Source organism: Meles meles, chromosome 2 (assembly GCF_922984935.1).
Source record: "Meles meles chromosome 2, mMelMel3.1 paternal haplotype, whole genome shotgun sequence".
In the NCBI taxonomy this organism is placed as follows: Eukaryota; Metazoa; Chordata; class Mammalia; order Carnivora; family Mustelidae; genus Meles; species Meles meles.
The window spans coordinates 125,672,338-125,816,516 of record NC_060067.1 but is presented as its reverse complement, the minus strand read 5'-3'; the positions used below and the strand labels follow the sequence as shown (position 1 = coordinate 125,816,516).

General features: G+C 41.4%; 2 protein-coding genes across 3 annotated transcripts; both read left to right on the top strand.

Annotated features, from left to right (window-relative positions):
• The first annotated feature begins 64,981 nt into the window (after positions 1-64,981).
• Positions 64,982-73,717, top strand: SFRP2 (secreted frizzled related protein 2). Its single transcript, XM_045997237.1, has 3 exons — positions 64,982-65,822; positions 68,547-68,627; positions 72,623-73,717. The coding sequence occupies exons 1-3, from the start codon at positions 65,324-65,326 to the stop codon at positions 72,925-72,927; spliced, it is 885 nt and encodes a 294-aa protein (XP_045853193.1). The 5' UTR covers positions 64,982-65,323; the 3' UTR covers positions 72,928-73,717.
• A 20,933-nt stretch (positions 73,718-94,650) lies between these two features.
• On the top strand, positions 94,651-142,359 carry RNF175 (ring finger protein 175). 2 transcript variants are annotated; one of them, XM_045997801.1, is made up of 9 exons: positions 94,651-94,760; positions 99,608-99,645; positions 102,675-102,816; positions 112,915-113,069; positions 122,668-122,775; positions 123,981-124,101; positions 136,491-136,624; positions 139,853-139,954; positions 142,216-142,359. In XM_045997801.1, exons 1-9 carry the CDS (start codon positions 94,695-94,697, stop codon positions 142,334-142,336), a joined length of 987 nt encoding a protein of 328 aa, XP_045853757.1. In that variant the 5' UTR covers positions 94,651-94,694; the 3' UTR covers positions 142,337-142,359. The 2 variants fall into 2 exon arrangements, with proteins under 2 accessions (XP_045853757.1, XP_045853758.1); XM_045997802.1 differs by lacking the exon at positions 139,853-139,954.
• The last annotated feature ends 1,820 nt before the right edge of the window (positions 142,360-144,179 follow it).

Below are 144,179 nucleotides of genomic sequence, written 5' to 3'. Positions count from 1 at the left end.
TTTTTAAAGTATATATGTATGTGCATGTCTGCGTGCACACACACACACACCACACACACACACACACACACACACACACACACACACACACACACTCAGTTCCTGCCCTAAAGGAGAGTACAGTCTGATAGTGTGTAAGTCAAGGTAGGCATTAACAAATTGTCCCTGAGACTTCAGAAATTTAATATACTAAAGGTTCATTTCTCCCTCGTGTTTCCATGGTTGGAAGGAGCATATGGAGAAGAGGAAAGACCTGCTCCCCACAATGACTCAGGGACCTGGACTGACAGATGTTCCCCACAACCTAACACTTTTCACATTACTAGAGCAGAGTTGGAGAAAGCTGGAGGGCTTCACATGGACCCTTAAATGCTTGAGTCTGGAATGGCACACCTCACTTCTACAATAACCCATTTGCCAGAAGTCACCACATAGCCCCTCCTTGCTACAAAAGACTAGGGAATGTGAGGAAATGCATGAGTATTCCATGAATTATAAGTTCCTCTGCCATAAGTAGGGAAGCAGACATGTAACAGTCCTTAAATAGGACTTGGACATTGTCTGCTATCTCAGAGCAGAGGAGGGAAAGGGTGATGTTTTTGAAAGAACTGGGAAGGAGGACCAGAGATCATAGGGGGAATAGAAGCATCCTCTCAGGAAATAATGATCAAAACAAATCTCCTTTCTTTGAATAAAACAACATAAAAGATGCTCAGTCAACTTTAGACTTTCATTTGGAGTGCTGACTAATCAAGTGTTCTCTTCACAACCGAGTTGAAATCCTTACCCCAGAACAACATGGAACTTCCCCTTCATTCATGGGTCTTCATATTACCTATTCTTGGGGGTATAGCTCAGTGGTAGAGCATTTGACTGCATATTACCTACTCTGATAAGGTTCATTTTGTCAAAGTATGGGCATTCTTGAAAAACTATAGAAAAATACACTGTTTACATGCCAAATGGTGCTTTTAACTGGCAATTTAAACAAGCCCTATATCTGGGAATAGTTAAGAGCTGCCCTGCTCTGTCTACCCCTCAGAAGGAAGTGAGACTAAAATGAGGCCACTCACAGAGAAAATAGAAAATACTGCGAAAAAATATGCTGCAACTGTTGATAAGGTATTTTGGGTTGCTTACATTAGCTGCAACTCAATCATCTCCCTGCCTCATCTCAGGAAATAATGAAGTCTTATGGAGTCAGGCAATGTTATTCCAGACACATCTGTCTTCCTACCCTTTATTCAACCAATATTTATTGAACACTCACTGTGCTCTGAAGATACATCTATGAGCTTAACAGACATGACCTTCGCCCCATACAGAGCTTGCCATCTGAGCTATACATACATCAACCTTTTCAGGCTCGGAACATACACAAAAGCTTCAGTAAGGCAACTGTTAGAGCATTTTGTAGAAATAAAAACATGCCAAAGCCACATTTTTAAATATTTTATACCATTTTTATTCAAATAATTAACGAAGTTATAAAGTGTCAAAGAAGAAAAACTTTATTGAAAGCCAAGAACACTTTCAGCATTTTTTAAAGTCATAAATTGAAGAGCTGACATCTTGATTTATCACACTGTGCACTTTTAATAGCCAACAAGTTTGCTATTAAATTTTAAAGTCACATCTTTTTAATGAATGAAGGGAAAGAGCATACTGTTAGTGCTCCTCTTCCTGCCTCTAAGATGATGTAATTGGTAGAATCAGGATTAGGATGACACCTGTTTGACCTGAAAACCTGAGCTTCTTCCCCTATTCAGTTTTGGGTCTCCATGCAAGCATGTGATTCTTAGGCAGGTGGTTTTTACCCCCCTATAAGGTGATAGTGGTACATGTGCTGACTCATGGGATAAATAATTTTAGGTGAACTAGTCCTGCCTATGTCCCCCAAATCAGTCCATCTACTACTTCTCCCACCAGCAGCCTAGCTTTGTAATAATTGACCATGGGTGTATTCCTACACTCTGACCTTTTCCCATCAGTTCCTTCCCACTCCCTACTTAGATAAGCATAGATAGCATATAAAGTGTTTCAAAGGATCACAGTTCAAAGTAAGACAGCATATCCCACCCCAGAAAATCCTACTGGGGAATATATTTCTCAGAGCTTTCTCTGCAGAATCCCGAGAGGCTCTCTTGAATTGGACAGGATTTCTCATGCCCTACCTCCACAACAGTGATGGACACTGGGCTTCTTGATTTTTGTCAAACATCAACTCATTCTTCAACAAAATGAAACCAGTATGTACAATCTTGATAATGTTTAATGTCCTAAGGCAACAATTTTTTTACTGAAAAATGTTCTTCTGAGACTGAAATGTCCCAGATTGGTTCCTTAAATATAATCCCTAGGATAGGAGACTCTGGATCCTGAGCTACTGGCGTTTATCAGGCTTTAAAATATACACACACACACACACACACACACACACACATCGACCACAAGTAAATGTTTCCTAACAAGCACAGAGCATATTAAAAAAAAAAAAAAAAAAAAAAAAAAAGACTTTCACGAATGTAAGGTTATCCAGCACTAAACAGATGCCCTCCATGGTGGAACTAGCAACAAACAGCCAGAGACTTCTTGGAGAAGTTGCTGCCATTTGGAAGCTAGAACACTTTCACTGTACTGACAGGATAAAAAAACCGAGTGTTGAGGACAAAAATGAAACACTACTACTCAGAAATCATAAATCACGTATTGTAACATTTCTCCACACTTCCTCTTGAGTTCCACACCAATATTTTTTTATAAGCCATTCCTTAAAAAGTGAAGAGTGCCTGCCCCACACCAAGTAGTGGGATTTAGAGGAATACTTGCTTTTTTCTTTTACCTCTTCCCTATCAGATTTTTTAATTTTTTTCTACAAAGAGTGTGTATCATGTTTGTGAAGCAGGAATCCATCAGAATCCTAGAGGAGAACATAGGCAGTAACCTCTTCGACATCGGTCACAGCAACTTCTTTCAAGACATGTCTCCAAAGGCAAAGGAAACAAAAGTGAAAATGAACTTTTGGGACTTCATCAAGATCAAAAGCTTCTGCACAGCAAAGGAACAGTCAACAAAACAAAGAGGCAACCCACAGAATGGGAGAAGATATTCGCAAATGACAGTACAGACAAAGGGCTGATATCCAAGATTATAAAGAACTCCTCAAACTCAACACACACAAAACAGATAATCACGTCAAAAAATGGGCAGAAGACATGAACAGACACTTCTCCAAAGAAGACAATACAAATGGCTAACAGACACATGAAAAAGTGCTCATCATCACTTAGCCATCAGGGAGATTCAAATCAAAACCACACTGAAATATCACCTTTCACCAGTTAGAATGGCCAAAATTAACAAGACAGGAAACAACATGTGTCGGAGAGGATGTGGAGAAAGGGGAACCCTCTTACACTATTGGTGGGAATGCAAGTTGGTGCAGCCACTTTGGAGAACAGTGTGGAGATTCCTTAAGAAATTACAAATAGAGCTTCCCTATGACCCTGCAATTGCACTACTGGGTATTTACCCCAAAGATACAGATGTAGTTAAAAGAAGGGCCATTTGTACCCCATTGTGTATCATGTTTGTAAACAAAAAATAAAATAAAATAATTATTTCTCTCATAAGAGTAGGCATATAAAAAAGTAATTGTATTCAAAACTTCAAAGTGATCAAGTGAGTTAACCTGCTTTCTTCAGTTTTTTCTTGATATAAAAGCATTGTAATAACTACTGTAACTTATGAAACATTTTTTATGAATTATGGCAATCTAACTGTGATCCTAACTGGCACAACACAAAATTGTCATAAATATTTCTAGGTCAAGTCACAAGAATAGCTGACAGATTTTAGCTTAAACTGCATTGATTATTGGTAAGTTGAAAAGGTATAGCAGTAATTTTTCTAAAAATAAAGAAAATTCAAATCCAAATGTGACTTTAATGATCCAGCACTCAAGGCCAAGTATTTCTTATCTTTTAAAAAAATTTTGTTACTGTCAATCATAAGGTGACAAACAATGCCACCACATAGCTCTTTAACCTCACGGAATTGTCACTAATTTCACACAGAAAATGCCAAAGAAGAAAGTGAAATCCCTTTGGAGGTGCTCTCAGCCTTTTCCCCTCCCGGATGTTCTATGCTATTACTGCTGTTCCCTCATTAACCAGATTCCTGTGATACCTTCAAAACTCTTGTCTTGTGCCCATACCTGCCCCCTATCTTCAACCACCAGAACATCCTCTCAACTTCCTTGCCTCGAGAGAAGCTGGTTATCCTTGAGGACATGGCTTCCTCTGCTTCCCTCTCTCAAGTAAAGACTGATATCATATCAGAGCCTTCATGACCAAAGTTGGAAGATGGGGTGAGTCATCTTTCTTATTCCACAGTCCTCCTTTCAGATCATTCCTCCTCCTGTTCTCTTGGGAAAACCCCACTCCTCTTCAACATTGTCATCTTTATCTGCTGTATTTGCCCGTCACTCCCTCATTCATTTACCACTTTAGTCCCTGGTTCACTGACTTCATTCCAACTGGTAAACACTCCTAACCAAGTGTATCCATTTCTTGATCTGCCTACATCTTATGGTTTAAGAGGTAATGAGAGACTTTACTGAACAAATGATCAAGTCTAATCATCCTGAGTTTGAAGGCATATTATTATTGAATAATTTTTTTATCATACCATCTCTCAAATATTAAACTCAAACTTCCTACTCTCTCATCATAATCTCCTGTCCTATTCTCTCCACTGAGCTACTTCCCACACACCTACCTATCAGCCCCTTTTGTATGTTGTTTCATACAACAACACTGATTCTTTGATTCTATTATCTGACCATTCTCTTGCCAGTATCATCAATTCATTTGCCCAACAGTCCTTCTACCATTTCTCCCTGGAAAAGCCTGGATCTCTGTACATCCAACTTTCTACCTTCTGCCTGCCACATCTATGCTACTTAGCATGGCTAAGCACTAAACCAGTAGATCACTAGTATAATTGTCACAATAACAACAACATCAATAATGGAAAATATTTATTAAATGCTTGCCTCCTATCAGACACTGTGCTAAGTGCTTTACCTGTGTTATCTTATTTGATCCTCCCAACAACCCCATGAACAACCCCGTATACTAATATTATTTCTACTATATGAAGAAACTGAGCATCAGAGATATTACATACCTGCCCAAAGTCATACACATCATGTCAGAGTGGGGATTCATGGCAACTTGAGGGCAGGTGTGCCTCATTTCAGAGCCCACACGCTTCAGCACCACAACAAAGTTTCACAGTTTAATACCTCCACTGGTGCTACACTGCCCTACAATGCTCTTTCTCTCATAACACAGCAGCCTTTCCAAATCATCATTCTCCAGACTTCCCACTTCTAATCCTCACCCACACCTGAAGCTGAGCTCCTCAATGACTGTTTTACAGGGGGAAAAAAAGAGCCATCAAAAAAGAGAGCAGCTGCTTCTGTGAGAACCCTATGATATTGATATCCCATCCTTTCACCCTTTCCTCTTCCTTTCTAAAACTAATTTCTCCACTTCAGCCTGAATGCCATTCCACCCACTTCTTCCACTCTGTCTTTTTACTCCCTTTAGCAGGTAAGTGGGCACTTCCTCACCTCTGATCTCTACTATACTTCTACCTGGAACAATGCTATTCCTCTCCCTCACTGACTGGGATTCACATGCTGCCACTTCCTCCAAGAAGGTTTTCATTACTTTCCAAGTGAGAGTGCAAACCCATCCCTTAAGCTACCTCTCACCATGCTCCAAGCTTCCCTCTACCATTGTCTATTCCATAGCTAACTTTCCAGGTTTCTGCTAGATAGTATACTCCATAAGGCTAGGGACCTTGTTCACTGCATTCTTCTCAGCCCTGGCATAATGCTTGGCACCCAGAAATATATATTGAATGAACTAATGAATGGATTAATGAAGGCAAAGATAGACAACATGGTAGAGAACTTTAAATTTGGCATAGCATATAAACTTTATAAAATAAGAAAAAAAGAGTCATCAAGGTTTTGAGAAACTGGATGAAATGATAAAAGCAGAGGGTGTTATTCTTTTGTTTTAATAAACTTTGTCTTGTCATGTTTTGGGAATAAAACAAAGTGAAAAGACTAGAGTTCTGAGGCCAATTAAAACAATAATACAAGCATAAAGTTACAAATGCCTAAGCTAGGATTACAGTGCTTGAAATGAAGTAATATTTTGAAAAAAATCAGTAAGACTTCCTGATGAACAAATTACATGGGCTGAGTACAAATAGGATGAGTCAAAATGACTCTATCTCTTCAGGATACCATCATCCTTATGTAGGTGATGGAAAGAGAATAGAAGGGGACATTGATGTTATAAGGCATTTTGGGTTACCTGCCTAATGGTTATATAATCTGTTTTACTCATTTAATATATCCTTTGAACTGAACATGATGCCTTGAATATAACAGGAACATACTAAACAGATGAATGAGTTTATATACCTCTTTTATTGCCTCAGTCACTTTTTGTCAGCTAGGAAATACAGAACGTATAAATACACATATATAGTATGTATGTTAGATATGTGTATACAAATATGCATATATGATTACACATGCATTCCTATTTCCTCAAATGCCTTTCTTTTCAATACATGTAAGTCATAACAGCCACTTAGGATGAAATCTTTTCCTTGGATTTCTCCAGTCAAATGTTCATCTCCTATTAACAATCTGTTCCAAATCTTTTTCTATCTGTCTTACCAATATATGCATTCCTTTTCCTTAAGGAAAATATTATTACTATCTGAATAGATTTCATCAAAGAAATGAAAATGGACAATAAGCAGTGTTCAACATCATTAGTTTAATTATAGAAATGCAAATCAAAACCTCAATGAGATACCATTTCACATCCACCAGTATGGCTTTAATCCCCCCAAAAAATCAAAATCAAAACCCTCATACACTGCTTCTGGGGATATAAAATGATGCAGCCACTTCAGGAAACAAGATGGCAGTTCCTCAAAAAGTTAAACACAGAGTTACTATTTGACCCAGCAATTCCACTCCTAGGTATAGACCCAAGAAAATCAAAAACATAAAACCACCAAAAGAAAAAAAAACTGTGCATGAATGTTAGTAGCAGCGTTATTTATAACAGTCAAAAAGTGGGAATAACTAAAATGTCCATCAACTGATGAATAGATAAACAAAATGTGGCATAGCTATGCAATGAAAAAGTATGTGGCCATAAAAAGAATGAGGTACTGACCCATGCTACAACGTGGATAACATTGAAAACCTTATGCTAAGTGAAAAAAGCCAGTCACAAAAGACCTCCTATCATATTATTCTTTCTATATGACATGTCCAGAATAGGAACTTCGATAAAGACAGAAGGTAGATTAGGGACTGGGAGAGGAAAGATCAAGGAGCAGTGACAGCTAAAGGGTATAATGTTTCTTTTAGGGGTAATGAAATGTTTTGGAATTGATTCCGGTAATGATTATACAATTTTGTGAATATGCTAAAAAATGCTGAATTGTACAATGTAAATGAGTATGATATATGACTTGTATCTCAATGAAAGTATTATAAAAATATTATTATGACATGCCATTCTTTGACAGGCTTGTTTATAGGAAGAAAAGGAGCAAAGAAATTGGAGGGGTATTATTTTTAGCAGTGGGGGATTGGGCATATTCATACCAATTAATTTCTTTTAAAGAAACAACTCAGGAAAGCAACATACTCAGCATTAATCAAGGACAGTTTGAATGCTACCAGTTATATTTCCTCTTTGCCTTTACTTAGGATACATCCTTGTGCCAAATTTTGAATTAAATGAAAATATCTTGTCCATCATGTTACTAAATTGTGGTTTACTGTTCTGTTCAAAGAGGAAAGTGTCAAGGACAGAGGGAGGAAATGGATGATCCAATTTTAAAAACACAAGATAAAGATTCTGTCCATGGGAGAGAAGTTAAAGAAAAAGATACATCAGATTCATCCTGCTCTGAGACCCAACCCAACTCCATTTTCTCCTCTGTAGAATGTACAGGAGAATAATAAATCAGATATCATTAATATTCCTCCTAATTCCAAAATTATATGACTAAGGCACAGAATTTAACCCTAGAACATGTAAGAGAACCATGGTCAAACGTATCCAGATGAAAGAGTAAACTTGAGATCGCCCAGATGCTTAGATGAAAATCATATCTGGGTTAGTGGTTGGAAAACCTTATCTAAGAACTCAACCTCTACCCTGGCTCTTTTGTCTGAAGTAAGTAAATATTGGGAAATTCAATGCAGCATGATTGCTAGTCCTACTTTCTTTTTTTTTAAATTTTCATTTATTTATTTTTTCAGCGTAACAGTATTCATTATTTTTGCACAACACCCAGTGCTCCATGCAATACGTGCCCTCCCTATTACCCACCACCTGGTTCCCCCAACCTCCCACCCCCGCCCCTTCAAAACCCTCAGGTTGTTTTTCAGAGTCCATAGTCTCTTATGGTTCGCCTCCCCTTCCAATTTCCCTCAACTTCCTTCTCCTCTCCATCTCCCAATGTTCTCCATGTCATTTGGCTATTCCTACTTTCTATAGTACAAAGTACTAACCAAGATGTGTGATTACGCCTGAATTGTTTCAGTCACTATGTGAACAGAAAGAATCACAAAAAGATTCTCTCTGAAATAAACTGGTCTGTTCGGGCCTGAGAATTGGGATTGACCAATTTCTTCCAAATATTATGTGGGTTTTTTTTTTCTTTTTTAGTGGAATAGAGACTCAGCAAAAATTTTTTCAGGCCAAAGTGATACATTCCTTTTCACCCTTGATAAATATAGACAAGTTGGGGTAGTCAAAATAGAAGACTTTGGGACAAGAAAGGAATGCAAATTGGCTCTTTTGCTCTGAAACTGAGAAACAAAATTCCAAGGACTATAAACCCAAAGATGTGGTGGTCCACTGGGGAAGAGAACTCTGTAATGGAGAAAGCTAGAAAAGAAACGATACTAATAAAACCTAATGAATTTTCCAGGAATTGGAAATGCTGAGCAGTGAGCAGAAATTCAGAGGATTAAAACTGGAATGAATAGAAAATGTATTTTATCTCTTTCTTCAAAAAAAAATAATGGTTTTAGGGGCATCTTGGTGGCCTAGTCAGCTAAGTGTCTGCCTTCAACTCAGGTCATGATCCTGGGATTCTGGTACTGAACCCTGAGTCAGGCCCCCTACTCAGCCCAGAGTCTGCTTTTCCTCTCCCTCTCCCTCTGTGTGTGTTTTCTCTCTCTCTCTCTCAAATAAATAAAATCTTTTTTAAAAATTAAAAAATAATAGTAATGTTTTAAAAGATCCAAGCTAGCTAAGCAAGGTACTAAGAAAATGCTAACATAATTATACCCTAGTGTTAGAGTCATTCTTAATCTCAAATGAACTAGTCTCTGCCTTCACCCCATAAGTAATGAACTGAATCAGTCTTAGAAAATGAAATGGGGGAACACCTGGGTAGCTCAGTCGGTTAAGCTGCTGCCTTTGGTTCAGATCATGATCCCAGGGTCCTGGGATCAAGTCCCACATCGGGCCTCTTGTTCAGCAGGAAAACTGCTTCTCTCTCTGCCTCTGCCTGCCTCTCTGTCTGCTTGTGAATGCAAGGCATTCTCTCTCTCTCTCTCTCTCTCTCTCTCTCTGACAAATAAATAAGTAAAATCTTTAAAAAAAAAAAAAGAAAGAAAGAAAAGAAAATGAAATGGGTTGGGTCCACTCACACTGTCTCAGTTTCCCTCTTCCTAGATTTTAGTTGGCTTTTAGGGAGGCAGCACATAAAAATTAGGCTTCCCTTTCCAATCCATAAATTTAATTTTACTTCAATATAAGTAGGCCCTGACATCAACTTTGTGTGCACTTTGACTTTGTTCCAGCTGGACTGTAAAGTCTTTCTGTGTGGGGCAGCAAAGTGCCCAGTTTCATACCTAAAAATTTAATTTCAGGTTGCATAAAAGGTACATATGTAAGGAAATACAAGGAAGATTCAAAATAACACTACTCAAATCATACTGTTATAGATGATGAAAGGAATGTAGGAGGGAGACAGGAAAAAATCTACTTTCCAGTTGTTTTAACAAAATGTCAGACTTTTTTCAAGATTTCTAAAATGGTCTTTGGTAAGATTTGACTGGTGATGTAGGGCTTGTAACTGGCATGAGGGTGAACTCTTGTTCATGATTTATAAGAGACTACAGTGACCAATTCAAGCAACCTATGTACAAGGCAATAAATTAAATACAGGCCCACCAAAAGACTTACTTCTTACAAAAGTATGGAGACTCCTCAATCAGAGTTTCCAGAAATTTCTGCAAATGGGATTAGTTTAGAAATATTTGCAAGTGGACAGCATCTGGGTAGTGCAGTCAGTTGAGCATCAGACTCAGTTTTAGCTCAGGTCGTGACCCCAGGGTTGTGAGATTCAGCCCTGCCTCCAGCTCTGCGTTCAGTGGGGAGTCTGCTTGAGAGTTTCCCTCCCTCTCCCTCTGCACGTCCCACTCACGCTCATTTGCTCTCTCACTCACTCTCTCTGTAAAATGAATAAATAAGTCTTTAAAAAAAAAGGAAGTTTTTTCAAGTGGAAATGTGTATTCCTTGGAAGTGAAGTTAGAATACTGTCCTACATTCTCCATATAAGGGTAACTATATAATACCATTACATTTCTCCTACTTAAATTATAAGTAGTGAGCAAAATTTATAGCACAGACTCTACAAAAGAATTCAAACATTCAGTGAATTTACAGAATAAATAAGGAAAATCATTTATCAGCTTCTAAGAATGAAAAACACTTAGATCCAAAATGAAACTGCACATTTCCGTCTACAAAGCTACCATTAAAATGCAGGCTGTGCAAAACACTAAGAGAAAGTTCTACAGAGGTCATGGGGGAAAGGAAAGAAATCCGTGATATCTATAGGACTTCAAGGCAATGGGAACCTGTGGTGTCCTACTGCCAGTTACTGCACATTTATTATGGCTCAACCCTCCCCCCGGGACACTGAGAAGTGTTACTCCCTGTCGCACAGCTGAAGACACCAAAACTCAGAGAGGACAAACACTTTGTCCAAAGTCAATCCTGCTAGTAAATGAAGCCAGCATTTGAACACAAATCTGTCTAGTTCCAGAGTCCAGGCCATTAAATCAAACTCCATGAAACATCCTGTGCCTTTATAATCTTAAAGAAAGAAAGAAAGAAAGAAAGAAAGAAAGAAAGAAAGAAAGAAAGAAAGAAAGAAAAGAATTAGAGGCACCTGGGTGGCTCAGTCATTTAAGTATCTGCTCAGGTCATGAGCTCAGGGTCCTGGGATTGAGCCCCGAGTCAGGCTCCCTGCTTAACGAGGAGTCTGCTTCACCCTCTACCTTTGTCCTTCCCCCTGCTCATGCTCTCTCATGCACTCTCTCCCTCTCTCAAAAAAAAAAAAAATTAAATAAATAAAATCTTTTTTAAAAAAAGAATTAGCTCAACAGTCTTCCTTCTTCCTATTTTTTTTTTCTGTTAGGGACTACCTTATCCTGCATATAGCAACAATCCATGTACAAATATATTTAAACTCACTTTCATTCCCACAGACTAAAATAAGCTTTGCAACATCCACATATTGGTACCAGGAATATATATAATGTATGGAAAGAAGCAGATATGCCCAAGATAATCCTAGCTTTCCACTGGACTTAAAATACTTAATGGCATCCAAGAAGAGGAAAATGCATCAAATGTGAGCTGCTTATGCTTCAGTTCTTTCAAAAATGCAGCTTTATTGGGCGCCTGGGTGGCTCAGTGGGTTAAGCCGCTGCCTTCAGCTCAGGTCATGATCTCGGGGTCCTGGGATCGAGTTCCACATCGGGCTCTCTGCTCTCTGCTCGGCAGGGAGCCTGCTTCCCTCTCTCTTTCTCTCTGCCTGCCTCTCTGCCTACTTGTGATCTCTCTCGCTGTCAAATAAATAAATAAATAAAATCTTTAAAAAAATGCAGCTTTATTAAAAATAAGATTTTAGCCATGATTTTTAAACCTTCCTCCAAAGAGCTTTACTTATTTAATCTTGTTAACAATCCATGAAGTAGGATGTGTAATCATTCAAAGTATTTGAAGCATATAGAGCATTTTATTAATTGCCAAGATAGGCAAGGTATAGTCTCACTAGAATCAGTATTAATTAATACTTAATTGACATATTAACTGCTTGGATACAAATAGATTATGCAAACAGGTTATTTTACATGTGAGAGATGTTGAATTCACCATTTTTAGTGTGGGATAATATTCCTCCCTAAAAATTACTCTTTTTATTTGTTTTCTGTTCTTAAATTCATTTAAGACTTCTTTTCTTTGAAGACCCACTGAGTTTAAGAAAGAGTGGTAGACACCAAGGAGGCTAAAAAAACAAAGACTTACTCAAGGACCAACAGTCTGACAGAGAACAAAATGTAGTACCACTAAAATGAATCAAAACTGTCACATATTAAGAGACATAAATTCTTGGCTGCATATAGGAATCATTTGATGAGGTTTTAAAAAATACTAATACTGGGTCATAGCCACAGAGATTATGATTTAATTGGTCTGGGATGCAGCCGGGCATTGGTGCTTATTTAAAAGCTCCCCGATGATGCTATGTGCAGCTGAGGTTGAGAAGCACAGCTAAGGGACCGTAGTGAAGGGAGCAAAGAGGTATGTGAATGATTCTATTCAATAGCACTTTGGCACATTACAGGCATCCCGTCCCTCCCTTCTTCCCATCTGTCCTTCCTTCCTTCCTGAACTGACCCCTTGAAGTAGAGGTAGCAAACATACTGGGCCATGAAGAATGGGGCATCTTGAAGCACTGAAGATGGACGGTAGAAAAAAGGTGTCATAGGAGAAGGAAATGCTATAAACCAAGGCAAGTATGTGAAAAGGAACAAGGGACATTTCAGAGATTTTTATATTTTAATAGAGCAGAGTCTTGTGGGAAATTATGGAAGAGAGTAGGCTAGAAATGTGGGTCAGAGCCCAGAGGTAGGGGGACCCAAGGCACTTAAGTTTGGAGCTGATTTCAGAAGCAGTTAAGAAACCACTGATAATTTCTGAGCCAGGAAGAGATGTGTTTAAAGCTACTGTAACTGCAAATGGAAATTTAGGAAAATTCATCCAGAGAAAAGTGTACATGGTTGTAGAAGAGAGCCCTGAGAGGAGGAAGCCAGTTAGGCCACTTAGGAAGTGATGGGGATGATGGAAGCAAAGGTCAGAGTCACTGAACCGGGACTATGGCAATAGGAGGGCAAAGGACAGATTCCAGGCACATGTGATGGAGAAGGACTTAATTGGATGGTAAGAGACGAGGAGAGAACAGGATCAAAGGTAGCCATAAGATATAGCAGTGGCATAATTAACAAAAATGGAAACTCAGAAGGAAGAAGCAGGTTTTAAAGGCAGATGATGAATTCCACTTTATATACATTTGCTTCAACTGTCTTCAAATCAGCAATTTGGAAATATCTAGTGATAAATCTGAAATTGGGAATTAGAGTACAATAGATGATTTCAGGTGTCATAGAGATTTGAGTGTCACATTGTCTTAATTATGCATCATTAGAGAAGGCAATAAGTGAAATCTCTGAGGAACATAAAGAAAACAAGAGAGCACTTTTGGATATGCTTGAAGGAGCTTGAGAAGGAAGCAGGGAGCAGGCAAACATAGAAAGGAACCAGGACAGGCTGAGTCATGAGACTCCATGAGAAAAAGAGATTCCAAGAGCCTGGGGTCATCTATAAGGGCGAAGACAACAGAAAAAGAAAAAATCACAAATTAAGCCAGGAAAAAAATGCTCAGTATGGCCAATCACTGGTGACAAAAAAAACAAAGCAAAACAAAACAAAAAAACTAAAGTGAACACAGCATCCGTAGTATGTGAGCTAAGACCGAGTCAACAAAGAGTTGAAGGTGGGAAGCAAGAAAGTGGACAGAGTCCACTGCTCAAAGAGTTTGTAAGCAGAGGAAAGAGGGAAATGGCTGGCAGGAGTATTTGGAGAGACTGAAATCAGTTAAGGACCACTGAATGTATACATGTGTAGGGGCTCAAGCCAAGCGAGGAGTCTCTAAATGCCAGAGAGCAGTACCGGGGAGAGGGAGGCGAGTCATTAAGGTAAGTCAAATGCAGTCAAGGGGAGGATATTGAGAAAAGAAGGTCAGATCAACTTTTTCTTGGAAATAGAAAGAAAGAAGGAGGGAATTCGTGTAAGGACAGCTCAGCAGAGGTAGAAAGAAGCCTGATGACCTGTGTTTCTTTAATGAAGCAGAAAAAGGGCACCTTCAAAAGGTGGAAGTAAGAAGGCAGCAGAGAGGAGAGGAGAAAACGCTGTTAGGGGATGGGGCAGGGCTGGAGTTCAAGCTATGTGCTTCTGAACAGAGGTTCTTTTATGGGCTCGTCATTGACTAGACAGACCTCCTGAACCAATCAAGGAACTCAGCTGGCACCAGCCACAAAACCTTCTCTACACACATTGCCACCCAGAAATCATCGGAGTTTACCAGCTCCTCTTTGTGACACAAGGTCTCCCCTACTTTGGGGTCTAATCCAGTACATCTTTCATGCCTTGCATGAGTTTCAGGTAGAGTTTCAGGGTTCCTCCAAAAGGGTGAAAACCTCAGTCTGCCTAATGTAGCCCACTCTACCCAATTTAGCCTCATTCCATTATCTTCACGGGTAAGTCTCCTGTGGCCCAAGCAGGCAGATTTTCAGCTCAACCTACGTCCTCAAACAAGTCACATATCATCCGCCTTCTCGACTGGAAAATGAAGGGCGATGATAATGGGGCACTGCCTCCAGCACAAAGGGCTTATGAGGATTAAAGGACAAATGGCTGAGCAATTTGCAGTTATGAAGCTATAGAAAAGCTTGGTGATCATCTCTGCCTGGCTGGACACAGTGCAGTTCAACAAACACAAAGGCCACATTCAGAACTTCCCAGGTGCCAAAACCCGCAGAGAGCTGGCCAAATGAAGCAGAATCAGAAGACAAAAGAAAATCCCTCAACAAAACAAGGCAAGAGGAAAGAGGATACATAGAGAAAAGGGACTGGGAGGTTAGAGGGTCATGGAGTATTCTGCCACTGAAATTCCCCTGGACAAAGAAATCATTTCATGTTTCTCTTGGGGTTACAATATATGTGTGCATGTATCGAAGTCGGCATATTGACCCCAGAGCCATCTAAGAAACCTATCTCATGGAAAGGGAGAGGTCTCTGTTACACACGGGGGCCACTTCTTTCCAATAAAACTGGCTGCTGTACCATTTCAAGTCTTCCACAAAGGGTTTTGTTTGTGGAGCCCTTTCCTCCAGAAAAGCAACAACACCTCAAAGCTTTTGGGGTAGACTTTGTTTCCTTTTGCTCCTCAACCAGGGACTCACTCCATATTAACTTCCTCATGAATTGTACAGATTTTAGCTTTAGGTAACAGCCTGGGCCAAACTTTTTTTAAATTTTAAAGCCTACTAAATGCTGAAAGTCACCAATCTTGTCCTTTCTTACAATATTCTAGAGTGCTAGCTAAGGAGTATCACAGGGCATTCGAAAGAAATACACTTCTTGCAGGGGAGGGGGGCGCACGGGGAGGGGGGAGTCAAACTTGAATGTGTTGCATAATGCAGGGGTTCCCAAGACCCCATCCAGTTCGCAGGCCCTAGGAAAACACTTTAAGACCCTCATGGACTGGACGGTAATTACCTCCAAGCTCCCTGTTCCTCTGTATTGGAGACACTCTGGAGGGTCAGAGAGGGTGGTGGTTTATGTCTATTCAGAGCTGAGCCATTGTCTTCAGCCAGCCTGGCCCTGTGCTCCAGCTGCTTTCTCCATCACCCAGATCTGGGCTTCTGGGTTCCAAGGCCACTGCCACTTGCTTACTGAGGCCCTTACACCTTATGTTGACCTGCTCTCAACCACAACTTCTCCTTGACTTCAGCCCCTCTGAACTACCTGCTTTGGGCCTTCCTTACAGTGTCCAGCTTACGACTGCCATGACCTCTCTCCAGCTGATATAGCCAGCATCTCTTCTAGTGTCCTCTTGTTCGGAAGCGTGAAGAATGTCACGACTGTGACATCGGAGGCTCCTGCAGCATGATTATTTCACTTCTGCCTCACATGCATCCCCCCTCACAGAACCTAAAATTATGGGAGGGAGGGCACAGTGATGCTTGATCCCTGAGCCCTTCTGGCACCCAATCTTGGGCTTGCAAACTCCTTGTTCACTCCGATGATCTTCTTTCATGGATCCTGTTCTCAACCTTCCCTGAACCTGGTTTCCACGGAGTAGGGATGGGGGGTGCTGCTCCAGAGACAGATAGTCAGCAGAGTTAGCCAGTTCTATCAGGATAGGTCTGAAGATCAGGTGTGAATGAGTTTCAAACTCTTTTTTAAGGGGCCTCTGGAACTCAGGTCTTAGGCTCATCCTCTTAGAAGTTCCAGTGAGTACGCTGAGGTGGGCCCATGAATCTCTGTCACCATGCAGACAACCATAGGAAGTAAAATGATGGGCTCTCCTTTTTAAAATATGCCCCCTCTCTGTGAGCAGTTCTCTTAAAGTGCTACTGCCCACCTCCTCCCCCAAAATATGTACACATACGCAGGTGTACACACACCCCCATAGCCACTATATCCTCGCCTGACACAACTCTTTGCTTTGACTCCTTACTCTTTACCTTGATGGCTCTCTTCAACCCATCTTTCAAGGGTCTACCCTTATCTTGGGCAGGCTCATAGTTCCATGACTAGCCCTCCTATCTTTATACTAAGTCTGGCAGAATGTCTCTAGCTCTGTGTTTGAAAAGTAGGAAGTCCTTATCACTATGTTCCCAGCTGAGGCAGCAGCAGAAAGGAGAACAATAGGATGTCATGCATTGATGCGTGTATTTAGGCAACACCACAGATTATTAATCTAAGTAGAATAGTAGAAAAGCAATGATTCCTACCAATATTAACAAAAATTAGCCCAGCATCATATTTGCTTTATGAGGAGTTCCTTTCCAGAGTAGACCCACAATTTAGTGCATAATAAAGAAATTATAGAGATTTACCAGAGTTTCAAAAGAGTAAGGAAGACATCCCACAGGGCAGCATTTAATATTGATTATTTCACTTACTTGAAATCCAGTGACTCACTTTCATTTGCCAAGCCTGTTCTAGGCAGTAATTGTCCTGATTGCTTGAAGAGATCTACAGAAATTGAAAATCAGAAAATCAATTTTAAAAAAGACTCTTTCATGTTTCCATATTAAAGTAAAAACGAATACCCTGCATAGGATATAGCTATTGAAGTGAATGATCAATTTTTAATGGAATCAATACCAGAGTTTGCCCCTCCAGCAAAAATTTCCAAATAAATTCATATACTTCCAAACCAAAGCTATTGTGCTATTTTGCATCATCCAGAAATAGTCACACATGATACATCTGGCTTGACATTTAATTCCTGCTGTCATATTTTTGGCTCTCTCTGTATCGTTGACCAATATATTGTGTAAACTTCTACTCTGAACCTAGACACAGTAAATCACAGTATATTTTGTTTGGGATATTTTTGCAGAGTTGGCAAGTCTTGACACATAAAGAATTAGGAGCCAAGGTATCCTTGACAATCCCACTGTTGATATATCCCTGCAGCTTTTGCCTCTAACATGCAGTACTAGCACAGATGTTGCTAAAACACTGTCGGCCAAAGAAGCAACTCAGGCAGCCTGTTGCGCCTGCCATGGTTTTCCTAAACACCAGCATCCCACCTGCACCACAAAACAAGAGTTCTCTCAGAGCCTAGGCATGTTCACCAACACTTCCTCGGGTAACAGCCTCCACATATAACCTGTCCCTTACATTCTCCCCTTTCCTGGAACCTCTAATCCCTTGTCCCGAGTACATCACATCTTAACCAAACAGGGAAAATGCTTAGGTCAGTCTTCCACCTCTCCCTTTCTCTGCCTTTTTCTTGGTGTCCCTTCAGTTCACTAGACCACAGGGGCTTTCAGTTTTTCTCCTCTCAAAGTAACTTCTTGGAACAGATCAGGACAAGTCATAAGCACATGCAGACTGAAATATAAGACTGATAAGGTTTGCACTTTTCCTTAATCATTTTAAAAATGATGAAATCCCTTGAGTGGCTATAGCTGATGCTCTGTGCAGACATCTGCCTCTCTCTGCAATAAACCCACATTGTTGTTTCTTCTTAACTATCTTCCCAGTCTCAGGCTCTGGCCCCAGCGCAGCCTCACCTGCCCCTCACCATTTCACTTCTGAACATGGAGCAAGATTCACCCTTCACTCCCAGCTACTTTACTCCTCACCCCCATCAGTGCCTCTCAACCCCAAAACTTGGCCTAACCTCTCCCAATAAACTATACTCTGCACTCACTCCTCTAGCTTTAAGCAAAATCATTAAACAAACTTAATGAGAAATCTTACTGAAAGAGAAAAGTAAAACTAAATTCCCTAAAGTGAGCTCATAGTTCATTCTAACATTATTGTAAAAACCAGGAGAAAAGAAGATAAAGAACCCATCAAATGTGTGTGTGTGTGTGTGTGTGTGTGTGTGTGTGTAGGCAAAAGATGGAGGGAAATATACCAAAATACCAGCACTGTTTTTGTTAAGAGATGAATCTGATAGTAATTATTTCTTTTTATTTGATATTTTCACATTTCACACACACACCTCTGCCTTCCCTACTGATGAAATGTGGCAGAAACTATTCTGGACCATCCTTTTCCTGTTCTCCTCTCCTTCTCTCTTTCCAAGTTATACCACTAAAACTTAATTTCTCAGTTTCTCTTGATGGGTCTAGTCAGTTTTGTTTGTGGACATGATATACTATACTTCAAAGCCTCTTTGTAAAATCTCTTTTTCCCTTCCTTCCTTCCTTTCTTTCTCTTTCTCTCTCTGTAGCTCTTTAGCGCTCTCTTGGCTGGAAGTGAAGGACTCATAGCTTGAGGGAGAAGGAATCAGAAAACCTGCCCAAACAGTTGGAACATCAGATTGGACTCTCTGAGGCAGAAATATACCGTTAGTATATTCAGCACTGACATTTGGGGTTTGTTTGTTACCACAGCACAGTCTAGCCTACTCTAATAACCAAGCTCTAAGGAAAGTAAAGGAATCTATGTAGAAATAAACACACTTTGAAGGAGAGAAGGTTAAGTACGGCAATTTGATGGAAGCAACAGAGCAGAGACAGCGGCAGCCCCAAATATGTGCGGTGGAGGTGGGAAAGGATCACTCCACAAGAAAGCCGAAGAAGATGGAGAATGAAAAGGTCTGAGAAGTGGAGCTGAGAACCAGTGAATGGATCCCAGTCAATGGGAAAGTTGTGCCATTTACATGTTCACTAAGCAAGAGGTCAGCCAGTGTTTACCTTCAAGGAAGAAAGAAAATCCTGTCTAGACAACAGAAAAAGAAAAAAAAAACAAAGGTGCTAGGAGGAATGTTTCAATAGGATTTCCTAAAATAGAGAAAATTGAGAGTTGGAAATTATTAGAGAATAATTAAATATTGCCCAACCTGAAGAAAGTTTTCGGATTGTAAGGGCATATGGAATAAGTTGCACAGAAAATGTGTAGGGACCTCCCTAGACACAGAAACATAATCTCAAAAGAGCAAACAGCAAAAGAAAACCAATGCAAAGAGAATGAAAAAGTCAAGATGGTCACCTACAGAATTGAAAGCTGAAGCAATTCAAAATGACGGCCTCTAAAAAGCATTGTTGAAAGTGATGGGGTGGAGGACTTGCTTTTCATTAGAACTTCTATCTACTTTTTGTTTCTCGTTTTTGTGCATTATCTTGATGTATTTTTAGTTGAATTTGAAGACTAAAGAAGTAAAAGTGCTGCCTGTCATATTCCTAATCAAACCTGTACCAGTGAATTATGAGCAAGAGAAAAAAAATCACCCTACCTTTACAGAACTATTGTTTGCATCAACAAATCATGCTAATTAACTTCAGAATATGCACCTTCCAAATACTTATAATCAACATAGGCCTCTTTGATTCTCTCCCTCATTGGTTCTAATCCACATTAGTCATTGTCAAGAACAAGGATAAAATGTATATTTGTGTGGTATGGCCGCAACTGGATTCAAAGTCCAAATAAAAGGGATTTAAATTAGTCACCATTGAAATCATCATCTTAGTTTCCCTCCATTAACAACTATTAATTAGGAGTTCATTTTAATGTGTTCATACTCTGCCATTTTTCAGGGGGGAAAATGAGATTGGAAGTCACTTATAAAACAAATATCATGAAATTCATCAAAATAGGGATGTTTTTTAAAGGTAACACAATGGTAGAAAGAGGAACTCCAACATGCCAACCATAATAGTAGATGAAGAAACACTGAGCATAAAATGGGCACCATGTTTCCAGGCAACTGAGACAAAGAGAGAGTTCTATAAGTGGAAAAATTCTCATCTTATAGAAAAAAATAGACCAGATTCCAAGGAACAACAAAGATCTTTCTTGAACAAACCTTGAGAGAAATATATGGGGTGGAGAATTACAGAGGAAGCCTTATGAAACACGAGGGCAATGTCCTTCCAGCAACTTCTCAGCCAATGTAGACATGGGATTGTCCCTTTGACTGTGTTACTTATCATCCACACCTTTCTATCCCCAACACTCCCACTCACAAAACAAAACCTATCCCTTTTTAAATGCCCATCCTGACTATATGAGTGATTCCCAGACTTGCCTAGTCATAACAATCAGCTGGCCTCCTAGTTAGAAATTCATTTCCCCCTGCCCTTCCACCAGAGACTCCAATTTGATCAGTCTTCAAAAATCTGCAGTGTTAACACACTGCCCAGGTGAGCAGGCAAGTCTGGGAAATAGGGTGATAGGTGATAGTCTACAGCTGCAAATGAGCTTGTTCTTCTTGTTGATTATTCCCCAGCTGTTTAACCTTCCTCAGCCTGACTCCTCAAAGCATCCTAAGGCTGGACTCTCTCCAGATGACAGCCTGCTCTGACGTGCATTTGCAGAGAAGCATTTGAGAAAGATAAGGAAGGTAATATTTGTTCCTTGATGGTAATAACTCAAAACTCCCTGTTCCCTTCCTCCACAACACCAATTTCATCAGTATTACCACAAGAATTCACTAGAGGCTCCACATGATATATATCATGCACACGAAGTGATACAAACACATCTGTGCTGATGTGCACATCTTTTTATCATTACAGATGATGGGCCGGCTGCTGCATACCATTTTTAAAGTCCTAAGACTGCATCTATTATTTCTGAAAGTAGGGGGAGAAGAAAATCTCCCTGGGAAAAGAGTTACATACAATGGGGCATGCATTAGTTTTGCTAGACTCCCATGATGAATTAATTGCACCTCCAAAATATTCTTGCCTGAACCACATTTCAAGAAGGATCTAAGCTACCGAGAGAGAAAACTACCTTTCACACACATGGAAATCAGAAGAGGCACCAGATTTCCCCCCACAGTGTCTTATTTCTCTCCTGTCATTCATGAGAAACCTGGTCCAAGAAGTTGCATTGCAGGGAAATTGGATATGAAATGGTCACAAAAGCAGAAATATGTTTAGCCTAAGGACAGTTATATGTGTTCCAGAACAAAGTAAAAAAGGTCAAACCTAAGTCAAAGGAATGGCTCAGCTTTCTCTAAAACAGAGACAGAGAATGTTTCTCAGCTGAAAACATAATAAGAGCAGGAGAGGAGAGAAACCTGAGATACAGCTTGATAGCATTCTCTTGTCTTGGCCAAGTGTTCATTTGGATTGTCAAAAGTCATGGAGAATCAAACTGCGTATGAAGCTTAAAGGTAAAGTATGATTTACAAATAAATGAAAAGATCCCTAATCATGGGTTAGGAGTAGGGGTTGCCCAAATGCATTGCCCATGTACCCTGAAGTTTTAGGATGCATTGGAAGTCATGGTTCCACACACCCCCCAAAAAAAGACCCAACTGTAGAGCTTAGACTTGCTATGTGTATTCCAAGTCAGCCTAACCAGTCAAACCCAGGCCATCTAAAAAGGATTAAAGATTAGTTATCATTTCAATCCTATGAAAGAAGATCTATATTTCTCCTTTAGACACAAAATTCTCTAGAGAGTGGTGCTTGCCAAACACTCTGAAAAAATAATCTCTCAAAATTCTTGCAACCCACTGTGTTATGATTTCATCTCATGAAATACAACACCTTTACATTAAACTTCATAAAACCAAATCCCACTGGATCTCTTCCAGACTCAGAGAATAAGCAGCTCTGTTGGGGATGCTTAGAAAAGTGCAACACAGCCTCTTCTCGTCCAGCCAATTCTCACCACTGGGTCCATTTTGCAGGGAATAATTTTGCTTTACTTCTACCAAATATTTACATGTAATTAATCTCACACATAATAGATCTTGCAAATGCTTTGTGAATGAAATAACACCTTCCAACACCACAGCGTTAATTTCCCTAAGAAGGATCTTTTAAATTGAAATGTACACAAATTCATTTTGATTTTCCAACCTATGAAAGTTTTCTTTCATAGAAAGAAAGAAAATTTCTGGCTCTCCTGGATTTGCCTGTGGGCGATCCCAAGTATGAATACAACAGGAAAGACAACATAAAAGGCCCTCTGGCCGGGGCGCCTGGGTGGCTCAGTGGGTTAAAGCCTCTGCCTTCGGCTCAGGTCATGATCTTAGGGTCCTGGGATCGAGCCCCGCATCAGGCTCTCTGCTCAGCAGGGAGCCTGCTTCCTCCTCTCTCTCTGCCTGCCTCTCTGCCTACTTGTGATCTCTGTCTGTCAAGTGAATGGATGAAAATCTAAAAAAAAAAGAAAAAAAAAAGGCCCTCTGGCCAAAGAGAAATTCTCTTGAGTTTCCATTATATTCTTGATTCAAGAACAAGAAAACGGTGGCCCTGCTAAATAATGTGACAACATACATACACGTTCACACAAAGCAAATCTTCACATGGTCTCATCAGCAGCTGTATATTTTCCCGCTACTGTCATTTTCAGCAAGAAGGTCATCCTTCCATAAAAATCTCGCAAGAAATCAGTTGATGACCAGTAACTCAATGATTGATACTTTATGCATTCCTGGTAGTATTATTATTATTACTTCTCTTCGCTCACATTTATCTTCAGTCTTGCCATTTGTCTCAAAGTTGGATCAAACATCACTAAGGAGTTGTCTCCATCAATCCAATCAAGACTCTTCTGCTGGAGTTCCACATGTTTTCTCACATGCCCTCTAATACCATCCTTGTTCTGTCACATGTAAAATGATAGGGTACTGACTATCCTTTGGTATCATCATAGATAATTTTTCATACACCCCAGGAAGTATTACTTGAAATATAGCCTAGTTTCTTGTCTTGGAAAGTTTTCTCTAGTCAGACATTCAAAGGATAGAATGGAGCTCCCATTTTATTCAACAATTAACTGTTGGATGCCTTCATTGAACTGGCATAGTGATATGAAGAGTATTACTAGGTAGTAGTAATTGCATGCCCCATGAAGAATCTATTCTCATTTCTTTTTTTTTTTAGATTTTATTTATTTATTTATTTATTTGACAGAGAGAGAGATCACAAGTAGGCAGAGAGGCAGGCAGAGAGAGAGAGGAGGAAGCAGGCTCCCCACGGAGCAGAGAGCCCAATGTGGGGCTCAATCCCAGGACCCTGAGATCATGACCAGAGCGGAAGGCAGCGGCTTAACCCACTGAGCCACCCAGGCGCCCCTATTCTCATTTCTAATGCAGCTCCTAAAAGATATTAGTACAGATTTCACATCCCTTTTGCCTTTCCTATGTGTATATATTTTTAGGATTCAATCCATCATCATTCTTGAGTAAAAATTCTGGGGGGATTAGCTAGTGACATTAAGCTGTGGCCTAGGAATTCCAATGTTCTGTGAAAGGGTTTCAGGTGCTTTCCAATAGCATTCAAGTTTATAATGTACTCATGTCTCTATTTAATTTCAGGAATATATTAATAATTTACCCAAAATAGGCTCCCAGGCATGTAAATTCATTGTTTCCACTGCTTCCAGGTTAGTGGAGGTAAATATCACTATTCTCATATGTCTAGTGATAAGAAAAGATGGGATCAATAGGTCTATATTAGTCTTCATCCCATCAAACCACAAAGCTTAAAAAGCACTGTCCTAGGCCTCCTTTATCTCGCTCAGGTTGTCAAACATTTATATTATAAATTAATATGGAGAGAATATTTTATTCTTCAAAATTCCAAAATCCTTCTCTAATTTTTAATTTGCATCTACTGGATCTATGAAAGTCCGTGTGTTAACCCTCTCTGCCTAGCCCCTGGAATACAAATTTAACATAATGTTTGTGTTATTACATGGCTGATAAGGAGCCATAAGCAGTTATTATAAATTCCAGTGACTTTTTCTAATATAGATGTAAAAATTCCTATTCTCTGAACTAATACACACCAAAAAATATAGAATAATCAGATGGTTATTAATTCTTTTAATATGTCACTTAAACATTTACTGAAATATCATTACGTCTCAGAAGTTCAGCTAAATAGTTATCAAACCATTCCAAACACTTATAAACTCAATAGGAGATAGAAAAGAGCAGCAATTCTAGGAACAGAAAATTGACGACTTTCTGGAAGGTAGGACATGCGGAGAAGTGAATCCGAAGTAATGGGAAGATAGACTGTGGGGGGAAGGGCCAGCTACTGGCAAGCAGTGGAGCAGCAAGCACAAAATCAGAACTTTCAGAAGTCTGCTCCACTGAGGGACATTGCTCCAGAGACTAAGCAGGTGTGACGACCTCACGGGGACAGTGTGGTCTCAGGTTCCTCAGGGTGACAGAAATACCAAGGGTGTCTGAGTGTGCCAGAGCTGTTAGGTATCTGAACGGAGAAGCCAGCGGCAGAGATGGAGCCAAGGAGTGAGCTCTCAACTCCGGGTTACCTTAAACCATGAGCCAAGGGACAGTCGGACCACTGCTCTTCAAGCAAGAACTCCACAAGGGGCAGATCAAGAGAGACCCCCTCCTTCCTCCTCCAGTAGGAGCAGCATGCGAGTATGTGATGGGAATCTGCTGGGTTTGGAGACTCCGAACAGGGCCATACACCAAAGATAGAAACACTTGGTCACAGGCCGGGTGAGCACAGAGCACAGCTGGAGACCAGGGAGACGGGAGGGATTGACTGATTTTCTCTGAGGGCCACTGAGCAGTGGAGCCCCAAGCTCTCAGCACTTCCAGGCCAGAGATTAGGAGGCCACCATCTTCATTCCTGTCCTCCAAAGCTCTAGAAAAAGCATTCAGGAACAAAAGCTACTGAGAGAAAACCCAAGCAGATTACTTAGCCTGGCCCCTGGCAAGGGTGGTGCAATTCTACCTCAGGCAAAGGCATTTGAGGATAACTGCAACAGGCCCCTCCCCCAGAAGATCAGTAAAAACATCCAGCCAAGACCAAGCTTACCGATCAAGGAGAACAGTGGAATCCAGAGCTAGGGGAAAGCAACACATAGATTTTATTGCTTTTTCCAACAATCCTTTAGTCGTGCAGAGTTAAATTTTTTTAATTTTATTTTTTCTTATTCTATTTTTTTAACTTTTCCTCTTTCCTCTTTTAACGTTTTTTAACTATTTTATCTTAATAAAACCTTTTTTTAAAAAACTTAAAATTTTCATTGTTATAGTTATATTTTTCCCTTCATTGTAGTTAACCATAGATGATAGATGATAGATAGATAGATAGATAGATAGATGATAGATAGATAGATATAGATATATATCTAAGTTTTCTTTCTTTAAAATTTTGGGATACAATTTCTTCTAATAGATCAAAATATACCCTAAATCTAGCACATGACTTTATTCTAGTCTCCAGCCTGATCACATTCTCTCCTCTTTTTTTTTTTAATTTTTCCAACAGACTTATAAATTCTTTTTTTAGAATCTTTTTAATTTTCATCTTTACAGTCATATTCCATCCTTTTGTTGTGTTTACCCTTATTTATAATTTATATATATATATATGTTTTTTCTTTCTTTATAATTTTGGAAGGTAATTTCTTCTAAGAGACCAGAATACACCCAAAATCAAGTGGGAGGCTCTGTTCTATTCACTAGAACTATATATATATATATTATTTTTTCCCCCTTTCTTCTCCCCCTGGTTTTGGGTCTCTTCTGATTTGGTTAGTGTATATTTTTCTGGGGTCTTTGCCACTCTTTTAGTATTTTACTCTCTCATTCATATATTCTTATCTGATAAAATGACAAGGCAGAAAAACTCACCACAAAAAAAAAAAAACAGGAAGAAGCAGTACCAATGGCTAGGGACCTAATCAATAAGGATATTGGTAATATGTCAGAACTAGTGTTCAGAATGATGATTCTCAAGGTGCTAGCTCAGCTCAAAAAAGGCATGGAAGAGATTAGAGAAACACTTTCTGGAGAAATAAAATCTCTTTCTGGACAAATAAAAGAATTAAAATCTAACCAAGCTGAAATTTTAAAAAGCTATTTATGAGGTACAATAAAAAATGGAGGCTCTTACTGCCAGAATAAATGAAGCACAAGGGAAAATTAGTGATATAGAGGACCAAATGATGGAGAATAAAGAATCTGAGCAAAACAGACAAACAACTACTGGACCACGAGGGGAGAATTCGAGAGATAAGTGATACCATAGATGAAACAATATTAGAATAATTGGGATCCCAGAAGAAGAAAAAAAGATAGGAAGAAGGTATACAGGAGCAAATTATAATAGAGAGTTTCCCTAATATGGCAAAGGGAACAAGCATCAAAATCCAGGAGGCAGAGAGAATCCCCCTTAAAATCAATAAAAATAGGTCCACACCCCATCATCTAATAGTAAAACCTACAAGTCTTAGTGACAAAGAGAAAATCCTAAAAGCAGCTCTGGACAAGAAGTCTGTAACATACAATGGTAGAAATATTAGATTGGCAGCAGACTTATCCACAGAGACCTGGCAGGCCAGAAAGAACTGGCATGATACATAGCACTAAATGAGAGATATGCAGCCAAAAATACTACATCCAGCTAGGCTATCATTGAAAATAGAAGGAGAGATAAAAAGCTTCCAGGACAAACAAAAATTTAAAGAATTTGCAAACACCAAATCAGCCCTACAGGAAATATTGAAAGGGGTCCTCTAAGCAAAGGGAGAACTTAAAATAACAGACAGAAAGGAACAGAGTAACAGTAACAGTCACCTTCAGGCAATACAATGGCACTAAATTCATATCTCTCAATAGTTACCCTGAATGTAAGTAGGCTAAATGCCCCAATCAAAAGACACAGGGTATCAGTATGGATAAAAAAAAACAAGACCCATTAACATGCTGACTAGAAGAAACTCATTTTAGACCCAAAGACACCTCCAGTTTGAAAGTGACAGGGAGGAAAACAAGTTACTATGCTAATGGTAATTGATCTTTATATCAGATCAATTAGATTTTAAGCCAAAGACTATCATAAGAGATGAGGAAGGACACTATATCCTACTTAAAGGGTCTGTCCAACAAGAAGATTTAATAATTTTAAATATCTATGCCCCTAACATGGGAGAAGCCAATTATATAAACAAATTAATAACAAAATCAAAGAAACACACTGACAATGATACAATAATAGAAGAGGACTTTAACACCCCTGAAATAGACAGATCATCTAAGCAAAAGATCAACAAGGAAATAAAGGCTTTAAATGACACACTGGACCAGATGGACATCACAGATATATTCAGGACATTCCATCCCAAAGCAACAGAATACACATTCTTCTCTAGTGCACATGGAACATTAGCCAGAATAGATCACACCCTGGGTCATAAATCAGGTCTGAACCGGTATCAAAAGATTGGGATCATTCCTGCATATTTTCAGACCACACTGCTCTGAAGCTAGAACTCAATCACAAGAGGAAATTTGGAAAGAATCCAAATACATGGAAACTGAAGATCTTCCTTCTAAAGAATGAATGGGTCAAACAGGAAATTTAAAAAGAATTGAAAAATTCATGGAAACAAATGATAATGAAAACACAACTGTTCAAAATCTTTGGGACACAGCAAAGGTGGTCCTGAGAGGAAAGATTATAGTGATACAAGCCTTTCTCAAAAAACAAGAAAGGTCTCAAATACACAACCTAACCCTACACCTAAGAGCTAGAGCTGGAGAAAGAACAACAAAGAAAGTCTAAACCCTGCAGGAGAAGGGAAATAATAAAGATCAGAGCAGAAATCAATGAAATAGAAACCAAAAGAACAATAGAACAAATCAATGAAACTAGGAGCTGGTTCTTTGAAAGAATTAATAAGATTGATAAACCCCTGGCCAGACTTACCAAAAAGAAAAGAGAAAGGACCAAAATAAATAAAATCATGAATAAAAGAGGAGAGATCACAACCAACACCAAAGAAATATAAACAATTATAAGAACATACTATGAGCAACTATACAGCACCAAATTTGACAATCTGGAAGAAATGGATGCATTCCTAGAGACATATAAACAACCACAACTGAACCAGGAAGAAATAGAAAATCTGAACAGACCCATAACCAGTAAGGAGATTGAAGCAGTCATCAAAAATCGCCCAACAGGGGAGCCTGGGTGGCTCAGTGGGTTAAGCCGCTGCCTTCAGCTCAGGTCATGATCTCAGGGTCCTGGGATCGAGTCCCGCATCGGGCTCTCTGCTCGGCAGCGAGCCTGCTTCCCTCTCTCCCTCTCTGCCTGCCTCTCTGTCTACTTGTGATCTCTCTCTGTCAAATAAATAAATAAAATCTTTAAAAAAAAATCGCCCAACAAACAAGAGCCCAGGGACAAAAGACTTCCCAGGGGAATTCTATCAAGCATTTAAAGAAGAACTAATACCTACTCTCCTGAAACTGTTCCAAAAAATAGAAATGGAAGGAAAATTTCCAAACTCATTTTATGAGGCCAGCATTGCCTTGATCCCAAAACCAGACAAAAACCCCATCAAAAAGGAGAATTACAGACCAATATCCTTGATGAACACGGATGTGGAAATTCTCACTAAAATACTAGCTAATAGGATCCAACAGTACATTAAAAGGATTATGCACCATAACCAAGTGGGATTTATTCCTGGGCTGCAAGTTTGGTTCAACATCCACAAGTCAATCAATGTGATATAACATATTAATAAAGGAAAGAATAAGAACCATGATACTCTCAATAGATGCTGAAAAAGCATTTGACCAAGTACAGCATCCTTTCTTGACCAAAACTCTTCAAAGTGTAAGGATAGAGGGGACACACCTCAATATCATAAAAGACATCTATGAAAAACCCACCGTGAATATCATTCTCAATTGGGAAAAACTGACAGCTTTTCATCTAAGGTCAGGAACAAGGCAGCAATGTCCACTATCATCACTGCTATTCAACATAGTACTAGAAGTCCTAGCCTCGGCAATCAGACAACAAAAAGAAATAAAAGGCATCCAAATTGGCAAAAAAGAAGTTAGTCAAACTCTCACTCTTTGCAGATGATAAGATATTTTATGTGGAAAACCAAAAAAGACTCCACTCCAAAACTGCTAGAACTCATACAGGAATTCAGTAAAATGTCAGGATATAAAATCAATGCACAGAAATCAGTTGCAGTTCTATACACCAACAGCAAGACAGAAGGAAGAGAAATTAAGGAATCGATCCCATTTACAATTGCACCCAAAACCAGAAGATACCTAGGAATAAACCTAATCAAAGAGGCAAAGAATCTGTACCCAGAAAACTATAAAGTACTCATGAAAGAAACTGAGGAAGACACAAAGAAATGGGAAAATGTTCCATGTTCATGGATTGGAAGAACAAATATTGCAAAAATGTCTATGCTACCTAAAGCAATCTACACGTTTAATGCAATCCCTATCAAAATACCCTCCATTTTTTTTTTCAAAGAAATGGAACAAATAATCCTAAAATTTATATGGAACAAAAATTGATTAGCGAGAGGACAGTTGAAAAAGAAAGCCAAAGTTGGCAGCATCACAATTCCAGACTTCAAGCTCTCTTACAAAGCTGTCATCATCAAGACAGTGTGGTCCTGGCACAAAAACAGACACATAGATCAATGGAACAGAATAGAGAGCCCAGAAATAGACCCTCAACCCTATGGTCAACTAATCTTCGACAAAACAGGAAAGAACGTCCAGTGGAAAAAAGACAGTCTCTTCAACAAACAGTGTTGGGAAAACTCAACAGCCACATGCAGAAGAATGAAACTGGACCATTTCCTTACACCAAACACAAAAATAGATTCAAAGTGGATGAAAGACCTCAATGTGAGAAAGGAATCCATCAAAATCCTTAAGGAGAACACAGGCAGCAACCTCTTTGACCTCAGCCACAGCAAATTCTTCCTAGGAACATCGCCAAAGGCAAAGGAAGCAAGGACAAAAATGAACTATTGGGACTTCACCAAGATCAAAACCTTTTGCACAACAAAGGAAACAGTCAACAAAATTAAAAGACAACTGAAAGAATGGGAAAAGATATTCACAAATGATATATCAGATAAAGGGCTAGTATCGAAAATATCTAAAGAACTTATGAAACTCAACACCCAAAGAACAAATAATCAATCAAAAAATGGGCAAAAGTTGGGTATTCATCCTTTCTTTCTTTCTTTTTTTTTTTTATAAACATATTATGTATTTTTATCCCCAGGGGTACAGGTCTGTGAATCCCTAGGTTTACACACTTCACAGCACTCACGATAGCACATACCCTCCCCAATGTCCATAACCCCCTCCCCCTCTCCCAGCCCCACCTTCCCCCAGCAACATGGACGGGACTGGAAGTGATTATGCTGAGTGAAATAAGTCAAGCAGAGAGAGTCAAGTATCATATGGTTTCACTTATTTGTGGAGCATAACAAATGACATGGAGGACATTGGGAGATGGAGAGGAGAAGGAAGTTGAGGGAAATTGGAAGGGGAGGCGAACCATAAGAGACTATGGACTCTGAAAAACAACCTGAGGGTTTTGAAGGGGCAGGGGTGGGAGGTTGGGGGAACCAGGTGGTGGGTAGTAGCGAGGGCACGTATTGCAGGGAGCACTGGGTGTTATGCAAAAACAATGAATACTGTTTTGCTGAAAAAATATATAAATAAATTTTTTTAAAAATGGGCAGAAGACATGAACAGACTTTTCTGCAAAGAAGACATCCTGATGGCCAAAGACATGAAAAATTGTTCAAAATCACTCAGAATCAGGGAAATACAAATCAAAACCACAATGAGATACCACCTCACACCAGTCAGAATGGCTAAAATTAATGAGTCAGGAAACAATAGATGTTGGCGAGGATGTGGAGAAAGTGGAACCCTCCTGTACTGTTGGTGGGAATGCAAGTTGGTGCAGCTACTCTGGAAAACAGCATGGAGATTCCTGAAAAAGTTGAAAATAGAGCTACCCTACAACCCAGCAATTGCACTACTGGGCATTTACCTAAAGATACAAATGTAGTGATCCAAAGGGGCATGTGCACCAAATGTTTATAGTGGCAATGTCCACAGAATCCAAACTATGGAAAGAACCTAGATGTCCATCAACAGATGGATGGATAAAGAAGAAGTGGTATATATATACAATGGAATATTATGCAGCCATCAAAAGAAATGAAATCTTGCCATTTGCAACAATGTGGATGGAGCTAGAGGGTATTACGCTGAGTGAAATAAGTCAATCAGAGAAAGACAATTATCATATCATCTCTCTGATATGGGGAATATGAGAGGCAGGGTGGGAGGTTTGGGGGCTAGGAAAGAAAAAAATGAAACAAGATGGGATTGGGTGGGACACAAACGATAGAGACTCTTAATCTCACAAAACAAACTGAGGGTTGCTGGTGGGTGAGGGGTTAGGGAGAGGGTGGCTGGGTTATGGCCATTGGGGAGGGTATGTGCTATGGTGAGTGCTATGAAACGTGTAAGCCTGATGATTCACAGACCTGTACCCCTGGGGCAAATAATACATTATATGTTAATAAAAATAATTAAATTAAAATAGGGGTGCCTGGGTGGCTCAGGGGGTTAATGCCTCTGCCTTCAGCTCAGATCATGATCCCAGGGTCCTGGGATCGAGCCTTGCACCTGGCTCTCTGCTCAGCAGGGAGCCTGCTTCCCTTCCTCTCTCTCTGCCTGCCTCTCTGCCTACTTGCAATCTCTGTCTGTCATGTCAAATAAATAAATAAAATCTTTAAAATAAATAAAATAAAATCAATCAATCAATCAATGAGACAAAAAAAAAACTTACTGATCTCCCCAAATCTGTGTATATAGACAAGAAATAACCCAGCCCTCAAATTGTGTAATACAATTATGATGAGACATGAGACCTTAGGATGTTCAATTTCTCTGAGCTTCCTCAGTCTTCTCATGTATGAAACAGAACCAAGGGGTGCCTGGGTGGCACAGTCGGCTGAGCATCCAACTCTTGGTTTGGCTCAGGTTATGATCACAGCTCTGCACTCAGCAGGGATTCTGCTTGTCCCACTGCCTCTGCTCCTCCTCTTTCTCCCTCTCTCTTTCTCAGATAAATAAATAAGATATTTTTTTAAAGAAAGACAGAAACAATACCCTTTTACAAAGGCTTTTTAGTAATCTTAAATGTGAATAATTATCTTTAAAAACACTTTTTAAACTATCAGTTATTGTTATTGCCAGTATTAATAAACCCAGTTTTAACCTCTCAAGGCCAGTCCTTCCCAATACCATGTATTCATTCTACAAATATGTTCTGAGCACTTATTAAGTGCCAAGCACTGCGTGATTTAGTGATGACCAAAAACAACTATAGCTTCTGCCTTCATGGAGCTTATTATAGTCTGCCTATTGAGGGAGAAAGACATTAATTTAATAATCACACAAAAAATGGAAAATTGTAACTGTAATAAGTGCTTTGAAGGAACTGTGCATAGTGCTCTGAGAATTTATCAGAGAGGATTTGACCAACAGGGGTCATTATGGTTCACTTATTTAGCAATACGAATTGGGCACATTAATTACCACACACTGTGAAGGTGCTGAGGACTCAAAGACTAAAGCATGATGTCAACCCTCAATCACCTCACCACGCAGAGAAGAAAAGCATGTGTGTAAATAAGCAAACAAAGTAACATCATAAGAGGACAGGAGGCACAAAGGAAGAGTTAATACTATAGAGAAAGGAAAGCGTAAGGATATGAGAAAAGATTTTGTAAGAGAAGTGAGCCAAGTCTTAAAGGATAACTAGAAGCTTCTCAGGTTCACCCAAGAAAAGACATTTCAAGAAAAAGCAATATGAGAAAAGGGTGCCTGGGTGGCTCAGTGGGTTAAGCCTCTGCCTTCGGCTCAGGTCATGGTCTCAGACTCCTGGGATAGAGCCCCACATGGGGCTCTCTGCTCAGTGGGAGCCTTCTCCCCCCTCTCCCTCCGCCTGCTTCTCTGCCTGCTTGTGCGCTCTCTCTCTCTCTCTCTGTCAAATTAAAAAAAAAAAAGCAATATGAGCAAAGACAGAGCAATGGAAAGCATATTATATTAAAGCCATAGTTTTCAAGGAAGGCAATTCCCTTCTCCCCCACCACCAAGGGATACTTGGCACGTCAGGATATAATTATTGGTTTTTGCAACTTGGAAGGAAGGGGGAGGTACTACTGGCATCTAATGGGTAGAGACCAGAGATAATGCTAAACATCCTACAAAGCACAGATGGTCCCCTACAACAAAAAAGTTATCTGGTCAAAATGTCACAAATGCTGAGGTAGAGAAGCCCTGCATTAGAGGAAATACAGTAGAAAAGCCTCACCACTCATACATAGGTCATTGAAACAGAAACGCTTCTACTTCCATATGAGAAACAGTTCCCAGAACTGGATGTCCCTCCTCTCTGGCATGTTGCCCACATCTCCATGTAAGAGACATCCAAGAAGTGAATCACATACATGGGTCTGGGCTTTAAGGAAAAATTCTGCAATGGAAATACAGGTTTAGGGCACACCAGCTGAGATGAACTCTGAAGTCCTGGGAGCAGATAAGACCATCCAAGAAGAATATGTGAAATATTGAAGATATTTAAAAGCCTCCCACAGAACCCTGGGGGATAAAAACCCCATTTAAGAGAAGAAAGAAGCATCAGCAAAGGGAAATGGGAAGGGATAATCAAAAACTGGGAGAGAAACCAAAGGAGAGTGGTACCATGGAAGTGAAGGAAGGATAGCCTTTCAAAATTAAGTGATAATTATTCAAATGAGTTGAAAACATATGTCTACACAGAAAACTGCACACAGATGTTTACAGTTTTATTCATGACAGCCAAAACTTAGAAGCAACCACCATGTTCTTCAATAGGTGAAGGAATAAAGTGTGGCACCTCCATACAATGGCACATTACTCAATGATCAAAATAAATGAGCTAACAAGTCACAAAAGGACATGGAGGAAACTTAAATGTATATTACTGAGTGGAAGAAACCGGTCTGAAAAGCCGACATACTGTAAGATACCAAATATATGCAAAACGATGGAGACAGTAGAAAGGTGAGCGGTTGCTAGGGACTCCAGGAAAAGGAAAAGAGGGATCAATAGGTAGAGCACAGGAGATTTTTATGGCAGTGAAGTTATTCTGTACGATACTGTAATAGTGGATACAAGACACCAAACTCCATATAACTGTACAACCCAAGGAGTGAGCCCTAATGTAAACTATGGATGTTAGTTAACAATGATGTAACAATACTGGCACACTAGTTCTAATAAATATACCACACAAGATGTTAAAGTTGTGCCAGGGGAAAGGAACTGTCTGTACCTTCCACTTAATTTTTTTATAAGCCCAATACTGCTCTAAGAAAATAGTCTATTAATTACTTTTAATATTAAATTAGCCCATTAATGTCTGTGCTAACGAATGAAGACTAATGTAGAAAAAGAAGCTAAATTTTACCTTAATGGCAAATTTTAATATTTTACATAAAATTTAATACAAAGGTAATATACAATTTATCTTCAAGGACTGCCCTCCCAAAAAATTGAGAGACAAAATATTAAATGCCACAGAGAAGTCAAATATTCAACAGTCTGAATCTACTGAACTTGACAGAGCATCATAGTGGCCATTTACAGAACAGTGAAATGGTCAAGGCAAGGATTACAGTGGGTTCAGCATAAATTAGTCATAAAGAAGTATAAAAATTAAGTGTAGAAGCTAATGCTGCAATGGCAGTCATATTGCAATATACAAATGTATCAAATCAAATCTTAAACTTACACAATGTTATATGTCAAATACATATTAATTTTTATAAATGCAGAAGAAATAATATAGATGACCCCTTTGAGAAACTAGGCTGTGAAAGAATAAAAGAAGAGTGAGGGAAGCAGAATAGAGATATTTTTCTTAATATAGGAGGGACTCGAATATATTTGTAAGCTGCAGGGAAGACTCAGCAGGGGAGGAGAGATGAGAAATACAGCAAAGAGGTGAAATGACTGAAGAACAAGGTCAATGAAGAAGCCATGGTGGAGAATGGGCTCAATTCTTAGACGGAAAAATAGGGACACTTTCCTTTGATGTTTTAAAGAAGAGATTTTGAAAGACAAGGGATAGTGACCAATTGCCAAACAGAGAAGAGACTAGAAAGACCAGCTTGGACATCCTTACCATCCAACCTCGTGTTCAGTCTCAGATTTCTGTAGATCAGCATTAGGAGTACTCAACAAGCTTACACAATCCAGCTGCATGTGTAAAGAATTTGATCAGGAATCCTAGGACCTGCTCCCATTCACCGACCCTACATCTATCACATCTGCACACCACCCTTAGCATCATTTCCTAGTGATTTGACCATAGGTACCATGGGACCATAGGTACAACATCTATAAAACAGAAGAAGCACCATCTCTCTAGCCTAGAGCTGGGTGCTGGATCAAGTGATCTTGGGATTATTTTTTCTGTACAGACAGTGATACGGCAGATGGGCCACTGCTTTGACTGAGGAGTGAGCCTTCTGGTCACGGAGATTTTCTTTCTAACATCATGGAGAAGAAAAACAAGTCAACCAAGCAGTATTCTCTATGGAAAGTTCCAATATCTATCCTCCCCAAAGTCAAAACAACCTCAAAAGATAAACTTGTGCTCTGAGGTCAATATGAACTTCAGCATGAGCCAGTTCTAATGTTGACCAACACTGGGATTCATTGAATTTTTCAAACCCTTTCTGTTTATTCAAGGAAAGCTACACTGAGATAATCACAAATGGAGCAATTTCTGAAACAGTTTAAGTGACTTTATATAAAAATAAAATCTTTATCACAAACTTTTGATCTTATAAGCATGGCATTTTTTAATTAAGGGAGGGAATGTTCCAAAAAGGTGGGAAAAGACAAATAGGCTAAAATCATATTATCTCACAGTGTTTCCATGAGCTAGAGATCAAAGGCTAGAGACCAAGGCATCCTAAACCCATAGCTCAACCAACCTGGTCTAAGAAGTTTAGCAGAGTACAGCATGGAAGTCTTAATTGGAGGGTTTTTCAAAGGAAAATATTTCAGTACCATAGTACTGAGTTGACAAACTTCCCCTAACCTCAACCTTGTACCCTGACACTTTCGCTTTTAAATGCTTCTTCTGCAGCCTCAGCCCAAGTCTGATCAGATTGAAAGTGCCAAGGGGAGATGAACCATGAGAGACTATAGACTCTGAAAAACAATCGGAGGGTTTTGAAGGGGCAGGGGGTGGGAGGTTGGGGAAGCCAGGTGGTGGATATTATGGAGGGCACATATGGCATGGAGCACTGGGTGTGGTGCACAAACAATGAATTCTGTTACGCTGAAAAAAAATTAATAAAAAAAAAGAAGTGCCAAGGATAGGTGATGGGGAAACCTGAGTCACAAACCATACCTTCAGGGCCAAGTCCAGGATCACTGGCAAAATGCTTGATAATAGCCTCATAGGAACACTAATGAAGTTCAAGGAGAAGAGACAATCCTAAATGCCTCCCGACTCATCCTCCTAGAACTTCTTTAGACCAAGGATGAGCTAGACCATGGCCATGTCTTATTCTTTTTTTTTTTTCCATTTTATTTATTTTTTTCAGCGTAACAGTATTCGTTGTTTTTACACAACACCCAGTGCTCCATGCAAAAAGTGCCCTCCCTATTACCCACCACCTGTTCCCCCAATCTCCCACCCCTGACCCTTCAAAACCCTCAGGTTGTTTTTCAGAGTCCATAGTCTCTTATGGTTCGCCTCCCCTCCCCAATGTCCAGAGCCCCCTCCCCCTCTCCCAATCCCACCTCCCCCCAGCAACCCCCAGTTTGTTTTGTGAGATTAAGAGTCATTTGTGGTTTGTCTCCCTCCCAATCCCATCTTGTTTCATTTATTCTTCTCCTATCCCCCTAACCCCCCATGTTGCTTCTCCATGTCCTCATATCAGGGAGATCATATGATAGTTGTCTTTCTCCGATTGACTTATTTCACTAAGCATGATACGCTCTAGTTCCATCCACGTCGTCGCAAATGGCAAGATTTCATTTCTTTTGATGGCTGCATAGTATTCCATTGTGTATATATACCACTTCTTCTTTATCCATTCATCTGTTGATGGACATCTAGGTTCTTTCCATAGTTTGGCTATTGTAAACATTGCTGCTATAAACATTCGGGTACACGTGCCCCTTCGGATCACTACATCTGTATCTTTAGGGTAAATACCCAGTAGTGCAATGACTGGGTCATAGGGTAGTTCTATTTTTAACATTTTGAGGAACCTCCATGCTGTTTTCCAGAGTGGTTGCACCAGCTTGCATTCCCACCAACAGTGGAGGAGGGTTCCCCTTTCTCCGCATCCTCGCCAGCATCTGTCATTTCCTGACTTGTTAATTTTAGCCATTCTGACTGGTGTGAGGTGATATCTCATTGTGGTTTTGATTTGTATTTCCCTGATGCCGAGTGACGTGGAGCACTTTTTCATGTGTCTGTTGGCCATCTGGATGTCTTCTTTGCAGAAATGTCTGTTCATGTCCTCTGCCCATTTCTTGATTGGATTGTTTGTTCTTTGGGTTGAGTTTGCTAAGTTCCTTATAGATTTTGGATACTAGCCCTTTATCTGATATGTCGTTTGCAAATATCTTCTCCCATTCTGTCAGTTGTCTTTTGGTTTTGTTAACTGTTTCCTTTGCTGTGCAAAAGCTTTTGATCTTGATGAAATACCAATAGTTCATTTTTGCCCTTGCTTCCCTTGCCTTTGCCGTTGTTTCTAGGAAGATGTTGCTACGGCTGAGGTCGAAGAGGTTGCTGCCTACATTCTCCTCAAGGATTTTGATGGATTCCTTTCTCACATTGAGGTCCTTCATCCATTTGGAGTCTATTTTCGTGTGTGGTGTAAGGAAGTGGTCCAATTTCATTTTTCTGCATGTGGCTGTCCAATTTTCCCAGCACCATTTATTCAAGAGGCTGTCTTTTTTCCATTGGACATTCTTTCCTGCTTTGTCGAAGATTAGTTGACCATAGAGTTGAGGGTCGATTTCTGGGCTCTCTATTCTGTTCCACTGATCTATGTGTCTGTTTTTGTGCCAGTACCATGTTGTCTTGATGATGACAGCTTTGTAATAGAGCTTGAAGTCCGGAATTGTGATGCCACCAACTTTGGCTTTCTTTTTCAATATTCCTTTGGCTATTCGAGGTCTTTTCTGGTTCCATATAAATTTTAGGATTATTTGTTCCATTTCTTTGAAAAAAATGGATGGTATTTTGATAGGGATTGTATTAAATGTGTAGATTGCTTTAGGTAGCATGGACATTTTCACAATATTTATTCTTCCAATCCAGGAGCATGGAACATTTTTCCATTTCTTTGTGTCTTCCTCAATTTCTTTCATGAGTACTTTATAATTTTCTGTGTATAGATTCTTAGCCTCTTTGGTTAGGTTTATTCCTAGGTATCTTATAGTTTTGGGTACAATTGTAAATGGGATTGACTCCTTAATTTCTCTTTCTTCTGTCTTGTTGTTGGTGTACAGAAATGCAACTGATTTCTGTGCATTGATTTTATATCCTGACACTTTACTGAATTCCTGTATAAGTTCTAGCAGTTTTGGAGTGGAGTCTTTTGGGTTTTCCACATATAGTATCATATCATCTGCGAAGAGTGATAGTTTGACTTCTTCTTTACCAATTTGGATGCCTTTAATTTCTTTTTGTTGTCTGATTGCTGAGGCTAGGACTTCTAGTACTATGTTGAATAGCAGTGGTGATAATGGACATCCCTGCCGTGTTCCTGACCTTAGCGGAAAAGCTTTCATTTTTTCTCCATTGAGAATGATATTTGCGGTGGGTTTTTCATAGATGGCTTTGATAATATGGAGGTATGTGCCCTCTATCCCTACACTTTGAAGAGTTTTGATCAGGAAGGGATGCTGTACTTTGTCAAATGCTTTTTCAGCATCTATTGAGAGTATCATATGGTTCTTGTTCTTTCTTTTATTAATGTGTTCTATCACATTGATTGATTTGCGGATGTTGAACCAACCCTGCAGCCCTGGAATAAATCCCACTTGATCGTGGTGAATAATCCTTTTAATGTACTGTTGAATCCTATTGGCTAGTATTTTGGCAAGAATTTTTGCATCTGTGTTCATCAAGGATATTGGTCTGTAGTTCTCTTTTTTGATGAGATCCTTGTCTGGTTTGGGGATCAAGGTGATGCTGGCCTCATAAAATGAGTTTGGAAGTTTTCCTTCCATTTCTATTTTTTGGAACAGTTTCAGGAGAATAGGAATTAGTTCTTTAAATGTTTGGTAGAATTCCCCTGGGAAGCCGTCTGGCCCTGGGCTTTTGTTTGTTTGGAGATTTTTGATGACTGTTTCAATCTCCTTACTGGTTATGGGCCTGTTCAGGTTTTCTATTTCTTCCTGGTTCAGCTGTGGTTGTTTATATGTCTCTAGGAATGCATCCATTTCTTCCATATTGTCAAATTTGTTGACTTAGAGTTGCTCATAATATGTTCTTATAATTGTCTGTATTTCTTTGGTGTTAGTTGTGATCTCTCCTCTTTCATTCATGATTTTATTTATTTGGGTCCTTTCTCTTTTCTTTTTGATGAGTCTGGTCAGGGGTTTATCAATCTTATTGATTCTTTCAAAGAACCAGCTCCTAGTTTCATTGATTTTTTCTATTGTTTTTTTGGTTTCTAGTCCATTGATTTCTGCTCTGATCTTTATGATTTGTCTTCTCCTGCTGAGTTTAGGGTTTCTTTCTTGTTCTTTCTCCAGCTCCTTTACGTGTAGGGTTAGGTTGTGTACTTGAGACCTTTCTTGTTTCTTGAGAAAGGCTTGTACCACTATATATTTTCCTCTCAGGACTGCCTTTGCTGTGTCCCGCAGATTTTGAACTGTTGTGTTTTCATTATCATTTGTTTCCATGAATTTTTTCAGTTCTTCTTTAATTTCCTAGTTGACCCATTCATTCTTTAGAAGGATGCTGTTTAGTCTCCATGTATTTGGGTTCTTTCCACCTTTCCTCTTGTGATTGAGTTCTAGCTTCAGAGCATTGTGGTCTGAAAATATGCAGGGAATGATCCCAATCTTTTGATACCAGTTGAGACCTGATTTGTGACCCAGGATGTGATCTATTCTGGAGAAGGTTCCATGTGCACTAGAGAAGAATGTGTATTCTGTTGCTTTGGGATGAAATGTCCTGAATATATCTGTGATGTCCATCTGGTCCAGTGTGTCATTTAAGGCCTTTATTTCCTTGTTGATCTTTTGCTTGGATGATCTGTCCATTTCAGTGAGGGGAGTGTTCAAGTCCCCTACTATTATTGTATTACTATTGATGTGTTTCTTTGATTTTGTTATTAATTGGTTGATATAGTTGGCTGCTCCCACGTTAGGGGCATAGATATTTAAAATTGTTAGATCTTCTTGTTGGACAGACCCTTTGAGTAGGATATGGTGTCCTTCCTCATCTCTTATTATAGTCTTTGGCTTAAAATCTAATTGATCTGATATAAGGATTGCCACCGCAGCTTTCTTCTGATGCCCATTAGCATGGTAAATTGTTTTCCACCCCCTCACTTTAAATCTGGAGGTGTCATCGCATCTAAAATGAGTTTCTTGTAGGCAACATACTGATGGGTTTTGTTTTTTTTATCCATTCTGATACCCTGTGTCTTTTGATTGGGGCATTTAGCCCATTAACATTCAGGGTAACTATTGAGAGATATGAATTTAGTGCCATTATTAGTCTGTAAGGTGACTGTTACTGTATATTGTCTCTGTACCTTTCTGATCTACTACTTTTAGGCTCTCTCTTTGCTTAGAGGATCCCTTTCAATATTTCCTGTAGAGCTGGTTTGGTGTTTGCAAATTCTTTCAGTTTTTGTTTGTCCTGGAAGCTTTTTATCTCTCCTTCTATTTTCAATATTGGCCTAGCTGGATAGAGTATTCTTGGCTGCATGTTTTTCTCATTTAGTGCTCTGAATATATCATGCCAGCTCTTCCTGGCCTGCCAGGTCTCTGTGGATAAGTCTGCTGCCAATCTAATATTTTTACCATTGTATGTTACAGACTTCTTTTCTCGGGCTGCTTTCAGGATTTTCTCTTTGTCACTAAGACTTGTAAATTTTACTATTAGGTGACGGGGTGTGGACCTATTCTTGTTGACTTTGAGGGGGGTTCTCTGCATCTCCTGGATTTTGATGCTTGTTCCCTTTGCCATATTAGGGAAATTCTCTCCAATAATTCTCTCCAATAGACCTTCTGCTCCCCTCTCTCTTTCTTCTTCTTCTGGAATCCCAATTATTCTAATGTTGTTTCGTCTTATGGTGTCACTTATCTCTCGAATTCTCCCCTCATGGCCAGTAGCTGTTTGTCTCTCTTTTGTTCAGCTTCTTTATTCTCTGTCATTTGGTCTTCTATATCACTAATTCTTTCTTCTGCCTCATTGATCCTAGCCGTGAGAGTCTCCATTTTTTATTGCACCTCATTAATAGTTTTTTTTATTTCAACTTGGTTAGATTTTAGTTCTTTAATTTCTCCATAAAGGGCTTTAATATCTCCAGAGATGGTTTCTCTAATATCTTCCATGCCTTTTTCAAGCCCGGCTAGAATGTTCAGAATCGTCATTCTGAACTCTTGATCTGACATATTACCAATGTCTGTGTTGATTAGGTCCCTAGCCTTTGGTACTGTCTCTTGTTCTTTTGTTTGTGGTGATTTTTTCAGCCTTGTCATTTTGTCCAGATAAGAGGATATGAAGGAGCAAATAAAATACTAAAAGAGTGGCAAAGACCCCAGAAAAATGCGCTGTAACCAAATGAGAAGAGACCCCAAATTGTGGGGGGTCAAAAGGGGATAAAAAGAGGTTCAGAAAAAAAAAGAAAAAAATTTAAAAAATAAAACAAATAAAGAAAAAATATATATATTTAGATAAACTAGTCAAAAAACGTTAAAAAAGAAAAGGGTAAAAGTTTTTAAAAATTTAGCAGAAGAAGAAAAAAGAAAAAAAAATTGAAGTAGTCGCAAGACTAAAGAATCATGGGGAGAAAGCCATGAGTTCCGTGCTTTGCTTTCTCCTCCTCTGGAATTGCGCTGCTGTCTTAGGAATTGAACCTACTTTCCTTGATAGATGAACTTCGTCCTGGCTGGATATTTTGTTAATCTTCTGGGGGAGGGGCCTGTTGTAGTGACTCTCAAGTGTCTTTGCCCGAGGCGGGATTGCACGGCCCTTACCGGCGGCCGGACTAAGTAATCGGCTCGGGTTCGCTTTTGGGAGCGTCTGTTCCCTGAATGCTTTCTGTAGAGTTCCGGAGGACAGGAATGAAAATGGCGGCCTCCTAGTCTCCGCCCCGGAGGAGCCGAGAGCCTGGGGCCCCACTCCTCAGTGCGCCCCCAGAGGACAGCACCCAATCACTCCCTGGCCTCTAGCCGCGCTCCAAGCTCACCCAGCCCGTGACCAGTTCAAGGTAACCCCAAGCTGAGAGTTCAGTCCTTGGCTCTGTCTCTGCAGCTGGCTTCTCCGTTCTAATACCTGCGAGCTCTGCGACACTCCGACACCCCCGATCCTTCTGTGACCCTGCGGGACCTGGGGCCACGCTGACCCCGCGTGGGCTTCACCCTGGTTTAGCCTCTGGAGCAATGTCCCTCAGTGGAACAGACTTTTAAAAGTCCTGATTTTGTGCTCCGTTCCTCCGCCGCTTGCCGGGAGCCGGCCCCTCCCCCGGCGGTCTATCTTCCCGTCGTTTTAGATTCACTTCTCCGCCAGTCCTACCTTTCAGAAAGTGGTTGATTTTCTGTTTCTAGAGTTGCTGTTCTTCTTCTCTTCGATCTCCCGTTGGATTTGTAGGTGTTTGCAATGTTTAGATAAGCTATCGAGCTGATCTCCTGCTACCTGATGTAGTCTCAGCCTGCTACTTCTCTGCCATCTTGACTCCTCCCTCCGCCATGTCTTATTCTTATTTCCCCATTCCCACTGCCACCATGTCTTCAGCCCTTGACCAGAACCCAAGGACATTCTATGGAAAGAAGGTAGGTGGCATGACCTAGCCTTGCTATGGAATTCATTCATCAAGGTCAGGAAACTAGGAACTGAATAGAGTGTTCACTGCTAAATTGGATCTAGAACTCGTCAGTAATGGAAGAAGAAGTCAGATTATATCTCTGTATACTCTGTATTAAATTAAAACCAGGAAATAAAACTAACTACATTGCCCTTGAAACATGCAAACAAGAAATTAGTCATGGTGAGGAATACCAAGATGAAACAAAAAAGATCCCAGGAATTTATGTCCTAACTTTGATCCTTGGCTATAAGTATATACTGTTTTATAGTAAAACATACACCATTGAACACCTCATACTAAAATCATCTTCATGTGACTTTAGGAACACATGACATATGTTACGGCCAAGTGTTTGCTGTATGTAGATGCCCATGTGATGCCCAAGCTGCCAAAATGGATCCCAGATGCTTGTAGAAGATCATCTGCATACTTGGGGCCAAATATTGATTGGTACATAAGGCACTTCTCATAAACTGCTGCTTAATCTGTGGCAATGTCTGATTCTCCAATTTAGAAATTAAACTCCAGATACACAAGGAACATGTGCCATCTTCTCCTTTCCCTTCCTCTGTTCAGTCCTCCCTCCTTCACTAACAGACACCAATTACTGTAAATGTTTCCAGTGATAACCAATTTTGAATGAATGAATGAGGTATCAAAGCTCTATCAGGCAGGTATGTGTTTGAGTATAAATGAATTTTTAAAATAAAAGCCCTCACTGCAAGGATTTAAACAGATATGAGTTTATTTTGTCTCTGGTGACAGGAACTCTGAGGGTAGAAATACCAGGCTGGCAAGAGTAGCTCAGAATGCCAGAAGTCTGCCCTTGAGGTCACAAGATGGCTGGTGCACTTCCAGATCCTACATCCAATTTCCTGGAAGCAACAAGGTAAGAGGACTAAAGCCCTTATTCCCAGCAGCTTCGTCTTTCCGCATGGGAAGGAATGCTGTACCCTTGCATCACTGGCCATCCCAGGTAGAAAACTGGTGTTCAGCATTTCAACCCATTTCAAAGGGAAAGGTGAGGGAAAAGCCTGCTGGGAATGAGACTGAGTGAGCCAAGTCCTGGTACTGTCTGCAGAGAGTTATTTTCCCAAGAACAGTTTACACATACCTTGCTCCTCACTGATATTGTTTTGTTCAGTTGATTGAGTCAAAGCTCTTGGGGTTGATATTATCAAGAGTCCTCTTCATTTCATTCTAATAGTTCCAGAGTTCAGTGGAGAGCCTTACATTCTAACCTTTCCAACCATTTGAAATTGATGTGGACAGCTCCTATTTCCATCCCAAACTTCTGTCCAATTATATTCATTTCAATACCAACTTTTTGAAGCTGATTCACTTTGTGAGCATTCTTTTTACTTTGCTTTGTTTATAAGTGAGAGTTGGAATTTAAATTTAATCAGATCTGTACTCACCGTCCTTTAGCAGCTTCTGTAATACCTCTGACTACAGAGATACATGCACTCATTTTACCACTGAAAAGATTCCCATAGTTTTGGCTCATGGAATTCTTTATAAATTTGCCTGGCATATGAAAAATACATAAAATGTAAAAAGAATTATTTATGGGCTTGGGAAGTTGGACATCCTTATGGAAAAAAGTATTACAACCTTATCTCAGACCATACACAAAAATCAATTCCAGGCCAATTAAGGACTTAAATATGAAAAGCAAAATCTCCAGAGAGAGTGACAGGATACTCTCTTCATGACATATATTAAGAACGGATTTCTTAAATGAGTCATAGAAAGCATAAACCATAAACAAAAAGATTGATAATTTTTTCTGAATAAAATTACTTTGGAATGAAATAAGATCATAATAACAATTTAAAAAACAAGACCCAGAGGAAGTGAAAATATTTGCAATTAATTTCATTGATTTTTTTTTAGAAACAGGACTTCCAGAATATATAAGGAAGATCTATAAGTCAATAGAGAGTTTTTATAAAATAGGAAATGGGGGAAAATGAGCAATTGGCTCAAGAAGAAATCTGAATGGCCTATTAATATACAAAAATTTTTTGAACTTCATTTATGATCAGGAAACAGAAAAAAATTAATGTGATACACATTCACACCCATCAAACTGATAAAATGTATGTCTGTGAATGCTAAGTGTAAGGATGTGGGGTATAGCAAGAGCTCTCCAACATTGCCAGGGGGCACTTCAGTCGTCACACATGCTTCAAGAGCAATTTGAATTGTCTAATGCATACCCCATGACTCAGCAATCCTGTTCCCCAGGATATATCACAGAAAAGTCTCTCAAGTGTACATAAGAACACATATGCAAAGATGTTCATGGTGGCTTTGTCTGTGACAACAAAAACTGGAGACAGTCTAATTGTCTACCAGAAGGAGCATGAATTCCATTCATCCAATGGAATACCGTAAAAACATTAAAATGACTGAGCTAAAGCTCATGTGCCAAGATGGATAAATCTCCAAAACACAGCACCACACTTAATCCAAAGCAAAACGTGGTACCACCACCAAAAAGTTACCACCTTTAACCATGCAGCGCGCCTTGCCTTCCATTGCCACCCTTTGAATTCCACCCCTCCCCCAAGTCCTCATTCAAGTGCTGGCCTTTCCAGAAACTTCCCCTGCAGTTTCTAACCTTGATCCTTTCCTTTTGGTTTGCATCTCTCTTATGAACCCCACACAGCAACACAACAAGGGCCCTCCCATCATAGCCTCGCCAACACCCTTTTCTTTTCTTTTTTTAATCTTGGATAATTTCTTGTGGGGTGGGGGGGCAGGGGGGTGGAAAACGGAATCTCACTTGAATGTGTTTTTATTGTTATTCCCGAGTCTGAAAATTTCTCATATGCTAATTCTGTTTGTATTACTTCTGCCTTACTCACTTACAGCATCCTTTGCAGCCTTTTGAACACAGTTCCTAGCACATACTGAAAACAGAAAATTAATTTCGAACTAAAATGAATTAAAAGCTAGAAATTCAATGTGAATCAACAAAAAAAACTCAGAGAAAAATAAAACTCCAACATAAGAAGTGTAGTAAAATATAAAAGCATATCACTAACACTACAAACTTGCACACTGAGTCCCTTTCTTAATTAGGTGAATGGAACACATACCTTTACTGCGTATGTGCTGCTGAGTGTAGGGGCACCACTCCTTAAGGCTTAAATAACTTCTGCTGGTTTGAGGAACAAGTTGTGTTTGACACAGACTGAAAGAACCCATAAGCCAAGAAAGTCTGTGCCAGGAGCCAGTATTCCCTACAAAGACTCTAACTTGAGACAGATCCCCCTTCCCAATAAACTTTGAATTCTGTGAATGTATGACCTTATTCCTTAAATTTAACGTATGTATCTTTGGAAAGGTTCCTACTAACCTTATGACTTCTGGGTTTTACAGCTAATAAGCAGATTCATAAATGAAATGATTACATAAATACAGAGTCGCTTTTCCTCCAGAAAATGCAAGGGAATTTTTTTTTCCTAGCAGTTTACATGGCATTTAGTGGTCCCTGGTTTTTCTATTATTTCTTTGTAGGATCCTAGAGATCCCAAGAATCATATCCAGACAGCACAGTTTTTGCTAACACCTTCCAGCGACTTATTCTGCCCTTCAAATTGAGAGGTTCAAATCGGGAATCACATGCTCAATATAAACAAGTGCTGTAGCAAAGAAGAGCTCTAGAACTGGAATGACCAAGATTGTAGCCAGTGACCATCATGGCAATACTTTCGTCTCTTTTCATTTATGAGTAATTTATCACTCTGTCTGGACTTGGACATGTAGCACCAGCCAATCCAGATTTTAAAGGAGTGCTTGGCTCTTAGAGTGCTGACCAGACGGAATCTCCTCCTTTTGGGATAGCCAAGACACCAGGGTAGAACTCCTAAGGATATTAACTCCAGAATACTACTTCCTTGGGATTTAACCTGTAAAAAGCCCAGCTGAACTGGGATCAGGTTTCATGGTTGCCACAGGACTCGAGAACAACAAGAAAGGACAAGTCTGTCCTATTTTCATTACTTCATCCCCTTAGGAGTATAACTATTCTGTTAAAAAACAAAACCAAACAAAATAATGATGGCAGCGCTTCCCAGAACTGTGCTTCCTCTATATTTTACCAGCTTCTAAACTACATTTTCAAAGATGCAAATTTGTGTGAAATTGATCTGTACGTTATAAGGTATTCAAGAGATGGTTCTGCTTCTTGTTCATTTGGCTTTTGTTTTTGTTTTTTGTGTAATGCAAAATAAATAATAAATAAGACTTTGTACTAAATCTGCAATTGTCATGAGTAAGTACATTTCACAAAGGTTTAAAAAAAAAATCAGCCTAAACCAGACTTTAGTTCATATTAGAAAGTTCCCTAGGGAACTGGCTTTTACATTTGGGCCCTGATTTAGCTAAAAGATTTATAAGGGCACATTTAGAAATACAGGTCCCTAATGGGTGATGAACCCAGGCTGAGACATAATTATGATTCTCTCTGCTCTCCATTCCATGGGAAACTGCTCCCAGGAGCCCAGAGGGGAGATGGTCGCCAAAAAAGAATATAAATGTTCTAGCAATATGACCACCTGGGTCACCTTTCCAATCTCCACTGCCAATCTAAAGGACATTAGAAGACGATATCCAAGTCTTTTTCAATATTAAATTAACGAAACTATTTGCTTCCCTTGGAAAACTAATGTCAGTGTTATGTTCTGTAGGCCTTGAAGCCAATTTGGTTGGATCTATTTGTGCTTGATCATTCCAGGTTGTCACTCAGCTCAGCCTGTCCTAAATGTAGTGGCAGCACTCGTTAGCCTGAGTTAAACGTGACGTCGCCAAGTGAGATGTGTAAAACAAGCCAGGAACGGAAAACTGGAATTTTCCTTGTAAAAAAAGGAAAATTGCTTAGTAACTTGTCCAAATTTCTCAGGAGTGAAGTAACTCACTGGGAGGCCAGATCCTGGTGGCCTATCCCTTTTGAAAATATCCCCATCTCGGCGCCTGGGTGGCTCAGTGGATTAAGCCGCTGCCTTCGGCCTTGGGCTCGGGTCATGATCTCAGGGTCCTGGGATCAAGCCCCGCATCGGGCTCTCTGCTCCGCGGGGAGCCTGCTTCCTCCTCTCTCTCTGCCTGCCTCTCTGCCGACTTGTGATCTCTCTCTCTGTCAAATGAATAAATAAAATCTTTAAAAAAAAAAAAAAAAAAAAGAAAATATCCCCATCTCATCACCTCATGGGACATGGGGGAAAACCTGTTCATCAGTCCACTGGTCGGGGCCGCAAGCTTCTGAGAAGCTTCACATGGTCGCAGCATTGTTGCAGGAGTTCCCATTTTTGCTGTTGTCTCTTAACTATCGCAGCAAAGAACACCCAGAAAACTCCTCACAGGAGCCTGGTAGTCGACAGCCAGGGTCTCAAGAATACAAGTGTCGAACATCAGCATTCAGTTTTACAATGAAAACAAGATTTAATGAGGAGATTATAGGAAGAAAGTATCTATTCTTTCCCCTGATGGCACCCTCCACACCACACATCACATACCCTTACCTGCATTCACCTAACAGCTAAATGCAACAGGATCCTAATCTTGCAAAATTTTGGTAAGATTAAAGTTTATAAAAAAATACCATGTTTTCAGTTCTCAGTAAGAAAAATATACACATTTTGGGGAGCATGATGGCTTGGTTGGTTAAGCACCTGCCTTTGGCTCAGGTCATGATCCCAGAGTGCTGGGACAAAGCCCCATGCCAGGCTCCCTGCTCCGTGGGGAGTCTGCTTCTCCCTTTCTCTCTGCCTGACACCCTGAGTGCTTGTGCTCTCTCTTTCTTTCAAATGAATAAGTAAAATGTTTTTTAAAAAAAGAAAAGGAAAGAAAAATATACACACTTTTTACACTCAGAGTAGGTAAACGTATAAAGTTAAAAATGTACAAATCTGTACAAGAACATTAACAAAGCATTATTTTGAGTATTTTCTAGAAGACTGACAATCAAGTACGTTCCATATGGAGAAACTATTTTAAATTATTATTTTAATTCTATGTAGCTCTGTTGAATAAAACATTGGTCATCATTACTTGCTTATTCCCTAGAGTAAGATTACTTACATGTTTTTCTAATATTTCTGTTGAGGATTTCCTATTCCTTTGGCAAAAGAAATTTCACTGTTGTAGGTTTACTAGCTTGTCACTATTCTTATTTTTCATAATTATTTACTTTCACATCCACTGTAAGGCTTTCCTCATTTTTTAATCTTATAAAGAGTTTATGGAAATGGATGTCATTTTTGGATACCCCCAACATCAGTCTTTCTCTAAATCTGAACGAGTTTCATCTGCTAGTTTGTGTAAGGATCTGTGCATAATAAATGGTCTCTCGGCCTGTGTGCCTTTAGTTTGTGTTCTGGACAGTGGATTCGCAGATGTCCCTTGTGGCTCAGGGATTAGGCAGTCTGACCCATGAACCACAAGCCACGCAGGATATAATACTAAAACTATCACATAAGTACTACATAAATAACAAGTGAAATGTTCCCATGATTTCCAGCCGTTCTCTTGATCACGAACCTGATTTCCTACGGCTGAAAGCAAGAATGCAGGATGTGAATGTACTTGGGCCTTATACTCAGTCATAGAAGACTGTTTCCTTATCCCTAGATGTGTGATATTCAAAAGAGGAATCACCACTATATTTTGCCAAATAAGGGCAAACTTTACCTCCATATTCACCTAACTAGGTCCAAATGGGGAATAAAAAAGTGGTAGTGAGCATGAAAATAACATAGGCTTTGAAATATTTATTTTATAGAGGTAGACATATTCTTAACAATTGACCTTTCAAAATTAATAGTGACATAAAAAATAAGAAAGAACATCAGAACAAAGCTAAAGCAAATAGAGAAAATGAAAGTGTCCCCACATAAGGGGGCATCTGTGACATTAGAAAAAAATGCACATAATGAGAAACAGGGAAGCCAGATGCAGGCTCAACACACGGAGCATTCAATGATGGGTGAAACTGAGTGCCGCATTGTTAGTCAGAGCAGGACAAATATTCTGCTGCTAAATAAGAACCTATTACACCTAAGAGCTTGTAAATATCATTAAATGAGAAAGGCAATGAAATAATAATGATAACGAAAAAGTATGCCTCACTGAATATAAGTAAACTAAAATATAATAACTTACCCAAGGGTCATAAAGAAACAGTGGTAACACTTATCTACACAAAAGAGAAAGAGTAATTCATTGAACCATGTAGAGTGAATAAACACTTTGATATCAACACTTTGATAAAGTGTTGGCTTTATCAAATATCTGCAGTTATCTGCCCTTAGCTGTTTGGAAATAAGAAACCATCAGAGTACAGTTGGCAACTGTGTCCAATATGAATGCCCTTCAGCTGCAGTGAAAATTCATCACATTAGTGGTAGGTATAAAATCTCAGAAGACAGTCATACATTTAAGACCTACCTGATGGGATCAGGTGCTCAACCACATCTCAGTTTCAAAGTATCAAAAGTACAGACATGTCCAAGTACCATCATGAGGATATTCTCTCACGTTTCCCCAAACTTTTTGATCCAGTCCTACTTTGGCTTTCAATAGGAGATTCCAGTGAATAAAGAAATGCATTTTAGTTCATTTGGTTGAGATTCACTTGAGTACTGAGACCTAGGTACTGTGCTCGACTCTGGCAGCCCAAGACAGAGTAGGCAGGATTTCTGTCCTTCAAGATCTCCTAGTCAAATATGGTCTTTAAAGAGGTGATTAAATAAAACAAGGGTGTCAGTGTGGAGCCCCAACCCAATATGATTAGTGTCCTAAGATGACGAAGAGAAATCACAGGTGCCTGCATAAGGACAACCACATGAAGAGGCAGCAAATGGGTGGCCATCTACATGCCAAAGAGAGAAGCCTTAAGGAACCAAACCTGCTGCCCCCTTGATCTTGGATTTCCAGTCTCCAGAAAATAAATTCCTATTGTTTAAACCCCCAAGTCTGTAGTATTTTGCTATGGTAGCCCTAGCAAACTAATGCGGCATCCTTCCCTATGTCAGAGTTGCTTGCTGAATGCAAGAGACAGTGAGGGGGAATCGATGATCTTGAAAAAGAACTTTGGAGGGAGTTCCCCATCACTCTTCGTTCAGGGAGAAATTGAGTTGAAACCCTATCAGGGACATCATGCTGGGTGGGAGAAGAGACTAGCTGAACTCAAATGTTTTTTCCAACACTTCAATTCTTTTCTCTACAAATGTCAGTTTCTCCATGGAAGAGAACTATCACTTTCATGATCAGATATATTTTGGGGTCTCTTATCTAGAAATTAAAACTAAAACAAATGTTTTTAAAAGCTTTTACTTTTAAAAGTAAAAGCCCCGGCTTCATTTGTCTCCTCTACTTCTCTTAAATTGTCTCTTACTGTTGCCATCATCTTTTCCCTACTTTTTGGAGATGGGTATTTGAAATGAAATTTGAAGGACTGATAGGATCTTACCAAATGGAAGGAAATGGACTGCGAGGTGTCTTTCCAGGTGAGAAGAAGGAGGATGATGTCCCCCGTCTTTACTGTCAGGGTCACAGAGATGTGAGATGATCTTTGAACAGCTGCAGCCACCACAAGAAAGCAGCATTCTAGAACCTCCTGACAGGCTTAAGAGTCAGCGGATATGTGTCTACTTTTGCTGGTTGTGAAGATTCAACTCAGCTTGGGGAACCGTGATCTGTATTACGGTCTTAGCCGGTCTAACCATATCTGTTGAGAGAAAAGAAAGAAAAGCCAAGAACAATGACTGTTTTTTTTTTTAATTTTTTATTTATTTATTCAAGACAGAGACAGTGTGAGAGAGCATGAGAAGAGAGATTAGAGGGAGAAGCAGACTCCCCATGGAGCTGGGAGCCTGATGTGGGACTCGATCCCAGGACTCTGGGATCATGACCTGAGCTGAAGGCAGTCGCTTAACCAACTGAGCCACCCAGGTGCCCCCAATGACTGTTTTAATACAACATTTCATTCTGGTCAATACATTTTATTTCCTGTGCTACCAAACCATTTCACAAAGCTGCTGCTAAGAGAGACCATTAGTGATCAGGTGTCCCTATTCTTCTGTGCCCCTCTTTGGTAAAAGTGCCAATGAGCAGTACATGAATAGCACTTTGATTAAAAGATTAACAAATGTACTTAATGCCACTGAATAGTACACTTAAACATGGTTAAAATGGTAAACTTTGTTATAAACATTTAACCACAATTTTTAAAAAGTAGCACAACAGTTTAATCACATAATAAAAGAGCACCTCTAAGCATGTTAGCCTTCAAAGAGACTAGCGAACTGATTAATGGAACCATGTTGACTAGCCCGTGCCGTAGAAAAAGGAATGGAAAAGCTGATAATATTATCATCTGTACCCAAAAAGATGTAAATGTTTTTATGCTGAGAATAACACTCAGTGTGAACTCATCTGCAAAACACTAGTCACACTGCCCTAGTTGAATTTACAAGGTTACACTCTTGTGCTGTTTGAATCATCTTTCTATGAGCGCTGTCTACTGTTTCTGAAGGAGAAGGTCAAGGCCCAGGGTGGAGGGCCACACTCCAGATGTTGTGGCTCACCCTGTCGGAACCAAATTCATCTTTCCTCTTGGATTGTCTCTCAACAACTGCATGTGATTGGAAGGGAGAATGGCTCCTTTCCAGGAAATCCTTCTGTTCTGTGTTTGCTTTACATATATAATTTTATGTTTAGCTTCACTCAGAGTAGTAACAAACTACACTGATGATACACTTGTTGCGTGCAAAACATACCACTTAGTCTTGGGGCTGTGACGATACAAAAAAATATACTCCTGCCATCATCAGGCTTAGAATCTGGATGGCTTGACAAAGCATGTTTCTAATTAGTAATGGTTACTCTGAGGAGATTACCAGTGAAGATTAATTACAAGGGTTTTTCTTGGAGTGCCAAAACTGTTTCCCTCAGTTAATATTTCAACTACTTGTCATCTATGTTGTAATATCATTTCGACTTAAGATTCAAATTCCAATGACAGTAAAACATTTTTTAAATAATTGGATCTTTTTCCAATTTCGTGAGACCAGTTTCCTTTTTAATGTGCGTGAAGTGTAAGTCAGATTTGGTTTCCCCTTTCTGGGATGATGGTGGCAAGTTTATTTCTGGCCTAGTCCTTCACAGCTGAGTGGCACTCCAACTCTCCTGGTGATTTGGGCTTTATTTGTGACCTGGGCAGGTCTCTTAACACTTCGTTACATCTATGTGATAACTGGTAAGTTTCCAGAGGAAGCCTCTGTGGATGGAGTTGGCTGAATTAGTGAACTAATGACTACCTAGTAGAATGAACAAAAATAAGACATAACACTTACATAAAGTACTTTTTCTGTATTGCTAAGTACTTTGGTCGTTTCACCCTTGCTCAGTGTATTAGTATTCCAATTGGTGACAAAACTGAGGCACAGAGGGTTTAGGTAACTTGTCCAGAATCTCACAGCTAGAAAGTCATGAAGTCAGATTCAAACCCCATGTGGTGTATGTTTTTACCATCAGCCTGGAAGAAGCAGATATCACCTAGAAGATAGAAATATCTATCTCAAATTAAGCCTCAGGATTTATGTTCTTGGGTTGTGGTGATGCTGAAGAAGAGAATCTAAAAAAACATCTGCAGTCTTCATTTGCCCCTCTGTGACAAAAAAGACTCTCGCTCTCCTCCCTGAGGGTCTTGAAGCATGTTCTTCCTCTTTTCGGCATTCCTTCTTCCATGGAAAACAAGAGCATCAAAATAGCTTAAAGGGTTCCTTTATCTTTCTTCCTTCAATCTACCGTCTTTATCTAATTTCCTGGCAATTTACATTTCATTGAACATATTTTCATAGCTGGATCACCTTAAAATTAAAAAAAAAAAAAACACTAACCCATGAAGAACAGTAATGCATGTTATACAAAATATATCATCAATGTGGATTTCTGGCTATAGCCCCAACACACTTCAGTTTGCTCAAAGATTTTATTTTATTAAAAGAAATTAATTCAGAAAGTCACTTTCTTTAAAAAAAATTTTACTTTCCTAGGTTACATGCTTGTAAGTACTTTCTTCCTCAGCTACATAATGTAAACATATTCTTAAGCATATTTCCTTCAGTATGGCCTTCAGGTAACGCTCTTATTTCCTATAGGTGGTTCTAAAGGAAATACCTATACAAGTTCATTAATACTGCCAATTAGAAATGTAGGAGAACTGGTATGGGACCCATCACCTCAGCCTTCTCAGTTCCAGGGAACAGCTTTATATTTCTCTAGCTCTCCTAACAATGGACTATTTTTATTCTTAATGTTAGTTGACAAAGCAAGTTACAAATGCAGTGGAATCAGATTGTTACCTAACTAAATGTCATGTACAGTCTGTTCTGATACAAATCAAAATATAACCATACCGAAGGTTCATGTGATACTTTGCCAGTTATCAACTTTTCATTAACCCCAACTTACAGCCTACCCAACTATAAACCTTAACAGTATTTACTTATTACTTGACAATTACGAATCAGCAATAGTAGCTTAAGCACTATACAAAGCATGGAATTAGACATGAAACGTGTATATATATGTGGTAGGCATTACTATTATTCCCTAAAGTCCAATGCTTCTCCATTTCCAGCCACAGGGCATGATGGCACATTCTACCCCTCTGAAGTTCAGGGTGGCCTTCTTACTGATTATGGCCAACAAAATGGGAGTGAAAGTGACATACATCACTTCCCAATGGAAGTATTTAACTTCAAGTAATAAAATCACCAGCCTTCTCTCCGCCTGCTAAGTGATTATGGGAGCACATCTGTGTGTGTGTGTGTGTGTGTGTGTGTGTGTGTGTGTGTGTGTGTTTTGTTGTTTTGGGCTTTTTTTTAATTTTTGTTTATTTTTTAAATTTCTTTCAGTGTTCCAGAATTCATTGTTTATGCACCACACCCAGTGCTCCATGCAATTCGTGCCCTCCACAATACCCACCACCAGGCTCACCCAACCCCCTACCCACCTCCCCTTCAAAACCCTCAGTTAGTTCCTCAGCGTCCACAGTCTCTCATGGTTCCTCTCCCCCTCCAATTTCCCCCAACTCCCTTCTCCTCTCCACATCTTGATATGGAAGTACCATAAAATAAAGCTGCTGGGAATGACAAACTGGGAAATCAGCTGCCCTGGACGGTCCCCCAACCCACAGCAAACTTTGCATTAATATGAGACAAATTTCTGTTGTTTGGTGATTATTGTTACCTAGCCCATCCTGACTCATACAGTGTTATATGTTATCCATGGTTTGCATCAGACTGAAGCCCAGTGCTGTATGTGTAATTTCTGAGTAAACTAGTCAACTTACTCTGCCAGTGAACAAACATCACTTTAACTTCACCATCTTAAAAAATTGAATCCTAATGTGTGGTTACAAGGAGACCTGGGAAAAATAATTTGCATAAATCAGTGTACATGCTCTCTACCTCTAAAAAAGCAAGGGATGGCACAGCTCAATGATCACTATTCAATAAGATCATACTTGCACATAAAAAAAAAAAAACAGCCCATTATATCTTGCAAATCAAAAATCTATTTTAGCTAAATTAGTTCTGGAAGTAAAACATAGACACAATATATAAAAGAGTTTCCAGCTATTTCATGCCAGATCCTTAGTAGAGGTCTGATAGGTACACAGTATGTGAACAAAAGGACCACTACTCGTGTGAGTCTGTCAGGTCTATTCTGACACCCCCCTTCCAAAACTACACCCACCTGAGAGTGAACACATTCTTCTCACAGACAACATACAATCATGGAATAATAACCTTCAACTATGAACTCAACATTTCCCCACTTTCCCTGTCAATCACCCTCACTGTAGGCAGAAATGAGCCTTCCAAGTATGTTCTCCAAGAACCAGAAAATTCTGCTTCCCAAAGTACATTCTTCTGTGTACAAAGGGATACTTGAAATACATGAATGGGAAAAAATGGTTCAGAAAAATAAGAGCTAACACTTCTCAAATTCTAACCACGCCATTTTTGAGGTTAAGAGGAAAGGAGGGGTGCCTGGGTGGCTCAGTGGGTTAAGCCTCTGCCTTCAACTCAGGTCATGATCTCAGGGTCCTGGGATCAAGCCCCACATCAGGCTCTCTGCTCGGCCAGAAGCCTGCTTCCCCCTCTCTCTCTGAGTGCCTCTCTGCCTACTTGTGACCTCTGTCTGTCAAATAGATAGGTAAAATCTTTTAAAAAAAAAAAATAGGAAAGGAGAAATACTTGATTGCTTTTTTTTTTTTCATTGCAAATCTGAAATTCCTCTTTTCAACCAAGTAGATATGGGAAATACCACATTGAGAAATACAAGAAATACAGTCTCTGAGTTGTAGCCAACCTGTCCAAATGCCAGAAGAAATTAGGATCAAACTTCTATGTTAGGAGAAATCTGGACAACGAGGTGCTTGCCCAAACCCATCCTAATCATGATATGCCTAACTCAGCCACTACAAAGCAGTACCGCTTATGAGCCGGTAAGAACCTGGAGAGGAAACATCAATACAGGGGAACCCACTTGGGAAATTAAATATGGTTCAAATACCATATTCAGAGATAATTTATTAAGACCTGAATCTCCATTTCCTGACATATAGAAAGTTGTTACAAATAATGTCATTTGATTGCATTTTTATAAAGCTTTGTATATTCATTTTCTCTTAAGTTAAAAGAATACAACTATTTTTCACTTTTTTCTGTAGATGCAAGCAGTGAAATTAAAGAGATCCAATTTCCCCTTTATAATTTTATGTTGCCTGAATATTTTACATGGATTTCTTTTGTAAACAACAAAGAAAAATTTGGGGGAGGAAATCAATTCATGAGTGAAAATTAAAGTTTCACTTTAACTTGATTTCATTTTCGATCCATTCCCTTCAGTCTTCTAGTCAGTTGTCTGCTATTGATTTGGGAACGCAACTATGAAAAATACATCATTTATCTGGTGGTTAATGATAATTTCCCCTGTATCTATTGCAGCTTAGGGTTTCTAAGACACTGAATATTGTTCTCTGAAAGTAAATTTATAAACTAGACAGAATTTAATCCCCTTGTTAGTTTAAGCTGGTCTTAAACGAGGGCAAAGAACAGATCTCTCAAGATTTTTACAGAAGGAGTTTCTAATTGTCTGCTTTCTAATAAGGCTTATGAATATAAAAGAATATATTCTATCACAATTCAAAAAGCAACGAAGTTTCCCAGACATGACCTGCAAATGCCTAGGCCTTGTTATTCCTTTCCCCAGCAACACATATTTTGCTTTATGAGAAGAATCCCTTTACCCCAGTGTAGTGGTGAAAAGTCTTTACCCTCAGAAGTATGTGCCATCTTCACTTTTAAGCTAAATGCAGATAATTGGGAATTTTATTTAACTTACAAATACTGAACCATAAACCCCTTATATGCAACCCCTTATATCACATTGTAATAGCGCCCACAGTTATGGTAGAGACCCAATGAGCTTTTGAATAGATAGATGGAATTAAACCCCAAGGAACTTGAGAAATTCCTTCTTTAGGGCATTAGGCTGTTAATTACATCATCCATGGTTAAAGGGAAGAGCAGGGCAGAATATTTGTTCTTCCTGTGGTGACGGATTAACAGTCCACAGAAATCACCCCAGTGACTACCTGTCCAAGTCTTTCACACACCACTAGAATATTCTAGGAAACAGGACACCTTTCCGGGAGGGGGGGCAGAGAATGATTTCCAAATGAAAGAAATCTGACTTTGAGGTTGTGTCCAAACAAGCTTGATCTCCCCCTTCCCTTATCTTCCCTCCATTCTCATTACACTCAGCTCCTCTGAATGGAACCATAACAAGCATAACAAGTTAAGTTTTCAATTTAATAATACCAAACAAAAGGGAATTAAAGACTTGTTTTCAGTATTTATTCCAGGGAAGAATTGATAATAGAAAACCTTAGATAATCTTGTTCATTTTGAGCTCTAATCCAGACAAACTTGGACATGGAAAAAGGTTTCTGAACTAGAACAAATAATAATAAGTTGAATGTACTCATAAAATATACTCATAAAATGTACTCTTTTCTTCTTTATTTTTCTTCCAGGGCAGAACTTGTTATGAATTTCTTTAATTAATAAAGATTTCAAGAAAACTAACGGAAAACAGCAAAACTCTGGACAACATGGCTAAGATGATCACTAGATACTTCACAGACTGGCCACCTACCAGAAACCCAATTTAACATTTGGAAATGTTATTTCTCTGCAATATCTCCCTCCCCATTGTACCGCTGGAGATTTACAAACTATTAAGAAATATTAGGTTTACTAATGAAACTTTGTTAACATTTAGTGCCAATGAACTCAGTCAGAGGGCTGAGTCTGGGTATGCTGAATACTATAGTTTGAAATTACAGGTTACACTAAATCAACCAAAAACGAATGTTATTTTTAATTTACAGATTTATTTGTTGCTCTGAATACCTGTGGTTTATGGAAACTGAGTCTGTCAGAAAAAGATGAATCACTTTAATGAATCTGACAAATTTCTTAGTTTGGGCAGCATAAAAGTCTACCATTATAAGGACCCAAACAAACACAGAGTATGGAAAGGGGTCCCTAAAGTCAGTTCACGAAGAATGACAAAGGGCTTTTTATTCTGAGATTTGTCTCTGGAAAGACTATACATGTGTGCAGGAACACAGATCCCATCTGTTGCTTTAGAGCCAACAGGCTTTATTGTATTGACTTTGCGCTCTTATCTGATGGCAATAAATTCCCACCAGAGTGAAACACCAGCTTAGCCAGTGACCCCTGCTGTTCAAATCAGACAATGGAGCAAGACTTTCTTCCCAGAGAAACTCTGTGGCTTCTGGACCGCCCTCTATGAATGGTCTTGGGATTTTGCTATTTCCTTTCAGGATTTCCTAATGTGAGCAATTAGGAGATGCTTCAGTTCAAGTCTCATCAGCGGTTGCGACACATCACTGAGCAATAAACTGCTGGGACCCCAGAAAGAGACAGGAAAATTGGAAAAAAGGGGACAGGGAAGAGGAAAGGAAAAGTACCCAGCAGAGCTCCTTACATATATGAGATGCTCAATAAATAATTTTTTAAATTAAGAGTGCCAAATGAACTAAATGTACACAGTTGATGCGAATTTCAAACTTTTGAACCCCAAAGATCAAAGAAAATCTCCAGCAAATCGGAGACTTTATGCTGTGAACAAAAGAACAAACGGTTGCTGGGAAGGACATGTACACTCCACAAATGGAATTTCCTTCCCAGAGGTCTGTGTCGCTGAGCTAGCTGCCCCCAGGTGTTTTGTTGGGTTGGGTTTTATTTTTTATTTTGTTTTCGAAGCAGAAGCAGTCCAGGGCTGCAAGTAGGACATGCCATGCCCAAGCCTCATTTTTTCTCCCCAAATGTCTAGGGCCATTTTCTCATTAAGGTAACAAGAAAAGAAACAGAACCGAGTCTTTCCCGAAGCACCAACCACAGACAGCCTCCACGATGTGCCTGAGAAAAATACACTATAAAACATCTTTCTCAATCCATCCCAAACCGGTGTTTGACTAAAACACTCGGGCAGCTGGGGAAGAGCAAGAAAATGATCTGTTGCAGTAGATTATCACTGCGAGTGGAACTAGTTTTTGTCTGGTTGGTCGGTTCTTGTTTCGTTTGTTTTGTTTTGTTTTTATCTTTTTGGAGCGCCTGTTTTTAATCACTCTACTGAGCTCAAAAGTATCCATCCACTGCCTTCAGGCTTTTCTAAAAGAGCAAGCTTGTTGTACTTGGTTCAAAAGAGGCCTCTGAAAGTTGGGGGGGGGGTCCACACTGGCTTTGGACCCACCAAAGAGCTCGCTTTGGTCTTACCAGAGAGCTAATACTGACCCGCAATTACAGCTCTCTCGGGGCCACCTCCTTCTCCGCCCAAGTGGCGGGCAGGGAAGGCGGGGGGACTGCTGCTGCTTCACCCCCAGGGAACCGTCGCCCCGCTCCAGGCCTCTGGCACAGCGCGCACCAAAGTCATGGTCTCCAGAGCCCCTCCCGCGCCCTTCCTCGGCCAGTTAGCCCCTCCTGGGGAAAAGAGGGCACAGAGTCCGAACTTCCCTAGACTCTTCTTTTGCTTTTTTCAGCTCCAAACGGGAGCCCGCCGGCCCCTGGAAACCTGAAAGCAACAGAGAGGCGCAAGAGTTCGGGTTAGCAGTCCGTCAGCTGTTGGTCCTCCGAATCGACTCTTGTTTCTTAAAATGCGAGGCAAGGGCTTTCGCGTCGCAGGCCGGGACCTAGGTATCGGAATCCGCGTCGGATCCTTGGGGTGCTCAGCAGGGAAGCGGCTGGCACCTGCCACGCGGGCGCCTGCGGCGACCAGCTTCGCGTCCAGCTGCAGTCCGCGCCCTCACTCTTGAACGCAAGCGGAAGGAAGGCCAAAGACGAAAGAACAAGCTAATCTCTCCCTCCTGCCCCCCACCCCCCAAAAGCCAGCCTCACGGCCAACTTCTAGAAACGCAAAAGATCTCAGAACCTCAACAGCGTGCAGGGAGCAAGTGCAACCCTAGAGGGACCCTCTGTTTTGGGAAATGGCGCCCCCAGATGGCTGCCGCGAATCCCACGGAAGGATGCTGGGGCTAGAGCGCCTCTAGGAAGCAGGCCGGAAGCCGGGAAGTCCCGGGTCCCCAGCCCCGGGATGAGGCTTGACGTCACCCACCCGGCCGGCCTGCGCGCGGATGACAGCCAAGCGACGACGCTGGTGGAGACACCCAACAGGTCGGGACGCGTAGCCAAAGTCTGTCCGGACCGAAACTGCACCCAGCGGCAGCACGCGACGTACCAGTAGTGCACCTCACTGTGTGACCCGGCTCCAGTCCCTTAACCCCTCGTGCCTCAGTGTCCCCGTGACACTTGCAAAATGATAATACCCACACCCACCTGTTTGGGGGCAGTGAGGATTTCAGGAAACCGGGTGCCTTGGGCCGGTGTGTTAGTGCGGCCTCTTAGCTTGGGCGCGGCTCGCTGTTCCCCGCGCTTCCCCAGCCTGCTCCCGCCCTGCCCTCCTACCCGGGTCATCCCGACTCAGGACTTGTCTGCCCTCACGCCTCAAAGCCCACCGGGAGGCCGCGCGTTTTAGCAAGAAGCTTCGAAACGCAAGCTTTCCAGTCTAAAGGAAGGGCGGTCAGCGGGACCGTCAAGCTTGTTTCCAACTGAAGACTGCCCCTCCGTAGCCGGTGCTGGGTTTTGAGAGTCTAGAAACCGGCATGTTGTACACGTGGTTCCCCCCCTCTCGCTCCAACTCCTCAGAGGAGTCAACGTTCTGGAGCACGGCCGGGAGGCGCCATTTCCCAGGCTCTTCACTCCTATCCCGCAGGTGCAGGGCCAGCCCCCCCTTCCCCCCCCCCCCCCCCCCCCCCCCGCTTAGAGACCCTAGCTGCAGGACTGAAGCTCCCTCCGAGCGACAGCGAAGACCTGCCGGCCCAGACACTTGTGGTGGTTCTGGCGACACTTGGCGAGAAGGCGGTGCCTGGGGATTCTTCAGTGCTTTGACTACAGGCAGGAAAGCGGGGCCAAATCCAGGACACAGGGTGGTTCGAGGCTCTTCTTCAGGCCTGCAGCGTTTGGGTGGGATTTCGTTCACTTGGATGGGGGTGGGGGCACGGAGTGGGGGAAAGATGTCCAACCCCAGCACCAAGAACTCCTGGGCAGCCCCTTTTGAGCGACTGAGAGGCGAGCATCCACTTCCGCTCACCCTGGGTGTGGGTGATTACAGTTTCCATTCCTAAAACCAGCAAATACTGAATGGTTGGGGCGGGAAGGAGGCACTGGCTCCCGGTTTGTAAAGGCAAAAGCCTTTGTTGGCCTTCGCTGGGTGGCGAGGCTCTGAGGAGGCCCCTAGGCCCGAGCGCCAGCCAGGAGCGCGGAAGAGGCTACTGAGGGAAGGCGCCGCTCTCCGCGGTGGCACAGCGACCCCGGCTGGGCACGCGCGCCGGGACCGTCACCCAGCATCGGCGTTCGTGCGGCTCTCACACAGGCAGAGGTCTTTGCTCGCGTCCTGGCCTCCGTGGAACCTTATTTTCTCGTCCCCCTTCAATCATCTGGTTTCGCGGACGCGCCTGTCACGCGGACACGCGCTCGGCCGGGCGCGGGGTGAACGAGGGGGTGGCTGAATGGAAAGGGAGTGGGGCGAGACTCCAGGTGGGGAAGGAAGACGCAGTCTACGCAGGATGAGATCTACGTTGGGTGGTGCAGGTGCGATGGGGGCTCCGCGGGCCTCGGAACCTGACAGGTCAAGGCGGGACGCCGCGCGTGGCGGTGATGCAGACTCCGGCGCGGCTCCCGGCGCCCCCTGGCGGCGAGTGGGGCCACGCGGGCTGCGGAAACAATGCCTTGGGCCGCGCCCACTGGCGGAGCGCCTTGCTGCTGGGTGGCTCCTGGGTGTGCGACGTTCCCCAGCCTAACCCGAGCGCGACGGCTTCGGGGTCCTTGGTCCCGCGCTAGGAGGTCTGAAGGGCCGAGACGACCCCTGGGGAGGGCGTTGGGGCTAGGGGCGGTGGAGGCGAAAAAGTCCCCTTTCCCGCCCCAAGGGCCAAGTCCCAGCATCTCCCAGAGCTCGGGTTCTGTTTAAGTACTTGAGTCGGTGTGCTTGCGTCTCGTGGGTTTATTTTCAAAACAACTTGTGTTGGGGAGCGGGGCTTTTAGGCCTCATGGTGCTTTTGTTAGAAACGAAAAGAAAGACCCAGGGCTAGTTCCGCGAAGAGCGGTCTTTTGCTGCAGCCCCAGGCCCTTCCTCAGAAGATCACCCGGGTCAAAGAAAACATGGTAGCTGGACTTTTAGGGACATAGATTCTTGGAGACCAGGAGATGCTCCCCCTCCACTTCCAGACGGCGATTTTCCTGGTGTGTTTACGGCCAGGAAGGGGTCGGAAATAACATTGAGCTGGCTCTCCCCATCCACCCGTTTAACCCCTCCCTGAAGCACTCGGCGGGAGGACTTGAATCTGAGAGGCGGAACAGGGGCATAGGGAAGCTGCGGACAGAGCCTGTGGAGAGCTCCGAAAGGCCGGAAAGTAGTAACAATGCGCGCCCTTACATATGAAAGAACCTTGGGGGTCGCTCTCCCCGGATTACCTGTTTGGACCCGCACAGCCACAGCGCTAGGAAGGCTGAGGGGGCGGAGACGACCTGCGCCTAAGGGGACTTGGGCGATAGGGGGAAGGAGTCCCCCTACGCGCGCGCGCGCGCGCGCACACACACACACACACACACACACACACACACACACACTCTATCTCTCCTGGCACCCAAGTCCCTGTTTCCAGTTGTAAACTTACTGTTTGCAGTCCTTAAGGGCAGAAGAACCCCAGCTCCACGAAAGCAAAGGCCGGCCTGTCTGTTCACCTTTTGCACACTCGATACCCGCCGATGTGTGTAGGATGAATGAACCAACGCTAACAAGGCCACGACTGGCACTCGTGGATCTCTAGGCAGGGCTTCTTCCTCTGCCCCCTACCCCTTCCCAGGCTGCCCACCTGACGCACTTTCTGCCAGTTCTACCGCCCGGCACTAGTCTTTCCAAACGGGGCCCATACAGAGCGCCGCGCCACACAGGGGCCTGTGTGTGTTAGGGCCCGCACTGCTTTCGAGAATTGAGTCATCCCTTTCATTTAAGGAAGGGGGGCAGGTCTCTTTTTCAAAACCGGGAAATGGTGGGCAGTTGTGTATGAGTCTGACGACATTCTGCAAAAGCATTTCCACAATATAACAACCCCAACGTTTTATTCTCTTTTCTGCGTAAGTTTTGCTCGCACGACTTTATTTACAATTCTGATTTTTTAAAAGAGCATGGGAAATCACACCGTATGGAGATGGGCCAGGCTGGGAACTGTGGCTGCACACTGGAGAGGAAACCACGCTCGCTCGCCGAGGCGGCCTCGAGCGAGCGGGTCGCGGGCACGAGAAGTCACAAAGAGCCCGAGGGCTGCTGCTCTCGGCTCCAAGAGATGCAGTTCCGCGGCGCAGCTCCGGGATAGAAGCAGAAACTTAAGGCCGGGGTCAAACAAGCCCCGACCTGGGCCTCGCAGGGGGCGGAGCTCGTTCCCGCCGGGACCTGGTGGCCAGGCCGCCCATTGCGTCCCCCGCGGTACCCCATTTCCTGCAGCCCGCGCTCCGCACGCCCACCCGTGGGGCGCAGCTGCCAGGCGTGTCTATTTGTTTGTTTGTTGTTTAAAGCAATCCTGGAGCACACGATCAGCAGCATCTGAAGGAGGCGGGGGCAGATTCCCTTTCAGAGAGCGCGTGAGGGGCATTCTCAACGGAAAACCAGACCAAAAGAATAGTGACCAACCCTCCTCGGATTACTCTCCCCTGGCTCCTCCCTTTCTGCCCCCCCACCTCCAGATTTGCATAAAAAAGGCCAAGAAAACTCTGGCTGGGCCCCAGCTGCAGTTCACTCTGCTCCCCCCGGGTTGGAGCCCCCCGGAGCTGAGCTCTGGCTTGCCGCACGAAACCGAGCGGACAGCGTCTCTCCCGCGCAGTCCTCCCTGCGCCAGGCGTCTGCGTGCTCTCGTCGCCCGACCGCCGGCTTTCCAGGTCCCCGAGCCGTGCAGAGAAGAGCCAGCGGGCCGGGACGACCTCAGCGCCGGCTGCCTCCCGCTTCCCCGGCTCCGCTCTCCGACCCGCGGGGGTCGCTAGCCCACGATGCCGCAGGGCCCTGGCTCACTGCTGCTGCTGGTCCTCGCCTCGCACTGCTGCTTGGGCTCGGCGCGCGGGCTCTTCTTTGGCCAGCCCGACTTCTCCTACAAGCGCAGCAACTGCAAGCCCATCCCGGCCAACCTGCAGCTGTGCCACGGCATAGAGTACCAGAACATGCGGCTGCCCAACCTGCTGGGCCACGAGACCATGAAGGAAGTGCTGGAGCAGGCGGGCGCCTGGATCCCGCTGGTCATGAAGCAGTGCCACCCGGACACCAAGAAGTTCCTGTGCTCGCTCTTCGCCCCTGTTTGCCTCGATGACCTGGATGAAACCATCCAGCCGTGCCACTCTCTCTGCGTGCAGGTGAAGGACCGCTGCGCTCCAGTCATGTCCGCCTTCGGCTTCCCCTGGCCGGACATGCTCGAGTGCGACCGTTTCCCCCAGGACAACGATCTCTGCATACCCCTCGCTAGCAGCGACCACCTCCTGCCGGCCACCGAGGAAGGTAAGCCTTTCCCCGTATTCGCCCCCCGCCCCCGCCCCCCCGCCTCACTTCCCTGTTCACACCCAGCTCCGCTCTCGCGGCCCACACCCACATCCTGATGTGTCCCCGCCACAGGTGCCAGTCCCAGGAGAGGCAGACCCCTTCTAGCCCTCGTGTGTCATCAGGACAAATTTGAGACACCACACACCGCCCCCTCCCCTGCCCAAGCCTCCTAATCCTTTCCAAGTTACACCAGTTGCTTTCTTAGAGACAGTTAAAAGAAAAAAAAGGCGGGGGGTGGGGGGGGGGGAGGAAGGGAGGAAATGAAGAACTGAACGGCTTTTTTTTCCTTAGAGATACGCAATTATTTTTAAAGATGTTGGCCCTGGTGCCACAATTCTGAGAGCGCTGGAAACGGTCCTGTGTGGAGTGGGTAGTGAGCGCCCTGGCCAGAGGCTCCTCGCCCAGCCTCATGCAACACGTTCTTAGCATCCGGCAGGATTCTAGGCACCGAAACATTCCTTTACAGGCAGGTTAGCCAAAACGCACAGACAGTCCTTGAAGGTATTTTTTGTTGTTGTTCTTTGCTGACTTAGGTTTTGGGAAAAAAAAGCCGGACTGTCTCAGAGCATGTTGAAAATTGAGCACTGGTTGTACTGCTCGGGTATCTAAGGAAGGGGGCATAAAGGGAATCTCTAGGAATCATTTTTCTGTCACTAATCAGCTTATATCTTAGGAGTGGCTTTAATTAACTGGAGAAAAATTGTGCAAAAGATAGTTTCCCAGGTTTTTATAAAACAGAGGGGGAGTTCCTGTGCAAAACACACACACACACACACACACACACACACACACACATATCAAAGCAATGAAAACCCATGGGTTCTTGATATTCTTCCTGAAAGAAAAATATACACAATGTGTCTAAACTGATTCAGGTTCCCCTGAGATGGAAAGGGAGCTTCCTAATCCCTTGCAGGGCTCCTGTGGCCTCTCCCTTTCAATCTTTAATTGTTTTCCTATAGCCATCATTGGTTAAAGAAAATGCACAGTTGTTTAGCAATCTTTCCTGGCAGGCACCTTCAGTTTGCAATCATCTTATTGGTTAGATTTCTAATTTATTGCAAATGTTTGGCATATTTCAAACATTTGTCCAACATATACCACAGACCAACCAATACAGGTTAGTAACATTTTATATACATTCCTAGAGCTCCTAATTGGAAATGTTTCATTTTGTTTGAGTGAGGGGAATTAAGGACAGTTTTATGTGTGTTACTTTTGTTTTTATTTCTTTCCACCATCAGTACCAACATTATAAACGTTTCTCCATATCTCCATATGCCCCCCTTCAAAATAAAAGTTTGTGGTCTCCAAAACTATGCTCTGCAATTTTTCTAATTTGATACATATCTCTTATATCATAAGTCACAAAGTTTTTTTCTGTGAAAATTTACTTTTATATGAATGAAAATCAAATTTTATCTAAATTTTATTTTTATTTTTTAAATGTTTTATTTATTTGATAGAGATAGAGAGAGGGAGAGAGAGCGCACACAAGCAGGGAGAGTGGGAAAGGGAAAAGCAGGGTCCCTGCTGAGCAGGGAGCCCCATGAGAAGCTCCATCCCAGGACCCCTGGATCATGACCCAAGTTGAAGGCAAACTTTTAACCAACTGAGCCACCCAGGCGCTCCTTACCTAAATTTTAGACCTAGCATTAGCACATTTATAAATGCAAGAGAGGGAATAGTATGTTTCCTCCCTCCCCACCCCCCACCCCCACCCAAATCAGACTCTTAAAAGAGCTTTAATAGGCTCTCTGCTTGTCATGCTAGCACATATTCCTACATTTGGTCAGACCCCCGTGGACCGTTTGCTTCAATTATGATCACTTCAGAAAAAGCTTTGGGTTTTTTGTTTGGCTGATTGTTTATTGATTTGGTGGTGGGGGGCATTGTCTTTGAGAGTTTGAAATGGACAAAAGAGGAGCAAGAAGAACCTGCACCAGGAAGGAAGATAACAATGAAATGAAAGCAGCTTAACTCAGCCACACACTTGACAGAAAGCCCACAGGCAGTATGGAACCTGTGAGAGCAGTTTGCCGCAGTTGCTGAAGTGTGTTTCCAAAGAGGCAAGAGCCCCAACGTAACCCAGACAGCCCTAGCCACTTCTTCGAGTCCAGACTTGAGAATATCTTGAAGCCCTCCCTCCCCCCACCCCAAGATACAACTCTCCTGACCTGCGCTTGTGTCATGCAGCTGAAAAAGACAATCTTGTGGCCATATTTTGTGGTAATTGATTTACCAAAACCCCTCGAGTTTCTTCTGGGGTATTTTCTTCAGAGAGGCTTTGGGAACAATTTTTCAGAGACAGAATTTGTCTCAGGGGTTGGGAGGAAGAGCTAAAGAATCAAACCCCTCTGTACACTCTGCCCACAACACCATTTGGGGGGATTTTGTCACTTATTAAACACATATAATTTGTGTTTAACAAATGACAAATGTCATTTGTCATTTGTTAATGTCATTTGTTAAACACAACTATAGGCATTCTTGTTTTGCCCATCAAAAAATGGGAGTCATGGAAGACTTTCTTAGGATTGAGTAAGCCTTTTCAAAGGAGACAGAAGCTAGGGTCTTACCTTACAATTGCTGCTCTTGTCTGGATAAGCCCCTTTGAGTTGTTCATAAATGCCACCAGCTTTTCCCCTCTAAACAAATTTACTAATTTTTTCACATTTGTAGCTCCAAAGGTATGTGAAGCCTGCAAAAATAAAAATGAGGATGACAACGACATAATGGAAACTCTTTGTAAAAATGATTTTGGTAAGTAACATACCTCCACCAACAAAAGATTTCACATTCAAAATTTTTATTTACCAGTAAAACTTAAAGGAACAAATCATTAAGATGTTACTGGGTAAGACCTGGGTAAAATACCATCATTGCTCATCTTTCCCAAAGTTCTCTAACTCGCTCTGTCCTAGTTATCTCCCTATGTAACTATCTTGCCCTGAGTTGTATCTTATTAGGTGAGATTCATTGTTCTATTAAGCAATAATCAAATAATGAGAATTACTCAAATTAGGAATTTTCAATGGCACATTTTTCATTTCACTTTGTCTTTTTCTGGCCAATAAGCATAATTTTGGCCAAGTTCTCTTTCAGTCACTTTGATGTGAGTACCAGGAATAGAAACATGTAAATATTAGCCCCAACAAAACAAATTCAAGTCATTAAGTCAGCCAAAAATAAAAATTTACTCCAGCATCAAATATTTTTACCATATTCATAGCCTATAACACTTTGCTCCTTTGCATCCCATCACTAGTGACTATGTGACTAATGACTACATCCAAGGTATTTAAATTTAAAAAGAAGAACAAAATACAGTTTTAGAATTTCCATTGGCAAAATACATGAAAGGTGCCATGATGACATAGTGCTTGGGAACAATAATATGTGTGATTTGTTACCCAGGTTCATAGTGTGTAGGTGACTCCCCTTAAGAGAGTGTTTAAGAGGGAAGAGGAATGGAGACTGTCCACACAGAGCTTCATCAGCACCTCTCCACTATCCTGAGGGCCCCAAGGTGAGGTCAGGAACCCAGCTAGACACAGAACCCGTGCTAACTTTGGAGTGGCCATGGACTTCACCCAGACATTCACTGGGACATTCTTGTCTTCATCCTATTCCAAGAGTCGACACCTTTTGATGTTTTTGAGAGGCTGGTATCCTTTAAAAGTATTCAGGCAGAAGGCTGAACTTAACTGGTAAGCAGATACGGTTCCTGTTCTATCAAACAATAATGGAGTCTAACAGATCTATATTAACTTCTCTGTGTACTCAACAAAGTCCTTGAAACTGAGAGAAATCACTTGAGGACTCACTGCTGGGGGCTGCCTCCCCACTCTCTCCTTACAACTTACCATCCCAGCAGTCTCAGGCTGGATCAGGTCCCTTAAACTCTGGAAGCAATCCAACCACTGTTCTTTACAACCCTGGCTCTCTTCCAAAAGTGTCCTGGGTTTAACTTCAGCTGATCCTAGAACAGCCATAGCTTTAGGAAAAACTTCACACTGCCAAGGAAGGGAAAAAGAAAGGAGGCAATCCTAAGTCCTAACCAATCTGTCCCCTCAGGAAGAACCACAAATGGGATGATAGGGTTTCGAATGTCTGTATTTAAATATACACAACTGTAAGGAGTAGAAGGCATGCTGGTAGCAGCAATCTCAAATCTCCAGAGCCTTACCAAAACACACTTCTGAGCTTCCATGCTACAAGATTTGATTAAGGGGAAAATAGAAAAATATAATTTTAATAAAATGTGCATTAAAGTGTACATAAAATATCATTTTCTTCTGGCAGCTTATGTCCTTTGCACTAGATTTAATCCAGATCTCTCTCCTGACTTTCCATGAAAAAGTTAGTGATGTCATGGGGCTCTAAAATGATTGAAATTAGGGCTTGTGCACACACACCCACATATTAATACTTGCTTTATGGCTTCCCTTACAAAAGACCCACTTCCTAAGGATGCTCTATCATGACCTAGGCCCCTGAAAAAGTGTGTGTGTGTGTGTGTGTGTGTGTGTGTGTGTGTGTGTCCTACTGTTCTCTCTCCTTAGAGGAGAAAGCCTTTAAAAAGAACATCGATATCGTCTCATTTAAGGTATCACGCACACAGATTACCTCACTGCTGTGTTTTCTATTTCCCCACATTAGTTTTGTCTCAGAAGGGATAATGAACCTGAATTGTAGGAAGTATATCTTATACTCCTGGTTTATAAGCAGTATTCTATATTGCCTCTCTACTTTGGAAAGTAATGGAAAGGTAGAAGGAACAAGGATAGAAATCTAATACAATTAACCTAAGTCATCCACGAAAGCATCATGCTCTTTCCCCACTGCACTCCTGAAGTACAGGGAAAATGTCGGAGGCCTCCTCACTGCAATGGTAAAAGTACTGGTGCAGAAGGAATCGCCCAGAACTGCTTCCCTGTGCATGCAACCTGCTGTTGGAGCAGGTAGTACCATTACCCTTGCCTCCTACCACTTCCTGCATCCCCACTCACATCTTCTGGGGCAGGAAAAGTTATTTTAGGGCTTTGATTCCCTATATTTGGCCCCAGCTGAAAATCCAGGGAGGAAATGGGTGATGTTTTCCCATGGTGAGCTTTTGCAAAGTTGGTTATTTTATAGCAAGAAAAGATAAGTAATAAATCTTCCTCATGATTAAAAGTAATGGTTTTCTCATGTGTGGAGCTCACGAATGTTTAATATAACCAGGAGCTCTATCACACATGCTCTATGTGTGTAACGTATCATCACTTCTCCCACCATATAACCTTCCCACCCCAGCCCTTTTGCAGAGGCATCAGGAACAGGTGACATCTCCATGTGACTTATTCCATGGCTTAAGTCCCATAAACCCTGAGAACTCAGTACTAGAGTTAAATGCACATCAGACAAAACAATCGTTGGCCAAATCACAACATCTTTGATTTATTGGGTTGAGCTTCAGTCATTTTCTGGTCATCTGGAAAAACCATGGTTAAAATCAAATTCCCTTTCTGAGACAGAGAGAGAGAGAGAGGGAGAGATCCCCAAAGCAGTAACACACACACACACACACACACACACACACACCAGCCCTCTTCCTCTATGACTAATTTAACAATGCATCCAACTCCATCAAAGTCAGGAAGTGCTATTCGCACACCATCTATACCAAACACTGTCAATGTCATTAAGAGTCTTAGGCTACGTCACACTTGGGCATGTTCATGTCCCACACAGGACCAAAAATTTAAGAGACCATAGCAGTGTTAGACAAGGAGGCATGGGAACCAGCTTTCTGACAGCTAGACTTAGCCAGGACACAACCTAACAGGGTGACCTCATGTAAGTCACTAACTTCTCTGGATTTCCAAATTCTTTTGTGTATCAATAAGAGATTTCAATGGGATGATCCTTTCCAACCTTAAGATTCTACCCTTTCCCTGCCTTCATGGACTCTTGAAGTTTAATTCCAGCACGTATGTTTGTAGGGTTTTCTTTCCAAAGCAGACTGTTCATGACTGTAAAATGAGTCTTTTATAGTCAACCACTTACTTTTGGTCTTAGCATTCTAGTGAATGCTATCCATTTTGGAAACGGGACATATATGATCTGTAAACTCCTTGGCCACAGACAGGCAAATGATAGCAGATGAGAATGAGATCTTCAGAAAAACACTTTTACAGCTAAACATGTTGTGCTCTTAGAGTCCTGGGTATTTTTTCTCCTAGTTGCTTTACCAAATCAAATGCAGCTGCTGTAAGATCAATTCTCCTTCCCTGTAGTCTGTTCTTTAGAAAACAATGATTGTGTGATATAATTTCCTTACAGGTTTGTCCAAAAATCTCTCCAACGTAATAAATTGAGTTTAAAGTTTATGGCCACAGAAGGATCACGTTTCACCTAAGAGTCAGGCATTTCTTTTCATGCTTTAGTTTCCAATAGGGGAAGTCATTTGTTGAGGAGAGCACAAGCCACATGCAATGGACATAGAAACACAAGAACACAAGGGTGAGGAAGAAAAGTTAATTGGGTCCCACAAAGAGATTTTTGGAAGGATGGCTGATTGGAAGTAAGGTGCCTGGCAAGCCCTTTGAGGCTTTAGAAATGAAGCCACCTGCTGCCCTTGACAGGCTCATTAGCTGCAGGAAACTCTTCTTCCCTCTCCCAGGCCAAATCACACGAACATGTGAAGTGAGGAGAGCTCCCACTCTATTCCCTTCTTACAACTGGTGTGATTCTGCCCCCTCTTGTCTTTGCAGCACTGAAAATAAAAGTGAAGGAGATAACTTACATCAACAGGGATACCAAAATCATCCTGGAGACCAAGAGCAAGACCATTTACAAGCTGAATGGTGTGTCTGAAAGGGACCTGAAGAAATCGGTGCTGTGGCTCAAAGACAGCTTGCAGTGCACCTGCGAGGAGATGAACGACATCAATGCGCCCTATCTGGTCATGGGACAGAAGCTGGGTGGGGAGCTGGTGATCACCTCTGTGAAGCGGTGGCAGAAGGGGCAGAGGGAGTTCAAGCGCATCTCCCGCAGCATCCGCAAGCTGCAGTGCTAGTCTGCACCCCCAGGCCAGCTCCGGGGGGCCGGCGGACCATCTCCGCTCTGGGTCCTCAGCTCTCATTTCCCAAGCACAGGCCCTGTGGCTCCAGCCCCCAGCCTGGAGCAGCTTCCCTTGCCTTTTTGCACGTTTGCACCCCCAGCCTCTCCTGACTTACACGGCCTTAGGAGGCCTTGGGCATGGATAGCTGTTTTCACATACAGGAAAAACCCACCCAGATCTTGTAGAAATGTTCAAACTAATAAAATCATGAATATTTTTATGAAGTTTTTAAATAGCTCACTTCAGTTTTGAAGAGGTACAACTGTGACTTGGGTCTGATTTTTGTTTGTTTGTTTGTTTGTTTTTCTGTTTGGTTTGGGTCAACCGATTTTCACTTTCTGCTGTGGTTGCCATAACGTGCAGATGGCTTCATTCTTCTACGTGCCCCAAACTGTTGTGGGTCACAAACCTCGTTGAGATAAAGCTGGCTGTTATCTCAACTTCTCTCAGCTCCAGCCTGAGACTGAGAGCCTAAGCCTTATAATAATTCACCTGTCATTTTAAATCCTGCATTTCCAGGTAGAGTACTTCCATTTATCAAAAGCACATTAACCGTCATAGCAGGAGTTCTTCGGCTAAAGGGCAAAACACACAGATTTTATAATTCACCTGAGTACTTTAAGCTTTGTTTAAAACATTTTTTTACTTAATTTTGCAAATTAAACCATTGTAGCTTACCTGTAATATACATAGTAGTTGACCTTAAAAAGTTGTAAAAATATTGCTTTAACCAACACTGTAAATATTTCAGATAAACATTATATTCTTGTATATAAACTTTACATCCTGTTTTACCTACTGGCTGTCTTCTGTCTTTTCTTCTTAGTGGAAGGAAATGGGAAGGCCTCCTACAAGAGTGGTCGCCTCCCCTGTCCTGAGGCCCAGCCCTCCTGTGGTTTGAAGGATCTGTTTCTTAAGTGACTCAGGAAAGTGTCCCCCGAACTCTGTCCCCACCACACACCACCTGGCTGTCGTCTCATGCCTCAGATCTTGTACACATTTTACCACTGCAGACCCTGCCGGGAGGCACAGATTTACAAGCTTCGCAAAGGACTTTCTTGCTTTTGTCCTTTCTCCACATTTCAGTTGTAGCTATATGGTAATACTACTCTAAACCCGAGGTTCATGACCCTTACAGTTGTGCTTTTCATCTCTTGAGATCTTTTTTTTAAGATTGTATTTATTCATGAGAGACAGAGAGAGGCAGAGGCAGAGGGAGAAGCAGGTTCCCCAAGGAGCAGGAAGCCCAACGCAGGGCTCCATCCCAGGACCCCGGGATCATGACCTGAGCCAAAACCAGACTCTTAACCAACTGAGCCACTCAGGCGCCCCTTGTCTCCTGAGATTTTTGTAATGAAAAGAACCATTGCAAGAATGTCACTTCCTTCTCCACTTAAACTCTAACCCTTAGATACAGAGCCTTGATTTGAAGAATATCTACTATAAGGCAGAGGGTAGGGAAGGGATGGTGAAGAACTGGCATTAGGGTGAGAAGGGGACAGACAGATGTACAGCCACAAAATGTCCATCCAAATGCTTCATTATTTTATGTGGGAACCTCCATAGAAATTCTGTTAAGTGCATGAGGACACTGAGGCTCAGAGAGGATAGACAGACAGGTCCTAAGAGGGAGAGCCAGGGCTGAAACTCAGGCTTTTCAGACAAAAAAAAATCTGTCTTCTATTCCACCTAGGACTGGAGTACAGAAATCTGGTGGCACTTATCTATTTAGCAAATATTTATTGGGAACCTGCCACAAGCCTTGTCCTGTTCTAAGTGCTGGGGATACATACATTAATCCTAGCTCTTATATAAGGGAGTGAAAACAAAATAAACAATCACAATTACTATTATATATTTATAACTTATCCGTTACATTAAGCATAACTACAGGTAATATGTGAAAGCAATAGTTTCCCCATCAAATCTGAAATTTTTACCAGCATTCATGTGAAGCTTTATCTGACAGCATTTCATGGATTTACTTTAAAAGTTTCCTGAACATACATCCATGACCTCTCTACAGTACTTCAGAGTCTTCTGGCACCAAAAGTCAGTACTGCCCACTACCTGGGCTATATGATTCTGACGATCCTTTCCATTTTCCTCTAAGAGGCTACTTGACTGCTTCTCATCTGACTCCACAAACTCAAGATAAACCCTCTTCCTACCAGGCCCCTCTGGACTAGACTAGAAGAGAGATGCTCATGGATCAAAGCTAACCTTCATTTTAAGCATTTGGAACAAGAGAACAGGGACCCTGCAAAAGGCCAAAAAAAAAAAAAGAAAGAAAGAAAGAAAGAAAAAGAAGACAAAAAAAAGAAAGGAGATAGTAAACCAAGGAATTAGGAATTAGGAGGGGGAAGTATGTATGATGCATCAAAAACTAATGAAAAGCATTAATTTGGAAAACACTGATATATCTGAATGCTCCCCCTCCAGTCCAGTCAGAAGTCCCTTTCCATCTAATGAGAAGGAAAAGCCTCAGCTCTGAAGAGCAAGTAAATGCCAGACATGGCCTCTTTCCCTCATACTTTGAGGAACCAGCAGCAAAGACATCACTCCAATGTCTGCCTCCTGCCGTCATGCCTCTCTATGGATTTTTCCAGCACCTGTTCCTGTCTTTGATGCAGCTATAAGCCAATGAGACATATTGGGGCAGGGCAGGTAGGTTTTTTGTTTGATTTTTCATTCTCTTTGGCATGATTCATGGTTCAAATATATATCAACTATGTATTTATTATTATCATCATCATTATTATTATTGAAGAAAGAAAGCAGGTAATCAGAAGACACTGCAGTTCTGCATTTCCTAAGACAATCAATGATCTGTTTATAAACTGCCAAAATGCTGAAGGCGATCAGCCAAAATAGAAAAGTCCAAAAATCTGAAAACTACGTATCTACTATGCATATATTTCCTCTTCTCTTTCCTAAATAACTTGAGAAATTATTTGTTGCACAAGAGTAAATCTATAAAACTTCTTTGAGCAGTATTTCCTAAGTGTATGGAGGACAAAGTTTCTATCCACATGCACACATTGATGTACTGAAATTCATAGGCTTAAAAAGAATCCATGTTATCTAATAGCACCCTCCATGCTTCACTGTCTATTTTCCTATCCAATTGCAACTTGACTGGATTTTTTACCTTTCAACTCTTGCTTACTATCAGGTGTTCAATGTTCTTGATGTGGGAAGAGGGTCACCTTGAAAAACAAATTCAGGCATATGTATCCTTCATGCAGTTACTAACTCTGGCTTATGATTGTGATTTTTGCATATGGAGCACAATGGGTAACTACAAACTGACCCACTAACTCATCGAAGATTTACTGAGCACCAGCTTTTGCCGTTAATTTATTCATTTGATAATGTATTGAATGCTTTCCTGCATGTAGGCACTCTTCTATGTAGTGGATACAAAGTGATTCTCCTCCTTCAGCTTATATTTTGAATTAGAAATTGTATCGGGCACCAGAAAAAAGATGGATCCTGCCCAAAGGAAGTGAACAATCCAATAAGGGAAAAGGCATGTAAACAAATAATTCTAATACTCTGTGTGAAGAGGGAAATGTATACATGCCGAGGGATGACACAGAGAAGAGAGTAGTTAACTCAAATATAAAACAGAATGTTTCATTCAGGTTGAGCTTAGGATCAGGGCAAAGGTGCTTTCAAGGAGAGAACTTTCAGTGAGTTACACCAGAGTATCTTATATTAGGACATGGCCTAAGGAATTCAGTATTTTTTTAAAAGATTTTATTTATTTATTTGACAGACAGAGATCACAGTAGACAGAGAGAGAGGAGGAAGCAGGCTCCCCGCTGAGCAGAGAGCCCGATGTGGGGCTCGATCCCAGGACCCTGAGATCATGACCTGAGCCAAAGGCAGAGGCTTTAACCAACTGAGCCACCCAGGTGCTCCAGGAATTCAGTATTTATAATCAGTTTTATGTATTGACTAATCAACTATCATATTGCACAATTATCATGCGGAAGGTATTATTCTAGAATGAGACTACTAATAAACCTAACATAAGGTCCATTGCTTTTATAAACCATAAAATTCCAAAACTCTTAAATGACAAAACAATGGATCAACATTTAGCTCAGAAACAAATAGCAATTCAACATAATAAAATATTTTTAAAAGCAGCCCATGACGGTCCAGAGAGTGATAGGTGAGTGCTAAAAAAAATTTCAGTTACTAAAGATAGCAGTTAATACAAATGGTGCTAGAAGAAGAAATCAAAGAATTTAAATGCCACAAGATGTCCCAATACAGAGTAATAATAATCACTTACTGGGATGCGTGGGCAGCTCAGTCAGTTAAAGTGACTGACTCTTGGCTTTGGCTCAGGTCATGATCTCAAAGTCCTGGGTTCCAGCCCTGCATTAGCTCTGGGCTCAGCAGGGAGTCGGCTTCCCCTCTCTCTCCCTCTGCACCCCACTCATGTGCACGCTCTCTCTCTCTCTCTCTCAAATAGATAAAAAATCTTCTTTTAAAAAAATCATTTATTTAACAATCTAGGCATTCTGTTATGCTATGAAATAAGCAAAACACTAGAACTCAGTAACTGGGTCCTCAGTAGAAAGACACCTAAAAACCTAAAAACCCATTCATTTACTCATGAATAGTATGTACTCTAATGTGCACCTACACACAAATGTAACTCTGGCAGAAAATCTTCTAAAACTGTATAATTAAAGGGATATCAAAACAAACCACTTAGCCAACTAGAAACTACAGTACAAGTGGAAAACACCTGGGGGTGGCTTTTGAAATTCAGAGAGACTGAAGCCATTTAATTACTTCTGTAAACCTGAGACTGTTCAACTCTAAATAAAGAATTAATACTCTATAAACCATGCCTAAGCTCAATACACTGTCATCTCCTGTCCATCCTCAATTTTGAAATATAATTCTCAGACCTTGTTTCTGTGTAAGGAAACACCCACAGCAGGAAAGAACACCAGTCTACAGCCAGTCCTAGTCCTACTCCCTACATACCCTGCTCCTCTATGAGCTCCTCATACTCTTCAAGTTCTTGAGCACAATGAGTTGCTCTAGCTGGTGTGGGTGATCAGAGTCTGGGTAGTAGCATCTCAATCAGGTAGGTAGAAGAAATGGAGCCATAAATACTATCTACTCCTTTCTTCCAAAGAGATTTTTCCACCCCCAAGGAAGGACTCAAGCACCTCCATGCTGCCTTCTCCGCACTAGGCTTCTCTAACTGTATCAGGCTTCCAATCTGGACAATGCTAGGGCTGAGAATTCATTCAACTATTCAACAATCTTACATTGAGCAATCTACTGTGTGCCAGGTGCTATCTTAGGTGCTGACGTTCCAGTGATGACCAACACACTATGGGCACTCTGAAGAAGCTCACAATCTAACGTGACACATACACATGTGACAGATAACACTACTTGAGACCCATATTCTCCTGACTTTCCTGGACACAGTCTCTCTGAGTGCTGTGTTCTTCAGAGTAAAAATAAATTCACATTAAAATAATATTAAAAATCAAAATGTCCAAGCCCAGAAAGTTTAACTGGAAAATTCCACCAAACATTTAAAGGATGGGCACCAGTTTTACACAATTCCTTCCAGAAAATAGAAGAGGGCATCCTTTCCAACTCATTTTATGGGGCTAATATTGTCCTACACCAAAACTAGACCAAAAAAAACAGCATGAAAAAAGAAATTTTTTGACCAATATTTCTCATGAACTTAGGTACAAAATTTCTCAACAACATACTCATAAATCAAATCCAACAATGTATTAAAAGAATAATACACTATAAGCATGTTGGATTTCTTCAAGGTATGTGAGCTTGGGAAGACATACCATATTCATTGATCAGAAGACTCAACATTGTAAAGATGTCAATTCTCCTCAAATTGATCTATAGGTTTTATGTAATTCTTATTTCAAAATCTCAACAAGCTTCTTTCTAAACATCGAAAACATTATTCTAAAATTTATATTGAATGGTTAAGGCTCTAGAAGAGCCAGAATAATTCTGAAAAACAATAAAGTGGGAGAAGGGCATTTGAGTGGCTCAGTTGGTTAAACTGTCTGCCTTCAGCTCAGGTCATGATCCCAGAGTCCCGGAATCAAGTCCCAAGTCAGGCTCCCAGTTCCACAGGAAGCCTGCTTCTCCCTCTGCCTCTGCCTCTGCCTCTGCCTCTCTCTCTCTCTGAAGTATAAATAAATAAAATCTTAAAAGAAAAAAAAGAAGAAAGTGGGAGAAATTATCCTTCCGAATGTTAAGGCTTACTGTTATACTATAGTAATCAAGACTGTGTGCTACTGGTGAAGGAATACATTAATGAATAAATGAATGAATGAATGAAACAAAATAGAGAACCCAGAAATGAACCCATACAAATCGGCCCAATTAATTTTTTTTAAAGATTTTATTTATTTATTTGACAGATAGAGATCACAAGTAGGGAGAGAGGCAGGCAGAGAGAGAGAGAGAGGAGGAAGCAGGCTCCCTGCCAAGCAGAGAGCCCGATGCGGGGCTCGATCCCAGGACCCTGGGATCATGACCTGAGCCGAAGGCAGAGGCTTTAACCCACTGAGCCACCCAGGCGCCCTGCCCAATTAATTTTTGACAAAGATGTAACACAATGGAGCAGGAATAGCATTTTCAACAAATGATGCTAGAGCAATTGGATATCTCATGGGCAAAAAAAATAATAATAATCTAAACCCCATGTTGTATGTAAAAATTAACTCAAAATGATAATGAACTTAAATATAAAGCACAAAACTATAAAAGTTTTAGAAAAAAAAGACAAGATAAATGTATTTTTTCAAGACCTAGCACTTGGCAAAGAGTTTTTAAATTTGGTAACAAAAGCATAATCCATAAAAGGAAAAACTGACTAAAAAAAAAAACTCTTTGAAATTTAAAACTTTTGCTGTCCAAAAGATCCTGTTAAAAAACATCAAATCATGACATTGTACACCTTCAGTATCTCACAATTTGTCAATTCTACCTTAATAAAGCCAAGAGGGAAGAAAAAAGAACCTGTTAATGGAATGAAATGACAAATTACAGATTAAACACTTGCAAATCACATATTTAACAAACGATTTGTATCTAGAACTGTCAAAACTCAACAGTAAAATATCAAAATGTACTTAGAAAATGAGTAAAAGACATGAACAGACTTTTGGTGGAAGAGGATATACATATTGTTTTGATGAAGTCCACATGGGCATGAGAGAAGGAAGTGATAGTCAAGCCCCAGATGCTTGACACCCAGGTCCTATGCAGCAACGGAGACTTCCTTGTAGTATCTAATTCCATGGTGGGCAAAACATTGTGTTCAGGATGCCGATAAAGCAGGGGTTCCAAAAACAGGGGAAAAGGAGAAATGCATTTGATTTTGATATATTCTTTTAAAGCATTAAAATAGTTAACAGAATTGAAAACAAATTCATTGTATACTTACATGCTTTAAAATAAGAAGGAAAATTAGGAAGTGGTTGGGGGAGGTCATGATACTCTTCTTTAGTCTTTTGTACTTTTAACAAGCTTAACACTCACTAGCTACTGAAATTAAAAAGGGAGAGATTCTGAGTCTAGCATGATCCCTATTGTATTTCCTGGCCTAACTGCATTAAACTCTTATCCAATAAAGGATTAGAATGTGCAAAAAATAATAATAATGATAATCTAAAAATAATAATAATCGAATGTGATGGAAGTCTAGAAAATAAAAATTAAACTGAAAAGCTCCCCCAAACCAATAAAGTTACCCCCTGCCCAGAAAAGCCAGACCACCACCATAAATCCTGAACTTTTTATGTTACAAGAAAGAGTTATCTTGACAAAGGAGAGGCGGGAGAGATGTGCAAGTAGGGGGCAAAGTGGAGAAAATGAAAACCCAACAATAATAGAGACTCCAATGCCCCACTTTCAATAACAGATTGAACAAATACACAGAAGGTCAAGAAGGAAATAGAAGATTTGAACAACACTAAAGCCAACTATACCGAACAGACATCTATGGAACTTCCCACCAAAGAACAGCAGAATACACATTTTTCTCATGTTGTTATATAAATGGGCCAAAGACAGCCTCTGTATATTGGCCCTTATGTTGTTTACTTTTTCACAGCAAATTGGTACCATTAGCTCAAAGATAAACTCAAATTCTTACATATCCAAAATAATATTTTTAGCCATTTAGAACTTGCCTGCTTTGCATTCCCTCCAAACCTGCACCAAATATCCACTAGCCATAGATAAGACATAAATTATGTGGTCATAAATGTCCCCAAACCCTTGTTGCCCTTTGGTGCTGACTCCGATCCTCCCATCCTGCCACTGAATGACACCATTTAGACACATACGCCCTTCTCTGTTCACCTCTTCCCAGGGACCTGCCTTTTCTTCTTCCTCTGTTAGTCTCCTGCTGGGAGGGACTTCCCCTCTCCTGGAACCCCAGCAAACATGGCCCAATAATACTATTGTGCAGTACTGCCATCTCACGTTATTGTCTTTCCTTGATCAGCCCTGAAATCCTTAACCTCACCACAGGAGTGCGCAGGGAACATTTTCCAGGACAGGCCAAATGTTAAACCATATAACAAGCCTCAATACATTTAAAAGGACCCAAATGATGCAAACTGTGTTCTCCAACAATAATGAAATGAAATTAGAAATAAATCACAGAAGGAAACTTGGGAAATCCATAAATATATGGAAATTAAACAACACCTTCCTAAATGTGTTTGAAATTTAGGTGAATGAAAACAAAAACTCCACATACCAAAGACCAATAGATACAGCTAAAGCAATGCTCAGAGGGTAATAGCTGTAAATGCTCCAGTAAAAAAGGAGAAAGATCTCAAATCAATAACTTAACCTTCTGTCTTAAAAAACAAGAAGAGCAAACTAAGCCCAAAGCAATCAGAAAAAATGGGAAATTATACAGATTAGAGCAGAAATAGATAAAATTGCACCTAGGAGAATAGAGAAAATAAAAAAGATCACGAAAATTGAGATGCCTGGGTGGCTCAGTCAGTTAAGCATCTGATTTCAGCTCAGGTCATGAACTCAGTCAGGGTCCTAGGTTCTAGTTTTGCCCCAGGTTCTACCCTTAGCAGGGGGTCTGCTTCTCCCTCTTCTTTTTCCATCCCCCTGCTTATGCTCTCATGCAGGCTCTGTCTCTCAAATAAATAAATAAAATATTTTTTTAAAAATCACCGGGGTGCCTGGGTGGCTCAGTGGGTTAAAGCCTCTGCCTTCAGCTCGAGTCATGATCCCGGGGTCCTGGGATTGAGCCCTGCATCAGGCTCTCTGCTCAGCAGGGAGCCTGCTTCCTTCTCTCCCTCTCTGCCTGCCTCTCTGCCTACTTGTGATCTCTCTCTGTCAAATAAATAAATAAAAATATTTTTTAAAAAATCTCCAAAACTGACAAAAATTTAGGTAGACTGACAAAAATAAAATCTAAATTACTAAAACTGGGAATGAAAGAGGGATATTACTACCAAACTTACAAAAGTAAAAAGGATCATAAGGGAATACTATGAACAGTTTTATGCCAATGAATTAGATAACCTAAATAAAATGGGCAAATTCTTAGAAAAACACCAAATTCCAAAGTTGATCAAGAGCAAATAGAAAATCTAAATAGACCTATAACAAGTAAAGTAACTGAATTATTTTTTTTAAAGATTTTATTTATTTATTTGACAGAGAGAGATCACAAGCAGGCAGAGAGGCAGGCAGAGAGAGAGGAGGAAGCAGGCTCCCCGCGGAGCAGAGAGCCCGATGCGGGGCTCGATCCCAGGACCCTGAGATCATGACTCGAGCTGAAGGCAGAGGCTTTAACCCACTGAGCCACCCAGGCACCCCGGTGATTTTTAAAAAAATATTTTATTTATTTATTTGAGAGACAGAGCCTGAGATCATGACCTGAGCCGAAGGCAGCGGCTTAATCCACTGAGCCACACAGGCACCCCAAGTAACTGAATTATTAACCAAAAAATAGCCCACAAAGAAAAGCTCTAGCCCAGAGGGTTTTGCAGGTGAATTCTAGCAAAAATTTAAAAAATTAACATCATTCATTCACAACTCATCCAAAAAAGTAGAAGAGAAGAAAATGCTTCTCAATTCATTCTATGAGGCTACTTGATTACCACAACCAGGTCACAAGAAATCACAATCACAAGAAACAAACACAAGAAATCACAATGAAAGACTATAGACAAATATACTTTATGAATATAGATGCAAAAATGCTCAACAATCCAGCAGCATATTAAAAGAATTATATACCATGACCAAGTGGGACTCATCCCAGGAACACTAGCTTGGTTTAACAAATGAAAATCAATCTATGTAAAACACTCTATGAATAGAACAAAGCACAAAACCCACATGATCATATCAATAGATACAGAAAAGCACTTGAGAACTCCTACCAAAAAGATGGTTGGGGATGGGGGGAAGTGAAGAAAGGAGGGAAAGTAAGAAGAGAGGAGGGAAGAGGGGAGAATGGAGGAAAGGGAAGCAGGGAGGGAAGGAAACAGGAAAGAAAGGAAAAGGTAGGAGGGGAAGGGAGAGGAAGGGAGAGACAGAAAGGGAGAGGGAGCACAAGAATCAGATTGGAAAGGAAGAAGAAATCAACTACCTCTATTTATAGATGACATGATTCTGTACATAAAAAATCCTAAGAAATCCACTAAAAAGCTATTAGAACTAATAAATGAGTTCAGCAAGACTATGGGATCCAAAATCAACATAAAAAAATAAACTGTATTTCTATACTCAAGCATTGAACAATTCAAAAATAAAATTAAGAAAATGCCTCCACTTACAATTAAAAAAAATACTTAGGAATAAATTTAACAAATACAGTATAAGAGTTATACACTGGAAATTATAAAACATCACTGAAAGAAGTTAAAGAACTAACCAAATTTTTAAAATCCTGTGTTCATGAATTAGAAGACTTAATATTGCTAATATGGCAACACTATCACCAAATTGGTTTATGGATTCAATACAATCCCTATCAATAGTCCACCTGTCCTTTTTGTAGAAATTGACAAGCTGACTCTAAAACTCTTATGGAAATACAAGGCACTAAAAATAGCTAGGATAATCAGGGGAAATAAAAACAAAGTTGGAAGATTCACTTTCCATTTTCAAAACGTAATACAAAGCTATAGTAATCAAAACCAGTGTGTGGTACTAGCACAGGGACAGACAGACATACCAATCAAAGGAACAGAATTGAGAATTCAGAAATAAACCATTATATTTATGCAATTGATTTATGACAAGGGAGGCCAAGATAATAATTCAATGGGGAAAGAATAGTCTTTTCAACAGATGATGCTGGGAACACGGGATATTGGGATACAAAAGAAGGAGGCTGGACCTCTACCTCACACCACGTACAAAAATTCACTCAAAATAGATTAAAGACCTCAATGTAAGAACTAAAACTATTAAACTCTTAGAAAAAAAAAAAAACAACATAGCAGTAAATCTCTACTGCCGAAGATTAGGTGACGATTTTTTTAGACATGATACCAAAAGCACACATACGAAAGAAAATATAGATCCATTTAGAACTTCTGTGCTTTGAAGCATACTGTCAAAAAATAAATAGAAAGAAAATCCCCAGAATGGGAGGAAATCTTTGCAAATCATATAGCTTATAAGGAATTGGTATCCAGAATATACAAAGAACTCTTAAAATCCAACAAGAAGAAGATTAGTGAGTCTATTTTAAAACAGGCAAGGGCTCGGGCGCCTGGGTGGCTCAGTGGTTTAAGCCGCTGCCTTCGGCTCAGGTCATGATCTCAGGGTCCTGGGATCGAGTCCCGCATCGGGCTCTCTGCTCGGCAGGGAGCCTGCTTCCCTCTCACTCTCTCTGCCTGCCTCTCTGCCTACTTGTGATCTGTCAAATAAATAAATAAAATCTTTAAAAAAATAAAAAAATAAAACAGGCAAGGGCTCTAGACATTTCTTCAAAGAAGATATACAAATGGCCAGTAATCATGTGAAAAGATGTTCAACCTTATTAGTCATTAGGGAAAATAAATCAAAATCACACTGAGATACCACTTCCCACCAATTAGAATGGCTACAATCAACTAGTCAGATAATGACAACTGTCGGTAAAGATGTGGAAAAACCAGAACCCTCATACATTGCTGGTGGGGTTGTAAAATGGGATAGTTAATTTGGAAAACAGTCTGTCAGTTCCTCAAAATCTTCAGCATAGGGTAACCATATGACCCAGCAACTATACTCCTAAATATATACTCAAAGAGAATTGAGAACATATATCCACAAAAATATTTTTATATGAACTTCCACAGCAGCATTATTCATAATACCCAAAAAAGGAGAAACCACCCAGTAGTCCAACTGATGAGTAGATGGGACAAAAAGTGGTATAACCATCTGAAAGAGTATTATTTAGTCATAATAAGGAATGAAGTACCGAAACAAAGTGCAACATAGATCAACTTTGAAAACATTATACTAAAGGAGAGAAGCCAGACACAAAGGCCACATACTGTATGACTCCATTTATATGAAACATCTACAACAGGCAAATCTACACAAAGAAATTAGTGGTTGCTACGGGATGAAGGAAGCAGGAAATGGGGAGTGACTGCTAATGAATACGAGTTTCTTTTTGAGGTGATGAAGATGTTCTGGGATTAGACAGCAGTGGTAGTTGCATTGTTTTGTGAATATATTAAAAACCATGAATCATATGCTTTGATTCATGCTGAATTGTATGGCATGTGAATTGTATTTTAAGTCCATTGGGGAAAAAAGTCAGATGTCCCAAGGCTTAAGGTGACACACAAATGTGTTATAATTTAGACTTGAAGCCAAATTTGTTTGATTATAAATCCTCTTGTCTTAATTACCAAATATATTCCTGGACCTCCTTCTTTTCTCCATTACAGGCTTTCTAGAAACACTCACTTCTATAGAGTTCACCACTATCAAATACCAAGTCTCTTTTTATCCCTAACTTTCTTCTTGGGTCAGTCTGTCTCTGTACTTCTCCATGTTTCTAACAGGATAAAACATCCTTTGAGTTATTCACTGAAAGTCGTCCCCAAAACTATGGCCTCTTTGGTGGATATTCATATGATGCAGGAAAATTTTAAACCAGTAAAGTCTAGCTATTCCCTAAATTGCCCTCTAACTACTATATCCAGGATGACTTCCAAAATTTTCCTTCTTTGGAGACCCAGCAAATGTGCTTAGTGTAAAAATTAAACATACATAACTTTATAACAAAATATTAAATTTTTTTAATTTTTTAAGATTTATTTTATTTTGGGAGAGAGAGAGCATGAGCCGGCAGGGCAGAAAGAGGGAGAAAGAATCTTAAGCAGACTCTGCCTTGAGAACGGAGCCTGACATGGGGCTCGATCTCACAAACCTGAGCTGAAACCAAGAGTCGGAGGCTTAGCCGATCATGACATGCAGGCGCCACAAAATATAAGTTTTTGTTTGCTTGTTTGTTTGTTTTTATTTGACAGACAGATCACAAGTAGACAGAGAGGCAGGCAGAGAGAGAGAGAGAGGGAGGAAGCAGGCTCCCTGCTGAGCAGAGAGCCTGATGTGGGGCGGGATCCCAGGACCCTGAGATCATGACCTGAGCCTAAGGCAGAGGCTTTAACCCATTGAGCCACCCAGGCGCCCCTAAGTTTTAAAAAGTCATTAGACAACATGCCCAGCACAAAATTTTTGTTTATAACCATTTGGTAACTTAGAATAACTGAAATCCTTCCCAAAGAAAAAGCGAAATCAAGAACAAACAATCCAAAACACTGATATTCCATTTTTCTGATATTCTAGAATATAGTAAATACATGTTTTATTTCCATGCACACACTATCTCAACTATTTACATAAAGTGTCAGGATTACTGCACTTAGAGAATAAACTAGAAAACAATTCATCTCCAACACCCATATGTGACACATATTCTTAGCAGTTATGTGGTTAGATATGAAAATTTATGTTCATTCAGTACAAGACTAAAGTAACAGGTAGAAAGAAACAGACCCAGGCCTTACCCTTTACATTGCTTTCCTTCTCCCTATCACATCTCAGCATCTCTAAGTGTTGGCAAAAGTGGGTCCCCGTTCTGATTAACAAGGACACATCATAAAATAAATAATAGTAGATGCATATCTGGACTGCATGGAATTATGTTAAGGGCACAATTTAGGCCTTTTTTTTTTTTTTTTGTATTTTAAGTTTATATTCGTATGTGTGCAGAGGTTTCAACGGTCCTGTTATGGGTAGATAGCAAAAGGCTGCGGCCACAGTGACAACAGCCCCTTCTTCCTCAAGGGACAATAGGCAACAGGCTAAGGGAATCCACCTGCCCCCAGAGCCCACCATAAGCCAGGAAGAGGCCTGGGGCACACGCAGGAGCACCTGGAACTGGGACCACACCATCAATTCAATCTGGCCTCAGGCCAGGGTTTGTGCTAGACACAGCAGTGGGGAAAAGATGATGAGAACAGTCTCTGCTCCCCCCGTGTTTGCAGCTGGCGGCTCGTAGAGACGTATGTAACAGCACCTAGAACACAAGGCAGTGTGGGATAGAGGCAAATAGAAAAGCTGTGCTGAGCGGGGTTGAAAGAAATGTATTCCCACTGGAGATCTGGGAGAGTCTGGTGAGAGAACAGAGCTCGTCAGGCTTTTGGATGGGATGGGGTGGGACGACTTCTGCAGATTCAAATGAGAAAAGAAAAGGGCATTATAAGCAGAGGCCATGGCTTGGAAGTGATCTTAATTGTTCTTAATTATAGAATGAAGATAATAGTACACCTATCTTGGAGGGTAGGTTGAGGATTAAGTATAAAGAAAGTGCTTGGCCTTAGCAGGCATTTTAAAAGCTGTAGCTATTATCATGGGCCGGGAGGGTGGTACCACCAGGAGTGCCCCCTGGAGGGCTTTAACCTCCAGCAAAAAGTAACTGTGTGTCCTCTTGCTTCTGTGACTGATCTTGTTTCAAGCCGCCAAGTAGGACAAATATCTAAAGTCAAGAGGACCAAAGGAACATTCGTATTTCTCTTCCACGAGAATGTTGACTTTTGCAGAACACGGGTGTGTTGTGGTCTTGGCAATTAACCTGAGGTGTAGGAATTGGGATGGCAGGTCCTTGGTCTCAACTAGAAATGACAAATACAACTTCCACTCCAGGACCCACCGATAAAGCCTCCCATCCCACCCAGCGATTAGGGAGCCGGGAGAGCAGTGGTTGCTTCTGTACATTCTTAGATAAAGCAATGCCCTTATTCTAAATCAATGTCTTCATCTGTAAAACATGGACAGTGATACCTGTCACTGGGGCTCATTCTGAAGATGAAATGACACCAGATACATGGCGTGCTTAGCCCAGGGCCTGGCACACCATGGGCATTTCATAAATGTTAACCGTTTTTTTTACAGTTGGGACAGTAGAGACTGGCTTGCTTCTCTGGCTTCTAACTTACTGAAGAGGAGACATCTTAAAGGAGACACCAGGAAAGGAAAACAAGAAGAGGGAGGGCAAGGAGCCCCATCAAGGACTCAAATGTGGTTTTCCCTCCTACTGAGAGGGCCCCTGAACTCAATAAATGAGAAAGACCCTAGCTGAACTTCCAACCTGGAAAGCAGAGTTGGTTTTTAAAAGCAGTTCTTCCCAATCCCAACCATAAATGACTCTTAATCTCACAAAACAAACTGGGGGTTGCTGGGGGGAGGTGGGATTGGGAGAGGGGGAGCGGGCTATGGACATTGGGGAGGGGAGGCGAACCATAAGAGACTATGGACTCTGAAAAACAACCTGAGGGTTTTGAAGGGTCAGGGGTGGGAGGTTGGGGGAACAGGTGGTGGGTGATGGGGAGGGCACGTTTTGCATGGAGCACTGGGTGTTGTGCAAAAAGAATGAATACTGTTACGCTGAAAAAATTAATAAAAAGGGGAAAAAGAAAAAAAAAAAAAAAAAAAAAAAAAAAAAAAAAGAAAATATGCATGGACAACTATGCTGACCAAGCTGCAAGCTCATCGTTTTGTTTGTATTTGTTCCACTGAAAATAAACAGAGCTTACAGACTTGCACATAAAAAAAAAAAAAAAATAAAAGCAGTTCTTTTTCAAGGTCAATTGTTCAACACAACTTAAAAGCTTGCCCTCAGAGGAGGCTCAATCCTGAAACCTACAGGGTAAGTCACGAAAAGCAGGAATGTGTCATCCCTCTACAGGGAGTGGGACGCCCCACACATGCTGTTTGAACACTGGGACTCTGCTGCCGCCCGTCTTCCAAATTAACCAGAAACCTGAGAACCTGAACTGAGCTCCAGCAAACATTATTTAAATGAACCGGCTGTTATAGGAACTTTAAACCACATGTCTTTTGGTTGTGGGGCTGCCCTGGGCCAGCAGACATTAATACAGAGGGTTCCCAACTCACAAACGGATTGTGTTCCAAATGTGCATTTGGAAGTCTGTGGTTTGAAAGGCAGAATGCACTTTTCCAAAGAAGCAATGTTATAAATGGTGATGAGGGCCACACGCCAGCTCACAAAACTCCCTGTAATCATAATACAGGTACACTCTGTACATTTTAGCCAAAAAAACAGTAGAGGGCAATTATACTACAATACTAATAACTAAAGAATGAGATAAACGGGGCGCCTGGGTGGCTCAGTCAGTTAGACATCCAGCTCATGATTTCAGCTCAGGTCACGATCTCATGGGTGGTGAGATAAGCCCCACCTCGGGTTCCCCACCCAGTGGGGAGTTTGGTTGGGACTTTCCTTTTCTCTCCCTCTGCCCCTCCCCCCCACTTGGGTGCACATGCATGTGTACACTCTCTCAAATACATAAATAAATCTTTTTTTTTAAAAGAATGAGATAATAAAGTTGAGTATCTTTCATTTGTCTTGAGGAGTAGTGTTTAAGCACAGGCACATTTAGTAAACGGAGGATGAAAATGTCTATTCAGTGAGGCTGAGAGGCCAGGGAACACGGACTGTAGTTAGGAACCCCCACAGGTGGGAATCAGACCAGCTTGCAGGATCTCCACCAATTCTAAGAGACCAGTGTCTGCACCTGAAGGCTAACCTAGCACCCGGGGGTGTTAGCGGGTGGAGGATGACTGAAAAAGTTAGCCAGAATATTTCTAACAGTTTTTTGGGTTTTTTTTAAAGATTTTTTTTATTTATTTATTTGACAGAGAGAGAGATCACAAGTAGGCAGAGAGGCAGGCAGAGAGAGAGGAGGAAGCAGGCTCCCCGCGGAGCAGAGAACCCGATGCGGGGCTCGATCCTAGGACCCTGAGATCATGACCTGAACCGAAGGTAGCGGCTTAATCCACTGAGCCACCCAGGCGCCCCTAGCCAGAATATTTCTATGCAGCCGTTTCATCAGCGATGGTAGGACCTAGCTTCTATGTCCCTCTCCCTTTTAAACATGATTACCCTCATTTACAACCTAGTCTGCCCCTGACCCCAGGGTTCACCGAAGTGCAAAATGTTTGGTGCCACTTTCACACTGATTTCTGAGACCAGACAAGGTCTCTCGGATACCCACATCACCTGGATGGTTTTAATTTGACACCTCTAGACTGACCCTACTATTGCCACCCCCTTTGGGGAGAATGTGCATGACCAATACCACACCTGGCCAAAGACGTTCAAAATCACCCATTCTAGCTATGAGGCTAAGGATCAGATATATGTATTTTATCTGTAAATATGAAAAACACATGAGGAAAGAGGAAAGGAGTAAATTGAAAAAGAAAGTTACTTGGAAAAGACTATTTGTAAGACAACAGAGAGGACTTCCATAACATCTAACCATCAGGTGGCACCCTCAGTCCAGAGCAACTGGGTTGACCTGAGAAGGACAGCAGAAAGGAAAGGTTAATGAGTGCTGGTCAGAAGTGGCTAGAAAGGCTGAAGGCAGCCACTTTGCAATAAGTAATTTAACATACACAAGGCATTCCTGTGAAGTGCATTCTAGAGTAACTCACATATACATAAACACAGTAATTAATTCCCTTAAAATTACAAAATGTCACGGCACCTGGGTGGCTCAGTGGCTTAAAGCCTCTGCCTTCAGCTCAGGTCATGATCTCAGGGTCCTTGGATCAAGCCCTGAATCGAGCTCTCTGCTCAGCAGGGAGCCTGCTTCCTCCTCTCTCTCTGCCTGCCTCTCTGCCTACTTGTGATCTCTGTCTGTCAAATAAATAAATAAATAATTTTTAAAAAATTACAAAATGTCTCATGATTTTATTTCTTAAAATTGGATTCTATCCCTTGCCCACATTCTACTGCTTTACACTTTCTTTTAAGATTTTATTTATTTATTTGACAGAGATCACAAGTAGACAGAGAGGCAGGCAGAGAGAGAGAGGGGGAAGCAGGCTCCCTGCTGAGCAGAAAGCCCCGATGTGGGGCTTGATCCCAGGACTCTGGGATCATGACCTGAGCTGAAGGCAGAGGCTTTAACCCACTGAGCCACTCAGGGGCCCCTGATTTATACATTTTAAAATTAATGGTTTTACAGTTCTATTTTTTTCAAGCACTAATTCTTTGAGAGCTAGATATAGGCAAGTATGTTCTCTTGGTCCTTGGCTTGCTTTACTTTTTTCTTAATAGATTTCTTTTTTTTTTTTTTTTTTTTTTGTCAGAGAAAGAAAGCGAGAGCGAGCACAAGCAGGGGGAGCAGCAGGCAGAGGGAAAAGCAGGCTCCCCACTGAGCGAGGACCCTGATGTGCGGCTTGATCCCAGAACCCCAGGATCATGACCTGAGCCAAAGGCAGACACTTTAACTGACTGAGCCACCCAGGCATCCTGGTTTGCATCTTTTTAATGTCAACTCTTTATTGTATAGAAGTTTAATATCTTAACATAGACAGTTTTACTGATCTTTTCCATTATGATTTGTTCTTTTTGAGTTTTGTTTAATATATTTTTTACTATCTTGAGATAATAAAGCTATTCTTTTAAATTGTCTTCTACAAGTTTTGCTTGTTAAACCACCTGTTTTGTCTTGGCATGACAAGCTAATTGCTAAATAGTCTATGTATCCCTGTTGATTTACCACTCCTGCCCTAAAACTAGTTTCTCATAGATCCATATGTCTATTTGGAGGGCTTTCTGGTCTGCTCCATGGTTCTTTCTTGCTATTCCTGCACCAAATAGCATACTTAATTTTATAGCTATTATTGAGTCCACCTTGTTTTTCAAACACCTTTATGATATTAGCTCATTTCTTTCATTACATCACTACAATCACCGCAGGGCTCTACATCAAGACAGAAGAGGGGGATGCATGAGCTATGGCTAATATGCCGAAGATGTTAGTGCTAAGTGAGAGGAAGGCTGTTGATCTATTTCAGGATTTATGACTGTCAGTTGCCAAGCATTTGATTTGGTGGGAAAATTTGTGAAGAAATTAACTCTGGTTGGCTGAACCCCTCCAGAAAGCAGCAGTTACCCTTCTGGGAAACAAGGTATTAGTTCCATATCTGGAAATGAGTGATGAAAGAGAACCAGATATGATACAGTAGACCAGAGCAAGTCCATCACTACCAGTGGGGAAGAAATGGACTTTTTGAGTTTTATTCCCTGATGACTGTTGAGCTGAAATCAGAAAGAAGATAACTCCCTGTGGGCTCACATGAGTCTCCAGTGAAACCTGTGGATGTTTCTGGTGTCAGTCAACCAGGGAAGAGAATCTCATACCCCAGAGTCAGAACTTATATAATGATAATGAGCCAGAATTTTATAGGATAGGGAAATTCCATTTCCAACCAACCAGCAGAGGGGGGGTGCGGAGGTAGCTGATTTAGATGAACCCAGATGAATTTGAGGACATCAGGGACTGGGGAGAAAAAAAAAGGTCTTTGCCACAGGAAAACAGGCCAAGAGCTATGAAGGGAGGCAAAATGTCCAAATGAATTCCTTATCTTTGTTCCCAGAAATATGCTGCTCTTTCAATATTCCTGCTCTCAGCACCCCTGCCCAAATTCCAGGCTGCTGGAGCCACAAGCCTGAAAGCCATCAGTAAGTCTTACAGATTTTATCACCTAGATCTCTTGACTCTATCAACATCTCTCCATCTCCACTCCACCCCATTCCTGCACATACTTACTCACATACACCATGCTGTCTTTTTTTTTAATAAAGAATTTATTTATTTATTTGACAGAGAGAGAGATCACAAGTAGGCAGAGAGGCAGGCAGAGAGAGAAGGGAAAGCAGGCTCCCCGCTGAGCAGAGAGCCTGATGTGGGGCTCGATCCCAGGACCCGGAGATCATGACCTGAGCTGAAGGCAGAGGCTTAAACCACTAAGCCACCCAGGCGCCCCTACACCATGCTGTCTTTAACTGAACTATAGCAACAGCTTTCTGTCTTGAGCCATAGTTGAGCCCTCTTGCCCACCCTTGAAGCCAAAAGGCAAATTCCCACTGCACCACCTACTAGCTTTGAAACTTGGGCAGATTTCTGCACCTCTCTGTGATTCAATGTTCTCCTGTAAAATGGAGATAACACCACCTACCTGGTGGCCTTGTTGTGACAACTGAATGAGTTGACACCGGTCAAGCTCTTGGAGGAGGAAGCACTTACCACTTACTAACTTACCAGGTAATCGTCCTGGATGTTTGTCTCCACGCCATGCTAGACCAGAAGTTCTACAAGGGCAGAGATATGTCCATCTGTTGGTAAGCCTCCACTGGTAGCTCCTTGTAGCTGTTGGAAACTATGAGCCACCACAAACTGGAAAGGAGCCAGCCATATCTTGTAAGTCAGTCTATCTACTCTCATATTCCCTTTTTGTCTCTTGCTCTACCAATGCGTTCCTAAAGGCTTCCCCCAATGTTCCAGCTTGTTCCCAGCCATAATCCATATTGGGTCTACAGCTGAGGGGAAGGAGAATGCCCCCTGAAGGTGGAGGAGACAAAGGCAAGTTGTGGATGATTTCCCACCCAGAAGTGCAGGGGCTGAGCAGCACAGAGGCCCAGAGGGTCTGCCTCCTCTCCCCACAGTTGTTTCTCTCCTTTGTCATCTTTGGAGGAGGCAAGTGTGACTTCAACAGGGACCTGTCCAGATTATTAAAACTGCAGCTAACAGGGAAGAAGGGCCGATGGGCCCAGGAACAAGAACAGGAACGCAACTGGAGATGCAACAGAAGTTCAGTCTCCCAGGTTTTGGAGAGTCACCTGAACACCAGTCTTGAGATAAGGCTTCTGAAGGAAAGAGCCGGCAGAAAACGTCCCTTCGCTCCCTCTCTCTCCTCTCCACTTCTCACTCTCGGTCCTCCCCACATCTCTTCCCACCTTACTTCTGAGCGGGGTGTCCAGCCCTGCCACCTGGCGACAAAACCGCCGGCAGGAGCCAGGCGCCATACGCGGTAAGAGCCATGGTGGCCGACGACTGCCGGACCGCAGAGGGAAAGATCCCTGAAGGATCTCCCGGGCAGTGACAGGACGGAGGAACCCGAGCCCGCGCCTCTGCGGGCGGCGGGGGCGCGGGCACCGGCCGGAGGGGCGGCGCTCCCGGAGGCTGGCTGCGCACGCTGCCGCAGGGCCCGGGGCGGGGCCGCCGCACGCACAGCTCGCCCCCTGCGGCCTCCGGGAGACCCTCCCCGGCCCGCGCGTAGCGAGGGACTGTGCGGCCAGGGGCGGGTGCCGCGGCGGACGTATGGCCGCTGGGGCCGCGGTGCGCAAGGCGGTGCCGGTGCTGGAGGCGCCTCCGCAGCACGAGCAGGTATGGGGCGCGGGGCGCAGGCTGGGGATACGGGGCCAGAGTCCCGAGGATCACACGGGGGTTGGGTGGCCGCGCGGACAGGTCTCCGAGTCCTTCTCCCCGGCGCGGGATGGAGGGGCGGATGACCTTTCTGGAAGGTGCTCATTGCTTCGCCTCACCCTACCCCACCCCATGGGAGTCGAACCCCTCTCCATTTCCTTCTTTCCCTCTCCCTGTTCTCTCCTTTCTTCTCCCTTACCCCTCCTTCTTCCAACTTCGTCCCCCTCCAGAAGGACCCTTGTTGGACTCATCCCTATCCGTTCCCTATCCTCCACACTGGCTGCCCCTCTCTCCACCCTCTCCCTGACAGAAGCCCCAGACCCCAGGCGAAGGCCGTGGGCATTGGAAGACGACAGCTGAAGGGTGCTGGGTGTACATTGGGCTTGACTTTATGGTTCTCAAAGGTTCTCAGACTTCAGCGTCCATCATAATCACTCACAAGGCTTGCTAAAAAGCAGATAGTTGGGCTATGCCCAGGGTGTCTAATTCTTGACATCAGGGATAGTGCCTGATCATTTATTTGCAAGTCTGACTAGTTACCAGGAGGTGCTGATGTTCAAGGTTAGAGAAGCTCTGGGCTAGCACTTTCCTCCCCTCACATTCTGCCCTCCCCCGAGTCCTTCGGTGATTTCAAATCCAAGTCATTACTATATTTCATTTATAGACTATTCTTAGGCCATGATCACATACCAGGAACGGTGCGTGGATAAAGGGGAAGCGATCAGAGGTAGACCTTTCCTCGGGAGCTCACATCCTAGGAAGAAAGTATAGCAAGGATAAAATAACTCATAGAGGGTAGGAAGAGATTACTGTCCCCATAAGAGGTTCGAGTGAAGTTGTGTAGGCTTTCTAGGAAGCAAGGAACTGCTTCTGACAGGGAGGGTGGGGAAGGCTAATGGGGGTGGGAGGGATGGCATGGCTTTGGGGAGCAGGGCCTTGGAAAGTGGATGAGATTCCATGTGGCCATAAGGGGAAATGAGAATTCTCCATGGAGGAAACAGGAATACCAAATTACTTGGAGGTGAAAAAAATTGGTGGGGGCTGGTAGGGGTAGGAGTGGGTATTCTCTGTGATCCTGGCAGAAATCCAGGGCTCATGAATCCTTGTAGGCAGAAAGAGCTGAGTTATGACAAATCTTGTAACACACTATGCATTGGGGATCTAGTCTCTAAACAGGGAAGCTGTAAGGGAACTCCGTGACTTACTTGCTGGTTTCACTCTCCGGTGAATGAGATCAGATCATTCACGGCAGGTTATGGATGAAGTTTGTAAGCTGGGAAGGGCAGAAGACTGGCAGAGTCAGTTCTGCAGCTGATACTTGCTGCCCCCTTAAGGCTGCCATCACTGCCTTGCCTGCTGCCTTCAGGAGGCATCTCCCCTGTTAACTCTTCCCTAGGGGGAACTCACAGCTTTTCCCTCAATCCCTCATGGCGGAGCCTGGTGGTCCAGGGATCCAATAGCCAAGATGTCACCTGGGAGCCAATTAGAAACGGAGTCTCAACCCCCCACCCCACTTCTCACTGAGAAGCATTCAGGGGAAGGAAGTTTCTGCTCTACTAGAGCAGAGGCTGTTCAGGGGCTGTGGAGAGAAATGAAGCTGATAAGGACTGCAGGAGTCCTGTTAGTGACAAGGGCAGTCACTTGGGTTTCAAGCAGGGGATTAGATAGGACCAGTCTGCTTGTCATTGTATCACCCTCACTGTTTGAAGGGAGAAAAGGAGTGAAGGCATGAGCACACACACCACCACCCTCCCCCCCCCCCCCCCCGCGGTGGGGAGGGAACACTGCACACCAGGTTGGAGGCCTTCCCTTGCCAAGCAGTCTAAAGAGTAAGAGCCCCTTCCTGTTCTGGCTCTTTTTTTTACCACACACTACATTTTGTTTCTTCATAGAATTTACCACATTACGTCATTGTTTTCCTTACTTACTTATTGTCCATACTTTCTTTAGAACACAAGGCTTAATTCATGAGAACAGAAACCTTTTCTGTCTTACCCACCTTTATCATATGCCAGGTCCTATCCCAGTGCGTGGCACCCAGGAGGTAGTAAATAGATAGTGGTTGAATGAATGAAGAAAATTGTTGGCACAGAGGCTATTGAGATGGAAAGAAGTGGGTTGCCAGGTATTTTTGTAAGGTCAGCAGGAGGGTACTAGGTTGTCGGTGGAGGCTTAGGGTCAAGAGTGGTGCCCCATATCTCTGTTTTGAATGAGTGGATAGATGGGATATGGAGTTGCTGAGTGAGAGGGGGAACTGAAATGGAAGTAGGTTGGGGGGAAACAAATATGTTCAGTCTGGGTCAGGTTGAGTTTGTGTGTCTGAGGGACATCCAAGTGGAAATCTGTAGAAGGTACTTGGGTAGAAGAATCTGAAGCTCAAAAGTGAGCAAAAAGGAGAAGAGAGGTAAATAAGAATGTGCTAGCCGGGAAAAAAGAATTTGGCAATGATAGACAAGAAGGAGAAAGGAGAAGCAGGTTCAAAATGACTTCTTCATTTAAGTGACATATGTTTGTGCAGATTATAATCAATATAGTCAATAAGTATAAAAAAGGAATAAGTATACCAGTAGACATTAGCACTCATAGATCATTCCTACAAGCACTTTGGTGACCATTCTGGACACCTCTTTCTTTAGGTTGTTTGTTGATTCAGTGCAACTCTGTATTTACATTAATAGGTTTACAGTACATACAACTGTTTCTAAAGCATGCTTTTTCTCTTAACAGTATGTCATGGAGATACCTCTATGTCAAGAAATACAGATCTGAACAATCATTTTAAAGACCCAATAGATTTCCTTTATTATATCAGAACTCACTAACCGATCCCACATGGGTTGACACATAGATTGCTGCCAATTTCTCAATATTATAAATAAAACTATGCAAATACCTGTGTCATCTTTCCCTGTGCATTTTTCACCTCATTTTGTGAGAGAATATTCCTAGACTATTCTACATAGGATAAGCGAACACTTAAAATTTTGACATACCTAACCAAATCTGTCCAGAGAAACTGTCTTAATGTATACAGTGCATCTGAAAGGCAGGAGGAAGCCATTTTTCCTCATTGGCACTAGCTGTTAGACATTTTTCCCCTTGTCATCTTACTTTTTTTTTCTTTTTAATGTTAATTTGTATTAAAATTATGTACATCCACATTTTAAGCAGTCACATAGTTCTACAAGACTTAAACAAACAAAAAACAATGGAACCCCCATCACCATTCCACCCTTTCCCATTCCTGATTTCCCACTCTCCAGAGGCAACAACCTTCAACTGTTCTCAGGAACTGGTGGTGGACCCTCCCAGTGGGGGAGGGGGCGCTCAACACCAGGGCATTGGGGTTCTCATGCTCCCAGAAGATTCCAGTTCTCATAGGGCATTATCCTTCCCAACCCCACGGATGCCCCCTCTCACCCTCAGCCCTTCCGGGGGGCGTGGGGTAAATTCAGAAGCAGGGGAATGCAGGGACCACCTCGCATCCCACCCCGTTTATCTCACTTAGCACCCTAGGTTCTCTGCCCACAGTAATAAAGTGGTTGTGCCCCACCCCTCCCTGCCACCCTGGATGTGGGGTGAAGGGTTGGGGTGAAGGGTTGTACCCTTTCCCCTACTATCTCTGCCTGCCTGTCCCTCAGCCCAAGCAGCCACCTCACTGTCCCTAAGAGAAGGTGGTGCTGGGGACCCTGAGGTCTATGGATTCAACTAGCACTCTCAATGGACCCCCTGAGGCTGTCTTTGTGACCCCAACCTGGTTTCTGGTCCAACCAAATTCCCCAAAGTCGCACAAGTTTTCTACCATCCCTTTAGACAAGGCTCTGACCCTGAGCTCCTCCTGGCTAACCACCGTCATCCTCAAAATAAAGCTCCAACTTTCATTCTGCCTAGAAAAAAAAACTGTTGCTTTTTTTAACTTTATAATTTCTGGTCTCTACCTCATACTTAGAAATACTTTGTCTACTACATGATTATTAAAACATTTACCATATTTTCTTCTAGTGCTTTTAAGACTTTTTTTTTTTTAAGATTTATTTATTTGTTTGAGAGAGAGAGAGTAATGAGCAGGGGAGGAGCAGAGAGAGAAACAGACTTCCCACTGATCAGGGAGCCTGATATGGGGCTTGATCCCAAGACCCTGGGATCATGACCTGAGCTGAAAAGAGACGCTTAACCAACTGAGCCACCAGGTGCCCCAAGACTTTCTTTTTTACAATTAAATATTCGATCCACCTGGACTTTATTTTGAGATGGGGTTTGGATACAGCTCTATATTTTTTTCCAAAACCACTTGTCTCAGCAGCATTCGTTGAACAATCCATTTTTGTTCCTCACTGATTTGAAGTGATTCGTTTATCATATGTATTTGGGTCTGTTCCTGGATGCTGTCTGTGTTCTGTCCACTCATCTATCTTCCTAGTCCTGGACCAATAATAGGAAGGTAATTTCTGTGGCTTTATTATGTATTTCAGTGTCTGGTAGGCCACTTCTCCGGTATTTACTCTTCTCCTGAGTTTCCCTGGCTATCCTTATATGCTTATTTTTCCAGATGAATTTTAGTGTCTCTTTAGTTTCCAAAATAAATTCTTGTAAGATATTGAATGGGCTTGCCTAGTAACACACCAGAAAAAAATGTCAAAAAGTAGACTTCACCCTAGAGAAAAATATTGTAAAATAAGGGATGTCTCTGAAAATATCATCATCATCCTCATCATTATCATTGTATTCATTTTTTCCCTCTGTACATTACAAGGTGGGAGAAAAAAATTCTGAAAAGGGCTCTTTTTTTTTTTTTTTTTTTTTTTCAGATCTCTCACACAAAGCTTTCTGCGGATGATGAGTGGAAGTAAGTAATGAGTCTTTTTTTTTTTTTTTACAAGCTGTTATCTAAAAATTCCATCTCCACCTTAACAGTTGAAGAAATTAAATGAAGCTATGATTTATTTGTAAATGTCTCAGGCTACAGAAGGTGGGTTAGCACAGCATGGATGTGCACTGATAAGATGAACCTGAACCACCTGGATTTCATCTGTTTCCTACAGTGTGCCTCACACAGTCCCCCAAAACTGGATTTGTATGTCCTTCAAAATAGGGCAATGTCAAGTCAGTATTTATTTTAGGCATAAGATACATCTGGTTTTCTATATATGCTGTTTCCCCTGGGTTCTAGTACTTACTATAGGGCCATTAGGGCCCTGTGGGCACCAAATGAAATAAAATAAAAATGAAAAGTTCTTCCTTTTTTGCATTTTGGTAATCAATGATGAATGTATTCCTAATCAAAATAGGAAATACTTATTATATTTGCACACTACTTTATACTTTCCAAAGTAATTCTACACAGGTTAACCGTTTGAGATAGGTTTTCATTATATATACACAAAGTCGATGCATGTCATAAAGCATAGTTTATGTCTATGCAAGCCCTATTTTAGACCAATTATAAAGTCACTTTTCTGTCGCCCTGCCCAAAGTTGAAAGTCTGTTCATTAAGTAGAATATTAAATAGTTACTTTGGATTGGGGGCTGTAAAAACTGTAAGTGCTTGTACCCTTTAATTTTTCTTCACTTCCCATTTCTTCAAAGGAATGAGTGTATTTTTTAATGAGCTTCTGAAAATCATTCTTATCTCTTAAGCTCAGCTTCCGACACAGAGACTATTAACAATGTAATTTTATTCAGGTTGCTTACCTGATAGGGACTTTAGTTTCTTCATTTGGTAAAGGTGGGGTGTCGGTACATCTAATGTGCCTCCCAGCATCCAGGTTCTAAGATTCCATCTCAAAGGAGAACTCAGGCAGTATTTACCAGGCTCTGCAGGCTCATTGCTAAATGTTCTCCAGCAGGGGGCAGCCTCAGTGCCCTTGTCGGAAGCACTTGGTACTTCACTCTTCAGAATAGTGGTGGAAATTACTGGTAAAGGGGGAGAACCCAGCCCACATACCCAGTGAGTGCCTTTGAAAGGTCACAGTCTCACAGCACAGAATAGTACCCTGCAGTGTTTTCTGATCAGTACAGCAAATGCACACTATATCCAGTCATAACTGGAAACTTCAAGAGATTTCGTGACTGATGGTGCCCCACCCAGAGCAAAAGGTAATGCTAACCACTATTTATAAAGTACTTGATTGGCAACATTCATAATTTTCCCATTTCCCCTAATCCTGACCCTGGACTGCTCTCTCTTCCTCTAATGCAGTGATTCTCAATCTTGGCTGCACCTGAAAATCGCATGTGGAACTTGAACTGCCATAACAAGTACCACAGCCCTGGTGGCTTACATGACAAAAATTTCGTTTCTCATAGTTCTGGAGGCAAGAAGTCAAAGGTTAAGGTAATGAATTACTTTGGAAAGTATAAAGTAGTGTGCAAATATAATAAGTATTTCCTATTTTGATTAGGAATACATTCATCATTGATTAACAAAATGCAAAAAAGGAAGAACTTTTCATTTTTATTTTATTTCATTTGGTGCCCACAGGGCCCTAATGGCCCTATAGTAAGTACTAGAACCCAGGGGAAACAGCATATATAGAAAACCAGATGTATCTTATGCCTAAAATAAATACTAACTTGACATTGCCCTATTTTGAAGGACATACAAATCCAGTTTTGGGGGACTGTGTGAGGCACACTGTAGGAAACAGATGAAATGCTTACGGCAGGTCTGGTTTCTCCCAACCCTTCTTGACTTGCAGCTGCCTTACACTTTTCCCTCCATATGAGTTTATATATAAAAATCTTAGATGGACACCAGTCCGATTGGATTGGGGCCCATTCACGGACAGCATTGAACCTTAGCTAACTCCTTAAATTCCTATCTCCAAATACACTCACCTTCTGAGGAACTGGGGGGTAGGACTTGAGCATATGAAGGGGGTGGGCATGGTTCAGCCCATGTAAGGCACAGAAATGGTCATTTAATTGATCTGGTCACGGCTCGGACCTTGGGACTTTTAAAAGCTCCCCAGTGATTTTAAGTTTACAGCCAACATCAAAAACCACTGCTCTAGGTTTCCTCCGAAGCTACTTCGGCCAAGGGAAGTTAAACCGGATGACGTACTATAATCGTGTTTTCTCTACTTTTATGCAAAGCCAAGAGTTCATCTAAAAACTGAGACATTCAGCCATCAACTGAATGTTTATACCTACCTAAGATAATACATGGGCTTCTTCTTTCCCCTTATAATGAAAAAAATGTATACAGCTCACTGAGGAGTTTTCTAGAGTCCTTTGGATAAGTTTATCTTCATTGGTACCATGTGCAGTATATCCTTTTACTTCAGAATATTTAAAGTTACTTGGAATTACCACTATTTTACTATTTTGAATTTCACAAATGGCAATTTCATATGGTTTAACCTGATAATCATTATTATTCCTCATTTAAGAACAAATAACATGGGCTTTAGAGTTTTAGAACAATCCTGTGAGATACAGAGGGATGATGATTTTAAGTTTGCAAAGGAGGATACCGCGGTGCAGAAGGGATGAATGACTTCTGCAAGTCTGTATGACGATGACGTGCCGGACTGGGGACTGGCACCCAGGTCTTTCCAGAGCCCTTCAGTGACTTTCTTGGCCCCATCATTCCACTTGAAAGGACAAGGCTGAAGCCCAAACCACACAGGCTAGCTAAGGGCTGAGAGGAATTGGTTTCCCTAATGAACTCAGGCCCCTCCTCTCTGCTGCCCTCTCCTCAAGCCTGAGAGAAAAGGCAAAAGCAAGAAAAACTTAGGAAAACTGTACTCAGACTTAAAACCCCCTACATTTGAAATCTCCAGTTGCTTTCCTCGAGCCCAGATATTTTGTTCCCCTAAATGTGCAGTGCAAGGGTTGAAGGCTTTTTCAGATGACGTCATTTGCTGGTTCCAGCCTGCAGCAGGAGAGGATACACGAGACGCACCAGGGCCATGAGTCCATGCACGTGGAGATGATCTTGATCTTCCTCTGCACCCTGGTCGTCGCCCAGATAGTGCTGGTACAGTGGAGACAAAGGCATGGCCGGTCCTACAACGTGAGTTGCCCCCAGGGGCCTCTGGAAGCCTGCTCCTCTTCCTGCTGCATCCTTCCTTTCTCACTGCTTTGAAGGAAGCCCTTTGGTTTAAGTCAGTGGCTCTCAACAGGGTGCAGTCTTGCCCCCAGGAATTACATGACAACATCTGGAAACATTTTCAATTGTCATGCCTTAGTGGGAGGGGAGAGGGGGATAGGAGATGCTTCTGGCATCTGGTGGGTAGAGGCCACAAATGCAACTAAAATGCAACTAAATGCAGAGGACAGCTCCTCCTGTCACTAGTGACAAGACTAAGAAACTTTGGTTTAAGTGAATTAGTTTTCCTTTAGCATGATCAACTTCTGCGAGTGGCCTAGGAAAAGGCAGATTGGGAACTGCAGCAACAAAAGATTGAGGCTAACTTTGTTTAATTAGCAATAAACTCAACTGGCAACTTTGTTTAATTAGCAATAAACTCAAACAGCCATAAACTCATATACCCGTAGTTGGCATATCCATGGAAATGGGTTAATGCAAATGTTATACTGACCTCAGCAACACAAAGCATGATCCCGTTGGCAAAGACCAATCCCACTTGAACATGTCCATGAGAACCTTACCATCTTGGGGCCTCAGGATCATAGCCTGAGGTCTTGCCATTGTAATGTTTCCAGCAGTGGTTCTCAAATCTTAAGGTGCATCAGAATCACCTGGAGAGGTGAATCAGACTGTTAATCAGATTCCCAGGTCTCACCCCGAAAGTCTCTGATTCAATAGGAGCCCAAGAATTTGCATGTCTGACAAGTTCCCAGGTGGTGCTGATGCTCTTGGCCAGAGACCACATTTGAGAACCAATCATTTAGACTTGAGCATGTTGCAAAGAAAGAAGGCCCTCATTTAACACTCCACATGGTTCTGGGTCTTACTTAGCCTGGTCATTATACAAGAAGACTTGTCTGTGACATGTGAAGTGCTGGCTTAGACCAGTATTGTATTGTATTTTATTTTTATCCATTATAGAAATCATTCCCTGTGTAGCACAGGGTCTAAAGGGATTCTTTGAATTCTGTAAAATGTTTAAGTTTAGACAAGTTGCCCATTTTATTTAGAAAGGGAAATCTTGTCTTTTTGTTGTTTAAGCAAACACACTAATTTTCTGCTATGTACCACTGTCTTGTCAATTAAAATAAACATCCTCTATATATTACTTGAACAAATTGTTTTTAAAAGAAAAAGACTGGAATAAAACTTCATAAGTTATTCACTTATATCAAAGAAAAGCTTCTTAAATATAACAATGATGGTTTTCTCATCTGCAAAATGGAAATAACCTAATATTCAGAATTTCTGGAGTCCTTAAGTTAGAAGAAAACTGGATTCTTAAGGAAACCATTCATAGCCCTGTTCCATCATTCCCTTATAACTGATAATGATCTCTGGATTAGATATTTTAAAACATGTTCAGTTTCCATGACAACTCTGGTGTAAATTTTACATAGAAAGCCTCCTGAAAGGAAATGTCTCATGAGCTAGCTGACCTGCACTATGTCCCACTACTCCTCCACCATTTTTATTTGATGATTTTCAAGGTAGCTTATGCCAAAAAGAATTTGTCCTTGTCTTATATTTGGAGAAATTGCCCCTTTGTCAATTCTCTGAAGATGTATTTCACGACACCAGTTGATGTCCGGTTCTACCTAACCACAGACAAATCAGCCCATAAATCAGAGGCCACTTGAAGGACTTGTTGCCTTTGGAGGTTCAAACCCTTGATGACTCAGGCTACACCGGCACCAGGTAGACATCCCTGAGCTTAACAAGTGTTGGGTAGCTGGAATGGTCTTCCCAAATTGTTTCCAGCCGCTCACCACCACAAGTTATGCTGCCTGAAATAACTTTCCGGGCTTGTTACTTTTGCTTGCACCCCATCCCTCATTAACAACTGGACTCCCTTAATCCCCCAACTTCTGCTCTCCAAGGTTGCTGTTTCTGTGTTCTTCTATCGCACAGCTCCTCTATTTTATGGTTACCCAGAGGGGCTCTGAGAACCCCTTGCAGGTGACCAGATACCTGTGATAGGAGCCTCTCGTAGAGTGATCCTGCCCGGCACTTTAGTAAAGCCAGGAGCCTAGATAAAGATACCCTACAGTGGTCAAGGACAATTTAGGTCTCATGGTGGCCCTGTTGGGACGCCCCTAGATTAGCTCATAGACATGCTTGGCTTCTAGAATATTTTGTACTTCTTTGCCCATCAGTCCAACTATATCTATTATCTCATGTCCCAAAGGAATGGGTGGAGCAGTCCCTTTCCCCTGCCTGTCTCTGTTGATAATATTTGGCTGAAGGTGAGAGCCAGCATGTGAGGCTGATCTTTCCCATATTGCTGCCTCAGATTTGCCCCATACTTTGCAATTCTTAAGGGTTCAATGCCAGATCCAGGCATCAGAACACAGCCATTTCAGGAACTCTTGGTGGTACCTGCAAGCCCCGAATCTGGAAATGATTTCCAGAGCAACAGTAGCTGATTCTAGCACCAGTTCCAGCATTCTTACTATACCCTGCGTGAACCGTATCAAAAAAACCCCTTTGCCTGACATATTTCTCAGCTTTGGGATGGAATTTGATATGGTCATGTTTACACAAATGCTGACCTGAACAGCTTTATCATCCAGGGAGAACCTAACTTTTAAATTATTTCTCTTGGCACCTAAGATTATGTGACACCTAGCAGAGCTACAGAGAGCTTTGAACACAGTTACAAGATTCATGAGTTCCTCACTCTTTTTTACAAGGGGCCATATATGAGGATTTATTTCTGTTATTTAATTTTGTAATCTCCATCAGTCTATTAGTAACATATTAATATTTATAACATGTTAATTATAATTACTATTATATATAAATTACTAAATATAAAAATTTATATACAAATTACTGTTACTGTTATAGTTGTGCTAGGAGCTTTTTATACAGTAAGTTACCCTGGGAGATAATTATTTTTATTCCTTTTGTGAATTATAGTTCAGAGAGATTAAATAACCTGGTCAAGTTTGTATAACTAATTAGTTGCGGAGTAGAGACTAGAATCCAACCTCACCAGGCTGTTTGTTTTTTTTCATATCAAGGATGAGTTCCTTAAATATCTCTGAACCATGGTTTCCTAATCTGCAAAATGGAAATACTGAAGAAATGAACCTGTCTCCAAAGTTATTGTGATTCAGAAACATTTTCCTGTGAGAACTTCTAGCTTGGTGACTGATATATAGTGAGTGTTCAGTACCATTAGTTGACTCTGAATGCATTCAAGACAAACTGATGTATATAACAGTTTCACAAATTTAGCCATACATTGTAAAAGCAGTTTACTAATAAAAGAATCCTTTTCAAACCCACCAACCTATATTTCTATACCCAGAGAAATTATCTTTAAAAAGTGGAATTGAAATAATTTCTTTCTCAGATAAACAAAAAAAATGGGGTAATTCATTAATAGTAGACTTGACTGCAAGAAATGTTAAAAGAAGTTCTTCAGAAAGACAGAAAATTATATAGGTCAGAAACTCAAGTCTACATAAAGAAATAGAGTGTCAGAAAAGGAATAAATGAAGATAAGATACTTCTTATTCTTAATTGACCAAATAGATAACTATTTGTTCAAAGTAGTAATTGTAACAATGTACAACTGACCCTTGAACAACAGAAGGGTTCAGGATGCTGACCCCCCACATAGTTGAAAATCTGCATATAACTTCTGACTTCCCAAGAACTTAACTACTAAATAGTCTACTGTTGACCAGAAGCCTTACCATTAACATAGTCAGTTGACGCATATTTGATATGTTATATGTTATATACTGTATTCTTACAATAAAGTAAACTAAAGAAAGAAAAATGTTATTAAGAAAATTATAAGGGGGGCGCCTGGGTGGCTCAGTGGATTAAGCCGCTGCCTTCGGCTCAGGTCATGATCTCAGGGTCCTGGGATCGGGGCCCCGCATCGGGCTCTCTGCTCCGCGGGGAGCCTGCTTCCTCCTCTCTCTCTGCCTGCCTCTCTGCTTACTTGTGATCTCTCTCTCTGTCAAATAAATAAATAAAATCTTATAAAAAAAAAAGAAAGAAAATTATAAGGAGGACAAAATACATTTATGATACAGTACTGTCAAAAAATCCACATATAAGCGGACCCATGCAGTTCAAATCAATGTTGTTCAAGGGTTTACTGTACTGGTTGATTGTAGTATATGGTAAATGACATGAATGACAGCAGTGTTAGAAGAAACATGAGGGAGGAATTGGGATTTCTGTGTTATAAGATACTTGCACTACCAGTGAAACAGAATAGTATAATTTGAGAACAGACTTTGATTAGTTGTAAATGTATATTGCAAACTCTAGGGCAACCACTGAAACACCTTTTTAAAAATATGTAATTAGAGTACCTGGGAGGCTCAGTCAGTTAAGCGCCCAACTCTTGACTTTGGCCCAGGTCATGATCTCAGTCATGAGATTGATCCCTGTGCTGGGCTCTGTGCTGGCATGGAACCTGCTTAAGATTCTTTCTTTCCCTCTCCCTCTACCCCTCTCCACAGCTCCACTTGTGTGCGTGCATGCCTGTGCTCACTCTCTCTCTCTCTCTCTCTTAAAAAATACATATACTAAGAGAGGAAAGAAAATGGAATCATAAAATTCTCACTTAAAGCCAGAGAGCCTAAAAAAGGGGGTGGGTCATAGAGGAAAAGAAAGAAACAAAAAATTATGCAACAAACAGAACACAGTTACAAATAGAATAGATAGTAATCCAGCTATATCAACAGTCCGTTCAAATGTACATAGTCTAAATACATCAATTAAAAGACAGAGATTGGGGGCGCCTGGGTGGCTCAGTGGGTTAAAGCCTCTGCTTTCGGCTCAGGTCATGATCCCAGGGTCCTGGGATCGAGCCCCACATTGGGCTCTCTTCTCCATGGAGAGCCTGCTTCCTCCTCTCTCTCCCTGCCTGCCTCTCTTGCCTACTTGTAACATCTGTCTGTTAAATAAATAAATAAAATCTTCAAAAAAAAAGAGATTGTCACTGTGAATAAAAAAATAAAACAAATGAAAACTAAAAATAAGACCCAATTATATGTTGTTGACAAGAAACTCATAAGAATACAGATGTAACCATCAGGGAGAAAAAAGGGGCAATACATAATGATAAAAGAGTCAGTTATTTAAAAGGGAATAACAATTCTTAATGTGTATATACCTAACAAGAGTACATCAAAATATACAAGGCAAAAACTAATTGAACTGCAAGGAGAAATTGACAAATCCACTGCTTCGTTGGATTAACAGCTTACTTCAGCAGTCGATAGAGCAAGAAGCCAGAAAATTGGTAAGGATAGAGTTGATCTGAAAAGCACAATTCTTCGATCTGTGCTAATTGATATTTATAGAATACTTCATCCAACAACAGAAAAGTACACATTCTTCTCAAGCTCACATAAAACGTTCACCAAGATAGACCACATTTAGGACATAAAACACACCAAAAAATTTGTGAGAGAATTTAAGTATAGGGATTGCCTGGGTGGCTTAGTGGGTTAAGCAGCTGACTTCAGATCGAGTCCCACATCGGCTCCTTGCTTGGCAGGGAGCCTGCTTCTCCCTCTGCCTCTGCCTGCCGCTCTGTCTGCCTGTGCTCGCTCTCTCTCTCTCTCTCTCTAACAAATAAATAAATAAATAATCTTAAAAAAAAAGTATTTAAGTATACAAAGTATACTCTCAGACCACAAAAATTAAATTAGGAATCAATAACAGAAAGATAGCTGGAAAAATTACGGCAACCCCCGATTTTGCCGGGGAACAATTAAGAAATAAATGGCACATGGTGGGAGCCAGGTCACTTATTATTTATTTACACCTTGAAGGTATTATCTACTACATATAAAATAGTATTAGTTTCACATCATTTCATGAACAATTTGGATTTCAGGGGGGAGGGGACTAATCCAAAATGCTGGAAACATTTTCAGATTACAACTTTCAAGAAATGTCTAGCTTCTGAAGTGACTGTTCAATTTGTCTTAGATTCTGTTCCATGGTCTATAGGAACTGTATGTGTGTCAGAGCAGCTTATTATAAATACCTAGAGCAAAGGAAACATGTTATTTAGAAAACAACATTTAAAAATAGGACATTAACTGCTCCTGTGTGATGTCAAAAAGTGAAGAGAGAAAGTAGGTAAGAAGTGGAAAATTCTTATTTTGTTTGGAATACTACTAAATACCTGGATGTTTCCAAATAGTCACAGTTTTAGTACAAGATAGAGCATCTGGATATTTGAATTTTTCTCTTTTCAGCTCATAGTGTTGATATGGTGTGGACTTGGCAGAACTTCAAAGTTAAATTATTTCCAAATGCTTTTAACAGCATTTTTTAAACAGCATTTAATTAAAAAATAAAATCTCATTCAACACCACCCTCTCCACCTCCTTTTATATATCCCACTTTTCATATCTGCGGGAAATAGGGGGAAGGGGCCAAAAAAGAATCCTTGTACTTCCCCTCAAATCACTAGAAGGCCTACATGACTACATACACAGAATTTGGACTTCAGACACACTGTTAACTTGCCTCCACACACAGGCAAATAATTTGCCACAGATTGAAATATTGCTCTATTTAAATCAACTTCCTGCCTATTAATAGCTGTGAAACCCTAGAACATATTACCATACCTTAAAAAAAAAAAAAGCCTTATGCCTCCTTGAATCTTTTTTAAATGAGGCAACACACAAATAGATACAGTTTCATACATACATAACATTGCAGAATCTCCTTGAAGAATTTGAAGAGCAAAATCAACAGTCTGAATTGATTTGAAGATAGAAGTGAGGACCAAGTGAAAATCTAATGGCCCTCCGTATGCCAAGATTCCATCTTTTACTTGTCTGATTTACGTCCACGCTCCTTCATTGCCTTGGCACTAATTATAGCAGCAGTATTTCCTGGAGTCATTTATTTACATGATAATTTTCTGCTTACCTCTGGCATCTCCTTGCTTTTGCTGCACCTCCACCTGCACAAATATACAGAGACACATGGACAAATGGCTGCAAATACTTAGGGATTTGCAGTGCAAAGGAAATGAGCATCACATAACTTCCTCCTTCTGCCCCTCCTTCCCTTCCTCCCTGCCTCCTTCTCTCTGTCTCTTTCTCTCTCTTCTTTCTCTCTCCCACCTCCCTTTCCTTCTCTCTCTTATGTTGTGTGATCCAATCATCATTCTATATAATTAGGCCAATAAAAAGCTATCTTTGTTTTGACTTGATTTGCTATTCTTTTTCGAATAATGATGTGCCTAGCTCCAAGGAAAAGCATGGTAACTTTGGGCAGCATCTGATTCGTCAGGAAATTCCTTCTGCCACAACATGTGGGTGGGGAGAACATTTGGTGATGGGATCCAGATGCACAGGCTGCCCTTGGCCAGGAATGCAGCTGTATTTTATATGCATGTGCCCAGATGGTGACCCCTCTGGCATTATTAATGTGTCCCAGCTGCCAGGCCTCCTCATTTGCAAGCATGCACCTCGATTTCACAGATTTCGTGTATTTATTTATGAGGCACCAAATTCCTACATTTCATATGTGGCAGTTGCTATTAAAATGAGAATTTTGAACTGCTCTGAAAATTGATAAAGAATCTTTTAAATTGATACGAAATGTGGCCCTTGTTTCAAAATGACCTCTACAATTAGTGAATTCGTAATGCACATTTCTATCTTTGCCCTGTGCATGTTAAGAAAATATGGCACTGGGCTTACACTTTAAAGATAGGTAAGAAATTACACAGTTGCATTCCTGATATGATGATTTTTTGCTTTTCTTTTATTTCTGATCTCTCAGGCCTATTTTTTAAAAGTAGCATGTCTATACATTTGAACACGGTTATTCACTGCTAATTAAACCCAGGCATCGAGTAAGAGAAATATGAGATCTTCTAGAAATGGGTTGATTCACAAGGAGAACTAGTATTATAAAAATATAACCCAATCATTACTCCAAAGTATTATAGATGATAATAATTCCATGGACTTCCAAAGTATTATAGATGATAATAATTCCATGGACTTGAGGAAATGGATTAGTCTAACCTATTCTGGCTTATGATGTAAAGTATAAAATATAGAAGTATGGTATTTTTGCTGAATTAAAATGAACTGAATCATTATTCTTTAAAAATTCAGCATTTTTATGCGGGAAATATAAAAATGATCAAACTGGGTTTTTTTCAAATTTTTAAATTCTAGTTAGTTAATATACAGTGAAATGTTGGTTTCCAATATAGAATTCAGTGACTCGTCACCTACATACAACACCCAGAGCTCAAGACGAATCGAACTGTTAAGACAGAAAGATGAAAAATGCAAAAGGTAGATGATCAGATTTTGAAAGAGGGAAATCATGTCGATTTCCTTTTTCAGTATCAGAAGTAATAAACTAAAAAAGCCAGAAAACATATCATTTATCATAGATAACTATCTCCAAAATCAGCTGTAGGAAGTAAATGACCCAAATACTCATGTCATCTTCTTTAAGAGCACCTCCCACATTTACTATCAATAGCAGAGGGTCACGGTGGCTAGTGCTGAGTGCTAAAGTATAGCGAGTCTTACTTAGTATATAGTTTCTGGCCTTCAGGAACAGTATTCCACTTCCTTTTTTTTTTTTTAAGATTTTATTTATTTATTTGACAGAGAGATAGAAAGAGAGCACAAGCAGACAGAGTGGTAAGCAGACGGAGAGGGAGAAGCAGACTCCCCATTGAGCTAGGAGCCCAATGTGGGACTCGATCCTAGGACCCTAGGATCATGACCTGAGCAGAAGGCAGACACTTAACTGACTGAGCCACCCAGGTGCCCCAGTATTCTATTTCCTTAAGCAAAGCCTGTCTGTCCTATTTAGATAGATATTCATCTTGATTTCCTAAATAAAGCTGCTAACTCATGGATTCACTATAACCATACTCACAAGGTAGGATGGAAAATTAAAGCCCCGGGCTCAGAATTCACCTCAGCAGAACATTGCCTGGTGCCCACCAATGAATGTCCTCACCTGAGACAAACCGTCTTTGCCATCCCCCTCTTACGTTGGTGCTGATTAGATCATAGGTGGTTAGTATGCATGTGATCAAACATAAAAGGTCAGAGGTTATGGCTGTTGTTTAAGCCTGTCTGCTTTTCCCAGGAGAGGTGATAGCTGGTATCAGGCCTGATATAAGAATGCGCCTGTCAGTGTGGTGACGGTATCAAGCTGACCCACAAGCCAGCAGCTCAGTCCCTCCTGCTTCTGCTACATGGGATTGGGGCCAAGCAACTTAACCCTCTAAGGTCACTCACACTCAGGTCAGTGGTTATAGGCCACACGGAGTTACACACAGATGAACAGGAAAGAGTTTGCTTCACATCTTGGCTACCTGGAAAAGCCACTGGTACCTAAAAAGGCAAAGCAAGAAGCAAAAAGATGGGCTTCATATCGAATAGTCAGGGGTGAGGGGATCCCAGAGATGGGACACAAGGTTTAACCCTACACAGTGCACTGGGGCAGCAGACAAAAGCGGTCCCAGGAGCTGCTGTGATGTCACTTCCTCCTTTGACATCACTGTGCATTTGTACATGTGCTCGTGATAGAAAAAACAGTCGCTTGGCTTCCTGTATTACATACTGTTTCCAGAACACTTTCCTATCTGTAATGGTCTGAGCCTCCCTCAGTCAGCACAGGTAAACAGGACAGGCATTATTACCCCCAATTTTACAACACAAGTGAGGCTCATTTGTCCAAAGTCATGTAGCTTTTGAAGCCCAAAGTTGCTTTTGTCTGAAATACCCAGGCAAAAAGATGTAAAAGAAAATGATTATTTGGGGTTCTTTCCCATTTGAATTTTCAGATGACCAAACCAAGTCCCTCAAAACTCTGCATGTACAGAAGAGCTTACAGCTGGACGGTGAGCCAGTTGCATGTTACAGACAGGGTGGTAGAGGTGGTTCCCCCCCAGTAGCTTCTGAATCATTTACTAGTGGACTTGTCATTCTGGGCCTTCAGTCATTGAAAGAGACTTTCTGTTCATTTTTCTGACAGCTGGTGACACTGTTGCAGATGTGGGTTGTCCCTCTCTATTTCACGATAAAACTCTACTGGTGGCGGTTTCTGTCTCTGTGGGGAATGTTCTCGGTTATTACCAGTTACATCCTCTTCAGAGCTACCCGAAAACCCCTCTCAGGGAGAACACCACGGTATGTATTCCCTTCGTTCCTTCCCTGATGTCCTCCTTATTGTAACTACTAAGAAATATACTTTAATTCCATTTTTCCTGGATGGGGAAGGAAAGCATTACACTTCTTTTGCCTTCAGTAGCCAAGCTATTTATTTATTTATTTTTAAATATTTTATTTATTTGACAGACAGAGATCACAAGTAGGCAGAGAGACAGGCAGAGAGAGAGGGAAGCAGGCTCCCCACCGAGCAGAGAGCCCGATGCGGGGCTCGATCCCAGGACCCTGAGACCACGACCGGAGCCGAAGGCAGAGGCTCAACCCTCTGAGCCACCCAGGTGCCCCAGTAGCCAAACTATTTAGAGATTAGCTGTACTGCTGTGAGTTCATGTTCATTATTTAATGACGATTTGGGCATACCTATAACATTTATTGCTTCAGATGAAAGCCAGAAGAAAGAGAAGTGAAAGTATAAAGTGAAAGTTTAAACTTTCTAAAGCACCATTTTTATCTTTATTTTTAGCTCAGCATTTTGTTTGACTCCATTGTAAGTTGGGTTACACATATTTTATAATAGGGTAAGAGTTAGATGTTGGCATTTCTAACAACTATGTATGTATTTTATGTCAGACAAATCATAAGCAATGGACGGCTTACTCCTCTCATAACAAATGAGGCTTTCCTATTCCAATGATCATCTTAATTACCATGGCCAACCTCTTGACATTTCTATAATTCCCATCATATTATCTGCAAATATTTCAAAAGTGCTTTTAACCTCATAATGTGCCCCCAAGTTTGCTTTCGCTCTCTTTGTTCTCTAGATAAAATCTGAATCTGAGTCTAGATAAAATTGAAATGGGATAAGGAGAAAATGTGTAAAGTGTTACACGGTAATAAGACAATGTCAAATTTTGATCTTTATTGAAAAACAAATCCTCAGCTCCTGTGGAATGTTCTTATGATTGTTTAGCCATTCAGATGTTTGTTCTTAATCCTCTAAAAAAGTGGGAGAGACGAATACCAACTTTTCCTTCTAGTTTGGAGAAGACAAAATATGCGGTGAGAAAAATCAGATAAATAAATGTAATGATTGGGGCACCTGGGTGGCTCAGCGGGTTAAAGCCTCTGCCTTCGGCCCAGGTCATGGTCCCAGGGTCCTGGGATCGAGCCCCTCATCGGGCTCTCTGCTCAGCAGGGAGCCTGCTTCCCCTCCTCTCTCTCTCTCTGGCTGCCTCTCTGCCTACCTGTGATCTCTGTCTGTCAAATAAATAAATAAAATCTTTAAAAAAAAAATAATAACAAGTGTAATGATAAAGATGAATCTTCGAGGGCCTCTTGGCTGGCTCAACCAGAAGAGCATGTGACTCTTGATCTCAGGGTCATGAGTTCAAGCCCCCACGTTGTGGATGCACAGATTGCTTTAAAAAATAAATAATTTTTTTAAAAAGATTGACATTCAAATAAGTAAATTCGGGTTGATGTCTAATTTAATCCCACTTTGGGAAGAGCTTTGGAGTGGTGTTAGGAGACCTCCCAAACTGGGGAGTTTGGGGTTTGCGACAGCCTTTGCATGGCCTGACTTGCCCATCAGTACATGGGCATATGGCACAATTTCTCCTTAAAAAAATATTGCCAGTTATTTAAGACTTGTGAAAGTGATCCAAATTTTGGATGAACCAAAATGTACTTGTTTCCATTCCCTGGATATAATCTATATTGTGTTTCAGTGAGACTAGTTCACTTCTCCACTGTAGAATGAATCAACCCAGTTAGACACAGTATTTCTTTTTTTTTTATTTTATTTATTTATTTTTATTTGTTTATTTACAGCATAACAGTGTTCATTGTTTTGGCATTACACCCACTGCACAGTATTTCTGTGCACGTTAGCTCATTCAATGCAGAGGAACTTCATGACAAAGAATATGCAAATGCTACAAAGAATATGCAAATGATGCCTCCTTATACTCCATGCCTCATTTATCTCCGATGGCCAGGGATCTGTGCCACCGCACACCCATTTCAGCTTCTCCTGCCGCCACACTCTGAGCCCTGGCAGACAGAGCCTGACAGCCAACAAATCCTTACTACCATTTAAGGAAAGACCTAGTCACCATTTGAAGAGAGGACAACGGGAGAGGCTAATTAGGATCCCATTAACTCCTAGAAAAGCAGCCTAGAAAAAGAAGTTCCTGTTTTTGAGAGGTAGGAGGCCCTAAAGACCTTTATGGATCTTTGTTTAATCATCATGTCATAGGTAAATCACTTCCTGGCCATAGTCCATTTGTCAACAGGATTTCATTACAGACTGGGAAAACTGGTCAGAGCAAATCAGCAAGGTGCAAAGGCAAATCCAAGAGGAGAGGTCCCCTGCCCCAACACCATTTAAAACCAGCTGTTCCTCCCCCAGAATATACCAAGCCCTGACCGATGGGTCAGAGTAACAGAACGGAAAGGGAGTTTCCCCTCTCCTGCAGTAGAGTTCAGGCTCAAAAACAGGCCATAAACAGGCCAGCAGAGCCGGGCTTGGCCACATCTGTCCTTGTGGAGGCTGCACGATTCCTACTCAGGTTTCTCTGCCTTCAGTTGTAATCTAAGTATCAAGGGAGTTCTGGACTCTAGCGCTCTAGAAACATGTATATCCAATAAGCAAGAAGATTTGGGGGTAGGGGATTTGGAAAAATCTAACACATCTGTAATAATTATATGACATATTGAGTATTGAATGTGCCGAGGCTTCTGAACATCATCCCACATAATCTTCAGGACTACCACAGGAGCGAGTGTGGTCACCCCCACTTTGTAAATGGGGCACTCCCAGGAAGAAATGCCAGAGTAAGATGGCCAGAGTCCCACAGGCAGTGACGGGGAGGGGGGGGCTCAGAATCATACCAAGGACAAGCAGCATGCAAAACCCCTCCTTCCACCAGCATGCTGTCCCTTCAGAACATCAACAAATCGCTTAGCACAGAGAAACCCCAAAGTTTAAAGTCAGGAACATCTGTGGTGCTGGCACAACCTTGAGGGGCCCCTCTCAAGTACATCGAGTTGGAGTACACCTGGAGTTCCAGGACCCCCACTCTGGTGCCGGCAGGTGCTGTGAGGGCAGACAGGGAGGCCCTCTTAGAACTGGCCGCTCTCCCCACCATCAACCCTTTTAGCAACACCAGACTTTAGCCTCCACCAGACTGTCCTGAACAGTGATCAAAACTGCTGGGCACTGGCAATTCGAACGGATCAAAAGACCAAGGGTCACTTTGGCAGAAAGATCCCCCTTAAAGCCCTCGCTGACCCCTTTTAGAGATGACAAAAGCTCAGAGGGACTTGACCCACCTTGTGCAGTCCTGTGTGAGTTTCCGGCTCCATGGAACTCCCCACGGGTGACCACCCCCATGGGCAGGATTATACCTGCAGGAGGAGGCGTGGCCCACATAGCCCAGCCTTTCGTCTTTGAAATGATGTAAATAGTAGTGCTATTTTTAAGTACTTGAGGAAACTCCGCACTGTTTTCCAGGGTGGCTGTGCCACTAACAGTGTAAGAGGGTTCCCCTTTCTCCACTCCAATATTTCATCTACTCCAGCAGCAATCCTCTCCAACATTTGTTGTTCCCTGATTTGTTAATTTTTGCTATTCTAACTGGTGGAAGGTGGTATCTCATTTTGGTTTTGATTTGTATTTCCCTGATGGCTAGCGAGGTTGAGTACTTTTTCATGTGTCTGTTAGCCATTTGTATGTCTTCTCTGGAGAAGTGTCTGTTCATGTCTTCTGCCCATTTTTTTTACTTGATTATTTGTTTCTTCACTGTTGGGTTTGAGGAGTTCTTTATAGAACATGGATAGTAGCCCTCTATCTGTAATGTCATTTGCAAATATCTTCTCTCATTCTGTAGGTTGCCTCTTAGTTTTGTTGACTGTCTCCTTTGTTGTGCAGAAACTTTTTATCTTGATGAAGTCCCAAAAGGTCATTTTTGCTTTTGTTTCCCTTGCCTTTGGAGACATATCTTGAAAGAGTTTGCTGTGGCTGATGTCAAAGAGGTTACCACCTATGTTCTCTTCCAAGATTTTGTTGGATTCCTGTCTCACATTGAGGTCTTTCATCATTTTGAGTTTATCTTTGTGTGTGGTGTAAGAGAATGGTCGAGTTTCATTCTTCTATATATGGTTGACCAGTTTTTCCCACACCATCTATTGAAGAGACTATCTTTTTTCCATTGGATAGTCTTTCCTACTTTGTCAAGTTTTAGTTGCCCACAGAGCTGAAGGTCCATTTCTGGGCTCTCTATTCTGTTCCATTGATCTATGTGTCTGTTTTTGTACGAGACAGTATGTACCATACTGTCTTGGTGATCACAGTTTTGAAATATAGCTTGAAGTCAGGCAACATGCTACCCCCAGCTTTGTTTTTCTTTTTCAACCTTCCCTTGGCAATTCGGGATCTTTTCTGGTTCCATACAAATTTTAGGATTGTTTGTTCCAGTTCCTTGAAAAATGCCAGTGGTATTTTAATAGGGATGGTATTCAAAGTGTAGATTTCTCTGGGTAGGGTAGAAATTTTAACAGTGTTTATTCTTCCAATCCATGAGCATGGAATGCTTTTCCATCTTTTTTCGTCTTTTCTTCCAAATAGAGCCAGCAATTTCACTACTGGGTATTTACCCCAAAGATACAAATGTAGTGAAGAGAAGGGCCACATGAACCCCAATGTTCACAGCAGCAATGGCCACAATAGCCAAACTGTGGAGAGTGGCAAGACGCCCTTCAACAGATGGATGGATAAAGATGTGGTCCGTATATACAATGGAATATTACTCAGCCTTCAGAAAGGATGAATACCCGCCATTTGCATCGACATGGATGGAACGGAAGGCAATTATGCTAAGTGAAATAGGTCAAGCAGAGAAAGACAATTATCATATGGTTTCACTCATATGTGGAACATAAGGAATAGCATGGAGGACCTTAGGAGAAGGAAGGGAAAACTGAAGGGGGGAATCGGTGGTGGGGGAGATGAACCATGAGAGACTATGGACTCCGGGAAACAAACTGAGGGTTTTAGAGGGTAGGGGAGTGGGGGGATAGCTAACTGGGTGATCAGTAAGGGCACGTGTTGTAATGAGCACTGGGTATTATATGCAAATAATCATTGAACAGTACATCAGAAACTAATGATGTGCTGTATGATGACTAACATAACATAATTTTAAAAAAAAGGAAATTATGTAAATGACAACTCATGTCTCAAGCCAGCCCACCAACCCCATGTAAAGCGTCATGCTTCAGAAGGTCCTTCCTGACTAGAAGTCAGTGAAGCAGGACATCTTTTAAAATAACTTCGAAACACTGCATCAGTAATATCATAGAACTTAAGCATTGGGAGCAATGGCTCCAACAGAGAGGAAGCTGGGGGAGGTGAGAGAGTTGGAGGCAGGGCTCCAGGGGTGAAGGTAAGACGGCATGGTAGTCTCTGGAGTGTGATTCTCCACTCATTCTCCACCCATTCTAACAGTGAAGAGCACTGTTAAAGGCAGGAACAGGGACTTCTGAGAACCAGAGGGACAAGCTGAGAGGCAAACAAAGCCTCCTACTTGGGAGCAACAGTCCAGCCACCCGCTTCTTTACTCTGGGACCCAAGGACAGCACCCAGCTGCTCCTTCTCCTACTACCTCTTCTTGTTCCAGTAGGCACAACCTTGCTCTGTGGTACTTGCCCAGGGGATCTGGGCTCCTGACCTCTTCCCACATCCTACCAGGCACGAAGCAGCCATGTGGCCCCCTCTGTAGTTTTTCTAAGGGATTTTACTGCCAGGGATAAGGGAAACAAACAGGGTATGGGGTTCCCTGCCAGATCATCTATACCCTTCCTCTCTATAACCATCTCCCACTTCTCCATTTCAACCCCATGGGAAGAAGGAAAGGCTTTAAGAGTGGTCAGGGTACATGCTGGGATACACACAGGACCTATCCACAGAGCAGGAGAAAACCATCCTGAGGCTCACTTCTGATTCCATCCCAGGGCTAGGGGAGGGGCTCTGTGAGTGGAGAGGACTTGGGATGAGGCAGAGCTCACTACTGATAACATCTGCCCTGGGGCTGGGGGAGTGGATGGAAGGGCAGCAGGAACAGTAGTGGGGAGAAACTCCCAAGAGAGGAGGTTCCCTCCTCCTGACTTCTCTGTTCCTCTTTTGCTTACTTCCAAGCTATTCCTGCCAAAACCACTCTAAGATAACCCTAGGGCCAAAAAAGAGAAGGGGACTTTTATCCATTTCGATTTTATCTTTGTGAACGGTGTAAGAGAGTGGTCGAGTTTCATTCTTCTACATATCGCTGTCCAGTTTTCCCAGCACCATTTATTGAAGAGACTGTCTTTTTTCCATTGAATATTTTTTCCTGTTTTGTCGAAGATTATTTGACCATAGAGTTGAGGGTCCATATCTGGGCTCTCCACTCTGTTCCACTGGTCTATGTGTCTGTTTTTATGCCAGTACCACGCTGTCTTGGTGATCACAGCTTTGTAGTAAAGCTTGAAATCGGGTAACGTGATGCCGCCAGTTTTGTTTTTGTTTTTCAACATTTCCTTAGCAATTCGGGGTCTCTTCTGACTCCATACAAATTTTAGGATTATTTGCTCCAGCTCTTTGAAAAATATCGGTGGAATTTTGATCGGAATGGCATTAAAAGTATAGATTGCTCTAGGCAGTATAGACATTTTAACAATGTTTATTCTTCCAATCCAAGAGCATGGAAGAGTCTTCCATCTTTTTGTGTCTTCTTCAATTTCTTTCATGAGTGTTCTGTAGTTCCTCGAGTACAGGTCCTTTACTTCTTTGGTTAGGTTTATGCCCAGGTATCTTATGGTTCTTGGTGCTATAGTAAATGGAATCAATTCTCTAATTTCCCTTTCTGTATTTTCATTGTTAGTGTATAAGAAAGCCACTGATTTCTGTACATTGACTTTGTATCCTGCCACGTTACTGAATTGCTGTATGAGTTCTAGTAGTTTGGGGGTGGAGTCTTTGGGGTTTTCCATATAAAGAATCATGTCATCTGCGAAGAGAGAGAGTTTGACTTCTTCCTTGCCAATTTGGATACCTTTTATTTCTCTTTGTTGTCCGATTGCCGTTGCTAGAACTTCTAATACTATGTTGAACAAGAGTGGTGAGAGTGGGCATCCTTGTCGTGTTCCTGATCTCAACGGGAAGGCTGCAAGCTTTTTCCCATTGAGGATGATATTTGCTGTGGGTCTTTCATAGATAGATTTTATGAAGTTCAGGAATGTTCCCTCTATCCCTATACTTTGAAGCGTTTTCATCAGGAACGGATGCTGGATTTTGTCAAATGCTTTTTCTGCACCAATTGAGAGGACCATGTGGTTCTTCTCTCTTCTCTTATTGATGTGTTCTATCACACTGATTGATTTGCGAATGTTGAACCAACCTTGCAACCCAGGGATGAATCCCACCTGGTCATGGTGGATAATCTTTTGAATGTGCTGCTGGATCCTGTTTGCTAGGATCTTGTTGAGAATCTTTGCATCCATATTCATCAGTGATATTGGTCTGAAATTCTCCTTTTTGGTAGGGTCTTTGCCTGGTTTGGGGATTAGGGTAATGCTGGCTTCATAAAAAGAGTCTGGAAGTTTTCCTTCTGCTTCAATTTTTTGGAACAGCTTCAGGAGAATTGGTGTTATTTCTTCTTTGAAAGTTTGGTAGAATTCCCCAGGGAATCCGTCAGGTCCTGGGCTCTTGTTTTTTGGGAGGTTTTTGATCACTGCTTCAATCTCATTACTAGATATCGGTCTATTCAGGTTGTCAATTTCTTCCTGGTTCAATTTTGGGAGTTTGTAGCTTTCCAGGAATGCATCCATTTCATCTAGGTTGCTTAGCTTATTGGCATATAACTGTTGGTAATAATTTCTGATGATTGTTTCTATTTCCTTGGTGTTAGTTGTGATCTCTCCCTTTTCATTCATAATTGTATTAATTTGGGCTTTCTCTCTTTTCTTTTGGATTAGTGTGGCCAATGGTTTATCGATCTTATTGATTCTTTCAAAAAACCAGCTTCTAGTTTCATTGATACGTTCTACTGTATCTCTCGTTTCGTGAGACAGGAATCTATCAGAATCCTAGAGGAGAACATAGGCAGTAACCTCTTCCATATCAGCCACAGCAACTTCTTTCAAGATAAGTCTCCAAAGGCCAAGGAAACAAAAGCAAAAATGAACTTTTGGGACTTCATCAAGATCAAAAGCTTCTGCACAGCAAAGGAAACAGTCAACAAAACAAAGAGGCAACCCACGGAATGGGAGAAGATATTTGCAAATGACAGTACAGACAAAAGGTTGATATCCAGGATCTACAAAGAACTTCTCAAATTCAACACACACAAAACAGATAATCATATCAAAAAATGGGCAGAAGATATGAACAGACACTTCTCCAATGAAGACATACAAATGGCTATCAGACACATGAAAAAATGTTCATCATCACTAGCCATCAGGGAGATTCAAATTAAAACAACATTGAGATACCACCTAACACCAGTTAGAATGGCCAAAATTAGCAAGACAGGAAACAACGTGTGCTGGAGAGGATGTGGAGAAAGGGGAACCCTCTTACACTGTTGGTGGGAATGCAAGTTAGTGCAGCCACTTTGGAGAACAGTGTGGAGATTCCTGAAGAAATTAAAAATAGAGCTTCCCTATGACCCTGCAATTGCACTGCTGGGTATTTACCCCAAAGATACAGATGTAGTGAAAAGAAGGGCCATTTGTACCCCAATGTTTATTGCAGCAATGGCTACGGTCGCCAAACTGTGGAAAGAACCAAGATGCCCTTCAAGGGATGAATGGATAAGGAAGATGTGGTCCATATACACAATGGAGTATTATGCCTCCATCAGAAAGGACGAATACCCAACTTTTGTAGCAACATGGACAGGACTGGAAGAAATTATGCTGAGCGAAATAAGTCAAGCAGAGAGAGTCAAGTATCATATGGTCTCACTTATTTGTGGAGCATAACAAATAACATGGAGGACATGGGGAGATGGAGAGGAGAGGGAGTTGAGGGAAACTGGAAGGGGAGATGAACCATGAGAGACTGTGGACTCTGAAAAACAACCAGAGGGTTATGAAGGGGCGGCGGGAGGGGGTGGGGTGTGGTGGGAGGTTGAGGAACCAGGTGGTGGGTAATAGGGAGGGCACGTACTGCATGGAGCACTGGGTGTGATGCCAGAACAATGAACACTGTTATGCTGTAAATAAGCAAATAAAAATAAATAAATAAATTAAAAAAAAAAAAAAAAAGAGAAGGGGAGGCAGCGTCCCAGACAGAGAAACCATCCCTGAAGATCATTCTTACATGAAGAATATAGATAAGTTACAATGAATTCATATATGCGTGTGCATACTATTTATACACTTTGTTGATATATTAAAACTGTAGATTATTATTAATCTAGATAATTATTATTGAGTTTAGCTGATATAATCTACTCACATATATTACATAAAAAATAGAATTCTAGAAATTAAAAACTGACTTACAAAAATGAGGAAGGTAAAATACTTTATAATATATCATGTTCTGTATTTATCCCCACTTTACCCTTCACAGATTGGTCTACAAATGGTTTCTTCTAATCTACAAACTCAGCTATGCATTTGGTGTTGTGGGTTATTTGGCTATCATATTTACAATGTGTGGATTCAATTTACTTTTCAGGTAGGTATCTCCAATTAAGATCTTAGTACCTAATGATTAAGATTCATTAAATTAGGAGCTAATTAAATTAGGGGCTGATTGTTCATTTCTTAAAAAAATATTTCCCATAAAAATGGGGTGGGGGTAAGGTGCCTGGGTGGTTAAACGGCTGCCTTCAGCTCAGTTCATGATCTCAGGGTCCTGGGCTCACTGCCTGAATTCTGGCTCCCTGCTCAGCGGGGAGCCTGCTTCTCCCTCTGCCTCTGCCTCTCCCCTGCTTGTGTGCCCTCTCTCTAATACATAAAATCTTTTTTAAAAAAATGGGGTGGGGTTATCGTAGAGAATCCCATTATATTTGAAATGTGATCCAACTTGCACGGGTTTTTGGTTTTTTTTTTCTCTAATACCTGGCAACAGCGGCACAGTACCAAAGGGCCTCAAAATTGGAGCTTGATCCCTGGGACCAATTGTCATGTTAGGCAAATCATTTCTTCTATATCTCCATTTTTTCAAATGCAGAGTGGGGATAATCCTCTCTATCTGGAGTATCTGTTAAGTAAAGTATTTGAAAGCAGAGATTCCCAAACCCGAGGAACTTCTAAAAAGCACTGCTGGGCTGACCCACCCCAGGTCACATACATTACAGCTCCTGATCCCCAGAGTCTTAAACCTCCCCCCAGGTGATTCTAATCTATATTTCAGGCTGAGAACCACAGCTCAGTTAAAGAAGTTCTTTACGTTAGCTGCCGGGTGGAATCACCTGGGGTCTGGAGAGGTTCCAAAACTATTGTGGCACAGGCCCCACCCCCAGAGAGTCAGATGTCATTGGCCTGGGGGCCCAGGAGCAGGGGGCAATTTTACAAGCCGCCCAGGCCTTTCTTTGCATAGCCCAGCCTGAGAACCACTCATTAGAATAAATACCTTCTCAAGAATTACTTTGTCCACTTGCCACTGAGTAATAAAATCCAAGGAGAATTTAGAGAATTTAAAATTCTGAAAGAAAGGAAGGAAGAAAGAAAGAAAAAGAAGGGAGGGAAGGAAGGAAGGAAGGAAGGAAGGAAGGAAGGAAGGAAGGAAGGAAGGAAGGAATTTAAAAAAATCAATTAAAAAAAAAAAAGCTCCCAAATTTCTGTTAGATACTCTGGCAGGAAGTGCCTTCTAAGCTGGAGCCCATCCCAAGACCCCCGAATGCCACATTCTTATTTCAGTACACTTGTTTTCAACAGAATCAAGGCCAGAGATTCCATGGATTTTGGTATCGTATCCTTGTTCTATGGCCTCTACTATGGTGTGATGGGGAGAGACTTTGCAGAGATCTGTTCAGATTACATGGCTTCTACAATAGGGGTAAGTGTTGCTTTCATTCTCTGAAACCACTTGAAGAAAAGGTCTCATCTTACACATCTGCATCCGTTTTCAGAGACATGTTGGTCTTTTTTGGGTCTCCCAGGCCAAGTGCTCCCTGCATCTCCTTGCATCAAAAATTATCTTTGCTAATTGATTAGAAAATATACTTCTTTATATAAAGTGGTTGGAAGTAAGGCATCTCATCTTTTTATTTATTTATTTATGTTTATGTCACCTCTGCACCCAACGTGGGGCTCAGACTCACAACCCTGAGATCAAGAGTTGCATGCTGTACAGACTGGGCCAGCCAGGCGCCCCCAGAGGCCTCCTTTTAAATAAAATAATTATTTGGAAGCAACAATAAGTAGCATACTCCAACTGAAAGGATTAGTAGGGATGCCTGGGCGGCTCAGTCGGGTAAGCATCCAACTCTTGATTTCAGCTCAGGTCATGATCTCAGGGTTATGAAATCGAGTCCCACACTGGACTCTATGCTGGCCTTGGAGCCCACTTAAGATTCTCTATCTCCATCTCCCTCTGCCCCTCCCCCATCTCTCTAAAAAAAGAAAAGGATTAGTAAAAATTCAATAATAACAAAAATCTTTCCATCTGCCTAACACAGAAAGTCATATCTGATGCACGTAAAGTACTTTGGAATCCATCAGTGCCTCGGGGTTACTCCTCATAAAGATCAGTTATTACACAGCATTAGAAGAAGTAGAAGATACAAAAACTGAGCTAAATGCATCCTGACGGCATGTTGTTCTCTAGAATTAAAAACATATATATATCCCTAATAGCTTTTTTAAAAACTCTCTTAAAACTCCAAATAGACATACTTTCTGGTTAGATGGATTCCAGATTCAAACGTTAGGAGCATTCATCTACATCTGACCCATGCATCTCTTAAAAATTTACAGAGGCTCCAGGGATGACCCAGTGGTTTCAGGAATTCCTGTCTCTGTCCTCTACCGTTCTCTTGGTACACACCAGATATGAAGTGGAAAGTTAGTGCGAGTGGCAAGGGAAGAGTGTAATTCAGGACCATTCTCTCTCTCCACTTATGGGGCAGGACCAAGTAGACATGACCTTGACTTCATCCCCATTCCATCCGTCCTTCTCCATTTCTGTAGGCTCTATCTTACTCTTTTCCTATAGCCTGGAATCCACTTCTGTGGTATAATGCTAGAACAAGATACCTTTGGGAATTTCTCTGCCAAACATTATCTATGGGACAACTGCCTTTTTTCTAATGTTTATGGTGAGCACAGAAGGGAACACTTTCACTCCTACTTCCTCTAGCAAAGGCCAGAAGCCGTATTCCCTAAAAAATTCCTGAAGTCTCTTGTGCTTGTCTATGGACAGGACACAAGGAGAAGAATTGTATGTCCTCTGTCCTCCAGTGGACCAGGAAGAAGAGATTCAACCTCCTAAGACAAGTTTTTAAGCATCAGCTTTCTAGAGACTTCTCACCTGATCCCACCTCAGAAGTCTTCAACTTTTTATCATCCTCTGTCATCTTAACTCCATCTACCAAATATATAAAAACCCACTGCTTCAAGCTATCTCTTGGCACAGCCAACATTGACTTGAACTGATGAGGGGTGTGTGTGTGTGTGCACGCACGTGCATGCATGCTTGTACATATGCTTGTGACAGAGATAAGGAGGAGCAATTTCCATTCTCACACCAGTGCCTAAGCCCCACAGCCGACTAATTAAGTCAGAATCTCTGGGAGCGGAGCCAATGCATCTGCTTCGTTTTAAAAGCTCCTCAGGAAAAGGAATGAGCTATTAAGCCATGTAAGAACATGGATGAATTGCAAATACATATTGCTAAGTGAAAGGAGGCAATGAGAAAAGGCTACATATTATATGATTCCATTTATATGACATTTTGGAAAGGGCACAACTATGGAGATGGTAAACAGATCAGTGGTTGCCAGGGGTTTAGGGGGGAACAGGGTTGAATAGCTGAAGTACAGGGAATTTTTGAAGGCAGTGAAATTCTGTACAACTGTAATGGTAAATATATGACACTGTACCTTTATAAAAATGAATAGTGCTTTGTAGCAGAAAGGGTGAAACAATGTCTACAAATCTAGGATATCATTTCGGATGGGAGAGAATGCCAGGAGAGAGTGTAGACTGTGAGAAAAGAATCTAACTGTATTACAAATGCAGGGAGTAGGAGAAGAAAGTGCTGACTTAAATACCTTTGAAATGAGTAGAGATCAAAGATTAAAAGCAAAGGAACCGAACATAAGTGCTGTACTCTAGTTCATAAAGTGGTTTCCCTTGAGGCTATGGGTTAACAATTCTGATACTGTTATCCATGTATTCCAGAACTGAATAACTAAGCAAATGGAGGACCCATAGTGGGATCTATGTTTCACTCTCAGAAAGTTACAAACAGGGGCACCTGGGTGGCTCAGTGGGTTAAAGCCTCTGCCTTCGGCTCAGGTCATGATCCCAGGGTCCTGGGATTGAGCCCCACATCGGGCTCTCTGCTCAGCAGGGAGCCTGCTTCCTCCCCTCTCTCTCTGCCTGCCTCTCTGCCTACTTTTGTGATCTCTCTCTCTCTCTCTCTGTCAAATAAATAGATAAAATCTTTAAAAAAAAAAAAAAGAAGGTTACAAACATGCAAGAAGAGAAGGCTAGAAAGAGCCATGTAGTAATGGATTGGATTCCAGTTAAAGAGAGTCTGAACTCATGTGTAGATTAATACAGGTTATATGTATCTTAATATAGATGGATACATGGGGCGCCTGGGTGGCTCAGTGGGTTAAAGCCTCTGCCTTCGGCTTAGGTCATGATCCCAGGGTCCTGGGATCGAGCACATTGGGCTCTCTGCTTGGCAGGGAGCCTGGTTCCTCCTCTCTCTCTCTCTCTCTGCCTGCCTTTCTGCCTTTTTGTGATCTCTGTCTGTCAAATAAATAAATAAAATCTTAAAAATATATATATAGATGGATACATACAGGGCTATCTATTGCTATGTTAAACACCATGGGTTAGTATATACAGATACATTTCCTGGCTCTGTTAGCTAAGAAGTCCTAGAAATAATGACACTCTAGTAGCAAGGAGCATACCTCGTGCCCAGATCTTTTCTTTTTTTCTCTTCTTTTCTTTTTTGAAGAATTTTATTTATTTATTTGAGAGAGAAAGAGAAATAAGCAAGAAAGAGAACATGAACGGGAGAGCAGCAGGCAGAGGCAGAAGCAGGCCCCCCACTGAGCAGGAAGCCCAATGTGGGACTTGATCCCAGGACCCCGGGATCATGACCTGAGCTGAAGGCAAGTGCTCAACTGACTGAGCCACCCGGGTGCTCTGAGCCCAGATCTTTTCTAATACCATTCTACAACAAAAGAAATCAGGGCTCCTTGGAGTGATCGTTGATTCTAGGTCTTGGTAGGGAATATACAAATGAGCCTGGAGTATATTGTACTGCCAAAAGTTAAGCAAGGATTCAAAAAACCAACCAAACAAAAAAATACCACAATGATAAGGGTTAGTCAGAGAGATACAGAAGCCAACTGAAAAAGCTGCCAATGGCCAAAGCTGGAATAATCTGTGCAACAAAATAGCAGCAGTAGAAGTAGTAGCAGGAACATTGGGTTATAACCCAATTATAAAATATCACAAGTCCATATTGATATGAATAAATGAGTGGAGGAGAACAGACAAATCTCTTATGCAGAAGAATTCCACATAATTTATGTAGGTACTCCAACCTTAAGAAGGCTGTGTGGTCAAGTTTTTTGTGTCAGCTTGGGTAGGCTAGGGTGCTCATTTGTTTGACTGAACACCCAAACACTAGTCTAGATACACACACGCCCCCTATTGTTTCCTTTTCTCTGGAGAAACCTCAATGACTGAGCACAACACCCTTCTCCTTATGAATGGGCTGCTCAAGGTGATTTCCCTCCAAAGAGTACAGAATAGGAAGGAATAAAAGAAAGAGTAGCTTTATAATGGAGAACCGTGACAAACACTGTCACAAGCCTGGTGATCAAGGTTAACAGCAATAGCGGTAAGTCCCATTGAAAGCATGTACAGGCCCTATGGTGTGATAAGAATGTCACCTCTCTTATCTTCCTCTCTAAACCCCATAACATCAGTGCCTTCAAGAAAAAGACACCAGCTAAATTCCATTTGAGGGACATTCCACACAATATTTGCCAAACTGTCAAGTCATTGAAAAAAAAAAAAAAGAAAATCGAAGTCTGAAAAACCACCATAACCAAGAGGAGCCTAAGTGGTATCCTGGATGAGATTCTGGAACAGAATAAAGACATTATATTAGAAGGAAAAACAAAAAACAAAAACAAAAACCAGAGGCACTTGGGTGGCTCTGTTGTTAAGTATCTGCCTTCAGCTCATGTCCTGATCCCAGGGTCCTGGGATCGAGCCCTGCATCCGGCTTCCTGCTCAGTGAGAAGCCTGCTTCTTCTCCTACTCCCCCTGCTTGTGTTCCCTCTCTCTGTGTGTCTCTGTCAAATAAATAAAATCTTAAAAAAACAAAAACACAAAACCCAAGTAATCTGAATAAAATATGTATAAAGTATGTACTTTATTTCACAGTAAGTGTCAATGTTGGTTCATTGAGTGATAAGGTACCATACTAATGTAAGATGTTAAAAATAGGGGACATGGGTTGGAGTCAAGATGGCGGAGAAGTAGTAGGCTGAGACTACATCAGATAGCAGGAGATCAGCTAGATAGCTTATCAAACCACTGCAAACACCTACAAATCCAACAGGAGATCGAAGAGCAGAAGACAGCAATTCTAGAAACAGAAAATCGACCACTTTCTGAAAGGCAGGACTGGTGGAGAGTGAATCCAACATGATGGGAAGATAGACCATTGGGAGGGGGGGTCGGCTCCCAGCAAGCGGCGGAACAACGGAGCACTAAATCAGGACTTTTAAAAGTCTGCTCCACTGAAGGACATCGCTCCAGAGGCTAAACTAGGGTGAAGCCCATGCGGGGGCAGCGTGGCCCCAGGTCCTGCAGGGTCACAGAAGGATCAGAGATGTCTGAGTGTTGCAGAGCTCGCAGGTATTAGAGAGGGGAAGCTGGCTGCAGAGACACAGCTGAGGAGTGAGCTCTCAGCTCGGGGTTACCTTGAACCCATCGCAAGCTGAGTGAGCTCGGAGCACAGCTGGAGGCCAGGGAGATGGGAGTGATTGAGGGCTTTTCTCGGAGGGTGGACTGAGGAGTGGGGCCCTGAGCTCTCAGCTCCTCCGGGCCAGAGACTGGGAGGCCACGATTTTCATTCCCATCCTCTGGAACTCTACAGAAAGTGAGTTCAGGGAACAAAAACTCCCGAAAGCGAACCCCAGCAGATTACTTAGGCTGGCCCCTGGTAAGGGTGGTGCAATTCTGCCTGGGGCAAAGACACTTGAGAATCACTACAAAAGGCCCCTCCCCACTGAAGATCAACAAAAAATCCAGCCAGGACCAAGTTCACTTACCAAGGAGAACAGCTGAATTCCAGCAGAGGAGAAAGCAAAGCATGGAATTCGTGGCTTTCTCCCCATGATTCTTTAGTCTTGCAGTTAATTTAATTTTTCTTATTTAATTTTTTTTCCTTCTGCTAATTTTTTTTAACTTTTACCCTTTCCGTTTTTAACGTTTTTTAACTAGTTTATCTTAAAAATACCTTTCATAAAAAAAATAATAATCTTTTTTGAACCTTCATTATTGTAGTCATATTTTATCCTTCATTGTATCTAACTTTATTTTTTGTATACACGTAGGGTTTTTTCTTCTAAAAAATTTGGGGTACAACTTCATCTAATAGAACAAAATATACACTAAATGTAGCTCCGGGCTTGTTCTAGTCTCCAGCCCGAGCAAATTCTCTCCACTTTCTTTTTCTTTATTCTCCCAACCAACTTACTTCATCAACTCCTTTTTTAGAAATTAAAAAAATATTTTTTTTCATCTTTATAGGCATATTCCATCCCTTCATTGTGTTTACCCATATATATGTTTTTCATTCTTTAAAATTTTGGGAGGTAGTTTCTTCTAAGACACCAAAGTACTCCAAAAATTAAATGGGTGACCATGTTCTAGTAACCAGTCGAATATATAGATTTTTTTTCTTTTTTATATTTTTTTCATTATTTGTTTTCCATTTTTAATTTTTTTTTCTGAATTTCTTTTTATCCCCTTTCTCCTCCCCACAATTTGGGGTCTCTTCTGATTTGGTTAAAGCACATTTTCCTGGAGTCTTTGCCACCCCTTTAGTATTTTATTTGCTCCTTCATCTATTCTTATCTGGACAAAATGACAGGCGGGAAAACTCACCACAAAAAAAAGAACAAGAGGCAGTACCAAAGGCTAGGGACCTAATCAATACAGACATTGGTAATATGTCAGATCTAGAGTTCAGAAAGACAATTCTCAAGGTTCTAGCCGGGCTCAAAAAAGACATGGAAGATATTAGAAAAACCCTCTCTGGAGAGATAAAAACCCTTTTTGGAGAAATAAAAGAACTAAAATCTAACCAAGTTGAAATCAAAAAAGCTATTAATGGGGTGCAATCAAAAACGGAGGCTCTTACTGCTAGGATAAATGAGGCAGAAAGAATTAGTGATATAGAAGACCAAATGACAGAGAATAAAGAAGCCGAACAAAAGAGAGACAAACAGCTACTGGACCACGAGGGGAGAATTCGAGAAATAAGTGACACCATAAGACGAAACAACATTAGAATAATTGGGATTCCAGAAGAAGAAGAAAGAGAAAGGGGAGCAGAAGGTATATTGGAGAGAATTATTGTAGAGAATTTCCCTAATATGGCAAAGGGAACAAGCATCAAAATCCAGGAGGAGGTGCAGAGAACCCCCCTCAAAATCAACAAGAATAGGTCCACACCCCATACCTAATAGTAAAATTTACAAGTCTTAGTGACAAAGAGAAAATCCTGAAAGCAGCCCAGGGAAATGAACTCTGTAAAGTACAATGGTCAAAATATTAGATTGGCAGCAGACTTATCCACAGAGACCTGGCAGACCAGAAAGAGCTGGCATGATATATTCAGAGCACTAAACGAGAAAAATATGCAGCCAAGAATACTCTATCCAGCTAGGCTATCATTGAAAATAGAAGAAGAGATAAAAAGCTTCAAGGACAAACAAAAACTGAAAGAATTTGCAAACACCAACTCTACAGGAGTTCTACAGCTCTACAGCTCTACAGCTGTACAGCTCTACAGGAAATATTGAAAGGGGTCCTCTAAGCAAAGAGAGAGCCTAAAAGTAGTAGATCAGAAAGGTACAGAGACAATATACAGTAACAGTCACCTTACAGGCAATACAATGGCACTAAATTCATATCTCTCAATAGTTACCCTGAATGTTAATGGGCTAAATGCCCCAATCAAAAGACACAGGGTATCAGAATGGATTAAAAAAAAAAATCAATATGCTGCCTACAAGAAACTCATTTTAGACCCACAGACACCTCCAGATTTAAAGTGAGGGGGTGGAAAAAAATTTACCATGCTAATGGACATCAGAAGAAAGCTGGGGTGGCAGTCCTTATATCAGATCAATTAGATTTTAAGCCAAAGACTATAATAAGAGAAGAGGAAGGACACTATATCATACTCAAAGGATCTGTCCAACAAGATCTAACAATTTTAAATATCTATGCCCGTAACATGGGAGCAGCCAACTATATAAACCAATTAATAACAAAATCAAAGAAACACATCAACAATAATACAATAATAGTAGGGGATTTTAACACTCCCCTCACTGAAATGGACAGATCATCCAAGCAAAAGATCAACAAGGAAATAAAGACTTTCAATGACACACTGGACCAGATGGCCATCGCAGATATATTCAGAACATTTCCTCCCAAAGCAACATAATACACATTCTTCTCTAGTGCACATGGAACATTCTCCAGAATAGATTACATCCTGGGTCACAAATCAGGTCTCAACCAGTATCAAAAGATTGGGATCATTCCCTGCATATTTTCAGACCACACGCTCTGAAGCTAGAACTCAATCCCAAGAGAAGATTTAGAAAGAACCCAAATACACGGAGACTAAACAACATCCTTCTAAAGAATGAATGGGTCAACCAGGAAATTAAAGAAGAATTGAAAAAATTCATGGAAACAAATGACAATAAAAACACAACGGTTCAAAATCTGAGGGGCACAGCAAAGGCAGTCCTGAGAGGAAAATATATAGCTGTACAAGCCTTTCTCAAGAAACAAGAAAGGTCTCAAGTACACAACCTAACCCTACATGTAAAGGAGCTGGAGAAAGAACAACAAAAAAGCCTAAACCCAGCAGGAGAAGAGAATAATAAAGATCAGAGCAGAAATCAATGAAATAGAAACCAAAAAAACAATAGAACAAATCAACCGAACTAGGAGCTGGTTCTTTGAAAGAATTAATAAGATTGATAAACCCCTGGCCAGACTTATCAAAAAGAAAAGAGAAAGGACCCAAATAAATAAAATCATGAATGAAAGAGGAGAGATCACAACCAACACCAAAGAAATACAAAGAACATACTATGAGCAACTTTACGCCAACAAATTTGACAATCTAGAAGAAATGGATGCATTCCTAGAGACATATAAACTACCACAGCTGAACCAGGAAGAAATAGAAAACCTGAACAGACCCATAATCAGTAAGGAGATTGAAAGTCATCAAAAATCTCGAAACAAAAACCCAGGGCCAGACAGCTTCCCAGGGGAATTCTACCAAACATTTAAAGAAGAAATAATTCCTATTCTCCTGAAACTGTTCCAAAAAATAGAAATGGAAGGAAAACTTCCAAACTCATTTTATGAGGCCAGCATCACCTTGATCCCAAAACCAGACAAGGATCCCATCAAAAAAGAGAATGACAGACCAATATCCTTGATGAACACAGATGCGAAAATTCTCACCAAATACTAGCCAATAGGATCCAACAGTACATTAAAAGGATTATTCACCACGATCAAGTGGGATTTATTCCAGGGCTGCAAGATTGGTTCAACATCCACAAATCAAACAATGTGACACAATACATTAATAAAAGAAAGAACAAGAGCCATATAATACTCTCAATAGATGCTGAAAAAAACATTTGACAAAGTACAGCATGATCAAAACTCTTCAAAGTGTAGGGATAGAGGGCACATACCTCAATATTATCAAAGCCATCTATGAAAAACCCACCGCAAATATCATTCTCAATGGAGAAAAACTGAAAGCATTTCCTCTAAGGTCAGGAACACGGCAGGGATGTCCATTTTCACCACTGCTATTCAACATAGTACTAAAAGTCCTAGCCTCAGCAATCAGACAACAAAAAGAAATTAAAGACATCCAAATTGGCAAATAAGAAGTCAAACTATCACTCTTTGCTGATGATATGATACTATATGTGGAAAACCCAAGACTCCACTCCAAAACTCCTAGAACTTGTACAGGAATTCAGTAAAGTGTCAGGAAAAAAAAAATCAATGCACAGAAATCAGTTACATTTCTCTACACCAACAACAAGACAGACGAAAGAGAAATTAAGGAGTCAATCCCATTTACAATTACACCCAAAACCATAAGATAGCTAGGAATAAACCTAACCAAAGAGGCAAAGAATCTATACTCAGACAACTATAAAGTACTCATGAAAGAAATTGAGTAAGAACACAGAGAAATGGGAAATGTTCCATGCTCCTGGATTGGAAGAACAAATATTGTGAAAATATCTATGCTACCTAAAGCAATCTACACATTTAATGCAATCCCTATCAAAATCCCACCCATTTTTTCCAAAGAAATGGAACAAATAATCTTAAAATTTATATGGAACCTCGAATTTATATGGAACCTCGAGAAAAGACCTCAAATAGCCAGAGGAATATTGAAAAAGAAAGCCAAAGTTGGTGGCATCACAATTCCAGACTTCAAGCTCTATTACAAAGCTGTCATCATCAAGACAGTATGATACTGGCACAAAAACAGACGCATAGATCAATGGAACAGAATAGAGAGCCCGGATATAGACACTCAACTCTATAGTCAACTAATCTTCGACAAAGCAGGAAAGAATGTTCAATGGAAACAAGACAGCCTCTTCAATAAATGATGTGGGGAAAATTGGACAGCCACATGCAGAAAAATGAAATCGGACCATTTCCTTACACCACACATGAAAATAGACTCAAAATGGATGAAGGACCTCAATGTGAGAAAGGAATCCATCAAAATCCTTGAGGAGAACACAGGCAGCAACCTCTTTGACCTCAGCTGCAGCAAATTCTTCCTAGGAACATCACCAAAGGCAAGGGAAGCAAGGGCAAAAATGAACTATTGGGATTTCACCAAGATCAAAAGCTTTTGCACTGCAAAGGAAACAGTTAACAAAACCAAAAGACAACTGACAGAATGGGAGAAGATATTTGCAAACGACATATCAGATAAAGGGCTAGTGTCCGAAATCTATAAAGAACTTAGCAAACTCAACACCCAAAGAACAAATAATCAATCAAGAAATGGGCAGAGGACATGAACAGACATTTCTGCAAAGAAGACATCCAGATGGCCAACAGACACATGAAAAAATGCTCCACATCTCTCACCATCAGGGAAATACAAATCAAAACCACAATGAGATACCACCTCACACCAGTCAGAATGGCTAAAATTAACAAGTCAGGAAATGACAGATGCTGGCAAGGATGCAGAGAAAGGGGAACCCTCCTACACTGTTGGTGGGAATGCAAGCTGGTGCAACCACTCTGGAAAACAGCATGGAGGTTCCTCAAAAAGTTGAAAATAGAGCTACCCTATGACCCAGCAATTCCACTACTGGGTATTTACCCTAAACATACAAACGTAGTGATCTGAAGGGGCACGTGTACCCGAATGTTTATAGCAGCAATGTCCACAATAGTCAAACTATGGAAAGAACCTAGATGTCCATCAACAGATGAATAGATAAAGAAGAAGTGGTATATATATACAATGGAATACTATGCAGCCATCAAAAGAAATGAAATCTTGCCATTTGCGACATCGTGGATAGAACTAGAGGGTATTATGCTTAGCAAAATAAGTCAATCAGAGAAAGACAACTATCATACAATCTCCCTGATATGAGGAAGTGGAGATGCAAATTGGGGGGTTTGGGTGGTAGGAAAAGAATAAATGAAACAAGATGGGATCGGGAGGGAGACAAACCATAAGTGACTCTTAATCTCACAAAACAAACTGAGGGTTGCTGGGGGGAGGGGGGTCGGGAGAGGAGGGTGGGGTTATGGACATTGGGGAGGGTATGTCTATGGTGAGTGCTGTGAAGTGTGTAAACCTGGCGATTCATAGACCTGTACCCCTGGGGATAAAAATACATTATATGTTTATTAAAAAAAAAAAAGTAGGGGACATGGTATATGGGGGCTTGCACTATTGTCACATCTTTTTAAGTTTAAAACAATTATTAAATAAATATTTAATATTTAATATTTTTATATTTTTATATTTATATATTATATTAATATTATAATTTATATTAATATAAATTTATATTAAATTTATATAAATTATATTATATTAAATTTATATAAATATAATTTAAATTTATATTAATATTATAATTTTAATATTTTTTTAAAAAGAGCTTCTTAGGGATTCTGAGGGGCACCTGGGTGGCTCAGTCAGTTAAGCATCCACCTTTGGCTCATGCCATGATCTCGGGGTCTTGGGATTGAGCCCCACATCAGGCTCCCTGCTCAGCAGAGAAGTGTTTCTCCCTCTCCCTCTGCCCATCCCCCTGCTTGTGCGCTCTCTCTCTCTCAAATAAATAAATAAGTAATCTTAAAAAACAAGCTTCTTAGGGACTCTAATACACTGCCAATATTGGAATCAGTCTTCATCTGCAGTACTAAAAGATGCCGGAATCCCAAGTTAGAATTCTAAAATATTGCACCCAATGGGATTAGTCCATGTGCTCCTTCTCATCACATGGGAATTAAGAAATATAGCAATGCCTCAGTTTACTCTAGACCTGTGAATCAATCTCCAGATTAAGAGAAAGGGTCAGCATCTGGGTAACCTTAAAAAGCTTCCTTAAAAAGCTTCCTTAAAAAGCTATGAACTATAGCCCTGGATAAGAGACCTTTCCCCTTAAAGGATTCACATTGAGGAGGTTAAATTGGAGGTTAAAGTTAGCCATGTGCTTTGGGTCCATGTGGGGTTCAGTGAGCTCTTGCCTGAAGACCTCAGCCCCACTGAAGCATTCCTATGGTGAAGAGTGCTTCTAAACCAAGGAAGAAGCAGTAAGGACTCTGTGTTGATTTGTTCATGGAATGAGTGGCACTTGCCCTCCTTTCCAACAGTGCTCTGTGCATCTCCCCCAACAGTTCTACAGCGTCAGTGGGATGCCCACGAGGAGCTTGTCAGACAATATCTGCGCCGTCTGTGGCCAGAAGATCATTGTGGAGCTCGATGAAGAAGGGCTCATTGAAAACACCTACCAGCTCTCCTGCAATCATGTGTATCCTTTTCATAGGAAACCACATGGGCTTCATCAAGCCAGTGATGGAAGGCAACTTTCATATACTCTGTGGGTCACGGGAGATGGCAAGTCAGGGAGCGCTGTCGCCTCCTCCCCTCCTCCTCCCCCTCTCACCACCTGCTCTGCCTCCCTTAGCTAGCTCCCATCCCCCAAGCCCCAGGCCTTGATCCTCCTCGGCCATCTCTCTCTGTTCTGATAATCCCTGCTGAATAATTTACTCTTTTGCTCGTAGTTTCTTTTTTAAAAGCTGCAGTGTGTGTCCAAGACGCTGGCTGGGAAAGTTGGCAAAGCTGTAAGTGAACAGATAGCCAAGAAGGACCAGGGAGAGAAGGGTCTGGGTGTGAGAAAAAAGTGGAGTTTCGGGTGCAGGGAGGAGCTCAGGACTAAAGCATGTGGAGCCTGGGACTGAGCACAACACAGTGGGCTCTGCCTGGGAATAATCCCGGGAACCTGCTTGTGTTAGCAGTGGGTGTGGGGGCAGCCCAGTATCAGGTTTGGTCTTGAAAATAGGACAACGCCATGGGCAGTAAGACACCTTCGATTACAGAAGGAGGGACCAGAGCTTGAGAACCCAGTTCTTGAACCACTGGGCTCCTCTACCTGGGAGTTCTGCCCAAATAGCTGATGGATCTTTAGGTGTTAGGACACGCCTGGGCCTGGAAACCAGCATTCTTTGGGAATTCCAGTCACTGTGGAGGAAGACCTCAATACATGGAAAGATACTGGGATCAAGAGCCCCAAGCAAAGCAGCCCATGCTGTCATAGTATAGAACTCTGAAGACCAAAGTTGTGTTTGGGTTGGCGGACGATCGGTATTTTAACTCTTTTCTAATACAAGGGGAAAGAAGGTATCGTTTATCTTTATTCTATAGCACAACATCAACTTGATAATATTGCTCTATATTCAGTTTAAAGCTCTGGCATGATGAGGTGGTTAAACCGTCTGTCTTTTGCCTTTGAAGCCCACCTAACTTAGTGATACCCTAGAGGTGCAGTGCCTATGATTCAGTTCTATTTAATCTGGACAGATTCCATTTATTCAATCCCGAGAGTTAAAAAAATGGACTAACTTCACCTGAAATGTAATAGGACCCCTTACTCCAACCTTTAAGCCTTACTATTTTAAGATAAGAGACACAAAGATACCCCATATGGAATTCTATGGTAGCTTTTCAGGGTGATACCTTTCCAAAAAAAACGATCCTTCTTTGGAAGAAATTTTCCCAATCTGGCCCTGGTTTTGAATGTGATTTACTTTTCAAATGTTGGACCAGAGCCCCTTCTACCATTTGCAAGTGGAAATATTTTCTCTCTCCACCTTTAAAAGCACTTAGGGATTGTTGTACATGTGTGCGTATGTAATCTAAAATGTAGTCACCCTTAAATTTGCTTTGCAGGGAGTATTATTAATGGCCAACTTTAGCATGAGTCATATGAGCAAGAAGTGGGCAAACATGACTCACATGAACAAGGTGGGGCAGAGGAAGGAGTCTATCACTCTACAGCAATTCTGCTAGCTTGGAGACTTTTCAGCAATGAGATTTTGAAGATGAGACAGAGAATATTAAGGAGGAGGTAGCTATTTCAACACTGTCTCCATGACGCCTGACCTTTGTACCTAGCTAGAAGATGGGGCCATACTCCAGTGCTCTGAATAAAGGGCTGTAAGGGCTTTAAAATTTTTGTTACAATACACCACTTTATGTTAATCCAAGCCTATTGCAAAAATGACCCAATTCCAAGAACATAAATAGTGGAAATTCTTAGTTGCATACAGATCTATACTGAGGAGTTTTACACGTGGCCTCGAATTGTCTATACCTCACTGCTCTCCATTTTTTAGGGAGGAGACTTCTACATCATTGCTGTTCACATGGGTGACAGCAGGCTAGTCAGAAAATCATGGGATCTGGTTCCAGAAAGCCACGTTGGGATCAACAGCTGTAGAAATAAGCCTCTAGGATGGATCTCGTAACTGTTCATCACTTTGCTCAGATCTACAATGTTGTGGAAACCAAAAGAATATATTTGCAAAAGTAATTGGTTTTGAGTGATTCATTCAAATATTTATTTCATCATTAGGCCCTTAGGCACTGCTTAAGGTACTGAAGACAGAGAATGAGACATGGTCCCACAGCTAGCAGGTGGGCCAGGAGAGACCTGCATGCGCACAGAATGTCATGACACAATGTGATAATGAGCTCTGACAGGAGCATTCCCCTGCTGCGGTGGGAGAACGACAGATGCGCTCTCAACTTTAGGGGCAAAGGGTCAAACTCTCCTGACAAAGAGATATGTACTAATGAATCTGTCAATGCCTGGAGTTTCAGAATTGTGTTAGGTCCATAGTCTATTAAAAATAAGTGTCTCCTGGGCGCCTGGGTGGCTCAGTGGATTAAGCCGCTGCCTTCGGCTCAGGTCATGATCTCGGGGTCCTGGGATCGAGTCCCGCATCGGGCTCTCTGCTCCGCAGGGAGCCTGCTTCCCTCTCTCTCTCTCTGCCTGCCTCTCTATCTGCTTGTGATCTCTCTCTGTCAAATAAATAAATAAAATCTTAAAAAAAAAAATAAAAAAAAATAAGTGTCTCCTTATCACTAATAAAAAACTTGAGATAGGAGTTATGAGGCTAATAGAAATATCCGTAAGTTGGCGGTTTATGACTACAAATAACTGAAGCTTGTCTAAGTGTCTAAGACAAGTCTGATTACGTAGTAGGTCATGAGTAATGCACAGAAAGTGGAATAGGGAAATGCTATGGGGAATGTGTGAGGAGTGCACAATCAGCAAGGCAGAGAAATACCATGATACGTTTTCATAAAATATGCACATAAATTTACATAAAATTACTGTAAAAAACCACTTTTGTATTTACATAAAATATTACTGCAAAAAAGAATTTTCATATTCTTTATCTACTTTAAATCTTGGGAGGATTGAGTGAAGCAAGAAGAATAAATAAAACCAAGGAACTGTGGAAACTCCTCAGGGTTCTAGAGCTACAGCAGCTCTGACTGCCAGCTCCCAGTCCTTGGGGGTTCCATTGCCCTGCACAATCTTCCTTAGATGGTGATGTGCACAGTCAGGTCATAACTGACAGCCATTCTCACCCTCTACTTCCTCCCTGCAGATGAGGTCATTTCCATTATGCCATCATGAAGCAGACCTTACCCTTCAATATCTAGAAACTTCCTTAACAAGATGCCTAAGCTTTCACGAATTCTGCATCCGAGGCTGGTGTATAGTTGGTAAAAAGCAGACTTGCCCTTACTGCAAAGAGAAGGTTGATTTGAAGAGGATGATCAGTAACCCGTATCCTTTCTCTAAAAAGTTGTCAAGTTTTATCTTAAATGTTTCTGGTAACGCAGACTTCAACCTGAATTTTCATTTTCATCATTACAGTTTTAGCAGAAAAATTTGTTTCCTTTAGCCAATTATTTCAAAACAAATCCATGGTCTCTTTTCTACCCTGGGCCCATGTTACGACTCTGGCTAGGAACTTAAATGCCAAAAAACAAACATTCTACTCTTTATATTCCATATATTCCACTATGAACGCTTTAGTGGAAATGTGATGGGATATTGCCAGAGTTAGGTAAATATGGAAGGATTAGAGAGATGATAAATATATAAATCGATGATGGTTGGATGGACGGAGGGATGGATGGATGGATGGATGGATGGATGGATGCATGGATGAATGGGTGGATGCATGGGTAGGCAGGCAGATAGATGGGTGACAGATGGATGGGGTGAGTGGGTGGGTAGACAAACATACGGACTGGAATAGAAGTGAAATTTTTAAGAAGATTTTATTTACTTATTTATTTGAGAGAGAGAGCACAGGGTGGGGAGATTTTGAGGGGGAGGAGCAGGGAAGAGAGGGAGAAGCAGACTCCCCATTGAGCAGGGAGCTCCAGATGGGGCTCAACCCCAGGACCCCTGGGTCATGACCTGCACCAAAGACAGATGCATAATCACCTGAGCCACCCAGGTGCCCCTAGAATTGAAAGTTTAAAAGCCCCAAATGTGAACTGGAGTATAGAAAATAAATTTTAAGTTGTACTAAATTTTATTATTTCCAGAGAGGATTTTTTTTTACCCCCTGTATTTTGGCCTTTGAATTCCTTGCCGTGTCTCATCTTGTCTTGGGCTTCACCCTAGGGATAATAATATTGAAAGAAAATGAGGACCTACAGACAGCTTATGGCAACAATTAGGATATTTATAGATACCAATGCTCTCCAACTGAGACCACGGGAAGCCTCAATGGCTCCATCCAGAGCTGACTACAAAGACTTAGTCCTCAACCCCACTGGCCCAAGACCATAATCTTTCTCTTCCAGGGGCGGGGGTGGTGGTAAATGGGATTAAAACATATCCCGACCTTAAGCAGAAAACACTGAGAGGTTGGCATCAACCTACCAAGTACTCTCTCTTCTCCTAAGGGACAGCCAGCCTTTCTATACATCCTGTGTACGGGTCAGCCACATCTTACAGTGCTAAAGGAGTTCCTTCCCTTGTTCCCCACTCCCCTACTCTTCACCAGCCCTAAATATTCAGATGTAACAATGGCTGTTGACAGCAATGCTCCCATCCCTGAGAATGGCAGACCAAGGAAAGAGTTGCCATTAGGGCAGGAGAGGGAGCAACACCATGGGTATCTTAGGGCCTAGACAGCAGAGAGCACCTTTGTGGGCCCCCAGCTCCATCTACAGGCCTGAGCTTTCTCGGGGAGTCAGTGCAATTCAAGCACAACCACGCTGACAGCCTGTGATGCTTCTCCCTCCTTCTCATTCACTCTCTCTGAAGTTCCCTTCTAATAGGGGGAGACCACGTCCAGAACCACTTTTGGTTAATCCCTTATGAAACAAAACTATATGTGTCTTTGTTATAAAATTGGTGATAATATGATCCTAAATGTCACCTTAAATGATCACGTAAATAACAAAGGGCAACGGGTTACTCTATGTTGTCTTGAGAGCATAAGCCTTTGAATAATACATGTACTCTCTTACTGAGACTCAGTAAAAAAAGAAAAAAAAAGCTATTTGGGGAATATTTGTCTTTATGGGTACAACATTGCTATCAGAGATATTATGTATTAATTATATCCCCTTAGCAGAATTTATCAAAGGAATCTGGGAAAAGTCTATCTGATCTATGATGTTTTTCTTTGGAATACACAATGCATTCCCTCTGATCAGCCAGTTAGAGCAAAGCCCAAGGCTGTCTTGGCTCACTTACAAATGCTTCCATGATCCTTGGTTTTCCAGGGTAGTCATTTCCCTTTCCTGCACTCTTTAAGTAGTGACCCTTGCCTTTAGTTCTTGTTTCAGAGTCTGGGATTTTATTGTAAGCCGTTTTGATTTGCTTTTGGAAATTCGGTGTCATGTTAATAAATGATGACCAAATGCTGTAAAAATCACGGAAGGGGCTTTTCAGTGGGCACATAGAATTAACAAGAAAGGAGATACCCACTTGCTGCATTGCTTATTATATTTGCAATTGAGATTTATGACTATTTCTCCTACCTGACTGCCCAGAGAGCAACCTCCTTAACTGAGATGTAGCTGGGAGCGCACACACTTTCTCTATGGACAAATCCTTGATTGGCTTCGTTATTTGGTGGCCTGGCAACCCGTGGTGATTGGAATAGTTCAAGGCATCAATTACTCGCTAGGACTGGACTAGTACAGCACACCTACTCCAGAAGCAGCGTGCGGCAAGTTGAAATATTCTTAAATCCTTGATCCTACCTTTATTATTGATACTCCTTTTTCAATTTTAGAGATGAGCCCAAGAGTTTAGAGAAATGAATAAAAGGTCCCTCTAAAAGGCAATCTGTCTATGTGGAAAGAATTTAAAAGAGAAGCTGAATGTGAAAAGTTCAAAGGAAAACAGAAGTAAAGCCAGTGAATCAATAAAGAGGTCATCAGTAAAAGTTTATTGTGCACACAGCAAAAAGATCGTTTGCAAACCAGGGCGCTCAGACCAAAACACAGAACGAAGCTCAGAAGTATATGTGAGGCAACAGCTTACATAGTGCAGAGACAGGGACTGTGTATTCTTCACAGAGATTGGTTAAAATACTGGAATTTTCTTAAACGAAAGGGAAGTGGTTAGTGATGACCTCATATCAATTTTAGGAAAACAATTTAAGTTTTGCTTATGATCTTCAAGGCCTAAGCAAAGAAGTACCCGAGTCAAGTTAGCCTCACTTGTCATGCAAGATAAGCTACATCAAGCTTTGCTTGTAAGACTAAACTGGTTCTGGGGTGCCTAGGAGGCTCAGTCAGTTAAGCATCTGCCTTTGAGTCATGGTCTCAGGATCCTAGGATCCAGCCCTGCGTTGTACTCCCCACTTTGGGAGTCTGCTTCTCCCTCTGCCTCTCCCCACTGGCTTGTGCTCTTCCTCACTCACTCTCTCTCTCTCAAATGAGTAAGTAAAATTGTAAAAAAAAAAAAAAAAAAAAAAAAAAACGAAACTGGTTTTGTCTGCTCAGGGAATTTCAAATCTGGTCTCTGTGTTTGATTTTAATATGAACAACAACATAAACAGATACAGCCTACTTTGCATCTTTCCCACCGTAATCATTTTCTAATCTATGCAACACATTTGTTACAATCCACCCTGGACAGCCAACCTCTAATTTGGGTGATAATGTACTTCTTTCTTTTTTTTTTTAAGATTTTATTTATTTATTTGACAGAGAGAGATCACAAGTAGGCAAAGCAGAAGGCAGAGAGAGAGGTGAAAGTAGGGTCCCTGCTGAGCTGAGAGCCCAACGCGGGGCTCAGTCAGGACCCTGAGATCATGACCTGAGCCGAAGGCAGAGGCTTAACCCACTGAGCCACCCTGGTGCCCCTGGTAATGTACTTTTTACAGACAACCTTTAGTGACAGCTAATATCTTCTGATGAGTTCAGCGTCTTCAAAGAAGGAGGCAGAGTTGTTACGTAATCTACAGTTTAACAATTAGGTTTTCTCTGCTCTGTGTCACCATGTGGCAGCATCAGCCAGAAAGCCCTTTGGCATAGAGGGTGTTATTCCGGAAATGTCTAGCATTAGGGACCACAGCCCGTTCAACGGGCCAGAAGTCCACTGTTTCCTGGGCCTGCCAAATGCACCTGACCCATCCAAGGGCTGCACTAAACGGGAGGAAAACCACTCTCTTCCGTTGTGTTCTGGTTTTATTTTCTTCATAGTGCTTCTCAGTATCTGAAATCATTATGATACATTTGTTTATTTTTTTATTGTGTGTTTTCCCCTCCATGAAGGCGGAGAATTTTATAGATCTAGTCCCTATTGTATCTCCAGCACTCGGAGTAGTGCCTGGCATCTAGTAGGCACTCAATAAGTATTTGTTTAAAGAATGAATTAATCCCGCAGGAGGGGACAGAATTAAGGAACAGGAAAGAATTAACTCGAGCAATACATTGGCCTCCCAGATGTATTTGTTTTTAATTGCTGATGAGTTGTTAAAGGGCCACAACTGCATACCTAATATCAGGCATCTAGTCTGCATACCTGGAGA

Bases quoted from the DNA above. Each gene is read 5' to 3' on its own strand.
- SFRP2 (XM_045997237.1), top strand. From the start codon at position 65,324: ATGCCGCAGGGCCCTGGCTCACTGCTGCTGCTGGTCCTCGCCTCGCAC. The intron at 65,823-68,546 runs GTAAGCCTTTCC...TCACATTTGTAG, and splicing joins CCTGCCGGCCACCGAGGAAG to CTCCAAAGGTATGTGAAGCC. The intron at 68,628-72,622 runs GTAAGTAACATA...TTGTCTTTGCAG, and splicing joins TCTTTGTAAAAATGATTTTG to CACTGAAAATAAAAGTGAAG.
- RNF175 (XM_045997801.1), top strand. From the start codon at position 94,695: ATGGCCGCTGGGGCCGCGGTGCGCAAGGCGGTGCCGGTGCTGGAGGCG. The intron at 113,070-122,667 runs GTATGTATTCCC...TACCCTTCACAG, and splicing joins CTCTCAGGGAGAACACCACG to ATTGGTCTACAAATGGTTTC. The intron at 124,102-136,490 runs GTAAGTGTTGCT...CTCCCCCAACAG, and splicing joins ACATGGCTTCTACAATAGGG to TTCTACAGCGTCAGTGGGAT.